Source organism: Carettochelys insculpta, chromosome 2, assembly GCF_033958435.1.
Source record: "Carettochelys insculpta isolate YL-2023 chromosome 2, ASM3395843v1, whole genome shotgun sequence".
Lineage (NCBI taxonomy): Eukaryota > Metazoa > Chordata > Testudines > Carettochelyidae > Carettochelys > Carettochelys insculpta.
In genome coordinates this window covers 133,333,298-133,477,476 of record NC_134138.1, presented here as the reverse complement: position 1 = coordinate 133,477,476, position 144,179 = coordinate 133,333,298, and positions in this window count along the sequence as shown.

Below are 144,179 nucleotides of genomic sequence, written 5' to 3'. Positions count from 1 at the left end.
GTCAAGCTTCGAAGTGCCAGAATGCATGTAGCCACAGGCACTTCAAAGTGCCTTTACTCCTCAAAACTTTGAGTAATTTGCGAGTAAAAGCACTTCGAAGTAGTGCAGGTACTTTGAAGTGCCTGCAGCTACATGCGTGCCAGCACTTCAAAGTACCTGCACTACTTTGAAGTTGCCGTGGGGGAGAATTAGCCTAATGAAGTGCTGAGTATTCACCGCAGCACTTCATTAGTAATCTCCCATTGCCCTGATTAACACACCCCTTTCGAAGTTGGGGGCAAGTGTAGACAAACCCAAGGATCCATACAGCACAAAGAACTAACGTAGTTCTAAATAGTTTGTCCTGGTAATATTAGAGATCACTTCTCTTTCTCTGAGTTGTGCCAGTGTAACTGAGATCAACTGGCCTGTGTAAGAATGTGATTTGAAGGGTAGCAGAGCATGAACATTTGAAGGGTCTTTGACTTTGAGATTCATTCTCCTCTCCCTGATCAGACACAAGCCAGAATTACTGAACTTCTGAACACATACCAAACTTGGTCTGTGTTTCCAAACTTTCCGTGCACATGGTTTGAGTGGAAATAACTGATACGTGGAGGAGTGTTGTGGTGCGTTCAGAGATTTTTTTAGAACAAGAATGCTTGCACTTTGGCCGTGTCTACGTTACTTGTAAGAGATGATCTCCCAGAAGATCTCTCCTAGAAGCCGTTATTTTGAAAGAGCACATCCACACACAGAAAGGCAGATGAGAAAAAAGCCATATGCTTTCAAAAGAGAGCATTCCCACAGCCCTCACTCTTTTGAAAGAAGAAGCCATGACCTGAGAAATCCATCACCATGAGGACCACTTTTTTGAGAAAAGGGCCCCCAGATTGTGTACACATGCTTTTTTCTGAAAGAATCTTTCAGAAGAAGGCACTCTTCCTCATTTGGGAGTGGAAGAGGGCCTCCAAAAGCAGAGCCATGTTCTTTCAAAAGGAATTTGAAAGAGTTCATTTTGTGTGTGGCCACTCCACTTGTTCTTTTGGAAGAGGACCTGATTTTCCAAAAGGACTTGCTAATGTAGACATGGCCTTTTATTTAAATGTCCTGCTTGTTCATGAACTTACTTTGACTGGTTTGGAGTTTGTTCTTCTAAACAGCCGATATCCATTTTATAACAGATTAACTGGGAAGATGCTCACTGGCATTGACTTATTCTTGTTACAGAAATGTGATATAAGTGTCATCAATGAAAAATATCGGAGGGGTAGCCATGTTAGTCTGGATCCGTAACAACAATGAAGGGTCCTGTGGCACCTTATAGACTAACAGAAAAGTTTTGAGCATGAGCTTTCGTGAGCACAGACTCACTTCATCAGATGCTGGTCACTTCATCAGATGCTGACCAGCATCTGATGAAGTGAGTCTGTGCTCACGAAAGCTCATGCTCAAAACTTTTCCGTTAGTCTATAAGGTGCCACAGGACCCTTCGTTGCTATCAATGAAAAAGACATTTGGCCACAGTTAATGCCAGTTTTAAAACAGAGGAACAGATCCTGAGCAATAAGACTTCCACTTTGCACCACATTGCCAGCAGATTCTATTTGAAAAGCTGGCATTTCCAGCTGTGGGAGAATATCCTAAGTATCTTCTACAGGCAAAGAGTAGGTGTTCATGCTGCTATTTCCCAGCCTTTCCCAGCTGCTGGTGTATGTGCTTTGGCTGGAGCTTCCCCATACCCCATTGATTCCTAGATGACATTTTGACTGCTGGGTTGGTTACATTATAAATTACATTAGCCAAGCAGAGACCAGTGTTGACGTTGTGTGTGCTCTCCCACTCTTGAATTGGACCATGTGCAGTTGTGTCAGAGCTCAGGAAGTGACTCAGATGCCACTCAAATCATGAATAACAGATGACTGAATTTTCATTTGGAATTAAAAGTCCAATGACTCTTTATAGCTGTACTGCTCTGGAGATTACTTGTGTGACTGAAATGTCTCCCCAGCCACTGAATAAGAGCAGGCTGAGATAAAAACATATCTGCCTAGTTTGCAGCTGTGCAGAGAAACCTACGGGTTATTAATGAACTTCCATAAGTCCAGATATGTAATATTAAGTTTAAGGGGGACTGTACTACATGCAGCCATGTGATGTATATATAGCCTCTGAGCTATAGGGGACTTCCAAATAGGATTGCTATAAGTTCTGTTCAATACAGATGTAACATTGATGGCCAAATGCTGAAGTTTTGATATAGTCTGTACTCAGGAGTTGCAAAGGCTAAGGAAAAATGAATCCACAGCTTCAGGATCTTCCTCTTCTTGAGCCCTGTGCTATAATTTGAATAGTGTTAAGGTTCAAAACTCAAAACCTGTAAATGCAAGGATGTTATAAACTGGAATGTTTACGGCTGGCCTTCGTATAAGTGTTGCTGTTTTGTAAATAGACAAACATCTGTTAAACAATTAGCACTTGTTTTCCTTAAGGAAGGAGGGGCTTGTGGTGATGACACTAGAATAAGTTTCAGGAAATTTAAGTTCTGTTCTTGGTTGTATCAGACACTTCAACATTGGTAAAATACATAATCTTACTTGTCCAAATTCAGTAATTTTTAAGTACATGTTTCATTTTAAACAAATGCAGTTTCATATCTGTTAAATGCAAATAATGCTTATTTTCTCTCATCCTTAGTATTATTTTGAAGATAGGGAATTATCTTAAATATTTGTGTTTATGGCCTGCCAAACAAGGCTTCAAATCTCTGCTGAGACTCTGTCATCAACATAATCCTAAAAAAATAATTATAGCTTGGAAACCTCAGGGTTTTTTTAAATAATTATAATGAGACACCTATTGCCCAGTTTAAAAATATTGCTTCACATGAAGGTTCAAATGAATTTGCTATAAAAAGAATTAAGAATGTGGGACAATGTAAGGAATCATGTACTGGATTCAAGCAGACTCCTAAGTTACATTACTTAGGTGTGTTTTCTTGTGCATCAAGGAAAGAAATATAAACCCAGCAAACAAGCTATAAATATTTCAGTTTGTAACTAATAAAGCATGATGCATATTTATAGCTACAGCAGCTTTTTACATCAAATGACTTTATTACAGATAAAACAATGTTTGAAGAGTTATTCTTTGCAGTAGTTTAAGAAAGTTTCCTTGGCAGCCGAGAATGTGTTAATTTTTACTTGCTCTTCATTTTCATAGGGAGTATATTTTAGATAACTTGCCTTTTGACTCCACTCTACTGAGTATCAAAACACATGAGCAAAAGAAAGTAAATTAGAAACACAAAATAGCAAATTTACAGAAATTCAGCAAATGTAGCGGTGGGGGGAAATCTCCTGGAGATACGTAACGATATCAGTAGAAAATCTCCTCAGATTTTTCTTATCCTCGAATAAGGGGATTCCTATATTTCTGCGTTCTATGCTTCTATGTGCAACACTTCATATTATATGCCTTGGGTATCTCAGCTAATATTAGTTAACCAGCTCAATTTACTTCTAAGTTAGTTTACATCTGCTCACAATCTTTAGAATAGGGCTGTTAACTGGTTAACTGGTAAGCATATGGGTAAGCCTTAGGTTAACCTGCCCTTTCCAGTAACCTCTGGCAATAGCCAGCCATGCTGGGATGGAGCAGCCCTGGCTACAGTGCAGCTGGCGAGCAGAGCAGCAAGACCCTGGCCGCAGCGAGACTCCACAGCAGAACAGGACCAGAAGCTTTTGCTGTTAATCAACTGCCAGCAAAACAGTGTGCTAACATTTCAGTTAAGAAAAGAAAGCCCCCAGAGCATATGTGGTCTAGATCCTCAGTATAAATCAGTAAAGCTTCACTACGGGCAATGAATTATGCTCTACTTCAAACAGGAATTAATTCAGGGGAATCCTCTAGCTCGTGTTGTACAGGAGATCATACTGAAGAATCACAATTTGTCCTTCTGGCTTAATAATTTATGACTCTATACCAGAATTGAATCCTGTATGTGTATGTGCTTCCTGGCTTCCCCCCTTCTCATTGTATCCATAATTGTCTATTGTGATTATCAGTTCCTTGAAGTGCTTTCAATCTATCTTGTAACTCTCTTCTGTGGCATGTGTAATACACTTCTATGGCATGTGTAATACACTTTTGAGCACTTTAGAAGATGTATTTTCAAAGCCATCATCCTTTCTTCTCATACCACATGGTATTTCATTTTCTGATTCACGAGAGCCGCAGGTTAGCCCTGAAGTAGCATTATACGTGATGGGATGATCATTTCAGATTTGAACTTAGTTTGTAGTCCCAGCTGACTGAATTCTCAAAATTCTGCTTCTTTTTTAAAAAGTGCCCAGGCTCAGAAGACGTCTGCCTCCGTTTCATGAAAATCTTGTCAATAATCAACACTTTAACTCTATTGAAGCTAATAGGCTTCAAAATGTTCCAGATGCGCTTGGCAGTTATTTTGTGTGCGACAGCCAGTTGGAGAAACCATCAGACTTGACCAGTTTCAGAGAACACTCATAGCTACATGGATAGAGTGCTGCGGACAACATTACAAGTGCCTGTATGCCATTTGTGGTCTTTGAAGGTATGTACGTATAGGAAAACAAGAGGATCCAATTAACATGATGGAACCAATAGTCAGTGAAGTATTTAAAATTTAGATGACTAGAATTGCCCAGACTGTAATTATTATTAATAACAATAAAATGCATTTTGTCATTTTATATGAGAGAGAATTTCCACTAGATTTTGTAAAGTATTAGACAGCCCATACAACTTCATGCCACAGTGCATATGCCACTCACTTACTGATGCTGTTAGGAAGCAAGTTCACCTATGGAAACATTAATCCATAATTGTCTTGCATCATCTTCTGAAGCACATGTCTATAGCCACTGTCTGACACAAGATAGTAGCTGAGATAGACCATTGATCTGATCTAATACAGTAACTGCTTTACAGAATAGTAACAGAGAGTAAGCCGTGCTAGTCTATACACTATCAAAACAAAAAGCAGTCAAGTAGCACTTTAAAGACTAGCAAAATAGTTTATTCGGTGAGCTTTCGTGGGACAGACCCACTTCTTCAGACCATAGCCAGACCAGAACAGACTCAATATTTAAGAGTCTTAAGACTCTTAAAAGAGTCTGTGTCTTAAATATTGAGTCTGTTCTGGTCTGGCTATGGTCTGAAGAAGTGGGTCTGTCCCACGAAAGCTCACCGAATAAACTATTTTGCTAGTCTTTAAAGTGCTACTTGACTGCTTTTTGTTTTGCTTTACAGAAATATGTCTTAACAGTGTTTTCTGGGCTACGATTTCTATGCTCAGTGCATTCAGTAGTACACAATTGTACTGTGCACTCACACATCCGGTCTAGCAAGTAAGTGTTTAAACAGTTTAAGCTGCAGCTGAAAGGTGACAGAATACCTTCAGGTACACTGCAAGCTAAGGATGTGATTCCCACTTCATGTACGTATACTCTCACTAGTTTTCATCTGAGCTAGTAGCTAGTACTCTAAAACTAGAACTCTTGCTGCAGTAACATAGACTAGCTGCTCTGAGTTTAAACATGTTTAAATCCAGCGGGTTTGAACTCATCTGCCACTGTTCGTGCTGCCATAGCTGGCTATAGTACCATTTTAAGCATACTTGCTCCAGTGAGAGCTAGTTTGAGTATGTCTGTATGAGCTGGGAAGCAGACCCCTACTGCCATGTGTAAATGTAGACTTTATGCATATTTACAGAGCGCTTACTATATAAATATGGTATTTGGTACTTATTGAAATCGAAGTGGTACTTGCTGTCCTTAGGCAATTGGAGGATGTCTCTGAAGATGCAGCATGACACCAGTTTAATCCTCATTCATCACGACTGACTGAATGTAGCGTAAACAAAGATGAACAAAGGGTGATAAAGAAAGTAGAGACAAGAAACTCTTTGTCCAGGTTTTATAACACTGTATGCCAGGAACAGTTCACCAAACAACTCCTTGACACCAATTATTCTGCCCCTTTCTCTCTGGTAGTAGTGCACACAGTACAAATAACTCTCAGGGAATATTATCAGAGAGGTAGCTGTGTTAGTCTGTATCTTCATGAACAACAAGAAGTCCTGTGGCACCTTATAAACTAACAGATATTTTGGAGCATAAGCTTTTGAGGGCAAAGACCTGGTTCGTCAGATGCATGAGTCCGGGGCGCGGGTGGTCCAGAGGGATATTAAAAGAGTGGGGTCCCAGAAAAAGGGAGGGCCAAGATTCTTCAGCTAAGGCTTTTTTTTGTTTGTTTGTTTTTTGTTTTCTTGAGGTGGGGTGTGGGGAGGGGAGACAACAGTAACATTTCTGAGTCTGGGCTACACTGCGTTGTATAAATTAGAAGCTTAGGTATCTAACTGCCTGAGCTGGGCTCTAAAACTTGGAGTTTTGTCCACATAAAACATTAAAGCCAAATTTTTCCAAAATCCTAGATTACAAAAAAAAGTTGGATGCCCAACAACTTTAGCTGTGCAAAAATTCTCTGCAATATTAGAGGCTGGAAGTAGAGCCCTTGGGGAACTTGACACAAAGTGTGAAAAATTCACTGTCTGTTCCTAGGCTGCATGCACAAAACAGGGGAACTGCGCATGCACCTACAAGTTACAAACACAATATCCCTCCCCACCGCACACACACACTCACACACATACACACACTTCTATTTTTTCTTTTTTACTTATTTTTCATATGCACTTGAGGCAAAAATATTCTACAGTGCTTAAGTGACAAGTCCCATATACAAAAGTGAATTAGGCACTTAGGAACTGGAGTCTCATTAGCAGTCTGAGGCTTATGCTTTTAAATTGTTTTTGAAAAAAGAACTTCTGCTTTTGATCCCCTTTTGAAACTTTTACCTGACTTTATGTAAGCTTGGTTGTAAAATCCCAAAAGAAATTTTTGAATTACAATGTATTTAGGACATACCAATAAATTCATGGAATCTGATTTAAGTGTTGCTTCCCCAGTAAAGAGGGGAAAGCACAAAAAAGTATATTAAGGCCAACATTTGTTGAGCTTTGTAATTTTCATAAACAATCTTACTTTAAAATCAATATGTAACCAGTGGAGAGACTGTAGGACAGTACTAATAATGTACAGTAACGTACCTGAAAGAGTTGGTACTCCAATAACAGTGTTCAGTATTAGCTGCTATCTCCCTTGACATCAAAGGTCAGATTCATGAAATATTTTATTCGTCTTCTCCTTGTTCTAGTCCAGATACTCAATTCTGCTTTGAGAGACTTGGACAAAGTACGTTACAAGAAAATGCTAACAGTCGGTCTGGGATTTACTTGATGTTGCCTCCAGGTGAAAAGTATGAACTAACACACTTGATTCTAACATCCGACAAGGAGACTATTCCATTATTAATTTAGAAAAAAGAATAACCTAATGGGACCTCTCTGTGACCATACAAAATTGAATTTGGCTGTTGCATGGTTGTTTCCTGAATCACAGTTAGTGTTGGATGGGAAATGATCTTCCGATCCTGAGAAAAAATTCTGGAGTCTTCTCAAATTGAGACAGAGTCAAAAATTCCAAATTTTTGCAAACCTATAACAACTGTTATCCAGCCTTCTTTTTACCTTGTTCTGTGTGGTAATCAAGTGCATCCACGTATCTAACTTAAAAATAAAATAAATACACTAAAATCTTTGAAGCCTTCAAGTTGTACAGTTAGGTAATCTTCTGCTCAGGCTACTGTCATCTTTGTTTCCTCCTGAACACACTCAAACTCATGATGATTTTTGCCCATTGTAACAGGTTGTCCTTGTTTAGACTTTAGTTCATGTTCAATGGGTCTATTCACAGTGCATTAACTAAAGCACAAGCATAAGTCTTTGCTGAATAGGACCTTACAACATAAGCAAATAGTAGCTATATTTTATTATCAAAACGAAAAAGCAGTCCAGTATCACTTTACAGACTAACCAAATAATTTATTAGGTGATCAACTTTCGTGGGACAGACCCACTTCTTCAGATCATAGCCACACCAAAATGGACTCAATATTTAAGGCACACAGAACCAAATATAGTAAGCAAGGTTGACAAATCATAAAAATATTACCAAGGTGAGCAAATCAGAGAGTAGAGGGGCTGAAGGTGGGTGTGGGGGAGTGAAGAATTAGATAAAGCCAAGTATGCATAAGAGCCACTATAATGATCTAGAAAATTCCCATCCCGGTTCAAACCATGTGTTAATGTGTTGAATTTGAATATAAAAGAGAATTCAGCAGCCTCTCTTTCCAAACTGATGTGAAAATTCCTCCTCCATAAGATGCAAACTTTCAGGTCATTAACAGAATGGCCCACTCCATTAAAGTGCTGACTGACAGGTTTGTAAATCAGGAGTGTTTTTGTGTCTTTTTTATGCCCATTAATTCTTTGTCTAAACGAGTTTGAAGTTTGTCCAATATACAAAGCATCTGGGCATTGTTGGCACATGATGGCATATTTGATATTAGTTGAGGAACATGAGAATGTGCCCGTTCTGTGAATAACCTGGTTAGGTCCAGTGATGGTATCTCCAGAATAGATATGTGGACAAAGTTGTCAACGGGCCTTGTTGCAAGGAAAAGTTCCAGGACTGGTGCTCCTGTGGTGTAGGCTGTGTTTGCTGCAGAGAATCCTCATAAGGTTAGGAGGTTGTCTGTAGAACAGAACAGGCCTGTCACCTAGGGCCTTCTTGAGTTTGACATCCTGTTTAAGGATAGGTTGTACATCTTTAATAATGTGTTGCAGTGGTTTGAGTTGGGGACTGTAGGTAATGACCAGTGGTGTTCTGTTCTTGGCTTTTTTGGACCTATCTTGGCATAGCTGGTCTCTGGGTGTTCGTCTGGCCCTGTTGATTTGTTGTTTTTTTTATTTCTCCTGGTGGGTAATTCAGGTTTACGAGTATTTGGTAAAGATCTTGGACTGACTTCAAACTCTCTTAGACAAAGAATTAATGAGCATAAAACAGACATAAAAACACTCCTGATTCACAAACCTCAGTCAGCACTTTAATGGAGTGGGCCATTCTGTTAATGACCTGAAAGTTTGTGTCTTACTGAAGAGGAATTTTTACAACAGTTTGGAAAGAGAGGCTGCTGAACTCTCTTTTATATTCAAATTCAGCATATTAACCCGTGGTTTGAACCAGGATGGGAATTTTCTAGGTCATTATAGGGGCTCTTATGTATACTTGGATTTATCTAATTATTGACCCCCCCCCACACCTCCTCTTCTGCCCCTCTACTCTCTGATTTGCTCACCTTGGTAATATTTTTTCTGATTTGTCAACCTGGGTTACTATTTTTGGTTCTCTGTGCCTTAAATATTGAGTCTGTTCTGGTATGGTTATGGTCTGAAGAAGTGAGTCTGTCTCATGAAAGCTCGTCACCTAATGAATTATTTTGTTAGTCTTTAAAGTGCTACTGGACTGCTTTTTTGTTTTGATAGTATACAGATTGGCACAGCTATCTCTCTGTTATATTTTGTTATATGTGTAAACCATGCTCAGTATAATGACGCCAATGATTGTGACTGGGGATAGCTATTAGCTGGGCTAGGGAGAGTGATATTACATGAAGTCTTCACCATTCACGGGGGATAATTCCAGAGAAAGTTGAGAATGGTAAAAAGGGTGAATACTGGGAGCTGCAGGGCAATGTTTGCAACACAGAAATAGTGCATTGTCTGAAAAGAACATTTTATTGCCTGCTATTTACAGTCAACAAGCAAGTTTAACTTAAAAGCAGTGAATTAGCAGCCAGACTGGAACACAAAGATAATGCAATCAACCTCAACTTCAACCTTAATCACCCATAATAGTTCTCTGAACATGCTGCCTGGGAATTTTATTGTTCTTCTGTGAGGGGCAGGTTAACAGGGATGGGTTTGCAAAGGAGCATTGTGATGGGAAGCTGTTTAGTCTTGCTCTTAAAGTCCTTTAAAATGTCCTGGTGTTGCAGCATTGCAACAACTGCCCCTTACATTTTGCTTCTTTTTAAAAATATAACACACAGCAGACTCATTAATGCCAGGCAGTCTAGCTGCTGAGGCCACAGTGTGACAACTTGCCAGCTATTTGGTAACTCAACTTCCTGGCTTAATGTCATCACCTTTTTTCCCTTCTTAGCCTGTTGACCAGTGTCTGCATCACTCACTTTTTCTTTTCAGTGCGATAATTAAGTCTGGGTATTCCTTTAGCAGCCTTCATGTTGTTGTGTGGGAGCTCTGAGAAAGCACGCGCATGCTGCATCATGTGCTCAGGATGGCATGGCACAGTATAGCTTAGCATAGTGAAGTACAGCGGGGAGCAATGAACTGCAGCGCAGTGAACCATGAATAAGTGAAACCACAAATCAGCGAATGGTGAGGCCTTCGTATATTACATGTGCAGCTGAGCTCTCAGTTGATCCATTCCCTGTTTGCCAGAAGCTTGAGAAGGGGCAACAGGGAATCGATCACTTGACGGTCACCGATTCAGCTCATTCCTTCTGGGACACCTTGCATTGACCACTGTCAGGAGATATGGTACTGGGCTAAATGGACTTTTGATCTGATCCACTATGGCCATTCTTATGTAATACAAATAAACATCACCACCACAACTAGCGCAAATGAGAACTTAAGAAAATAATTCATGGGAGGGAAGTTGTTTATGAAACCTGCTTTGAGACTGTGTTTTATTATGTTTTAGTATCAATTGCTGAAGACCAGCATAACTACATGCATTTTTAGTCCCAGTCAAGAACTCAGAGTAGGATTATTTGTAATTTCACTCTCAGCATGCTTCTACCAGGGTTCCCACTTCTTTGGAATGGCAATGTGTATGTATCTGAAAACAGTTGTTATTGTTCTTGATATTATTATATATTAAACTAAGCTCTCAAGAAGTGTGAGCTTATCTCTGTAATCATTTTCCCACCTCATCCCATCATCATTTATTTGTGATACCATCTTACAATTAAAACCATGGAATTAAATTACTTTTTCTTAAAAGTTCACTGAGGAGATCTAAAAAAATGATTTGGGTCAACTTGAAAGCAAATTAAACAAATCTTTTTCAGCAAGTCAAAAAGTTGTAAAAATTTTTGTTTCAATCAAACAACACGTTTAGAAATTACCAAAATTAAGCCTTTTGGTTTTGTATTGATTTTTAAATGTTTTTGTTGATTCTCACAAGTTTGCGTTAATTTACCCAAATTCTTATTTCTCACCCTAAACATTTGCATCCAGAAATTTTACCCAGCATGCTACTTATCACATCAAGGGCCCAGTCTTGTAAATACAGAGCTAAGTATAATGAGAATGACAAGTAGCATTGTTAGGGTCACATACTTAGTATTGGAAACTTTTCAGATTACAGACATTTTTATTTGGAAAGCACAAACACACTTATGAATAATGGAAAACTGTGACAGCCAAGAATTGAATTAATCAATACTGCTTTTAAATTGGTGCATGTGGTAGCAGAAGTTGGAAAAATATTATAGGATTTTTTTCTATGCTTTAAGATTTCACTGCATAGAGAAGGTACCAGACAAAATAAAACACCATTTTCTTCTTGCTTTGATAAGCAAGAGACATGAATAATGTTGTTAATGTGTAAATGGAAGACGCTGAAGGCTCACAACTTATTTTCCACATGATTAAAATTCTGTGGTAGGTATTTAGTGTCAATGGGCACAAGCTGTTCTTGATACAATGGGGTGGAAATGACAACAGACCTTTCCTGGGGATACAAATGATTCTGTAGCTGCTCACACCTGTTATTGCACCTTTCCCCTTCATACCGCATGTCATATTTTTGAACATCCCTCAAGCCTGCTTGCTTAATTATATAGGACAACTTCATAGTCGTCATGTAATTTTTCTTTAACACTCGATTCTTTAGCAGCCTTCTAGAAATCTAAAAATGTCTTTCCCTATCAATGTGATCCATTCCCATTGATCATTACTTTTTTCCAATATTTCTTAATGGGACACTCAACACACAAAACTCATGTGAGCTACACTGGAAGTCAACGTGGGAAGAACATGCAGGCTTAGGATAAGAACGGCCATAATGGGTCAGACCAAAGGTCCATCCAGCCAGTATCCTATCTGCCAACAGCAGCCAATGCCAGGTGCCCCAGAGGGAGTGACCCAATGAGGTAACAATCAAGCAGTCTCTCCTGCCATTCATCTCCAGCTTCTGACAAACAGAGTCTATGGACACCATTCCTTATCTATCCTGGCTAATAGGCATTAATGGACCTAGCCTCTGTAAATTTATCAAGCTGTTTTATAAACCCTGGTACAGTTCTAGCCTTCCCAGCTTCCTCTGGCAAGAAGTTCCACAGGTTGACTGTGCACTTTGTGAAAAAGAACTTCCTGTTATTTGTTTTAAACCTGCTGCCCATTAATTTTGTTTGGTGCCCTCAAGTTCTGATTTTATGGGAACAAGTAAGTAATTTTTCCTTGTTCGCTTTCTCCACACCATTCATGATTTTATATACCTCCAGCATATCCCCCACTTAGTCTCCTCTTTTCTAAAATGAAAAGTAATGTCCTTAATCTCTCTTCATATGGGACTCATTCCAAACCCCTAATTATTTTAGTTGCCCTTTTCTGACTGTTTTCTAATGCCACTATATCTTTCTTGAGATGAGGACACCACATCTGTATGCAGTATTCTAGAAGTGGGCGTACCATGGTTTTATTTAAGGGCAATAAGATGTTCTCCGCCTTATTCTCTATCCCGTTTTTTTAATGATTGCTAACATCCTGTTTGCTTTTTTGACTGCCGGTGAAAACTGTGTGGATGTTCTCAGCGAACTATCCACAATAACTCCAAGATCTCTTTCCCAATTAGTTGTAAATAAATTAGCCCCCATCATGCTGTGTGTATAGTTGAGGTTATTTTTTCCAATGTGCATTACTTTACATTTATCCACATTAAATTTCATTTGCCATTTTATTGCCCAAACACTCAGTTTTGTGAGATCTTTTTGAAGTTCTTCACAGTCTGCTTTGGTCTTAACTATCTTGAGCAGTTTAGTATCATCTGCAAACTTTGACACCTCACAGTTTTCCCCTTTCTCCAGATTATTTATGAATAAGTTGAATAGGATTTGTCCTAGGGCTGACCCTTGAGGAACGCACTAGTTACCCCTCTCCATTCTGAAAATTTACTGTTTGTTCCTACCCTCTGTTTCCTGCTTTGTAACCAGTTCTCAATCCATGAAAGGATCTTCGCTCTTATCCCATAACAACTTATTTTACGTAAGAGCCTTTGGTGAGGGACTTTGTCAAAGGCTTTCTGGAAATCTAACTACACTATATCTACTGGATCCCTCTTATCAACAAGTTTGTGGACCCCTTCAAAGAACTCTAGTAAGATATGATTTCCCTTTACAGAAACCATGTTGACTTTCACCCAACAAATTATGTTCTTCTATGTGTCTGACCATTTTATTCCTTGCTATGGTTTCAACTAATTTGCCCAGTACCTTACACTAGCCTTAGGTCTGTAATTGTTGGGATCACCCTTTTTAAATATTGGCATTATGTTAGCTATCTTTGGCCATGTATACACGAGCCCCAAACTTCAAAATGGCCACGCAAATGGCCATTTCAAAGTTTACTAATGAAGTGCTGAAATGCATATTCAGCGCTTCATTAGCATGCGGGTGGCCGCGGCACTTCGAAATTGACGCGCCTCGCCTCCGCGCATCTTGTCCCGACGGGGCTCTTTTTCAAAAGAACCCCGCCTACTTCGAAGTCCCCTTATTCCCATCAGCTCATGGGAATAAGGGGACTTTGAAGTAGGCGAGGTCCTTTTGAAAATGAGCCCCGTCGGGACAAGATGCGCGGAGGCGAGGCGCGTCAATTTCGAAGTGCCGCGGCCACCCGCATGCTAATGAAGCGCTGAATATGCATTTCAGCACTTCATTAGTAAACTTTGAAATGGCCATTTGCGTGGCCATTTCGAAGTTTGGGGCTCATGTAGACGTAGCCTTCCAGTTATTGGGTACAGAAGCCAATTTAAAGGATAGGTTACAAGCCACAGTTAATAGTTCTGCAGTATCACATCTGAGTTCTTTCAGAACTCGGGCGAATGCCATCTGGTCCTGATGACTTGTTACTGTTAAGTTTGTCAATTAGTTCCAAAAACTCCTCAATCTTGGACAGTTCCTCAGATTTGGATCTTTACTTTTGTTTAGGTTATTTCCTTATTTCAGCACCAGCATTACAACAGTGGTGCTACTAGTGAAGTTTCGCTAAGCTGTAGGTGGGAATCATGTATGCATGTAGCAAATTCTCTTCTAGTCAGGGCTGGGAGGTCCAGAAAATGGCTGGCTTGGAGTATCTGTCGAGCACAGACATCTTCATTTCCAGTTGACCCATAATCTTTATTTCCCCCATACGCTCCTCTGTCCACTATCTCCCTTTGAGGAAAGATGGCTCAGCAGAATCGTGAGCTGATTGCAGAAAGACTGTTAGCAGCTAGAGGAATTGTAAAAATATCTGACCATGGGATAGGGAGCCAGGAATTTTATGCTTAATTTTATGCTTTGGCTCTGCCACTGATATTCTGTTGCTTTGGGCAAATCACCTACCTTCTTGTAATGCACTTTGCTCCTTATATATTAAGTGCAAAATGAGAGTAGTAAAACTTTACCAACTCAGACATAAAAATTATTTATCCATATCTATAAAGAAAGTTCAAGATTACAATCTCTAAAGTTGTACTAAATAGTATCATCATTAAATAAGAAGATAAAAGAGGACAGGACACGTCAGATGTGACATAGTTAGCACTCACACACCCAATCTCTTATCTACATTATGTTCCTACCCTTTGAAATGTAATTGTACTGCACTTCAGAGTCACCAGATCGCATTTTCACATAATTCCAGCATAAAATAACAACTGTATTGAATCAGACACTCTTGTGGAGTTGCTCTGTTGGAGTAGTTTATCCTTTCTCCTAGATAAATATACCCTTATTAAATGTTAGTAAAATGACTCTTTGCTATAATCATGGCCATCTATTTTATTTTCCTTTTTCTTGCTAAATTGCAGTTGGCCTCAAGAAGCTCCAACTTTTATGCACAAAGACAAACAAAAGGTGCTCCATGGGTTATCTTTATTAAACTGCTGAATCAATATTTCAGTCATCTGGCTTGTTCCAAGAAGTGAAAGCCTCAAAAATCTTTAGCATAATTACTTTCTTGCACCACCTATAGTCCCAAAGGTAGACATGATTTAATAGAGTTCTTCATTGTTAGTAAGTGTGGATGAAAAGAATGGATTAAAAAATCCCAAACAAAACTTTTCAATTTTGTTTCTGCAGGACTACAAAGGCAGTGACATTGCCTGAAATGAATAGCAGAAGACAGTGTAACAAATTAATACAAATGAAGTCATTCCTGAGTGACTCCATCTGCTTCAGAAATAAGGCTCAGACTCTCCAAAATGTGGCCAAGATCCAGTTAATTAGGCCTGACTCCAAATGAAGCAACACAGGTAACTTATAGCTTCATTAATTCTCTTCAGAAAGGCAGGCATCCAAAAACTAACCTTAGTAGAGCAGCATATGATCTGTTGACAATCAGTTTGGTATTTAAAAATGAACTTTGTTGTTGCTACATTACACGAGTATTAGGCAAAGAATGTATGCAGCGCAAAATGCAGTGGAAACGGCTGTATTTTATCCTCTTGCATAACAGTCACTGTATATGGAGAATAAGGCTCATAATTTTTTGTCAACAAAGTTTATTCAAAATGCATTAATAATCTAGAAACCAAGCAAGACACATAAGGTGTCTGGTAGTGTGTTTTCTCCATAATCAACAGGAGGATTATTAGGTAATAACAAATGTTATTCATCTTCATAATAGTTAAATGACAGCCTGTTTAAAAATAACTAATGACTACTCCTCATTGACTATTACAGGGTGAATATGACCTTCACGTATTCTAAGCAAACAGGTCCTTTTGTTCAAAGACTTCCCAGGTTCTATAATTGGTAATGATGAGATGCTTTGTCTTTCCTAAGAAACAAAAGACCTAGTTTTATATTTAAAAAAATAATTGAAGTATTCTTTATAAGCCTCTTTTAGACAAGACACTTAGGGTTATTACACTGATCTTTTTCATAAATAATAAATTAATGCATAAGCAGTTAGTGAGGTGAATAACAAACCCCTGTGAAATGTTTTCCTTTATCTTTATCAGACTTTCTTCTGTCTGATATTTTTTAAACTTCTTGCAAAGTAGAATATGGCAGTTGTAAACTAGGCTTTTTAGTAGGTTTAACCCTGCTGTCTGAGAAGACCCTGATCCTGCAAAGACTTAAGTATGTGTATAACTTTATGCACATGATTAATGAGGTTGGTTAAATGGAGGCCTAATAAGCATTTTTCAAAATGGCATATACAGAGGCATTTTTCTTTGAAGATCTTTAAATCCATTTTTGTGGCCTTTTAAGGGTTTAGACCATCAAAGCTGTGAATTGAGCCCCCAAAATGACTTACAGAAATCCCGTTCTTCAGCCCTGACCTCACAGAAAGAGACAGCCCGTGAAATGTGCCCGCTACTGTTTTTGGGTGAAACCTTCATTTTAAATGGCCAGTCAGGGCAGCATTCCCTAGAGACAAAACAAAGAACGCAACTAACATGACTGCTTCTGCTTCTGAAAGAGAGTAAAATTATTGCAGCTGCCAACTTGTTGCCCATTTTGACTTATTTACCACACAGTTGACATGCCCCCGATCTTAAAGGTTTTAACAATTTAAGGCTTCCCAATACCTATTGCTTTTTCCAAAGTACTATGTTGTCATGACTTGTAATGTGCCAGAGATCCATGAAAACTGATACAAATATTCCAAATGGTCACTTTATTCATATCAGTGAATTGTTTGGACCTGATAGTTACCCATTTTGGCAGTGAAAGTCCGGAACATGAAGCATAAAAGACAATTCTGTATGAAAACAAGTGTGACATTCTCTTTGCATAGTCTTATGTTAATTGCACCAGAGCACGTTGCTCTGCAACACTGTTGTTTTTCATTTTAAGGGAAAGTGTTTTCCCTGAGCTACTTGAACAGTGGGCTGAATCATTCCAACTCGGGTCCAATTTCCTACAATAGGAGATTCTAGGTGCAAATCAGCATGAGGTCATTTATCACAGATGTGTCTTTATTCAGGCATTGATTTTGATACCTCTCAAATTATCTTCATAAATCAGTTAACAGCTGAGCAAACAGTATCACTAACAAAAGTAAACAGCGTTGTGGTCACATGGGAAAAAGTTGAAGGCATTTGTATTCCATCACCTGGGCTGCATACATATCCCTATGAAAACTAAACAATATTTGATAATTTTTATTTTAAAAATGTTCATGAATATCAGCTCTCTCTGACAAACACATTAAACACACATATTCCAAGATGTGCAATAAGAGCAGGTTGCCTTTGGTAATATTTTAGGCATATAGTTTAAGATAACTAGGCATGGTAAAGGCAGGTGGGTGATTTGATGTTCACAAACAACAGTGGGTCAAAGGCTAAGTACTATTCACTGCAAAAGGAACAGAAAAGTAGCAATTATGCCTTCAGCGTTATGAATGTGATATATTAAAGCTACCAGCTTCACCTCCTATAATAACAGCTTTAGCCTGTTTGCGCCAGATTTGTGAAAATCAGCCTAGTGTGGAGGAGTGAGGTAAAAGGGACACACTATGGTTTTAAGACATTTTACTGTTTTATTTTCCTTCCAACCTAGCCTCCTCCCAGCAGTATTCACCATCAGTGTAGTTGGGAGAACATTTTGTGTTTCCATCACTTCTTTCCTGCATTGTGATTTTATGTATATATGTCTCCCTGGTGAGATTACAGGTATTACAGATGTGTTTTTAATGTGAAGGCTCTGCCTTCTTCATGAAAGAGCTAAATTAAATGATGTCAGGTAATATTGAGTTGAAGCCTGTTGTCTCTAACAGTCCAACGAATAATCTTAGTCATTTAGTGAATAAAATGATATCAGGATGAAATTAATGCTAATCATCTCCTTGTATGTTCTTTCGTTGGTGCAAGATAATAATGCAAAGATGGCACAACTATCAATCAAAAATTAACTTCAGGGTTGGGAGCTGATTTTTTTTTCTTTTTCCATTATAGACCTGCAGACCTAGATTCCCTCACTCAGTTATGGAGATGGCTACCACTATTTAAAACCCCACATCAGTCTGGGTGGATCCCTTTCTTGGTAGCCAGCCATGAGCCCCTGGGTCAATTTCCCTTCTGGTGTTTGCTCTCAGGCCATCAAATCTCTGTGCCATGGAGCTCTGTGTGAAGTGGCCAAAAATTGGCTAGGGCAACAGAGAAACTCACTGTCTTGACATCTCAGGGGATTTCTTCAAAAATAAGAAATTAAGGGGGTAAAATCTGATCTATCCTCCCAAAATTTGGAATTCCAGGTATGCCTGTATGGGCAACCACTCATTTCTATGACATTATCAAACACAGACTAAATATGTGTCAGAAAACTGCTGCTAAGGGTGTGTGGAACCACAGGTGTCCTGGCCTGATTCCAGCTGTGGAGTGCGATAGAGAGTGCTGTCTCACAATTCATAGAATCATAGGGCTAGAAGGGACCTCAGGAGGTCATCTAGTCCAGACCCCTGCTTCAAGCAGGATCAACCCCCACTAAGTCATCTCAGCCAGGACTTTGTCAAGCTGGGACTTACAAACCTCAAGGCATGGAGAATCCACCACCTTTCTAGGCAACGCATTCCACTGCTTCGCCACCCTCCTGGTGAAGTAGTTTTTCCTAATATCCTCTCCCTCTTTAACTTCAGAACATTATTCCTTGTTCTGCCATCTGACACTACTGAGAACAGTTTCCCACCCTTCTCTTTAGAGCTCCCCTTCAGGAAGCTGAAGGCTGCTATTAAATCACCCCTAAGTCTTCTCTTCTGTAAACTAAACAAGCCCAAATCCCTCAGCCTATCCTCATAAGTCTTGTGCTCCAGCCCCTTAATCGTTTTTGTTGCCCTCCGCTGAACCTGCTCCAGCACATCCACATCCTTTTTATACTGGGGGCCCCAAAACTCGACACAATATTCCAGATGTAGCCTCACTATTGCTGAGTAGAGGGGAACAACCACTTCTCTATATCTGCTCAAAGTGCTCCTCCTAATGCACCCTAATATGCCGTTAGCCTTCTTGGCTACAAGGGCACACTGTTTACTCACATCCAACCTTTCATCCACCATAACCCACAGGTCCCTTTACACTGTATTGAGGCTTAGCCAGTCAGTCCCAAACCTATAACAATGCTTGGGATTCTTCCACTCCAGGTGCAGTACTCTACACTTCTCCTTGTTGAACCGCATCAGATTTCTTTTGGCCCAATCCTTCCATTTATCCAGGTCACTATGGATTGTCTCTCTACCCTGCAACATGTCTACCTCTCCCCCTAGTTTTGTGTCATTGTCATCCACAAACTTGCTGAGGGTACAATCCAGTCCCTCATACAGGTAATTAATAAAGATGTTGAACAGCGCTGGCCTCAGAACCAAGCCTTGCAGCACTCCGCTTGAAACTGACCACCATCCAGATATTGAGCCATTGACCACTACCTGTTGGGCCTCACTGTCAAGCCAGCGTTCTAGCCATCTTATTGTCCAAGGATCCATATTTCCTTAACTTATGGGCAAGAATGTTGTGTGAGACTGTATCAAAAGCTTTGCTGAAGGTGAGGTGTATCACATCCACTAACTTCCCCATGTCCACAGAGCCTGTTACCTCATCATAGAAGCTAATCAGATTGGTCTGGCAGGACTTGCCCTGGGTGAATCCATGTTGGCTACTTTTGATCACTTTCCCCTCCTCCAAGTGCTTCAAAATGAAATCCTTGAGGATCCCCTCCATTATTTTCCCAGAGATTGAGGTAAGGTTGACCCGTGTATATTTCCCTGGGTTGTCGTTCTTTACTTTTTTAAAGAGGGGCACTATGTTTGCCTTTTTACAGTCATCCAGGATCTCCCCTAATCTCCAAGAGTCTTCAAAGATAATGGCCAAAGGTTCGGCAATGATATCTGCCAATTCCCTCAGTACCCTCTCGTGCATTACGTCCAGACCCATGAATTTGTGTACATCAGAACTTGTTCCTTCCCTACAGATGACTGCCCTTCACCTTCCCATACTGCATTGTCTAGGACCATAGTGTGGGAGTTGACTTTGTCTGTGAAGACTGAGGCAAAAAAAGCATTGAGTACTTCAGCTTTTCTTACATCATCTGTCACTAGGTTACCTCTCTCATCCTGTAACGACCCCCGACCTTCTCTGATAACCCATTTATTGTTATCATGCATGTAGAAACCCTTCTTTTTACCCTTCACATCCCTTGCCAGCTGCAGTTCCAATTGTGCTTTTGTTTTCCTGATTACTTCCCGGCATTCTCCAGCCATGTGTTTATACTCCTTCTTAGTCAACTGTTCACATTTCCATTTCTTGTATGCATCCTTTTGAGTTTAAGCTAACTAAGGATTTCCCTGTTAAGCCAAGCTGGTTGCCTACTGTGTTGGCATTTCTTACTATGCAGCGGGATGGTTTGTTGCTGTGCCTGCAGTAAGACTTCTTTAAAATACTTCCAGTTCTCTTCAACTCGTTCCCCCTTCATCTTATTGCCTAAGGGATCCTGATCATCAGTTCTCTCAGGGAGTTGAAGTCTGCTCTTTTGAAATCAAGGGTCTGTATGTTACTGCTCACCCTTCTTCCTTTTGTCGGGATCCTGAAATCTACGATCTCAGGGTCACTGCAGCCCAGGTTTCTACCCAGCTCTGTTTCTCCTACTAGTTCTTCCCTGTTTGTGAGCAGTAGGTCAAGTTGTGCATGGCCCCTGGTCAGTTCCTTTAGCAATTGTACCAAGAAGTTATCCCCAACATCCTCCAAAAACTTCCTGGATTGTCTGTGTGCTGCTGTATTGGTCTCCCAACAAATCTCAGGATGATTAAAGTCTCCCATGAGAACCAGAGCCTGTAATTTGGAAGTTTCACTTATCTATCTAAAGAAAAACTGATCTACTTCATCTCCCTGATCTGGCGGTCTATAGCAGACACCAACTACAACATCACTTCTGTTACTTCCACCTCTAAGCTTAACCCAAAGATACTCAACTGGATTTTCTCCCTCCTTATACTGGAGCTCTGAGCAATCATATTGCTCCCTCACATAGAGCACAACTCCTTCTCCTTTTCTCCACTGTCTGTCCTTCCTAAACAGTTTATAACTTTCCATGACCGTGCTCCAGTTATGTGAATCGTCCCACCAAGTCCCCGTTATTCCAAACACCTCATACTTCTTTGACTGTGCCAGGGCCTCTAATTCTTCCTGTTTGTGCCCTAGGCTTCTGACATTTGTGTGCAAGCATCTTAGAGAAGTGGCTGATTGGCCCACTTTCTGCTCTTCACCCAGGAAACCTACTTGATTGTTCCCTCCTCCTTCCCCAATTACTGGTTACTCATTCTGATTGTACCAAAATGAGGGAGGTGGAAGGGGAAGAGCACCCTCAACACATGTACCACTCTCCAGCTTTCAGGGGTGACAGGGGAGAGGTGGAACATACACCTTCAGCACATGCCAATGCAAACAAATGAGGCTGCATGGATGGGAGAATATTCTGCACCATATGCAGTCCTTTGGCACCTTAGGTCATGCACTTGCATGGGTAAAACCCTCTTCATCAGATTTTACCCATGAAAGCTCATGACCTAATGTATCTCTTAGGGTAGATCTACACAGCAAAGTTGTTTCAAAATAACTCAACTAGCATCTCCACAACAAAACTTCCATTTTGAAATAATTTCAGAATAGCAGTGTATTATTTCAAAATTGGTAAACCTCATTGCACCAGGAGTAGTGCCTATTTTGAACCAGCATTTTCAAAACAGTGGCTGTTAAGACACAGAATAGAGCCTATTCCAACATACGCCATGGTGCATCCAATGGTTCTATTTCGAAACAGTCTCTGTGTGTGTAGGCACTGTATTTCAAAATAGCTAAGGACTATTTCAAAATGCATTTTGTGTGTAACAGTGTTATTTCTAAATAAGTTATTCCTGAATAGCTCTTCCAGACTATCTTATTTCAAAATAAGGCTGCTGTGTAGATATAACCTTTGACTGCGTCTATACTATGAGATAAATTTGATTTTTAACTTTGTTCTTATGAATTTGAATTTAAGTGTCCACAAGTCTTCTTGAAATTTGACCCACCCTTTTTCCATTTTGAGTTTCTGCATCCCTGTTGCCCTATGGAAGTTCAACAGCATGAGCAGTGCATTGTGGGTGCCTATCCCACAGAGCCTTAGCCCTGGTTGCTTATGGATGTTTCATGTTAGAATCCCAGAATGCAAAGCACTGTCCTAGAATTCAGAGCACCCAGTAACAGAATTCGGCCCTCGCCAAACCTGTCCAGGTTCCCTGTGCCACACATGCTCTGCAGACTTTGGTGTAGTGGCAGACAGCTGCGCTATCAGCCCTGTCCACCTACACCCAGTTATGTCAGCCATACGTCCAGACCTTTATATTTGCAGCCCTGAGCACTGCAGAATTCCAGTTCTAATTCTATCAAAAATTTGTGGGCTTCCTGTGACCTTCTTTGTGAGCACCTGGATGGAGAGCAGCAGAGAAAGAAGTGGCTATACATGGAGGGTTATTGCGTAGCTTTGTGGGATACATACAGGACACTTCTGGAAGCTAATAAATTTGAATTAAAGACATGATGCTTGCACACTAGCCTTTTTTCGAAAATTTAAATTCAAAATGGATGCTACTCCCATCCCTTAACATCGACATTTTGTTATCAATATTAGGGCTCACTAATTCAACCTAATGGTATTTACAGTAACAACAAGAAGTCATATGGCACCCTATAGACTAACAGATATTTTGAATCACAAGCTTTCATGGACAAAGACCCGCTTCATCAGATGCATGAGTGGGGAGGTTTCAGAGGAGAATTTAAAGAGGGAGTCTCGGTCAAAGGGAGGGTGAGAACTGACAAGGTCTATTCAGTCAGGGTGGATGTGGCCCATTATTGGCAGTTAATGTGGAGCTGTGAACATCAAGAGGGGAAAAATGAAGTCAGTTCAATCAGGAGGGAAATTTACAAATGAATTGAAGCTCCTAAATTTTTCTTTGCAGGTGTTTGTTTTTTTTTTTGTAGCACTGCTATTTAAATCTGTTACTGAGTGTCCAGGGAGATTGAAGTGTTCTCTTATGGGTTTTTGTATGTTACCATTCCTGATGTCTGATTTATGTCCATTTATTCTTTTACACAGACACTGTCTAGTTTGGCCAATGCAAATTGCAGTGGGGCATTGCTGGCACGTGATGGCATATATTATATTGGTAGATGTGCAGGTGAAGGAGTTCCTGATGATGTGGTTGATGTTAGTTCCTGTCATCATATTCTTGGTACAGATATGTGAGCAGAGTTGGCAGCAAGGTTTGTGTCAGGGATTGGTTCCAGGTTTAGAGTTACAGTCTTCCCCTGCCTTATGAGGGTAATTCATTCCTGAAAAACTCCTCTTGTAAGTCAAAAATGTAATTGCCATTAATTTCAATGGGAAAAAAATTTGTGCGTTCCTTAGCCCCAAAATTTACACCCATTTACACTAAAACAACACCATATCCCATTAAAATGTACACAATTACTTCAATAGTTAACATTAGTTACCATAACACAACCTAACAAGGCATTTTTCCTTCATTTACCTGCAGAGACAGGGGAACAGAAATCGAAGAGCGCCTGGGAGGGGGGCACAAAGCCAGGTAGCTGCCCGCGGCTGCAGAAGCTGGGCTGGTGCAAGGGGGCAGGCAGGGCAGAGCAGGGCACAGGGAGTCACGGGGAGACAGCCCAGCCTGAGCGCAGCTTATGTTAAGTGGGAAGGGGGCAGAGTCAGGGACTGGCCATGCTGGGAGTTAGGCAGGCACAGGAGGTCCCCAGTTGGCAAGGGGCGATGCCTCACTCGTGCTGTGGGGCTGTGCAATAGAGAGGCCCAGTCAGCAGCAGCCAAGGTGCTAAATGCAAAGGAACGCCACAAGCGGCAAGCAGTCCGAGGTACAGCTGCGCAGGGCGGGCAGCAGTGGCCCCCTAGCCACCCAGGGAGTGAGCGGCAGGGGCGGGACTAGTATGATCTGTGCACCCAGCAGCCACATCTCACGGGAACACCTGGGAGCCCATGGCCACCAGCTGGGCCAGGGTGTGCCGCTGCTGCAGAGCCAAGGCGGAGACCCAGACCAGCCACAGGTAAAGGCTGGGCTGAGGGCTCTGGGGAATCATCACCGGGCGCTGCGGAGAGATGTGCCGGGCGGGATGCAGCTGTGGGCAGCCATTGCCTGGAGCCGCAGCCTTTCTCTCCCACTGCAGGGCATCTGTGTTCCACTGAGGCGCACGAAATTGAAATCTGTCCTCGTAAATTCGAGGAAATGCCTTGTAAGATGAGGTCGGGTTTTAAATCAAACTCCTTGTAAACTTGAATTCTCATAACCTGATTGGGTGTATCTCAGGGTAAGAATGTACTGTGGTGTGGTCTATAGTTGCTGGTGAGGATTTGTTTAAGGTTGGCAGGCTCTCTGTAGGTGAGGACAGGCCTGTCTCCCAAGGTCTGTGAGAGTGAAGATTTGTTGTCCAGGATGGGTTGTAGATCACTGATGATACGCTGGAGATGCTTTTGCTGGGGGTTGTATGTGATGGCCAGCGGCGTTCTCTTGTTTTCTTTGTTGGGCCTGTCTTGTAGCAGGTGGCTTCTGGCTACACATCTGGCTCTATCAATCTGTTTCTTCACTTCCTTCGGTGGGTATTGTAGTTTCAGGAAAGCTTGGTAAAGATTTTGTAGATGTTTGTCTCTGTCTAAGGGATTGGTGCAAACGTAGTTGTACCTCAGTGTCTGGCTGTATACAATGGATTGTGTAGTGTGCCCTGGATGGATGCTGGGTGTGTGTAGGTAAGCATAGTAGTCCGCGGGTTTTTGGTATAGGGTGATTTTTATGTGACCATCACTTGTTTGCACAGTAGTGTCCAGGATGAGGATCTCTTGTGTGGACTGGTCCAGGCTGAGGTTGATGGTGGGGTGGAAACTTGAAATTATGGTGGAACTCTTCATGAGCCTCTTTCCCTTAGTCCAGATGACGATATCATCAGTGTAGCTCAAGTAGAGGAGAGGCGCTAGAGGATGAGAGCTGAGGAAGCTTTGTTCCAGGTCAGCCATAAAAATGTTGGCATACTGTGGGGCCATGTGGGTGCCCATAGCAGTGCAATTGATTTGAAGTTACAAATTGTCCTCAAATCTGAAATAGTTGTGGGTGAGGACAAAGTCACAAAGTTCAGCCACCATTTGTGCCTTCGTCTCATCAGGGATAATGTTCCTAACAGCTTGAAATCCATCTTCATGTGGGATATTGGTGTAAAGGGCCTCTACATCCACGGTGGCCAGGATGGTGTTTTCAGGAAGGTCACCAATGAATTGTAGTTTCCTAAGGAAGTCAGTGGTATCTTGAAAAATTCTGGGACCACTGGTAGCATAGGGTCTGAGTAGACAGTCCACATATCCAGACAATGCTGTAGTGAGAGTGTCAATGCCTGAGATGACGGGGCATCCGGGATTCCCAGGTTTATGAATTTTGGGTAGTGGGTAGAATAAACCTGGTTGGTATTTTAGGGGTGTGTCTGTGAAGATTTGTTCCTGTGTTTTATAGGGAGGGTCTTGAGCAGATGCTGTAGTTTCGTTGTATACTCCTCTGTGGGATCCTGGGACAGTGGCTTGTAGAATGTGGTATGGGAGAGTTGCCTGGCAGCCTCCTTTTGGTAGTCTGTGCTATTCATGATGACAACATCACTGCCTTTATCAGCCTTTTGGACGACAATGTCAGAGTTGTTTCTGAGGCTGTTTCTGAGGTATTTACAGTGAAGACAGTGATTTTTAATAGTGAGCTAACTCCTTTAAGATTGATCTTATCTCGTATGTAGACACAGTCTCTGTCTGATTCTGGACTCTGGTCTTCTCCTAAGTGGCACAGCTATACATTGGCCTTAGCTCATGGAATAGAGCAAAACTGATCTCTGGGTAAATATATTTTTCTGTTCAAATCTCTCCTTCAATTTAAGGCATTTGTTCCCCACCCCAACACTTTTTGCACAAGGTTGTCATACTGTGTTAAAGAGCTACCAAGTTTCTCCCCAGAGGTGGCTGCATTTCTGAAGCTGTTATGTGTTGCAATCTGAACATCAATTTGCAAAATCTCTTCAAGCATCAGGAAGTCAGGCGATGGCACTATACATATCTAAAATCAGTCAACTAGCAATACTGCAGCCCAGCAGTGTAATTTTCTAAAGGTAAATTGTGTGCAAAAGTTTGGATGTAGCTGAAATGAAAACATTGACTAATTGTTTTTAAAGAGAAGCTGAAACTTCAGAGATGCTGACCACTTGAAATGCTAGGAGAGCTCCAGCTGCGGACCTATCAAGATTCGGCCCATTCTGTATAAAAGAAGGGAAATCTCTGTTCCCTTATGTTAACTCATGGAAACATCTGAGATTTTATATTCAACACAAGGCTCTTGAACAGAATGGAAGGCTATATCCTACAGAGGTTAAATTGCTGTGTAGCAGTAGGCTAGCCAAATACTGGACCTCACAGAGAAACAACATTTAGATAAAATACAATAGACTATTGTGAATCTCAGTGAGGCTTGAAGAGTTAAATATGGATATGCTGTGACTATAATAGTGCAAGTTTTATCACCTATAACTCTCTGAACAGACTTAGTTCAAATAACAGCTCTAAAGAGAGCTAGTGATTTCTAATGATTGCACTTCTCTATGCGGCAATTATTATTGGTTCTAGGAGGTCTTTATTACTCCCATCTCAATGATTCCTGAGCAGGGACAGCAGAGTGTGTGTCTTTCTTTTGATGTACACCTACATTAATACTAAACCTTTCCTGTCAACTCTGGGAGCTGTAGACGTTACCCATATAAATATCTGTCATGATCTTAATTGTAAAATCATATTAAAAAGGAAAATGTATCTATCCTTACAAATTATAAATGCATGTGGGATAAATGTGACAGTTTTGATTAATTATATTAACAAAACTCCTGGAACTAATCAGCCCAAGATAACTACTATTTAAAAGAGATCTGAAAGCACAGCAATTAAAAATTGCTTTCTTAAAATAATGAGAAACTATTACAGAATTTTTTTAAAAAGTCAAATTACTTTCATTAATAATGTACCTATAAGGCAGAACAGGCCTCAGTTATTCAAGTACAATGAACTGCGTGAACAAATAATAGAATTTAACTGTCTGATTTGTCAGCTCAATTATTGTTTGCATCCAGAGATGAAGTAGGTAGACATCTAAGTATTCACTTATGCTTAACATATAAAGGCCATTTTGGCAAATTTGGCTTGTATGCTAGGTCTTCAGACACATTAAGGTCAGACAAGACCCTCATGATAACCCGGTCTGCCCACTGCAGAATAATCTGCCCACTGCAGGCCATGGTACTGAACTCATGCGTACCTATAATGGACCTCTTGCTGAGTTACTGAAGTCTGCAAATCATAATTTCAAGTTAGAGAATCCAACAGTGGTTTACATGTGCAAGTGACCCAGGCCCAGGGCAGCCAACAGAATTATCAGGCCCCTGGGCAAAGTGTGAGGGAGCCCAGCTCTGTGCTCCTTAATAGGAAGAGGTGGAGCTGGGACCTATCCTCCGCCGCCCAGGCCTTTCAGCACCACGAGGAGCACACCGTCAGTACTGTGATGGTGATTTAAAGAGACTAGGGCTCCTAGACACCACTACCACTGAATTGCCCGGCTCCAGAACAGTTCCCCGCCTTGGCCCCGTCCACACTGGTGGGTCTGCCCAGGCCCAAGCTGCAGAGAAAGGCCCCAAGCCCCTAAAGTCTTTTCCATCCTGGGCTTGGAGAAAATTCCTTTCCAGCTCCATATGCAGTGATCAGTTGGCCTCTGAGCATTTTAGCAAGATCCAACAGCCAATCATCTTGAGAGATTTCTACTAGCTGTTGCAGATCAGCTACATGTCATCATACATAACCTCCATCAAGTTATCAGTCTGAGTCTTAAAGCCAGTAAGGTTGTTTTTTGCCCCTACTGCTCCCTTTGGAAGGCTGTTCCAGAATTAGCAATAAAATTACTCCAAAATTTACATGCAAGATCTATTACTTTATACTGTGTAAAACAAATACAGGTATCTACAGGATTTTAGTGTGAATTTTGTGGGTCACTGTGATCCTGAAACTGGGACTTAAGTGCTTAAAACAGAGACTTAGGCACCAAATGTTTTTTATGCATTCAGGCCTAAGACCCTAATTCTGCCTCTGGCTCAACATATTTGTGCAAATTCAGATTGAAATGGGTGGAGTGCTGCACAGGTGCAAAGGCTGGCCTGCCTGGAGCCTGGTGCAGAATTGGGAACTTAGTGAACATGACGAGTATATGCAACTAAATGACTGCATGTATAAAACTTGCCCATAAGAAGTTTTGTAATGAGTCATTAAAAGTTCCTGTGCGTCTATAGCTTCTTTTAGTAGTAGTATATTGATAAAATTTCCTGTGGGTATCAGGCATCATATTAAATCATGTCAAAAACTGTATCTTCTTCTTGGCAGCCACTCACTAATGAGTAAGACGTCTTCACGTTGCCCTCCTATTTTGAATCTGTTGGCTACTGATCAGCCCGATTCTGGAGCCTCACATCTTATCACAGAAGAGGCAGGTGCTGGTAGCTGCTGGAGAGGCACAGGGCAGTTTTTGATGCTGTTTTGAAAAAATTTATTTCCTGTACAAAAATAGTATCTTCCTAAGGATACAACCAAGATTACTAACCCATTTTGATAAGAAGAAAAAAAGTTTCAACTGGGCAATCTGAAAGGGAATTTAAAACATAGTTCCAGTTGCCAAAATTCCTTAAGACTTTATAGTTGGGTTTTTGTTTAAAAAAAACACAAAGGCTATGTCTACATTAGCACATTACGTCGAAGTAGCCTATTTCAAACTAAGAACATCGAAATAGGCTACTTCGACGAATATCGTCTACACGTCCTCCAGGGCTGGCCACATCGACGTTCAACATCGAAGTAGCGACAGGGAACATCGAAAAGAGCTGCCCTAGAAGGAAATGCAGAGCGTCTACACACACAAGCACCTTCTTTCGAAATAAGGGGCCAGGACAGATTGCGGACCGGGTCACAGAGCACACTAGCCCTTCCGGGGCAGCTACAAGCCGCTCCTTTAAAGGGCCCCTCCCAGACACACCCGGCCTGCACAGCACGAGGTCTGCAGAGCAGTAGCCACTCTCTCACAGACCAAGTCACAGCAGATATGGACATCCAACAGCAGCTGCAGCAGCAGCAGCAGCAGAAAGCGGAGGCCCTCCAGGTAGTCACCCAGGGGGCAAGCGCCCTGCTAGGTGCTGCCTGGGAGGCCGCCCAGTGGCTCCTGCCAGAGAAGCCCACCCCGGAGGCAGACAGGGACGCCCCTGACCACCAGGATCTACTCTTCCTCCCTCACAGGCTGCTTCCCCGCCTCTGGAGCTACCCCACTGGCTCCGAGTGGTGGGATCAGCTCGTCATGCGGGAGTGGGCCGATGATATGTGGCTCCGGAACTTCCGCAGTCGCTGGCAGACCTTTCTCGAGCTCTGCCAGTGGTTCACCCCAGCACTGAAGCATCATGACACCCGGATGCGGCGCACCCTCCCTGTCGAGAGGAGGGTTGCGGTAGCCGTCTGGAATCTGGCCATGGGACACCGGTTTGGAGTGGGAAAGGCCACGGTCGGGGTCATCGTTATGGAGGTAAGGAGGCCTGGGCATGCACCCACTGGGGGGAGGGGGGGCCTGGTGTGGGCTTGGGGAGGGAGGGAGGGAGGGAGGGAGGGAGGGGCCAGGTGTGGGGCTGGAAAGGGAGGGGTACTGGGGAGGGATGGGCTGGGCAAGTGGGTACCCAGGGAGGTGCCTGGGAGGGGGGCCTGGGGGAAGGGCCCCAGCGCACCCTGCACAGCCTCATGGGCACCTGTGTTCCCTCCCCACAGGTGGTCCGTGCGCTTAATGCCATGTTGCTCCAGAGAGTTGTCTGACTCAGGGACCTGGACACAGCCGTCGCCAGATGCGCCTCCATGGGGTTCCCCGACTGCTTCGGGGCCCTGGATGGGACCCACATCCCCATCTGCACCCCGGACCACAGCGGAGGAAGATACATCAACCGCAGGGGCTACCACTCCGTGGTCCTGCAGGCCATGGTGGACAGTCAGGGCTGCTTCCAGGATGTGTACGTGGGCTGGCCCGGCTGCACACACGATGCCCATGTTTTTAGGAACTTGGGCCTGTGCTGCTGGCTGGAGGTGGGGACCTACATCCCCCAGAGGGAGATCCCTCTGGGGGACACCACCTTGCCCCTCTGCCTCGTGGCAGACGCGGCCTACCCCCTCCAGCCCCGGCTCATGCGCCCGTACACCGGCCACCTCAACACCAGCCAGGAGCGGTTCAATGCCCACCTGAACCACACCCGCCAGGTGGTGGAGAGAACATTTGGCCATCTGAAGGGCCGCTGGAGGTGCCTCCTTGCCGGCTGGACGTCAGCCTCCAAAACATCCCCCAGGTTGTGGGCGTGTGCTGCATGCCTCACATCATCACTGAGAGCAAGGGGGAGGCTTTCATCCAGGGGTGGGCGGTCGACGCCGGCACAGGCTTCCCCCAGCCGGCTGCCGCACCCAGCTGCCAAGCCCACCATGAGAGGGTATGGGTCCGTGAGGCCCTGTGGGCCCATTTCAATCAGGGAGACCCCTGAGCACCTCCCTGGCCTTCCGCAGAAGACCCCCCACACACACACACAGCCCACAATGCCCGCACACCGCCCCCAACACCCACACGCCACCCCACCAACAAGCACACGACTCCAGCTTTTTGGAAAATAAAACTTTTTTTTTAAACTGGATAACTTGGTTGATTCAACAAAGAAACTGCAACTAATCTACAAAAAGGGGGACAACTATATACAAAAAGGGGGGCAACTATATACATGGGCCAACAGCCAAGCTGTCCGCCGGGCCCCCATCAGTCTGGGTTGGGGGTAGAGGGCGCGAGCCCCAGGGGGTATGGCTCACAACCCCCCCTCCCCGTGTCCGCAGTCCCCGGTGTGGTTGGCTGGGGGCTGGGAGGACCAGCAGTTAGGGCCGGGATGCCTCCACTGGCCGGTCTTCAGCCCCAGTGGGCTCTGTGGAGCTTGCCAGTGGTGAGGCGGGTGGGGCGGCTGGCGGGGCAGCAGGTGGTGAGGCGGGTGGGGTGGCAGATGGGGCAACAGGCGGCGAGGCGTGTGGACCGGTAGGTGGGGCAGCAGGTGACAAGGTGGATGGAGTGGCGGGGAGGGCGGCGTGGGGGGCAGCGGGGGGCGGGAGCTGGGCGACGGCCTCCTGGATTGACCTGGCTATGTCCCTGAAAACCCCCATAAAGTCCTCCCACACCGCCCACCGCCGGGTGGACTCCTCCCGCTCGAAGTGGAGTCTTTCCTCTGCCACCTCCGTCTGCCGCTAGAGAGCTGCCAGCAGCTGAGGGTCCACCGGGGCCATCCCAAGAGTCCAGTGGTGGCGGGACCGTCCTGCTGGCCTTGGGGGTGTCTCCGGCCGCTGACGGTGGCTGGCCTCTGGTGGGCTGTCGGGGACAATGACAGTGCCTGGCTGCCTGGGGTGTCCGATGCTGCAGCCAGAGAGAGGGAGAGAGGGAGGGGAAGGCTGTTAGTCCAGTGCCCTGGCCCATGGCCTGTTCTCCCCGCCCCCTCTTGGGAGCTGGGTCTCCGTCCCCATCGGTGGGTTTGATGTCCCTGTTGGCTGTCACCATGGCATTGTCCCCCAGCCCCCAGGGTCAAGACTGGGTTCTGCCCATGTATATGGGTGCTAACAGGCGCTGATGGTCGTGCTGCTGTCCTGGGACTGTACTGTGGCTGGACATTCACAGGTTGGGGTCCACTGGGGGTGTGTGAAGCTCTCGGTCATGGCTGGTGCCCCTGCCCTGTGGCCCATGGGTGTGTACTCTGTGGGGTACATACCTGGCCATCCATTGCCACGGTCGGGGGAAGCCCAGTGGGTGGATGCGTGGCTGGTGCTTCGGGAAGAGAGGTCAATGAGGAGCCCCCCCTTCTCGCTGATGGACCCCTCCTCTGCTGTCCCAAGGGGGCGCTCCTCAGGTGGGCCCAGGGGTGCGGGGCTGGTCTCCGGGCCAGACTCGGGCTCTGAGGCCTGCTGGGGCTCGTCGGCCGTGGTGTCAAGGGTGGCCGGGGGGAAGGAGGTGTCCCGGGGCCCAGGATGGCCCTGAGCTCCCTGTAATAGGGGTAAGTAGTGGGGGCAGCCCCAAACCGGCTGGCCGAGGCCCAGGCCCAGGCGTACCCCTGCCGCAGCTCCTTCACTTTACTCTGGACATGATCTGGAGTGTGGGCAGGGTGACCCCCGGCAGCCAGACCCTTGGCCAGTTGGGCGAACGCTTCTGCATTCTGCCGCTTGCTCCCCATCATGTGGAGCACCTCCTCCTAGCCCAAGAGCCCCAGCAGGTCTCGGAGCTCGGTCTCCGACCAGGAGGGGCCCCGTGTCCTTTTGCACCCCCCCGGCTGCTGGGGATGCCTGGGTCCCCTCAGTAAGGGAGCCCTGGGGGCGCTCAGGGGGGCTGGCTGGAGGCCATGGGTAAAGGCAGGGGGATTGGGGCTTGTGAGAAGCGTGCAGGGCTAGCACGTGCCTGTGCTGCTGCCTGCACGCTCTCAGCTTCCTGCCACAGGAAATCCGGGTAGGTGGTGCCTTTAAGGCTGCTGCACGCGGCGACCATAGAGCCCCGCAGGGGCTGGAGAGAGTGTCTCTCAACCCCTCAGCTGATGGCTGCCATGGAGGACCCCACAATTTCAAAGTAGCAGGACGCGGATCAGCTACACACACCCTACTTCGACATTCAACATCGAAGTAGGGTGCTATTCCCATCCTCGGATGGGAATAGCGACTTTGACGTCTCGCTGGCTAACATCCATTTCAATGTCGAAATAGCACCCGGTGCGTGTAGATGCACCGGGTGCTATTTCTACGTTGGGCTGGCTACTTCGAAGTAGCCAGCTAGTGTAGACGCACCCAAAATAGAAAATGGCTATTTAAATTGTTTGTAAAATCAAAGTAATTATTTTTAAATACAACATTGCTAAAATGAGTAATGTGTTCAAAAATGGAAAAAGTCAAGTAAAATTAAATTTTGGCGGAGCTATTCTGGAAGTACCATTTAAGATATTAAAGAGTAATAAAAATGGACATCATATGAATGGAAAAATAAGAAGAGCATATGAAGTGAAAATCAAAATGCAAATCTTAGAGATATTCTTGATGTCTTCAGTCTTAATATTAGAGCAGGGCAAAAATTTTCTAGCAGAGCCACTTTGCATAAGAGAATGCAATTTAATCAGAATCTATCCTTTCTGCAGGAATGAGTTTGATTCTGATAAATTTCATTTTGGAAAAAAATCAAAACAAAGGATTTTGTTTTGTGATAACTTTTCATTTTAATATCAGATGGGGCTTTTTAAATTTTCTAGTTTAAAAAGAAGTTAAAATCAGATCGAACCCTTTTGTTTTTATTGAAACAAACTGTTCCGATCAACATTTTTAAAATTTCATTTTGTTGAAAATGTTGGTAATTTTTTGTTTTCGTAAGTATACAACTTTCCAGATTTCAAAATTTCTCATGATACAGAAATGTGGGTGCCTGCACTACTCAACTTGACATGTGACATCCACTGAAATCTACCTAACCCTTGCTTACTTTAGCTTGGGTAGGATCTGGCGCCTTTGGAGTCATGGGGATTATAGCCAAACAGAAGAGGATTGCAAGACATCTGGAAGCATTTGTGCCATTCCAGCTCTTTGTAAATAGATGGACCACATAGTGAAGTACATCCACTTACATCTGTTTAATTATAATTAGAGATTCCTGTAAATTACAGGCAGGGACAGAGTTGTTTCAGTCTGGCTTAGGGATTTATCTTTGGTCAGAATGTAAAGGTATAAACTGATTAACCTCTCTTTGCTCTTGACATTATTTTAAGCCTCACATAGTGGTGATGTGATTGATCAGACTACAGCCAAAATGTTTGTCTGCACACCTTAAGTTTACAGTATAAGAGCACATTATATGTTGCCATTAATGTTTAAAATAGCTATCCGTGTTCATGCTGGATCATTTTGTAGGTAGCTGGATAAACAGCTCAGTGGGATGGTATATGGGTAGGATACAGCTCATCTCTGGGGTTAGGCATTCAGATTCACCCCAAAGCAATAATGTCCAGACGATATTACTTTTTTGTAAGATAAATGGTGGTTTTGGACTAATTTCTAGTTCACAGATGAACATGCCACCACCTTCAACAAAAATCCTTCTACCTTGCATTCTACATGTAAGTCTTATTGTAGAAGTCCAAGTCTAAATTTGAGCAGAGACAGAACTGGTCTCTAACTCTAGAGTTAGTCCATCTGAAATAGAGATCAGACTGATAACTAGCGAAGTGGTGAATTCTCCATTCCAAGTGGTGGATTCTCCATCCCTCGAGGTTTGTAAGTCCCAGCTTGACAAGGTCCTGGCTGGTTTTCCCATGTTTTCCACGTGCATCTTTTCATTAGCACTTAAATCCATATTTAGGGGTATGTGGAAACAGGTGGGAAGAGTGACAGCCATATTTGTACTATCTCGTTAAGACAATCTCTGCATTTCCATTATAAACCACAGCAGGTCATCAAAATTTAATCTGGGCTAAAAGTTGGCATACAAGCAGACAGTCCTGGAGTATTTTAATTTTTAAGTGGCCTAACTGGTGTGTGTGTGTGTGTGTGTGTATTATTATAACATTATATATATTATAATAATACATATATTGGCCACTTAAAAATTAAAATACTCAAGGCTAAATAAAAATAATGAAGAATCCTTCCGTCTAGGTGTGCAATGGAAAATGGAAACAGAATGTGAAATATTCTGTGCTTTAAAAAATTATTACAGTGTTTGTGCATCAAATAAGAAAGCTTTAACAAGTTTTTTCTGATTAAGTCTGAGATTACTTAACAGGTTCCTGTTGCTTGAACTGTTGGGTATATGCTATCAGCAGGTCCTGGAAACAGACCACAGAGAGCTTTAAAATGTGAGTGATAACATTTTGAAATCACTGCAGAACTTTACTGCCATGAAGGAAAAATACAGAGATTTCACTTACTCCCAATGGGAAGATGAGCTGCATAGTTTTGTGTCGCTTGAAGGCATTAAATATGCCTACTGGGAAGACTGGTTTAAAGAAAATTACAGCAGTTTAAGCATGAAAAATAAGAGTGTACTGCACATCAGCTCTCTCAGTTCTCAAGCAGATATTATTAGGCTTCATTCTAGTTATATTTCTCCGCTTATATTTTTTAAGAAACTGCAGGCTATCATTGGATTTTAGAACAGCCAATTCCCTTACTTTGTGGGGAATATTCCACAGATGTGTGTATAAAATATCAAACCAAAAATGATTTTCTCCTGCATATGTTTAGAGAATTAAAAAGATCTAGAAAATGTACTTTGAGGCAGTTGATTGCATTATCTAATACACTTTTTACATCTCTACATTCTGTAAAACTAACTGGCTGGTAAAAGTAACAGTTTCAGGAATAAGGAAGTTGGTAAAAGTTTGTATAAAAGTTCCATCTAAGGGTCATCGTATCCTGAAAAATAATTGATATCCCAAAGATAAGGATCCAAATCAAAGGACTGTGTTGAATGAAACAGCTTCAGAAGAGACAACTTACTGGTCAGAAAAATTAGAAAGATACTTTACCTTGCTTTGGCTTCTAACTTTGGCCTCAGTTCTTTTAGAGGCCTTTTTTTCCAAAATATATAATAATACGTGTGAGTACAGGCTTGTGTTTCTGGCTAGACTGGAGCAAACAAAATGGAACTATGACAATTTTTATCATCTGAGAATATGGACTGGTATAAACCTGGAAGAAAATGAGGTTGGGAGGGAGGGAATTATTTGCTTTTATTTCCCTAAATAAATAGAAGGCTCATCAAAGATAGACTGCTTTTATCAACCACATTGTAAAGTCATGGTATCTTCTACCTACTTCTGCTGCCTAAGACTCTTAGCTGCAGATTTATTCTAGTCTGCCTCCGTGTTTCTGATGAAAACGTTGTCTTCTGGCCAGTAGACTTCAGAGAGGCCTCTAGCTATATTGCTTCCTTTGCTAGCTGGAACTGACGAAGTGGGTTCCCTACTGAAAATATTTGATTGCATTTTTTTCATGGAACTGATCAGCCTTGGATCTCTTCAGTTTGCAGGGCCTGGCTACTCAGAGAGTCTGGGGTGTCCTCACATACCTTTACTTCCTTTACTGTTTATAAAGACAGACGCAGTATTCCTGAGTCTTGCTCAATTAACAAATGTAGAGCAGAATGCAGTTATGCTATAGTTGAATGTTCATCTTCCTTGCCAACAAAAATTCATTGCTTTTTGGGTTAGGCCCTGTCCACTGCTAGATGGCTTTCCAAAGAGATAGTTCTGACCCTCTGGCCAGCCAAGTTATGTCTACACTAGGGAGTTTTGTCGACAAAACACATGAAACATCCACATTACAAATGCGTTCTGTTAACAGTAAATTGACAGAACACAGCACTTTTGTCAACAGCATTCTGCCATTCCCCCAAGAGGCAGAACACCGTTCTCAACAGAGTCTGTCAATAGAAAGCCAGCGTGGACTCTCCAGAGAGCCCTCTGTCAACAGACAGCGCTTCCAGAACACCAAACAGCCCTGTGTGCTGTGTTTCCACTTGGCTGTTCTGTTGAGAGAGCAGCCGACCAGCCTAGCCTCTTTCTCTCAACAGAGTGGATCAATTGATCAATCCTCTTTCATGTCTGGCCACAATATGTTGATAGAAGATACCTTCTGACAGAAACTTCTGTTGACAGATCACTGAGTGTAGACACAGCCCCAGTGGTTAACGTAGCAAAGTGCTTGGTATTGAGCAAGGTAAAAGAGATCTGTTTGCTTTCTAGAGCACAAATCCATACATTATAAAACCAAAAGGGATTACTGTGGTAATGTGGTCTGGACAATATCTGAATTGATTCCTTTTTGAATTAGAGTATCTTTAGAAAAAATATCCAACCTTGATTTTAAAATTCCTATTGACAGAGAATCTACCACAATGGTTGGTAAGTTTTTCTGATGATAAATTACCCTCGCCGTTAAAAGTGGAGTGAAGTGGAGGAGACTTGTAGCTGGCCTATACTCCACGCGGAGCACAAGGGTTAAGTAGTAGTACTGGTGAAAGTGCAGACCATAGTTCCATTCTGAATTTGTCTACTTCAGCTTTCAGCCACTGGACCTTGCTGTGCCTTTGCCTCTTAGACTGAAGAGCCTATTTTCAATTTTTTGTTTGCCATATAGGTACTTATAAATTGTTATCCAACCAGCCCTTAACTCTATCTTTGTTATAATGAATAGATTGTAATCCTTTAGTCTATCATTATAATACATGTTTTCAAATCCTTTAATTATTCTTGCAGCTCTTTTCTGAACCTACTTGAATTTTATCAACTTCCTTCTTGAATTGTGGACACCAGACATGGACACTATTCCAATGAGAAAAACAAACCACCAGCAATAAATATAAAGATATTATATATTCACCACTCCTATTAGAGCTTAACCACTCTTCTGTTTATATATCTGGAAATCGTGTTATCCCATGGTACCACCTTCAACTATCCACAGTGCTCCACAAATCTTATTCATAGTCACTGCTTCCCAAGTTAGAATCCTATATTCTGTAAGAATGATCATATTCTTTCTTCCTAGATGTATAACTTTACACACAGCCATATTAGGATGCATATTATGGTTTGTACTTGGTTTATCAAGCAATTCAAATCACTCTGTATCAGTGGACCCTCCTCTTCAACATTTACAATTCCCCAAACTTTGTACCACCTACAAACTTTATAAGATAATTTGTTTTCTTCTGTCATTGATAAAAATGTTAATTGGAGTAGGGCCCAGAACTGATCCTTGTGGGATCCCACTAAATACACACCCAGCCACTCACATTCCCCATTTACCACTGTGTTTGAGACTTGTTAATTTTCCAAGTTTTGATCCATGTTATTTTTGTAACATTCTAGTTTTTGATCAAAATGTGCCACACCAAGTCAAATGCCATAGGGAAGTCTATTACACCAACATTATTACCATTATAAATACTTGTTACCTCTTACCCCATGTGGTTAAGAGACTGCTATTTGGGAAGATTGTCCTGCTTTTAAGAAACTGAGTGACAGTCACTTCAGCATCAGTTAATTCAGCAAACGTACTCCTCTACCTGATGAGCTTTGCACATAGTCCTGAGTCAGTAAGATACCTCAGCAAGTCCATTGGATTTCACCTACTTAAAGTTATATGTTCTTAAAACAGAACTGTAGAAAAATGTGCAGAGGATGTTAACAAAGAAGCTTGCTGCATCCCTTCAAATTGAACTCAAGATCCAGGAGAGGAGGTTCCCTTAATCTGCTGTAAGGACTTCAAAGGCAGCCTTGCAATTACATCACAAGACTTAAAAGTGTGGGATTTTTCCATAGTTCACTTTTTGAAGGGCTTTTGTGGAATCACTGTGGCCTTGTAATACCTGATGGGGGTGAAATGATTCCAGACATTAAACAGCTGTGTGGGAGACAGAGGAGAAATAGGAAAATGGATCTGTACAGATGGTAAGACAAGGGCATCTGCAAATTCATCACTGATGCCCAAGCTCCCTTCCTATCACAACTGCTCTTTCTCTTTAGGAAATTGGAGAAAGAAATCCTTCCCCCAGGAGGTATATGGAACAAGAAAGAGTCTGGAGAGATAGCTCATATCCCCCTGCCCACCCAGTGATGCTTTTTGAACAGCCATCTTGGCTGATGTATCAGGGATTGAACTGAATATGTTGAAAGCTAAAAGCATGAGCGGCTACAACTTGATCTTATGAGACAAGGCTCTGTAGATGCATCTGTAAAAATCTTGTAAGAGACCTGTAATGTATACTGACCAAAGGGTTTTACTTCAAAGAGCCACTTTGCTACAGTAAAGCAAAGCTAGGGTGTCCTCACCTACATGGGGAAGGGGGAGGAAGAGAGAAAACCCATTATCAGAAGGAAAATTATTCTGATTTATTTTTAAATATTGAGAGATGTGTAGCTACTGTGACAATGGGGGTCATACCAACACATGGAGAGAAATAAAATTATTAAATATCCTCTCTTCAAAGATTAAAAAGAATAAAATATGCAGTGTAGATCCCTCAGACTTTAAAGATAATGGATAGTAATCTGAAAATGAGAAGAGAGAAACCACCTTGACTGAGAATAGACAAAGACAAGTGGCAAAGGCTAAGGATTAAAGCCTCAGTGACACAGAAGATAATTCAGAGGTCTTTTTGTTTAAAATAATTCTACTCATACAACATATTCCACGAGCTCCTCAAGGGCACCATTAAATCAGCTACTCTGAGTTCTCCAGATGCAACTTTCAGCAGTTTAAAAATGCACAGACTGGTATTTATAAGTACCACATCCTGGGCTCAGTGATGAAAAGGTTAGATGAAAATTCACATGTTCATGAAGTGATCAACAAAAGTTGGTAATGTTAAAAATGATGTTCCAAAGGTGCAAAGTAAGTGAAATAATTAAATGAAGAATGGGTGCACATTTTGGTAAGTAGGAAATCAGCCCTGTCAGGTGAAGGTGAATCAGTCAGGTGAAGGAAGGGGCTAAACTTTTTTGGTATGTGAGGTACATGGGTAACTATAAATTGAGGATCTGAACCACAACAAAGGTCTGCGCAGTGTTGTTCTTTCTAAAGCGTAACCCTGTAGTTTTTGGCTTCCTTGAGTAGTTGTAGGTCCTATTTCACACTCCTTTTTCTTGAAGAATGCTGAGTCTGTCTGTTGTCAGTTAAACTGATATAAATCTGAAGTAACTAATTAATTCCATTCAAACCAATAGAGAGTTACACTCATTGCTAAATTTGTGCCGGGGCTTGCCTTGACAGTTATGAAGGCAAAAAAAAAAAAAAAAAGAAGAATTAAAAATGGGCACTCTGTTTCATTATAAATTAAGTATTGCATGCGCCACTGTAACTCAGAGAATGATATGGCCTTTTTGTTTCCACCTTGTATTCTTCTCCCTGAAGTAGTTTGTAGGAAAAAATGGAAATGGGTAACTGAATTCTGTGTCTGTATTATGTAATGATTACTCTGGGCATAGGGCTACATGTGCAGACATTAAGGTTCTGATTGTCAGGTTTTAGGGCTAGCAGCACAGCCAGTCTCCTGGCAATATAATGAGCACAGCTGGCCTGTAGCAAACAGCCTAATTAGCTACCAGCCTGATCGGTGGGGAAGAGTCAGCAGACTAGCTCTTAAGACACACACCTGCAGCAGATTGGTGACTTTTCAAAGTGTTTGCTTATGACTACTTTTAGAATACATTAAGTGACTTGACTGGCATCTATTACTTGTCTCTTTCTTTCTCCTTTCCTTTTCTGAGCCGCAGAATTTAAAAAAATCATAGAATACTAGAACTGGAAGGCACCTCAAGAGGTCATCAGGTCCAGTCCACTGCACTCATGTTAGAAATATACTTTGAAACAATTTCTCTTAGGCTGTGTCTACACTAGGGTCTTACTTCAAAGTAAGGAGCTACTTTGAAGTAGCCTGCACAGCACCTGCACATGCTTTCCCTTATTTTGAAATCATCTTGTAAATAAGGGAGGCTAACTTCGAAGTCCTTATTCCATTTCCGGGAATGGAGTAGTGCCCCACCTCAAAATTTAACTTTGTAGACACTCTGGACTCACTACTTCAAAGTAAGGGGTCCACCATGGCAGTGGCCCCCAGGAGCATGGACACACTACAGCCAGCCCAAACAGGGTTCTGTGATCCCTGCTGGCTGCCTGACAGGAAGCAGCTCCTGACAACCGCAGGCAGGAAGCTGGTGCCATAAGCAGGGGCAGCACAAGCCTCCCATCAGACTGCCCCGCTTGATGCACCAGCCAGCATCCACGCTTCCTGGCTACCATGGCAGCATGGGAGGACCCCACCACTTCCCTCCCCAGAGGCCCTGTACAACACATTAGGGGGCTCACAGCATCTGGGCAAGGCACATGCCAAGAGGGGCCCCTCCTGGACTGAGGGGGAATTGAAGGAGCGCCTCGCTTTATGGGGGAGGAGGAGGTCCTTTGGCAAACTGGCGCCTGCCTTTGGAATGCGGAGTCCTATGACAGGCTGACCAAGGGGCTTGCCACCTGAGGCCACCCCTACTGCACTGGAGACAGCTTCCAGACCAAAGTTAAAGAAATGCTGCAGACATACTGCAAAGCCCAGAATGCTGCAAGCTGGTGGGGGCATGGCCAGCCCACTGCCCCTGCTATGGGGAGCTGCATTGGTTCCTGGGCCGAGGGAAGTGTCCATCATATGCCACCTGGTGAATGACACTGCCCCCCATGGACTCCTGGACTGGCTGGTGATGGAGCAGGAGGTGCAGTTGCAGCTGGCTGACAGCCTGGACACCCTGGCCCATGCTTTGGCCACCCACCTCACCAGTCTGGCCCAGAGCCACCCCCAGCTTAACAATCACCCCTCCCACAGGTGCCTGGTGCCTGGCCACCCACCTTAAACTGGCCATTGGCTCATGGCCAGGGCAGGCGCACCTGCCGCAGCCCCAGCACCCCCCCCGCCCACACACACACCCTGGGGAGGCTGAGCCCATGGTAACCCCCACCCCACCCCTACCTCCCCATGGTCTTAGCTCCATTACAGTCCTGCAGGGGGTCCTGGAACCAGAGCACTAAAGGCAACTATGGCTGCCGTGGCTCCCACCCCTTCACGCCGGTGAGCGACTGAGCCCTTCCCTGCCCCATTCCCCCTCCAGGTTCAACCTTCCCATTCCAGCCCCTGCCCTGCCTCCTCTCCTTACATCGTTTTCCCCTATGTCAATAGTTCAACTCATTCTGTTGGTTGTTGTAAAACATGTTTATTACACCAAGAATAAATTTTGATGTTCCCACCCTAATGCTGAGTCCCCAGTGTGTGGTGGTGGAGTGGTGAGGGGGATAGTGGTGAGGGGGTGTGTGTGGTGGTGGAGGATGAGGGATAAGGAAGTGGGGGCATGTGGTGCGGAGGGTGGCTGGGAGAGTCAGGGCAGACCCTGTGCAAAGGCCTCACACAAGGCTTCCCGGACACTCACCTTACCCTCTGGACCTGGCAGCACAGGACAGTAGGCAGCTGCTCATACCTGGCGCCTGAGTTCACTGCCCAGCCCTGGATGAAGGGGCTTCTGTCTCCCCTTCGCAAGATTGTGCAGAGCACAGCAGGCAGCAACCAGCATGGGAACATTTGGGAGGCTGATGTGCAGCCTCATGAGGAGGATGCAAAACCCTCCCTTCAGACTCCCAAACATCCATTCAATTGTGCCCCTGGTGTGGTTTAGGCAGTTGTTGAAGATGTTCTGGGCTGGGGGCGGTGCATCCCTTAGAGGATCACATAAGCCAGGGATGCAGTGGGTACACAGCATCAGCCACAATACAGGGGTGCATCGTGATGTCCCCCAGCAGGAGCTCCCATTTGGGCACATCCATGGCCTCCTGCATCTGGCCTCCCAGCTACAAATTCCACAAAACCCAGGCATCATGGGTCCTGCTTGTCCACCCCACACATATGTCCATAACGTGGCCCCTTGCATCCACCAGGGCCTGGAGTACAACGGAGTGGTCCCCCTTCCTGTTAATGTAGACACCCTAGCTGTGGTCTGAGGCCCAGATTGCCATGTGGGTTCCATCCAGCACACCAAAACAATTCAGGAACCCCAGTTCCACAAACTTGGTAAGGGTGGCGTCACAGTCCCCAATGGTGATGAAGAATTACAGGAGCAGTGTCGATGGCTTGGATGACCTGCAGGGGTGGAAGGAAGACAAATCCATGAACACCAGACTGAGTAGCCCCACCTTTCTTCCCACATCCTTGGCAGGGCCCCTCTCCCCAACCCTGGCAGGATCCCCTCCCCCTTGCCAAGTCGCCCCCTCCCTCGGGTGGGTCTGCAGTGTGAGCCAGACTTACCTCTAGAAGCACTGCTCTAACAGTGGCCTTGTCCACCACAAATTGGTAGCCTATGGACCGGTGGCTGTCGGGGGTGGCCAGCCTCCACAGTGCAATTGCCACCCTCTTCTGCACTGGGAGTGCAGACCACATCCAGGTGTCCCGGTGCCGGAGGACTTGGACAAGCCAGTGGCAGAGGTCCTCCAGTGTCTGCCTGGTTATTCAGACGTTCCTCAGCCACCGCTTGTCGTCCCAGTCCCCCCGTACTAGCCAGTCCCACCATTCAGTGCTGGTGGTGAAGGCCCATCAGTGCCAGATCACTGAGTGCCAGGGAAGGGGCAGCAGGGCCCAGGCCAGGGCCTGCAGGATGGGGCCCATGTGACTGGCCAGGGCATGCTGCTCAAAGATGACAGTGAGGAGCATGGTGAGAAGGATGGCCACAGTGGTCAGGAGATCCTCATGGGGGAGTAGCTGGTGAGGCATGTTCTCCGGGTCTGCTCCTGAGCATGCATCTGCCCTACTGTGTGCTTCCTGGCAGCCTTGAGCACACACAGAGTTGGGGTGTTGGGAGGGACCCTTTAAGGGAGTGGGAAGGTGCAACCCCTGCCTGCCTCATTTCCTGGCCTCTTAGTGCAAAGTAGGGGCTGTTGCTGTGTAGATGCTTCCCTTTGAAGTACAGGGACCCTACTTCAAAGTAAAAGCAGGCTGCTTTTTGTGTGTAGATGCTCAACTTCAAAGTTGCTTACTTCAAAGTTGTACTTTGAAGTAAGCAATTTTGAATTTGTTTTGTAGCGTAGACACAGCTTTAGTGTATTAAGCTTAACTGGCATGTTTTGGTTATTTTTGCTTAGTAATTGTTGGTTTTCACTTGAAATCACTTAAATCATACTTCTTATACTTAACAAAATAAACTTCTATTTATTTTCAAGCCGAGTATAAATGCTTGTTATCTGGGGAGAGCAACCACTGTGGATATCTTTCATTGATAATGGGGACTGACCTTATGAGCTTTCTCTGTGTAAGACATGTATGCAGAGTAAGATTAATTTATTTGGGTTTTTGGTCCTCTTTAGGGCTGTGTTTTTGGGTGCTGTCAAACACCAATAGCTGAACCTTCACAGAGCTGAGCGGTTTAAGCAGTTCTGCTACTCTGTTTGGGGACTGTTACCCCAACTTTGTGCCTTGGCTGGGAGAGACCAGACCTTCTGGCCCAGAAGGACTGGGTGGTGGGACTGTCCAGATGGCAGGTAGGCTGAGGTCCATGGTGTGATCAGCACATAGGGTGACAGTCCCCGGGGGACATCTTTGATATAACCTGTAACAGCTAGAACTTTGCAGAGATCTGGGAATTGTGACAAATCTGAGGAATTATCCCAGAGTAAGGTGGGCTATCATATCACCTCTATGTAAGCGTGGTATGCTCACATCCTGAACAGTGTGTGGACGTGCAGTCATCCCATCTCAAAAAAGATATATTGGAATTGGAAAAGGTTCAGAAAACAGCAACAAAAATAATTAGGGGTATGAGGTGGAGGAGAGGTTAATACGACTTGGACTTTTCACTTTGGAAAAGAGACAACTAAGGAGCAATTCAACAGAGGTCTACAAAATAATGACTGGTGTGGGAAAAATAAATGAGAAAGTGTTAATTACTTCTCACAACTGAGACCTAGGAGTCACCAAATTATATTAATAAGCAGCAGGTTTAAAACAAACAAAAAGAAGTAATTTTTTTCACACAGCCAGCCTGTCAAACTCTTTGACAGAGGATGTTGTGAAGGTTAAGACTATAACAATGCTCAAAAAAACTAGATAAATTCATGGACGATAGGTCCATCAATGGTTATTGGACAGCGATTGTATCCCTTGTCTCTGCTAGAAGCTGGGAATGGGTGACAGAGGATGCATCTCATGATTACCCAGTCAGTTAATTTTCTCTGCAGCACCTGGCATTGCCCACTATCTCAAGACTGTTTATTGGGCTAAATAACTGATCCAGCAGGGCTATTCTCAAGGGTGATACAGGCCAAAATTAGGCATTTGGACAAGATATCACAAGAAATGTGCACAAAATATATTGAAAGAAACAACTTAGACTATCAAGTATCGGAGGGGTAGCCGTGTTAGTCTGGATCTGTAACAGCAACGAAGGGTCCTGTGGCACCTTATAGACTAACATAAAAGTGTTGAGCATGAGCTTTCGTGAGCACAGACTCACTTCATCAGATGCTGGTCTTGGAAATCTGCAGGGCCAGGTATAAATAAGCCAGAGCAAGGGTGGGGATAACAAGGTTAGCTCAGTCAGCAAGGGTGAGGCTTACTACCAGCAGTTGATCTCGAGGGGTAAACACCAAGGGAAGGGAAGCTGCTTTTGTATTTAGCCAGCCATTCACAGTCTTTGTTTAAGCCTGAGCTGAGGGTGTCGAATTTGCAGATGAATTGTAGCTCAGAAATTTCTCTTTGGAGTCTGGTCCTGAAATTTCTTTGCTGTAGGATAGCTACTTTTAAGTCTGCTACTGTGTGGCCTGGGAGATTGAAGTGCTCTCCTACAGGTTTTTGTATATTGCCATTTCTAATATCTGAGTTGTGTGCGTTTATTCTTTTACGTAGAGACTGTCCAGTCTGTCCAATGTATATAGCAGAGGGGCATTGCTGGCACATGATGGCATAAATTATATTGGTAGATGTGCAGCTGAATGAACCCACGATGGTGTGGCTGATCTGGTTAGGTCCTGTAATGGAGCTGCTGGTGTAGATATGTGGGCAGAGCTGGCAACGAGGTTTGTTGCGTGGATGGGTCCCTGAGTTAGAGTGACTGTGGTCTGGTGTATAGTTGCTGGTTAGGATTTGCTTCAGGTTGGCAGGTTGTCTGTGGGCAAGGACTGGTCTGCCTCCCAAGGCCTGTGAAAGTGGGGGATCATTGTCCAGGATGGGTTGTAAATCCCTGATGATGCACTGTAGAGGTTTTAGATGAGGACTGTAGGTGATGACTAGTGGTGTTCTGTTGGTTTCTCTCTTGGGCTTGTCCTGTAGTAAAAGGCTTCGTGGCACACATCTGGCTCTTTTGATCTGTTTTTTCACTTCCTCAGGTGGGTATTGCAGTTTCAAGAATGCTTGGTAGAGATGCTGTAGGTGCTTGTCTCTGTCAGAGGGGTTGGACCAAATGCGGTTATATCTTAGTGCTTGGCTGTAGACAATGGATCGTGTGGTATGTCTGGGATGGAAGCTGGAGGCATGAAGGTGGGTGTAGCGGTCAGTGGGTTTATGGTACAGGGTGGTATTGATGTGGCCATTGTGTATTAGCACCATGGTATCCAGGAAGTGGATCTCCTGCGTGGACTGTTCCAGGCTGAGGTTGATGTTGGGGTGAAAGTTGTTGAAGTCCCAGCAGAAGAGTCTGCTCTTTCTTGGGGACACATATCTACACCAGCAACACCATTACAGGACCTAACCAGATCAGCCACACCATCTTGGGTTCATTCAGCTGCACATCTACCAATATAATTTATGCCATGGTGTGCCAGCAATGCCCCTCTGCTATATACATGGGACAAACTGGACAGTCTCTTCTTAAAAGAATAAACGCACACAAATCAGATATTAGAAATGGCAATATACAAAAACCTGTAGGAGAGCACTTCAATCTCCCAGGCCACACAGTATCAGACTTAAAAGTAGCTATCCTACAGCAAAGAAATTTCAGGACCAGACTCCAAAGAGAAATTTCTGAGCTGCAATTCATCTGCAAATTCAGCACCCTCAGCTCAGGCTTAAACAAAGACTGCGAATGGCTGGCTAAATACAAAAGCAGCTTCCCCTCCCTTAGTATTCACACCTCCAGATCAACTGCTGGTAGTAAGCCTCACCCTTGCTGACTGAGCTAACCTTGTTATCCCCACCCTTGCTCTGGCTTATTTATACCTGGCCCTGCAGATTTCCAAGACCAGCATCTGATGAAGTGAGTCTGTGCTCATGAAAGCTCATGCTCAACACTTTTCTGTTAGTCTATAAGGTGTCACAGGACCCTTCGTTGCTGTAACTTAGACTATGTGTACGTACTCGTGGGTTCTAAATAAATTAGAGCTGAAGAGCTAGGAGTCATTGTGGCCAGCTCTGTGACAACAGCTGTTCCATATATAGCAGCAGTTGAAAGGCAAATAAGATCATAAAAGTATATATGGATGCATTAAGAAAGGGTCAGAGAGTAAATAAACCTGAAAATGTTATCATGCCAGTATGTAAACTGATGGTATGCTGTCACCTTGGCTACTATCTTTGATTCTAATAACCACCCTGCAACCCCCTCCCCATGCCATCTCTGAAAGAATCTAATCAAGTATGGCAATTCTTCTATGCCTGGAAAAGCTATAAGTTTTATTATATTCTTAAACTTTATTTATGTCTGAATATGCTACAGAAACTTTAATTACCCTTTGCTCATACATTTTTATGTTGGCTTCATGTCATGGACCTTGTTACCTAATAGCAAAATATGTTAATACAAGATAAACTCTTGGAAAACAAGCATTAGTCCTTGATTTTTATAGTTTCTGACCCTTGAGTTTAATTTAATACTTCATCTTGCTCAGCACATTGTCTGAACTCTATCTACTACCCCATGGGTTAAGTAATGGTATATTTATTTACTTTAATTTTTGTGCCACATTTTCCAAAATATTATTTCTTCCTGATTGTCTAAAAAAAGCCTCAAAAATAAAATGCTCTAACTCGCTGAAATACATGGTATTTCTCAGCTTTCAGATGGCCATTTACTTGTCTTTTATTTAGACAGCCCAGTTCCCACCCAGCTGAGTGTGTTTGCGTCCAAGAAAACTGAATATTATTGCACAGAGGATGTAAGTCAGGATACGATCTAACCCTGAATTTATTTGCTGTGACTGAACTTAAGGGTAGCTGTAAGAGAGCGTTTTCTGAAGCTCTCTTTTAGCTTAGATCTAAGGGCTACATGAGCTTCTCTTAGGCAAACAAGAGTTGCTCAGTAGTTTTTGTCCTTAAAAATTAACTAAGTAAGAACTTGTGTATGCTCCCATTGGAGATAAGATGACTTATGACATTGACTTCAAGTATGAGCAGAACAGGCCTCTAAAGGGATAATAGTGCAAAACTATTCTAGATCATGTTTTGACTTCCAGTGGATTGTGTTTGGCAGCTGAAAAGCATAATAAAACAACATTATAAATGTCCTAGAGTATTCTAAACCCAGGTAGATTTTTAAATATTTTATTTAAAAACTAGAAAATTTACCTGGTGTTACTTGGATCCTTTCAGGAGGTTTTGGAACAAACTGATAAACTAGACAGTAACAAGTCACCAGGATGAGATGGCATTTACCCAACGGTGAAAGAACTCACACGTGAAATAGGAGAACTATTAACTGTGGTTTGTAACCTATCCTTTAAATCACCATCTGTACCAAATGACTGGAAGATGCTTATGTGATGCCAATATTCAAGAACGGCTCACGACATATCCTGACAATTACAGACAGGTAAATCTAACATCAGTACCAGGCAAATTGGCTGAAACTATAGGAAAAGACAGAAGTGCCGGACACCTAGATGAACATAATTTGTTGGGGAAAAGTCAACATGGCTTCTGTAAAGAGAAATCATGCCTCAGTAATCTATTAGAATTCTTTGAGGGGGATCAAAAGTATGCGGATAAAGGCAATCCACTGGATAAAATGTGCTTAGATTTCTAACAAGACTTTGACTCTCACCAAAGGCTTTTAAGCAAAGTAAGATGTCATGGAATAACAAGGAAAGTTCTCTCATGGATTGGTAACTGCTGAGCTGCCTGGGCTCTGGCTGTTACACAGCTCTCTGCAGCTGTTGGGAGCAAAACTTGCCTGCTGCTTCCCATTGTCATTCTAGAGTATTATGGTTGCTGCTAACAGACTCCTCCATTTCTGTTTAATTAGAAACAATTGTATTTCACATGCTTCCCACTCTCCTGGCACAACTAAACCCTTTCATTGCTCTAAGTTATGATAAGAGGTAGCTGCATACCAAATTTAGTGGTCCTAACTCTTACCATTTGGGGGGAATACTTGAACTCACAAATGAATGGACGGACACATAGACAGACATGCATGAATTCTCTCAAGTATTTAGTAGATAAACTGCATCATGATGTACACAGAAATAAGCTATACTTATGTTCATTAATAGTCGTGTGCAAAAATCATAGGTCATAAAGCATAATGAATACTTATTTAGAACTATCCATATTTTATAACCAATGCATTTCCTCCTTCCCATGTACATAAACAAAGTAACAATAACCCTTCCAAAGTAAAGTTTCATCCTGTAATGAAATGCTTGCATGGAGTTCTGTTGAAGTCTGTAGGTTTCCATATGGGTGCAGGAGTTGGTCTGTATGCATGCCCCTTTCTTCTTGATTATTACTCTTACTTCATTGTTACCATTGTACCTCTGAGATAGATATCCATCACTTTTCAGAGGTACTCTAAGTTTGCCCTACCCAATGAAAATAATCCAGCATTTCTAAAATATCTTATGATCTAATAAATTTCATTTTAAGTGTTGTTTGTGTGGAAGTTTGACACTGCTGTGTGCTTCATAAACCTAACAAATGGGAATCCCCAAGATTTTTCATTTCCTCCTTCCCCTTCTAACAGCATCTTAACAGGTAAAGGCAATCAGTCAGAATAGAAGCTGTTTTCAGGAGGTGGGGTTGTGGGTTTGGAGGAGGGATGAGTAGGACAAAATCAAACAAAACAGATCTGAAGTCACAGTTGACGGGATACTGGGGACAATCAACCACTAGAAGAGAGGTATTTGAGAAACTCAGGACAGTAAGGATACAGAGCAAGAAGGAAGACAAGTAGGAGTTTGAGCTGGGAAGGAGAGAGGACAGTAGGCCTAGGTACCAGGATACTCAATCCCAGATACACATGCATTGTTCTTGTTATAACCCTTGGACACTTTGAAATGGGGAGCTGTAAACTGTAGGTCACATGTTTGTTCCTAGTACCCTGCAGGAAACCAGATATACTCGTGACCTGAAGCTCTACAGCAGTGGTTTTCAACCTCTTTACCATTGTGGGCCACATATGCAGCTTTTCTCTGATACGTAGGCCACATCACACAATACATATACTACTTATGTGGCCCTGATGCTGTCAATGGGACACAGCTATGTGTGCTTATTGGGCTGCAAGGAGCTCCTGGGTTGAGAACAAGTGCTGTAAAGGATAAGGAGTTGTCTGCTTCCATCTGTTGGTGAACAAATTGAAAATCAGCCACAGAGCTGGATCATCTATGTAAACTATTAAACCAGAACTCTTGTAGCACAGATGCCTGAGAGGAGCAGAAGCTTTCTGTCCCCATGTGTTGGTGGAAAAGCAGATGTACATCTATCGACAGTTTAATTTGCACAAGTTGTCTACTCAGAATTCCTCCAGTGACACTTTGGGAGTCACCAATCATTACACAAACTCAGAATTGGTTGGATAATGGAACTGAACAGAGAGAAAGTTAAAGTATTCTTATCTTGTGGCAAGGAACATATCCATCATAGTGAGGGTCCCTATAGCTGTGTCTACACATGCACGCTACTTCGAAGTAGCGGCACTAACTTCAAAATAGCGCCCGTCGCAGCTACACGCGTCTGGCGCTATTTCGAAGTTAACTTCGACGTTAGGCGGCGAGACGTCGAAGTCACTAACCTCATGAGGGGATCGGAATAGCGCCCTACTTCGACGTTCAACGTCGAAGTAGGGACGGTGTAGACGATCCGCGTCCCGCAACATCGAAATTGCCGGGTCCTCCATGGCGGCCATCAGCTGGGGGGTTGAGAGATGCTCTCTCTCCAGCCCCTGCGGGGCTCTATGGTCACCATGGGCAGCAGCCCTTAGCCCAGGGCTTCTGGCTGCTGCTGCGGCAGCTGGGGATCCATGCTGCAGGCACAGGGTCTGCAACCAGTTGTAGGCTCTGTGTATCTTGTGTTGTATAGTGCAACTGTGTCTGGGAGGGGCCCTTTAAGGGAGCGGCTTGCTGTTGAGTCCGCCCTGTGACCCTGTCTGCAGCTGTGCCTGGCACCCTTATTTCGATGTGTGCTACTCTGGCATGTAGACGTTCCCTTGCAGCGCCTATTTCGATGTGGTGCAACGCAACGTCGAAGTTGAACATCGACATTGCCAGCCCTGGAGGACGTGTAGACGTTATTCATCGAAATAGCCTATTTCGATAATCTATTTCGATGTAGGCTTCACGTGTAGACGTAGCCTATATGTTTCGTTTTCCACCTGGCTACATGTACACTACAGTGGTCTGTCAACAGAAGACCTCTTCCAACAAAACTTCTGTTGATGACAGAGTGAATCCACATGCAAAAGTGGATCAAAAAAGTGATTTGCTCTGTCAACAGAGAATGGCCAGACTGCCCAGCCCTTTCTCGACAGACTAGCCAACTGGAAGCTCAGCAGACATGGCTGCCCAGTGACCCAGAAGCCCTGTCTGTTGACAGAGGGCCTCCTGGAATATCCACACTGCTTTTTTTGTCAATGGATTCTGTCAAGAAAGATATTTTGCCTTGAGGGGTGAGGCAGAAGGCTGTTGACAGCAGGACGCTCCATGGGTTTTGTCAACAAAACCCTCAAATGTAGGCTTAGCCCCAGGGAGGGGCTGTGCTGTTAGGAATAGTCTTCAGATGGAGATGATAGAGAAACGCTTCTCAGAGGGACATTACATGAGGTGGCTTTTTGATAGGATGCAACACAGAGAAGTCTCTTTGCTGAAGTTGTGGAGGACAACATCAGAGCTGAGTGAACTCCAGTGAGGTGCTTCCTAAACAGCACTAAATAAAATTGAAATCACTACAGCGGAGTTAGATGATGGAGCCTTGGGACAGGACCAAACAAGACTGATGACAATTGTAAGCTTCTGCAGGTTGGGTTGTTTGTTTGTTTGTTACTGTGACATTGGCTTTTGTCACCCTGCCTGGGTCTTCATAGTAAAAGGCTTCTTGTTACAGGCTTGCATATTTTCTCAAAATTTCAAACCCAACAGGTTACCTTTGTTCTGTCAGCAGTAACATCATTGTAAGCAGATTAGCAATTCTGTGTAAAAGAACTGGCAAAACCAGACTTATGCCAGCAAGACCTTGGCCTAACTGTTACTTTTTACTCATTCACTGTCCATTATTACGTATCTTTAAAATTATAGCTATCAAGGCTTTTAATTTTACCCATTAACAATTCTTAATTGTATATTTCAGTGGTATAAATCAGAATGTTATCCCCTTTTGCTCTTTAGTCTTTTAAAGGGAAGGGGGCAGGGAGTAATGAGAAATATGATGATTCTTTAATGTCAACATTTATCTTCTCTAAACATGGGATTTTCATTCACTATCCAGTTGTATGTGAATTATTACAAAGGAACTTCGTTAGAAATTTTCCTATGAAGTCTTGAGGAGGAGTGTTTAACTTCTAGGACCTTGCTATTTAATTGATTTCATTGGTATCCCAAGACTACTGTGAGTAGGGTTTAGCCCCATGGGGAAGTGATGGGGTTTGTAAAGGGTCAGTTGCCTGCTGGAGGTTCATGCCAACAGATGGGAAGTGATTTAACAGACTATGGGCAAAGTTATAATGTTGGGCATGGGTCAGGGGCTAACTTACTTATTGCTCATTTAGAAATATTTGTTGTGGTGTTTTCCCAGGTTGTATTCCATTTCCCCATTAAAGTTTTCTTTCTTACACTCACTGCTTGCAAGTGGGAGGTATTGTCTGTTACAGATATCAAGAGAAGGTTTCTTTTGTTTTTTGTTTCTTATGAACCCAGATATTCTGGGAGGATACTGAAGCCAATGGTGTTTCTGAGTTTTAAGAAGGACTCACAGCTATTGAAACCTGGTCTTTGACTCTGACAATGAATGACAGAAGAGTTACACATAAGTCTTTCTAACCCTTAGATAAAGTAATAAAGAGATAGCCGTGTTAGTCTATATGCTATCAAAACAAAAAAGCAGCCCAGTGGAACTTTAAAGACTAAAAAATAATTTATTAGGTGGTGAGCTCTCGTGGCATGGCTCTTCAGACCATAGCCATACCAGAACAGACTCAATATTTAAGGTACAGAGAACCAAAAATAGTTATCAAGGTTGACAGATCAGAAAAATTGTAATCAAGGTGGGCAAATCAGAAGAGCAGAGAGGCAATAGTAGCGGGGAAGTCAAGAGTCAGATAAAACAAAGTATGTAAAAGAGTCCATATAATGACCCAGGTAATTGGTGTCCCAGTTCGAACTATGTGTTAATGTGTCAAATTTGAATATAAAAGAGAGTTCCCCACTCTCTCTTTACAGGGAATTCTTAAAGTTCCTTTTCAGTAAAATACAGACTTGCAGGTCATAAACAGAATGGCCCTCTCCATTAAAGTGCTGGCTGACAAGCTTGTGAGTTTAGAGCTTTTTGATGCCTGTTTTGTGTCCATTCATTCTTTGTCGAAGTGTGTTTACTGTTTGTGCTGCATACAAACTATGTGGGCATTGTTGGCACATGATGGCATATATGATGTTAATAGAGGAACAGGAGAATGTGCCTGTGATTCTGTGAATAATCTGGTTAGGTCCAGTGATGGTATCTCCAGAACAGATATGTGGACAAAGCTGGCAACGGGGCTTGTTGCAAGGAAAATTCCAAGATTGGTATTATTGTGGTATAGTCTATGGTTGCTGGTGAGAAACCTCATAGGTTGGGGGATTGTCTGTAAGAGAGAACAGGCCTATCACCTAGTTCATTCTGGAGTGTGGCATACTGATTAAGGATGGGTTGTACATCTTTAATGATGCGTTGCAGTGGTTTGAGTCGGAGGCTGTAGGTAATGACTAGTGGTGTTCTGTTATTGGTTTTTATGGGCCTATCTTGAAATAGCTGGTTTCTGGGTATTCATCTGGTCCTGTTGATTTGTTTTTTTATTTCTCCTGGTAGGTAATTTAGGTTTATGAATATTTGGTAGAGATCTTGTCGTTTTTGGTCTCTGTCAGTAAGATCAGAGCAAATGCGATTGTACCTAAGGGCTTGACTGTCAACAATGGATCTTGTTGTGTGTAGGATGGAAACTAGAAGTGTGTAGGTAAGTATTGCAGTCAGTAGGTTTCCAGTAGAGTGTGGTACTGATCAGGCCATCCTTGATTTGTACTGTAGTGTCCAGGAAATGTATCTCTCACAAAGGGTGGTCAAGGCATAAGTTGATGGTGGGGTGCAGATTGTTAAAGTCTTTGTGGAATTCTTCTAGAGTCTCTATACCATGGGTCCAAATCATAAAGATGTCATTGATGTATCGTAAGTAAAGGAGGGGTAATAGGGGATGAAAGCTGAGGAATCATTGTTCCAAATCAGCCATAAATATATTAGCATATTGTGGGGCCATGTGGGAAATAATTGTGTGTGAGAACAAAGTTCAGACACCAGATTGGCTGTGGTGGCATCAGGGATGATATTCCTGATCTCTTGTAGTCCATCTTCATGTGGAATATTGGTGTAGAGGACCTCTACATCCATGGTGGCAAGGATGGTGTTGTCAGGAAGTTTTCCGATGTTTTGTAATTTCCTCAGGAAGTCAGTGGTATCTCAGAGATAGCTGGGAGTGTTGGTGGCATAGGGTTTGAGGACGGAGTCTACATAACTGGATAGTCTGGTGGTAAGGATGCCAATACCCAAAAGGATAGGGTGTCCGGGGTTTCCAGGTTTGTGGATTTTGGGAAGTAAATATAAAAATCCAGGTCAGGGCTCAGATGGTGTCTGAGTGAATAAGGTCATTTAGGTAAAGGTAGTAGATAGAAAAGACACAGGTTCAGGAAAGCCCTGCTGCAGCTCTGATCATAGTAACAAGGAGAATTACTCCATACTAGAGGAAGCCAGGAAAGCATGTGGTAATTAGTAACCATTATCTTCAGTTCCTTTGCTCTTGTTTTGGAATTCTAATTTGAAAAGAAAGCCAGTCCTAAGAAAAAGAAGGGGAGGGATTCATCAGTTTATATGGGAGATTTCTTTCAGAGAACAATATAAGACAGAACAACATGTTGGCTGGAAAGGGATACGCCTCATTTCTCTCCAAAACATTGTCCCTCTCTCTCCTTGGCCGTGTCTACACTAGGAAGTCCTTTCAAAAGAAAATTCGAAAGAAAGGGTCCTTTTGAAATAGCCTGCAGAGAATCTACACATAAAACACATTCTTTCAAAAGGAAATCGAAGAGAATACAGCCCACCTTTTGAATTCGCTCTTCCATTCCCATTTTTGAAAGAGCACCCCCTTTCAGAAGACTATTTTGAAAGAAAACATTGAAGATGCTCCGCAGGCTTCTTCTTTTGAAAGAGGACATCCTCTATTGTGCCAGCCAACTGAATGCGGAAATGCCCCTGCCAGCACAAGCTGTGCTCTATGGTCTCTGCATCCATCCACATTTAAAGATATAGGGACCCAGAAACCCCATGGAAGGAAGCTGAGAGAATGCTAGCAGCAGGAAGAGCATGAGTCTCTTCCAGCACACCCTTCAGCTGACAACACAGCTCCCTGATGCACCCCACCAGCAGCATGACCATCAGCCAGGATCCCTGCACACCCAGGAGTCCCCCTCTGAGCACACCAAGGGCTCCCAGAAGCCCAGCCATGGCCCTAAAAATGGGCACCATCATGGACTGAGGCTGAACTAAAGGACCTCCTCAGACTGTGGGGGAATAAGGAGGTCCTGTTCCATATGGCTGGTTGACACCTGGGTTGGGGTGTTTGACACTGCTGGACCGGAGCCTGAGCCCGGGCCCCCAAGATGGAGACGGAGCTCTGAAGGTCCGTATTTCCTGTCAGGCAGACCAGGAGACTGAGCCAGTGAGCAATGGTGACGGCTACAGTGATGGGACCCTTGTCATCACCATTCCCTCCAGGTTGTCCAAGCCAGTCCCCATTATGCCGAGCCTCTCCCAAGTTCTTAAAGGGACCCTTAGGTAGGTCCTGGATTTCTTGGACACCACAGCACGTTGTGGGGGGTGGCACCTTTCTCTGCCCCTGCTGGCAACAAGCCAATCACATGGCTTCTGGCTCCCAGACGGCTGTGTTCCCCAGACCCTGGAAGGAGCCATTGCCAGCACTCAGCACCCACCCCCATGCACAGCACCACAGGACACATGGCTGGGGAGGGAATGCGGGGTCTTGACAGAACCTGCCATGTGCCCCAGCCACGTGGGAGCCCCAGGGCCATTGGACAGGGGGTAGGGGAGTGCAAGGGAGGGGGTTATGGCCCACGGGGCCAGGTCACAGGACTGATGGCCCATGCCTCTCTCTCCCCTTATGTCTCCACAGCTCTGCTGTCCAAGGTCAGGTGAGTCCCATCCATGGGCAGGGGAGCCTCACAGCAGTCGGAGAGAGGGCCGGGCACCCACACCTCCTGTGCCCATATGTGGCCATGTCAGCACTATACACCAACTCCGTCAGGAGGAGGAGGCCACTGCCACCCAGCTGGCCACTCTGCAGGAACAGAACTCCATCCTGCAGGAGTGGCTGGTGATGGAGCAGGAGGCCTGGGGTCAGGTGGTGTTCTCCCTTGACACCCTCACCTGGATCGTTACCATGCAGCTGTCCCAGACTCCTGCTCTCACTCTAGGCACTCCCACAGCTTCCCCCACACCACAGCCTTCCCCTGCAGCCCCTGACTTTACTGCCTTGACCCCAGCCAACCTCCCCTTGGCTGCCCTGCTGGACCTGGCCCAGCTGATTGTGGCCAGAGTGGGTTGTGCAGAGCCAGCTTCCCCGATCCCTATCTCTCCTTCCCCCCGTGCCCCCACTGAGCCCATTGCCACAACACTCTTCCCCATCCTTACCTACCCATAGTCCCAGTCCTGTACCAGCCCTGACTGGGATCTCAGACCTGGGGCAATATGGGCTCCTGCAGCTGGTGTGGATCCCAACCCTCCACTCCTGTGGAGGAATAAGGTTCTCCAACCCTGACCCAGGATCCCCCTGCAAGTTTGTTGCTCCCATCTCCACCCATCATGTTGTACATAGTCACTCTGCCTGGTCTCCCCAGTATGTGTGTGTGGTTTGTACTTTAAGAAACAGTTCCATGATATAGTTCAACAGTTCATTTTCAACCACCCCATGTCCTGTGTGATATTTGGGACAGCAGTGAGGGGTGAGTGTAGGGGGGTTAGGGATTAGTGGTGGATGTGGAGAAGGGCCATGATGGAGGATGCCCAGGGGAGGGTCAATGGGGTCCCTGAGTGAAGGTCTCTCTGAAGGCCTCCCTGACTTGCACCCCATGCAGGTGCACCTGGAGGCATGGGTCAGCGGCCGGCTGATCATGGCTGGGGGTTGCCTTGGTAGCCCACCCATGCTTGAATGGCTTGTTCTTTCTTTCCATGTTACTGTGGAGAGTACAGCATGCCCCCACCTTGACCAGCATGTTATGGAGGCTGACCTTCAGGCATGTTAGGAGGCACTAAAAGTGCCCTTTCAGGCACCCAAATGACCACACAACCATGTTCCAAGCTCGGTTCAGGTACTCATTAAACAATTCCTGGGTGGGGCCAGTATGTCTGGTATAGGGCCACAGGACCCACCAGCAGGGGGTAGGTGGTATCAACCATGATTCAGCGGAGCATGGTGGTATCCCCAACCAGGAGATCCTGAAGGGGGATGTAGGTCACCTCCTACATCCTGCAGGTGAGCCATGAGTTTCTAAATACCCAGGCATCATGGGCCCCTCCCTACCAGACCATGCAGGTGTCCATGAACCACCCTTTGGAGTAGACAAGGGCCTTGAGCACCAAGTAATAGTACCCCTTGTGGTTGATGTAGACACCTGTGCTGTGGTCTGGGGCCTGGATGTCAATGTGGGTCCCATCCAGTGCCCCAAAGCAGATGGGGAAGCCCAGCTCCATGAACCCTGTGAGGGCAACATCGAGGTCCCTGATGCAGATGGCCTGTCAAAGAAGGATGGTGTCGATCACCCTGATGATCTGCATGGGCTGGAGTGCAAACACGCTGGTGAGTGTGTGACTGGTTGCTCAACACCCTGCACCTCTGACCCCTCCACTTCCCCATCCCTCCTTCCACAGGGCCCCCCTCCCCAGTCCCTGAGGGCCCCCCTTGCACAGGACCCCCCCTCCCCATGCTGCGTTTGTGTCCTGAGCATGGCTTACCTCCATGGGGTCAGCCCCAACGGTGGCCTTGCCCACCCCAATCTGGTGGCTGACTGACTCATGGCTGTTGGGGTAGTCAGCTTCCATAGGGTGATGGCTACCCTCTTCTGCAGGCAACATCTGTCTGTCGTGATGCTGGAGGGCTGGGGCAAGCCAGTGACACAGCTCCAGAAACATCCACTTGGTATGTGGAATTTCTGGAGACAGCAGTTGTCACCCCAGTCGCACAGCACCAGCCAGTCCCACCACTTAATGCTGGTGGGTTAGCCCACAGGCACTGGATCAACTGAGGGAGGGGATGTGGACATTACCTTCAGGAGCAGCCTGCAGAAAGGTGACTATTTAGGTGCTCCCCAAAGTTGCTGGAGGTGGCCACAAGCATCGTGGCCAGCAGGCTGGCCATGGCTTCAAGTAGCTCCCCACTGGGGACCTGCTGGGGATCCATGTACCTCTACAGTGAGCATCTGGCCCCTTCACAGGCTCTGCTGTGCTGTGTGTGGGAAAGCAGCCTTCAGTGTATGCAGGGTGAGGGTGCTTGAGAGGGGCCCTTTAAAGGAGAAGCTGGCAGCAGCACCTGGAAGGGCTTGTCAGCCATGCAACCCCATCAACAGCATTTCCTGACCCGTTCTTTCAAAAGAGTGCCCTGGGAGGTGTGGACTCTCTTTTTCAAAAGAGCAGCCCAGTCTTTTGAGAGAGAGGGTCATTACCTCGACCAGCTTTTTTGTGTGTACCTGCTTGCTTTCAAAAGGCAATGTCTTGGAAGGTTGCTTTCAACAGCTTGCCTTTCCAAATTGTGCTGTAGTGTAGATGCAGCCCTTCTTGTTCAGCCATGAAGGAGGTAAGCAGAGAGAAGTACTTGTGGTAGGCAGAGAACAGCATCATAGTAGCAGAATTAGGTCCTACTTAATTTGTCTTACCTGCTTTTATTCTTCTCTGGCACTTTCTACACAGCCAAGGGTGCCAGAAGCATTTGTCACTGAATTTAGGCCTGGAACATTTCAATGTTTTAATTTATTCTCCAGAGTTTTCCCTAGAGGGTCTGTCACTTTTCACAACATTCCAGCTTTCATTTCTGTTCCATTGACAGAAATGTAAACAGCACCCAATACCTTTATTGTGAATTCAGTGCTGGTGAAAGGTGCCAGATTAGCAATTTTGGAGAGTTACTTTATTCAGAAACAGGAACATAGGCTGCATAATCCTCAGCAAAACTGTGTTTCAGGGAGGAGGATAATCCCTCCTCCATTCTTATTCATGCCTCCATTTTGGAAAATGCTTAAATATATGCTTCAAATTAAGCTTATATTTAATTGCTTTCCTGAATAGAGATGTTCCCCTGAACCAGACCCACTCACTTAGCTATCAGTTAAGGCCTTAATGTCAATTAATGTGGTTGTTTTTGGCACCTGAATATCTATAATACAGTACTAACAGTATCATTACCAACATCTGAGGCTTGGTCTACACTAGACCTTACAGTCGACTGCAAATACATAATTCTAACAATGGTAATTGTGTAGCTAGAATCAACGTATCTGCAGTCGACTGTAAGGTCTGGCCTCCCTGGGAGAGGTCAATGGGAGTGCTTTTCCTGTTGACTTCCCTTACTCCTCATGAGAGCAGGAGTACAGGGGGTTGACTGAGGACCCCAGAGAGATCAATTTTGCGCATCTTTATCAGATGTGCAAAATCGAAGTCCGGAAGATCAACTCTGACGAGGTTGATCTTCCCACAAGTTTAGACAAGCCTTGAGTAAGGTATATAAATCCCCATTTCATAGCAAGTGAACTGCAGAGAAGATAGACAATTTACTTACATCAGTATGAAAAGCCAACTTCAGATTTTGCATTCTGCTTTGCCTTCCCTGCACATCCAACTATAGCAGGAGCCTTTCCATAAAGAAATGGACTGAAATGGACTCACAGTTGCTCTGGTGCATTAAGAGAAACACGGCAACAGTAACAAGTGTTTTCCAGACTTAATTTTTGGAGTGAGAAATGTTTTCCCATCTCCATGGACAAAAGCTCATTTCAACTCTTATACGCTTAAGCCTTTTGCATCTGCAAATACACATAAAGCAGAATTTCCAGCAAGCCACGTTGATCCCTCTCCCTTTTCTCCTGTGACTTCCATACACTGCACCAAAGAAACAGAACCATTTTCAGTAGAGATTAGTTTGTGAAGAAGTTCATGAGACCTGATTTAAATTTATTATGCAATCAACTGACTGTCCAGATTTGTATATGCCCCATATAGAAAATAGTCAACATGAGCTTTAAGTATATAGTTGTACATGTTTGCCTTAAAAAGAGGAAAGTCTGGTTTTAGACAAAAATATCACAAGTTTGCCTGTGACCAAATGTTACATTTGAAAAATTATCTCCACAGCCCACTGAAGGGATATAGCCCACACTTGAGCAAGAACTGTGGCCTGTCTCACTGTCCCAGAACTCAGAAGTTCTGAATTCCATTCCTGGCTTGGCCACTGGGACAAGTCACTTCATCTGTGCTTCAGTTGCCCCATGTGTAAAATAGGGACAATGATACTGATCTCCTTTGTAAAGTACTTTGAGATCTATTGATTAAAAATGCTATATGGGAGGTAGATACTTTATTTTATTGACAAAATGGGGCAAAATGTGGGCAACCAAGCTCAAAACATCTTTCTTCACTCTCACTTGTTTAAGAAAGTTTGACCTTTTCTTCTGAATGTGGCTCTGTGATCCATACATTTGTCAGCTCCAGCGAGGAGTGCTATAATTCCTAGGCCATGTCTATAATAGCCAAAAAATTTGAAATGGCCATGCAAATGGCCATTTCGAAGTTTACTAATGAAGCGCTGAAATACATATTCAGCATTTCATTAGCATGCGGGCGGCCACGGCACTTCGAAATTGACACGGCTCGCCGCCGCGCAGCTCGTCCAGATGGGGCTCCTTTTCGAAAGGACCCCGCCTACTACGAAGTCTCCTTATTCCCATCTGCTGATAGCAGTAAGGGGACTTTGAAGTAGGCGAGGTCCTTTAGAAAAGGAGCCCCGTCTGAATGAGCCACGCAGCGGCGAGCCACGTCAATTTCGAAGTGCCGCGGCTGCCCGCATGCTAATGAGGCACTGAATAGGTATTTCAGTGCTTCATTAGTAAACTTTGAAATGGCCATTTGCATGGCCATTTCGAAGTTTTTGGCTAGTGTAGACATAGCCCTTGTGTCTGAATCAATGTACCAGCTCTAGCTGGCAGAAGAATCAACTTCTCAATGGCCACAGTTTCTGACCACCTTCAGAAAATGCTGTCTTGCTTCTTCTTCCATCAGACTTTTCCATAACAAGGATATTCACAGTACTAACCACACCGTTCTTTCTGCTCTCTATTTTCCTGCTTACCCCATGTCTATAATCAGAAAACAAAGAGGTGAAGATTACAAGAAGTCCATTTGGAATTTCATTATTGTCACTCTATTTTACAGGGATGGCACTTGGATAACCGTGGTGATGGATAGTAGTGTAATACCCTAAGGCAGTGTCTAAACTACATTGTTAAGGTATGATTCCCTACCCACCCCTACTCACGTGCACATATTCACTGTAGCTTGATGAGAGCTACCACATTTATAAGTAGTAGTAGTACTGTGGGCAGCTGAACCTTCCTGAAACCCATGGATATATACTTGGTACAGTTTAGCCATGCCTCCTCTGCTGTTGACTGTCCTGCCATGGATGTGCTGCAGTTTATATCAGCACTACTTCTCCCCAGGCTTCTACAAGTATGTGTACATGATTAGGGAAATCACAGCCCTTGCTCAGTGTGTAGACGTAGCCTAAAATAACATACAACTAGAGGAAAGATAAGTAACTGAGAAGTTCTGGCACCTCTTGGAGGAGAATAAATAGGATTTGCACACTCTGTTTCAGGGTGTTGTAAATATATGTAGAGGCTCTGTACACTAATATTGCACATGAAGATGGACTACAAGCAGTCAGAAATATCACCCCTGATGTCACCACAGCAGATCTGGTGTCCAACCTCCCTAACTTTGTTCTCACCCACAATTATTTCTGATTTGGGGACAACTTATACCTCCAGATTAGCAGAACTGCTATGGACACCCACATGGCCCCACAATATGCTAATATATTTATAGCTGACCTGGAACAACGATTCCTCAGCTCTTGTCCCCTATTACCCCTCCTTTACTTACGATACATCGATTACATCTTTATGATTTGGACTCATGGTAAAGAGACTCTAGAAGAATTCCAAGGAGACTTTAACAATCCGCACCCCACCATCAACTTATGCCTCGACCACTCCAAGTGAGAAATACATTTCCTGGACACTACAGTACAAATCAAGGATGGCCTGATCAGGACCACACCCTACCAGAAACCCACTGACCGCTATACTTACCCAGCAGCAACAAAGGGTCGTGTGGCACCTTATAGACTAAAAGATAAGTTTTGAGAATGAGCTTTCGTGAGCACAGACTCACTTCACGCGTCTAGCTTCCATCCTACACACACAAGATCCATTATTTACAGTCAAGCCCTTAGGTACAATTGCATTTACCCTAATCCTACTGACAGAGGTCAAAAACTACAAGATCTCTACCAAATATTAATAAACCTGAATTACCCACCAGGAGAAGTAAAAAAGTAAATCAACAGGACCAGCCAAATACTCAGAAACCATCTACTTCAAGATAGGCCCATATAAACCAACAACAGAACACCACTGGTCATTACCTACAGCCCCCAACTCAAACCACTGCAATGCATCATTAGAGACCTACAACCCATCCTTAATCAGGATTCCACACTCCAGAAGGCGCTATGTGACAGGCCTGTTCTCTCCTACAGTCAAACCTTCAACCTTATGAGGATTCTCACCAGCAGCCACAGGCTATACCACAAAAATACTAATCCTGGAACTTTTCCTTGCAACAAGCCCCCATTGCCAGCTTTGTCTAGATATCTGTTCTAGAGATACCATCACTGGACCTAACCAGGTTATTCACAGAATCATGGGCACATTCTCCTGTTCCTCTACTAACTTCATATATGCCATCATGTGCCAGCAATGCCCATATAGTTTGTATGCAGGACAAATGGTAAACACTCTTCAACAAAGAATGAATGGACACAAACCAGACATCAAAAAGCTCTAAAGTCACAAGCCTGTCAGCCAGTGTTTTAATGGAATGGGCCGTTCTGTTAAAGACCTGAAAGTCTGTGTTTTACTGAAAAGGAACTTTAAGAATTGCCTGCAAAGAGAAAGTGGGGAACTCTCTTTTATATTCAAATTTGACACATTAACACATAGTTTGAACCAGGACACCAATTACCTGGGTCATTATACGGACTCTTTTACATACTTTGTTTTATCTGACTCTTGACTTTCCCCCTCTCCTCCTGCTGCCACTACCCCTCTGCTCTTCTGATTTGCCCACCTTGATTACAATTTTTCTGATCTGTCAACCTTGATAACTATTTTTGGTTCTCTGTACCTTAAATATTGAGTCTGTTCTGGTATGGCTGTGGTCTGAAGAAGTGGGTCTATCCCACAAAAGCTCACCACCTAATAAATTATTTTGTTAGTCTTTAAAGTGCTACTGGTCTGCTTTTTTGTTTTGATACTAATCTACCAGATATGTGCATATGGATCTGAGACATGGACCACCCACTCGAACCAGGATCAAAAAACCAAACAGCTTCCATCTTCACTGCCTCCACAGAATTATGAATATCAACTGGTAAGATAAAGTTTCAAATGCAGATGTCCTGTCAAGATCTGGCATACCTAGCCTCACTGCAATCCTGAATAGCAGAAGACTACAATTGTGTGGTTATGTGAGAAGAATGGGAGATGAACATCTTCCCAAAAAAATCCTCTTCGGTGAATTGTCACGTGGGGCGAGAACAGGAGGAAGACCAAAGCTAAGATTCAAGGGTACATGCAAAAACGACATGAAAAAATTCAACATCAATCTAAACTCCTGAGAATCTACATCATCAGATCGAAATACCTGGCAACAATTGCTATAACAGGACGCATCATCCTTTGATAGTATATGTGCAAGTCACTCAAAGGAACTTCATCGTAGAAGAAAAAACTCTCAGACTCAAGAATTCAGAAACAGACTGACAAGTGGTTATTGCAATTGACCGCGGAAATCCAATATTGGATGGATAAGCCATGAGAGAAGCTGCAGACTCAAACACTGCCCATAGATCCTCACCGCCACTGCTAACCACTGTCTCTTGAGATGAGAAGTGGCCATAGTAGTATAGTATACCACTTAGAAACTTGGTCTGGATCAATAATATTTATCACTGTAATGTATAGGATTAGGGGAAAACAGCACAGCATCAAAGAAGTCAGAGCATATAGGGTATATTTTTATATCCCCTGATTTTTTTACCTGCCTAGCAATCCTCATTTACAACTTGCTGAAGTGAATCCACAAAATCAATTGACATTGTCAGCAAAAAGAAAAGAGTACCAGTATACATACATATTTATATATAATGACATATGCAAGGTACACTAAATATAAATACAATGCTAGATCTTTGGCTGATCTAAATTAACATCACTGCATTGACTTCAGTGGACTCCATTAACTTCAGCTACGTTGACTTACACAAGCTAGAGATCTGGCTCATATTATATAAATATGAATTGCTTCTTAGGGCACTTTGTCCACTTATTAAATTGGAGGGCTGGGATATCATTTCTCACAGAAAAATTCTGTAAAATGTAATAGCTATTAAACCATTACAGTTTTGTGACTACGAGAATTAAATAGAGTGATAGTCCATCTATAGGTCTTTTAAAATAATCCTATATAAATTCCATAGGAAGTATGTAGTTTTCTGATAAATCTATGAGATGGGTCAAAATACACAGGATATAAGGAAAAACTGAGCTCCTAGGTTATTTTCCTTGTTTTGCTTCTAAGTTGCTGTGTTCTGTTATGCTTTTTCTGTTTAAAGGTCAACCTTGCTAAATCCTCTAGTGCCAACAGGCTTAGTCAGACTCTTCTGAAATTTGTGCCTAAGGAGGGTGCAAAGTATACTTTGTAACCCAAATCTTAAATAATTTGAGCTATATATACAGACTAAAGAAACCTGATTTTTTAAAAAATAACCATTTTTTCAAAAAAACCTTTTAGGTGTTTTTCATTTCTTAATCTAAACATTGAACTATTGATGTAATGCAGGACAAAATTATCTCAATTGATTGAATTTTACACAAGCTAGTGAATGGAACCCATGAAATCTTGGGAGATCCCAAATGAGAATGGTATTTAAGAAAATGTCTGGTGTTAAGTGCACATGTGCTAGTACGGAAAAATGATTAAAGGATATCCATTCCTTCCATTTTATACACTCCAAAATTTTACCCTTCTAAGGCTGTGTCTACACTAGCCCCAAACTTCAAAATGGCCATGCAAATGGCCATTTCAAAGTTTACTAATGAAGTGCTGAAATACATATTCAGCGCCTCATTAGCATGCGGGCGGCCGTGGCACTTCGAAATTGACGCGTCTTGCCACCGCACGGCTCATCCAGACGGGGCTCCTTTTCGAAGGACCCCAGCTACTTCGAAGTCCCCTTATACCTATGAGCAGATGGGAATAAGGGGACTTTGAAGTAGGTGGTGTCCTTTCAAAAAAGAGCCCCGTCTGGACGAGCCGTGCGGTGGCAAGACGCGTCAATTTCGAAGTGCCACGGCCGCCCGCATGGTAATGAATCCCTGAATATGTATTTCAACACTTCATTAGTAAACTTTGAAATAGCCATTTGCATGGCAATTTCGAAGTTTTTGGCTAGTGTAGACACAGCCTAAGTGTTCTAAACGTCAAAAAGTCACTTATATTGCTGTGAAATTTGATGTGGCTCAGATGTAGGGTAGAGATAGTGATCTGAACTTGAGGTCATATGACCAAAAGTTTTCTGAGTGACAGGCCTCCCCTGCACAAAAAACAAACAAACAAACAAACCCCGCTGTCTAGTACTGTTAAACTGAGGGATAATAGAATCATAGAATCCTAGGGCTGGAAGGGACATCAGGAAGTCATCTAGTCCAGCCCCCTGCCTAAAGCAGGATCAACCCTAACTAAATCATCCTAGCCAGGACTTTGTCAAGCAGGGACTTAGAAACTTCTAAGGATGTAGATGCCACCACCTCTCTAGGCAACGTGTTCCAGCACTTCACCCCCCCCCAGTGAAATAGTTTTTCCTAATATCTAATCTACACCTTCCCATCTGTAATTTCAGACCATTGCTACTTGTTCCGACATCTCTCACCACTGTGAACAGTATCTCTCTATCCTCCTTAGAGCCCCCATCAGGAAGTTGAAGGCTGCTATCACATCTCCTCTCACTCTTCTGTTCTGCAAACTAAATACACCCAAATCTCCCAGCCTCAACTCACAGGTCATGAGCTTCAGCCCCCTAATTATTGTAGTTGCTCTCTGCTAGACCTGCTCCAATGCATCCACATCCTTTCTGTAGTGGGGGGCCCCAGAATTGGATTCAATACTCCAGATGTGGCCTGACCAGCGCTGAATAGAGGAGAATAATAACTGCTATAGATCTGATGGAAATGCTCTTCCTAACGCACTCTAATATGCCATTAGCCTTCTTGTCTCCAAGGGCACACAGTTGACTCATATCCAGCCTCTCATACACTGTAATCCCTAGGTCATTTTCTGCTGCACTGCTGCTTAGCCAGTCGGCCCCCAGCCTGTAACAATGCTTGGGATTCTTCTATCCCAAGTGCAGACCTCTGCATTTGTCCTTGTTGAATCTCATCAGATTACTTTTGGCTCAATCCTCCAGTTTATCTAGGTCACTCTGGACCCTATTCCTACCCTTCAGCGTAGCTACCTGTCCCCCTAACTTAGTATCATCTGCAAATTTGCTGAGGGGGCAATCCATCCGTACATCCAGGTCACTGATAAAGATATTGAACAATACCAGCCCTAAACCTGATCCTTGGGGCACTCCACTTGACACCAACTGCCAAACAGACATTGAGCCATTGATCACTCACCTTTGGGCCTGACCATCCAGATAGCTTTCTATCTACCTTACAGTCCAGATTTGTCAGGCATAACTTGCCCTTGGTGAATCCGTGTTGACTACTCTTGATCACTTTCCCCTCTTCCAAGTGCTTCAAAATGGATTCCTTGAGGATCCTCTCCATGATTTTTTTCCAGGGACTGGCATACTAACATCTGAATGAATTACAGACCCCAGAAATTGATGACCCTTCAGTTAACATAACTGAGGATAAATTAATTACAAGCCCTCACCTAAGACAAAGGAAGTTTTGGACTGAGTGGAGTCTCCTACAATTTGTGAATCATGCATGGAAATTTTTATTTTTTGGGGAATGTAATTGAAGTATTTTTGGAGAGGAAAATAGACATGATAGAGCTGCTTGCATGGGGAGTGGCATTAGGAGACAGAGGAATGGGGAAAACAGAGAGAAGAGAGGTTTGGGGCTGCAGTGAGTCAAATTTTACCAAGTTAGTGCATAACACCCACTAAATCTGTGAGGCAACTAAACTGTACGTAAGAACCTGTTCACTTCTTTGCTTGCATAAATGTACAGTCTGGGATTACAGTAACAATGTACTAATAAAGGGAAACAGAAAATTTCTATTCAACTATTTTCTGCTTCACAAGAATGTGCCAATACCAGTGCACAGGAGAAGACACCACCTCAGGCATTTCTAATCTGAACCTTTACACACCTGCACAATAAAAATTTAATTCATGTTGCTTATGGCACATTATCCCTCTTATAATAAGGCTTTTTAATTTGAGGAGATTTACTTTGAGCACAATAAAATAACCAGTGCACTGTCTAACCAACATTTTTGTTTTCAGGTAAGGAGTATAATCTCAAAGAGGCAGCTGTGTTAGTCTGCATCTTCACATAACAAAGAAAGCAGTCCTGTAACACCTTAAAGACTAACAATATTATTTATTAGATGATGAGTTTTTCTGAGAAAAACCCACTTCTTCAGATCTGTGGGTCTTTCCCATGAAAGCACATCACCTAATAAATAATATTGCTAGTCTTTAAGGTGTTATATGACTGCTTTCTCTGTTTTAGGTAGGAAAGAGTCAGAGATGGGGGACAGAGACAAGGAGGTAGGCTGCAGCTGTAGAGTGGGTGGAAAATGAGAATGGATATTAAGCAAGGTTTGGATTTGTTGTTTCATAATTTCTAAATTTTATTAGACCCTGCAGGGAAATGTAGAGGCAGATGGCTATTTCCTGATCTTGGGACAAATTTGTTGTTTACAGAGACATACAGCATAGGGGTCTGAAATTCACAATACAGATACCTTGACTGGTGAGGGCAAATAAACAGGTGTGCTACGATGGCTGCCAATGTATGGATTCTGGATTGTGAGGTTGCAGAAGTCTGTGGGAGACCATGAAGTAGACTGGTATAAGGAAATTGTGGATTTGGTTGGAGAGAGGTGGCCTTTAATGTCATCACATTTTGCCCACTCTGCAGTGTCTATCTGGTGGCTTAGGAGTCTTTGATCTACCAGATCCTGTGGTGAATCATTTGGGGGAAATGGGTATCAGAGGGGTAGCTGTGTTAGTCTGTATCCACAAAACTGCAAGAAGTCAGGTGGCACTTTATAGACTAACAGATTTTTTGGCACATAAGCTTTGGGGGCAAAGACTCACTTTGACATGCATCTGACAAAGTGAGTCTTTGCCCGTGAAAGCTTATGCTCCAAACAATCTGGTAGTCTATGGCTACGTCTACACGTGAAGCCTACATCGAAGTAGCTTATTTCGATGTTGCGACATCGAAATAGCCTATTTCGATGAATAGCGTCTACACGTCCTCCAGGGCCAGCAACGTCGATGTTCAACTTCGACGTTGCTCAGCCCAACATCGAAATAGGCGCAGCGAGGGAACATCTACACGTCAAAGTAGAACACATCGAAATAGGGATGCCAGGCACAGCTGCAGACAGGGTCAACGGGCAGACTAGCGCTTCCGGGGCAACAGCTAGCCGCTCCCTTAAAGGGCCCCTCCCACATACACTCAGCCTGCACAGCACGCGGTCTGAGGAGCCATAGGCACACAGACCCCGGGCGCCACAGTCATGGACCCCCAGCAGCAGCAGCAGCAGCAGCAGCTAGAGGTCCACCCAGCCCTCCTGGCAGGAGCAGGGCTTGCCCTGGCCTATGCCATGTGGGAGGCAGCTGAGTACCTCCTTGCCCCAGGGGAGGAGATGCCCCCAGGGCAGCAGGGCTCAACCCCTACCCCTGCAGCACCCCGCTCCACCCCCCGCCTCACACGCCGGCGGCTGTGGAGCTACCCCACCAGCACCGACTGGTGGGAGCGGCTGGTGCTTGGGGAGTGGGACGACGACCACTGGCTCAGGAACTTCAGGATGAGCCGGCAGACATTCCTGGAGCTGTGCCAGTGGCTCACCCCCGCACTCAGGCACCGGGACACTGCCATGCGGCGTGCCCTCCCTGTGGAGAAACGGGTCGGCATCGCTGTCTGGAAGCTGGCCACTCCAGACAGCTACCGATCCGTGGGGCAGCAGTTTGGTGTCGGAAAGGCCACCGTCGGGGCTGTCTTCATGGAGGTAAGAGAACCCACAGGGGGAGGCCAGGGCAGGGCAGGGGGGCCAGAGCAGGGCAGGGGGGCCAAGGCAGGGGGGCCAGGGCAGAGCAGGGCAGGCCAGGGCAGGGGGGCCAGGGCAGAGCAGGGGGGCCAGAGCAGAGCAGGGCAGGGCAGGGCAGGGCAGGGCAGGGGGGCCAGGGCAGGACAGGGCCACGCACACCCTGCTCACCCCTCATTGGGGCTGTCCCATGTGCTTTCTCTGCAGGTCATGCGTGCCATCAACGCCATGCTCCTGCACAGGCTCGTGAGGCTGGGGGACCCACATGCCACTGTCGCCGCCTTTGCCACCCTGGGCTTCCCCACCTGCTTCGGGGCTCTGGATGGGACTCACATCCCCATCCGCGCCCCGCATCACAGTGGAGGACGATACCTCAATCGGAAGGGCTACCATTCTGTCGTCCTGCAGGCCTTGGTGGACAGCTGAGGACATTTCTAGGACATTTACGTGGGCTGGCCTGGCAGCACCCACGACGCCCGGGTTTTTCGGAACTCGGGCCTGTGCTGCCGGCTGGAGGCGGGGACCTACATCCCCCAGTGGGAGATCCCTCTGGGGGACGCCACCATGCCCTTCTGCGTCATCGCAGATGCGGCATACCCCCTCCGGCCGTGGCTCATGCACCCCTACACGGGCCATCTCTCCGCTAGCCAGGAGCGCTTCAACAAGCGCCTGAACCGTGCGCGCCAGGTGGTGGAGCGCTCATTTGGCCGCCTGAAGGGACGCTGGAGATGTCTCCTGACCCGCCTGGATGCGGGCCCCAACAACATCCCCCAGATTGTGGGTGCCTGCTGCGCCCTGCACAACCTCGTGGAGAGCAAGGGGGAGACCTTTCTGCAGGGCTGGGCCGTGGAGGCTGGCAGGGCACACGTGCAGCCACCTGCTGCCCCCAGTCGGCAGATGGACCCCGAGGGGACCCGGGTCCGGGAGGCCCTGCGGGCCTACTTCGACCAACAGGCCGCGGGGTGAACTCTGCCCAGGCCCCCTACTGCCCGCCCCTTCCTCCCCCACACTCCTGCCCCAACGCCCACACCATGGAGCACCCCACCGCCCCCGCCCCCACTTGTCCTGGACAAATGACAGCACGAACTTGTGGCTGAACGTAAATTTTTTTTTTTCTGGCCGAACCTTTTTTTTGGGGTGTAAATAAATATGTGAAGCACAAACAGAAAACTAAGTACAAACGTTCAACCAAAGCAATATGTACACAAATAAAACAAACCAAAGAAACAACTGTGTGGCATACATAATGAAAAGAAAACCAGGGAGGAGAAAGGGGAAAACTATTTACGTGGGGGGGACGGGGCAAACGGGGGCACCAAAAAAACAGGGTCCAACTATATACAAGGGGGGGGCCACGTCCCGGGCCCCTCGCCCCTATAGCCCGGCACTGGGCGTGCCCGGCCAGGAGCCCCGCCGCGCCTGCAGTCTGGTCTGCGGCTGGATGGGAGCGGCTGGACCGGAAGGTATCGGTGCCGGCGAGTCTCAGGTGGCTCCAGGGGTCCCTCGGCGCTCTGGCCCTCACGGGTGGGTGGTGGGGCGACGGCGGACGGGCCGGCGACGGCCGGAGCAGCTGGTGGTGGGGCTGCAGGAGCGGGCAGGGCGGGCAATGGGTTGGCCGGCGCAGCATGGGGGGCCAGGTAGTCGACGAGCTGGTTAAATGTCTGCATATAGGCCCCCCATGCCTCCTGGCGCCAGGCCAGCACCCACTCCTGCAGCTGGAGGTGCTGCTCCGAGACCTCCAGCTGCCGGCGGAGGATGGCCAGCAGTTGGGGGTCCGTCGCCGTCGGCGGTAGTAGGCGCGGGGTCCGCCGTCTAGCCCTCCGCGGGGCCGGTCATTCCTCGGCCGAGGGGCTGCCCTGGAGCGATGGTCCCGGAGGGCTCTCCGGGACAACTGAGGCCTCGCCGGCGCTCTCTTCCGGTCCTTCTGATGGTGCAGGTGCAGGTGCAGGTGCAGGACACAGGAGAGGAGGGGGGAAAGAAGAATGGAGACAGGCGTTAGTGTGGGCCCCAAGCCGTGGCCTCTGTCCCCCCCTGCCCTGTGCTGCAGGTTCCCCATCCCCGTCTCCGGGAGATGCTGCTGTGATGGATGGGGTTCAGGGGTCCCCCTGCCCTGCACCCCGTCCCCTGGTGGGAGCGAGTCTCACTTCACCCCGCAGGGTCTGAGAGCAGGAGAGGTTTCTTAGGCCACAGATGGCCAGTTTCTGGCAGGAGTGACAGCACCAGCTGTCGGAAGAGACAGTCCTTCCAACCCGTCGTGGGGAGAAGACCCCAAGGGGGGGTCCCTCTGGGATGCAGCTTTCCCCCTCCTCAGGCTGGCTGCCTACCAGCTCTCCCTTCCCCTAGCCTCTACCTGTGGCCCCCGCCCTCGCCCCCCAATTCCAAGCCAGCTCGGCTCCTCCCTCCTGTTTGTTCAGGGCAGAGGTGTCACCTGCCAGCTGTAGCGCCAGGATCCTCCTTTGGCCCTGGGAGCTCTTCGGCTCTTGTGGCTCATATGTAGCCTGAGTCTCCCTTTGGCACTCCCCCCACTCCATCACATGCTGCTGCTGCGGGGTGTCCCACCCACTCCGCCCAGGGGCCCCTCGAGGTTCCGCTCCCCCCTGGCCCGGGGATGGGGCATGGCACTGTCATGCAGGGTGTGGGGGGGCAGGGGCTGATGGCTGCAGTGCTGTGAGGGCCATGGCCCTGGTGTCCTTGGGGCCATGGCCATGTGAGCGTGTGGGGGGCCCTGGACACATCTCTGTTACCCCCGCCCCTCAAGCCCAGGGGTGTCCACCAGAGAGGGGTACCTACCTGTGGGTCTGCTCCACCGGTCCGGAGATCCCCAGGGGTCGGAGGCCCTGCTGCTGCTCCGGGATGGCAGGAGGAGGATCTGCAGGCTGGATTCTGCGGAGGAGGAGCCCCCCTCCTCCTCCTCCTCCTCCTGCCGCGATGTCCCGGGGATGGCCTCCGGGGGGGGCCCCAGGGGTGCGGGGCTTGCCTCCGGGGCGGACTCCGGCTGCAGGGCCTGCTGGGGCTCGTCAGCCGAGGTGTCAAGGGTGGCCGGAGGGGAGGAGGTGTGCCGGGAACCCAGGATGTCCCTGAGCTCCCTGTAAAAGGGGCAAGTGACGGGGGCGGCCCCAGATCGGCTGGCCGCATCCCGGGCCCGGGCATAACCCTGCCGCAGCTCCTTCACCTTACTCCTCACATGATCAGGAGTGCGGGCAGGGTGACCCCGGGCAGCCAGGCCATCGGCCAGCCGAGCGAACGCATCCGCGTTCCGCCTCTTGCTCCCCATTACCTGGAGCACCTCCTCCTCACTCCAGAGCCCCAGCAGGTCCCGCAGCTCGGCCTCTGTCCAGGAGGGGCCCCGCTGCCGCTTTCCAGACTGGCTGGTCCTCTGGCTGGGCTGGCTGCCCTGGCTCCCCTTGGGGGGGGTCCCCTGGGGGCGCTGGGGGTGCTGCTGGCTCGCCATCGCCGCTGGGTGGGTGCCTGAGGGTTGTGCAGGCTGCCCGCGTGTGCAGGCTGCAGCCTGCACGTTGCCTTAGCTTCCTGCAGAGTCAGGGAGGGGGAGGGGACCTTTAAGGGGCCGCTCCACGCGGCCACCAGTGAGCTGAGGGGCTGGAGAGAGCGTCTCTCAACCCCCCAGCTGATGGCCACCATGGAGGACCCGGCAATTTCGACGTTGCGGGACGCGGATCGTCTACACTGTCCCTACTTCGACATTGAACGTCGAAGTAGGGCGCTATTCCTATCTCCTCATGGGGTTAGCGACTTCGACGTCTCGCCGCCTAACGTCGAAGTTAACTTCGAAATAGTGCCCGACGCGTGTAGCCTCGACGGGCGCTATTTCGAAGTTAGTGCCGCTACTTCGAAGTAGCGTGCACGTGTAGACACAGCTTATAAGGTGCCACAGGACTTCTCATTGCTTCTGGTGGAAAAGAACTAGATCTTATTCCTGGTCTGTGCTTCACACGGTGTATAAAAGCAAATGTGGACCACAACAGAGGTTTGTGTCTGAGAGGTGATGATTTTTGCTGACTTGATTGAGCATCTGAGTAATTACTACAACAACAATATGGAAGTTATTAATAAATGTTGAAAGAACATTAATTGGGAATATGGAGGGTTCATGGCTGACTAGTAAATGTGTACAGTATGGAACAGAAATACCTCATTGATACTTAAACATGAGATGTAACTGTTTTACAGCAGTCAGAGGAACTTGGTCTTTGTATTTGGGAACAGACACTGTGTCTGTGATTCTCTCACTGGCCCTACCATAAACTCCACTCTCCAACCATTCTCACACACAGCCAGGAACACCATTCCACTGTAAATAGTTGCCGTTCCCTCCAGTTACTGCATGTAAGTGGGGTTATGGGGGGCAGGGAGGCTGCAGGAGAAGTAACAGCACTAAATGTGTTTGTATACCAAGTAGAGAACACTACGGGAAGATGAGTTGTGTGTGTGCATGGGTAGCATAGGAGGGCCTTGGGTCCAGTATTGGAGAAGAAACCAGGTCACAGAAGAATGAAGTGAATAGGTCAGGGCCATGGCTGGGTAGGTATACCAAAGCAGGGCTGGCAAGACCCAGCTAGTGGGTTGGGAGTGGTTGGGGTAATGGAGAGGCTGGTTGGCTTAGTATGCAGATTGTGGGACATGATATCTGCACCTGCTTAGACTACTAACTCCTACCAACAACATATCTTTTTCCCAGTTTTAAAAAAAATTAGGAAAGTCACTGGCAAAAAGTCTCATGTTAATGCCAAGTTAAGGGTCTTTGGTGGTAAATTGCTCACTTATAGAATCATGAGTGCATAATGGAATGATGGAGCAAATCTCAAACTCGTGAATACTAGGAAATGCATAATGAAGGCTGCCCAGGCAGCCTTAACTTTACCCTCTTTCAGTCATGCCCCTATCCACCAAATATATTCTGCCACTGCATGTACCTTTACTCTCCTGATCCCCAGTTGTTAAAACTGTACAAGGACTTTGCCACATTTTATAACCCATTCACTATCATCCACAGAATTTCAGGCTAAAAAGAGGGTGGGGGAAAGAGGATTATGATACCTTCCCTCTACCCTTTTTAAGCAATGCCTTCAGGTGCACTTATCATATATCACCAAAAATCAGTGTGAGTTAGGATTCAAGTGATTCCACCTCCTGATGTATTCTCACATGCTTAGCCAATTTCCCAAAAAGGTGACCACATTTAAACAATTAAAGAACCTCTTCAGCCATGTACTTCTCCCTGACTCACAGGATGCTGTTTCAAACTGCATTAGATTCTACTCATACCCCATCTCATCGAAGACATTGTCCTTTGTAATACAGGCTATATGCCCTTCTTCTAACATAACATACAATGTTCTCCACAGAAATGATGCATGCTGCATCCTGAAGGTGCATATGTTCTCCCTGTTCTCAGACATAGGAGGGTGAAAAATAGATCTCCTCCTACCACAGTCACACCTCTGTCAGAAACCTCAAGGTGATCTACAAACCTCGAAGACACATTGCTACCAAGCAGAACTAACTTCTGCTTCCATCATTCAGTACAGCTACATCTTAGGCCAACGACCCTATAATTTGTGGTTAGACTGCTCTTATATGTCAGGTTGCTAACATTGATGCCTTTCGTAATAAAATTCCTGGGTCCTGCTATTTATATAATGTATACTTTCTTTTTCAGTGGTTTATTGACTTTGGGGGAGGGGCTATTTATCAATGTTTTATTATATGGAAATGTCCAAAAATTGGGGAATTTTGGTGCTTTTTTTCTTTGACATGGTAGTTAAAGATTTTTTCAGGATTCTTCCCAAAATTCTCATTTATGTAAGATTGACTTTAAATTTTTATATGTACAAGAAATGACTTGCAAGTTAGTATAAGCTTTGCATGCTTGTGACTGAATCCCTCATTTAGCATGGAGTGCATTTGTTCCCTAGCATGCTGAGATATATTTATTATTTATTTATTTATAATATTTTTACCCCTTCTCTCTATTTGAAATATTTGAGGTGACTTACAATTTTTTTAAAAAAAATACAAACATATATAGTAAGATTTAAAAACACAAAACTCCAAAGGGACATAAAACCTACTAAATAGGGTGACCATCCATCCTGTGTTAGGCAGGACAGTCCTGTATTTGGGATGCCAAAGAGGTGTCCTGACTTATTGTTCAAAAGGGACAAATTGTCCCGTATTTGGGTCCTCTCCCCACCCACCCGACCTGCTGGAGGAAGTCACTTTGAGCTCGCGGAAGCTGGAGAGTGGGGCTGACTGCTGCTTCCCCGGGCTCCCAGGGAGCGCTGGCAGCTGCCTTCTCCTTCCTGGCTCCCTGGGGCTTGATAGAGCTGGGAGAAGCCACCCTTTCCCCCCAAATCTCCCTGTCCTGTATTTGGGACAGGGAGATATGGTTGACCTCCTATTAAAACATCTCAAAAGAAGGAGCACACACACAAACTCAAACACCAATAAAAATATGAGCAATATAATATTGTTTCAAACAGCATTACATTAAGGTGAACTTTGAAACTTTTTGCGTGCACCAGTAGGGCTTACACAGACACAAATAATGTTCAACATGCTAGTGCCCTCTCAAAAATCACATTTCTGTAATTCCCATTATTGTTCCACACAGATATGTACTTAGAGACAAGCCTGGGAGCAAGGACATTGCCCATGTAAACAAACTGTGCTGAGAAAGAGGCCACAAGTGGAGGCCCTGGCTACACTGGCAAGTGTTGTTGAGGAAAAGCGCCTTTTGTCAACAAGTGCAGGAGCATTTGCATTGCAAAATTACTTCTGTCATTAAAAAAGGGACATTTTTTTGTTGACAAAAGCTTCCATTTCCATGACAAACTTTCATATTTTCCCCTCGCTGTGTTGTCGACAAACATGCCATGCAGACACCTCAAGGTGTTTTGTCACTAATTCTGGACTCCAGGATGTGGCCCACAGTTCATAAGTAGCTATTCTGGATAGCAGTTTAAACTCTGCTGCCATGCAGCCAGGTGTGACATGGTGTACAACCCTGCACTCAGCAGGGGGGTGATGGAGTGTACCAACCCCGCACTGAGCAGGGGGGTGAGAGCCAGGCCTATTGGATAGAAAAGACCCCACCCCTGAGGCCCAGGTCAGCATGGTCCAGCTGTAGACCAGGTATAAAGGCTGGGGAAACCTGGCAGATGGAGCTGACCAGCCGGGGGGAAGGAGCTCCCGCTGGAGCGTGGGAGCCACAGCCACAGCCACAGCCACAGCCACAGCCACAGCCACAGCCTCCTGAGGAGCAGACACAGCAACCACCCGAGCAACAGCAGCAGCAGCAGAGATGGTGGCAGTCACCACTAGAGAAGCGGCTGGAGGAAGTACAGCCAGAGTGGAGACGGCAGACTGCACCAGGAACGAGGTAGGAAGTAGCCCAGAGTGGGGGAACCAGGAAGGTACCCAGTGTGCTCAGTGAGTTGTGGTGAGGATCCCCACTGAGCTGGTGGCTGGGATCACCCTCCCATCAACAACAAGCCCCAAGCTCCCCTACCCTCACCTCCCTGTGAGCCAGAGGCAGGGACGACCAAGGCCACAGAGGCCTGACTGGGCTGTGAGGCCCATGGACTGGGACTACACTGTTGAGGTCTGACGGGACTGGGGAGCCCGAGGGCAACACGAAAGCCCTCAGGAGCAAGGCATGGCAGGAGACTCCACCACACCAGGTAACCATCCACTTGCCCCATAGCTTTGCAAGTCCTTCAAAATTTAAATCCCATTCCCTGCAGCATGAGTACCTGGACCTCCCTCCCCCGCATATACACAGTCTGGCTCAGTGTGCAGCAGTATCATGATATCTTCCAAGGTGCCTATGCCTGGCTATGGCACCAAATGCTCCCATGATTGGACCACTGCATAGCTAGTGTATCAGACCAATGTGTGGGGAGAGGATTCTCTCCAATTCCAGCTGCGAGTAACCTATAGGAAGTGGGACACATATGGTCACATTTCTTGAGCCCTGTGTGGAAGAGGGTAGGAGAGGGGCACACTGCAGTGCAGAGTGAAGATTAAAGAACTGAGAAAAGTTTATCTTGGGGCCCATGGTGCAAACCGATGCTCTGGTGCCTCATTAAAGACTTGCTGGTTCTATAAAGAGCTGGATGCTGTTCTTGGCATTGACTCTACCTCCTCTTCCAAGAGCCCCATGGATACTTTGGAGGGCATGGAGACAATACAGCGGTGACCTACCCCAGAGTGTGACATTGTAGATGGAGAGATTATGATAGATAAAGACCAAGAGTTTCCGCTGGGGTCACCAAGTGCAGCCAGGAATTGTTCTCCATTGCTGACAGACATAGTCAGTGTGAGCAACTCCTTTCTGGGAACTAGGAAATAGGGTATGAGATGCAGGGGATGTAGTTGTAGCTTATGGAGTGCAGAGCTAAAGGCATGGAAAAGTGGGAGACTGACTGTGTTTATAAGAGCTGCACATATCCCTGTGTAGCTAATCCACATGGCTGAGCAGCAATTTGATGCTCACCAGGATCAAATTGGACGCAGTCAAAGGGAAGCTATTGAAACTTTTGGAGAGGTGCTTGTAAATTTTTTGTTGCAGACTTCATAGCAGTGGAGGTACGTCTGCTCCCACACTGAAAGACACTAGCATGTAGCATTCACCAATCACATGTGTAAGACCAAAGCACAACCCAGGTGGGCTGCATATGAAGCAAGGTGAATGCCACAAGCCTGGAGGAGTTGTGCCCTTGTTTCTTTGCTTATTCTCAACAGGGAGATGTCTGTCAGGATGTTACCCCCCCCACCCCATGGAGAAGTGTGGCAAAATTAGAACTATATTTTTTCTGCAAAGGAAATTTCCTAGCCCCAGATATGTCTTTTGCCCATACACACAATTTCTATGACCCCTATCCCCTCAATCACCATGATTAAGCTGCTTGCATTCCTTGCAAGGGTCTGCGAGAGAGTGGAAATGTTGGAAAAAGGATTACTTTGTTAAATGTCACAAACCCTACACCACCAAAACTCCTAGCTATCTCTGACATACTGACTTCCTGAGGAACTTACAAAACATTGGAAAACTTCATGACAACAATATCCTTGCCACCATGGATGTAGAAGCTCTCTACACTTATATTCCACATGAAGATGTGCTATAAGTAATCAAGAATACCATCGCTGACATTACCACAGCAAATCTGGTGTCTGACGTATGTAACTTTGCTCTCATCCACAATTTTATTTCTGCTTGGAGACAAATTATACCTCCAGAATAGTAGCACTGCTATGGGCACCTGCATGACTTCACAATATGCCAATATATTTATGGCTGACTTGCAACAATGATTCCTCAGCTCTCATCCTCTATTACCTCTCCTTTATTTACAATACATCAATGACATCTTTATCATTTGGACCCATGGTAAAGAAACTATAGAAGAATTCAACAGATACTTTAATAATATGCACCCCACCATCAACTTCAGCCTTGACAATTCCACACAGGAGATACATTTCCTGGACGCTACAGCACAAATCACTGGTGACCAGATCAATACCACACTCTACCGGAAACCTACACTGCTACACTCACCTACATGCCTCTAGCTTCCATCCTCCACACTGCACAAGATTTATGGTTTACAGTCAAGCCCCGAGACATAAGCACGTCTGATCTGATCCTACTGACAGAGACTGAAAACTACAAGATCTCTATTAAACATTCATAAACCTTAATTACTCACTGGGAGAAGTAAAAAACACATTGAGAGGGCCAGATGAATGCCCAGGAACCAGCTACTGCAAGATAGGCCCATAAAAACCAACAAAAGACACCACTGCTCATTACCTACAGCCCCCAACTCAAACCACTGCAACACATCATTAAAAACCTACAACCTATCCTAAATCATGATGACACACTCCAGAAGGCCCTAGGTGACAGGCCTGTTCTCTTCTACAGACAACCTCCTAACCTTGTGGGGATTCTCACTAACAACCACAGGCTATACCACAATAATACTAATCCTCGAACTTTTGCTTGCAACAAGCCCCATTGCCAGGTTTGTCCACATGTCTATTCTGGATACCATCACTGGACCTAACCACATTAATTACAAAATCATGGGCACATTCTCCTGTTCCTCAACTAATGTCATATATGCCATCATATGCCAACAATACCCACACATTATGTATATAGGGCAGACTGCAAACACTCTTTGCCAAAGAATGAATGGACATAGGTCAGACATCAACAATATCCAAATACACAAACCTGTCAGCCAGCACTTTAACGGAGTTGGCCTGTCTGTTAAAGACCTGAGAGCCTGTGATATGCAGAAAAGGGACTTCAACTGCTGTCTACAGAGGGAATGTTCAGAACTAACATTCATATTCAAATTCAACATATTAACATGTGGTTTGAATAGGGACAGCAATTACCTGACCCATTATAAGGACTCTTTCACATACTTTGATGTTTGGCCTAACACTTACTTCCTCACCCCACACACCCTTGTCTCCGTTCTTCTACCTGATTTGCTGACAATGATAACAATTTTTCTGGTTTGTCAAACTTGATAACAATTTTTGGACCTCTGTGCTTTATATATTGTGTCCATTCTGGTAAAGCTATAGATCTAAAGAAGTAGGCCTGTCCCACGAAGTTCATCACCTTGTGAATTATTTTGTTAGTCTTTAAAGTGCTCGACTCTTTTTTTTGTTTTGATGGAATACAGACTAATACAACTCTCTCTCTGTTAGCGTCAGTATCAGTGTTAACATGCCACTTTTTGTGCATTTGTGCTGAATATCAGACACCTTCGGGCCCCCAGTGCACAGTGCCTTGGAGAGATTGCAACAGATAAGGAAGCATCCTTTGCTAAAAAAGGGGTGATTTCATCCATGAAATGCTTTATCAATCATTAGGTGCAGATATTGGGAACAACACTTGGAAAGATAGCTGAGGAACCACAGGGACAGCCAGGCCTTTGCCAGAAAGACCACAGAATGCATTAGCCAGGTCATGGAGGAACTGACTGAGATCCTAAAGTATCTAATCAAGCTTCACAATGAGCCATCATCGGTCCCCCCACCCCAGCAGCAGATTCAAAATTGTGTGTCCAGCAACTCCCCTCTATGCTCTCATGTTCCCTTTCCCTCTCTGGGAGTCCAGATTTTCCCATTCACTCCAACCCCTCTCCCACCTTTGATTATAATACGTGGACCCATGTATGTCTGTGAGTTGTAACCCTTTTGCCAGCTGTGTGTGTGTGTGTGTGTGTGTGTGTATGTGTGCGCACTTTATTGTATTTCAGTTCACTGCTTTCCAATGAATAAAGGCATACTGTTACAATGGTCCTTCACTTTTTTTTAATGTTCAACAGTGTCACAGACCAATCACTTTGATCCCAGGTGCAGTCATTTAAGTCAAGTTCCCAGCTACATGTTGCATTGGATGGAGAGGAGGACTTCATGGAAGCAACTATAACAGAACTTTACTTCAATGTCCCTCATTTTCAAAGTGCACCCTGAAACCCTCCCTGATGTTGACTGCAGCCCTCTGACAACTCTAATTTCTGGCGGCTCAAATCTGCAGCCAAATGGTGTGCCTCAGTGTTCCACCATGAGCAAAAGTTCCCCCTGACTTTCTCACAAAGTGCAACAAGCTGCAATAACCATGAGAATGTTGTCCTCTGTGAGGTCTAGCCAACCACTGAGACACCTCCATCTTGCCTTCAGACTCCCAAAGGCTCATTTGACCACCATGCAGCAGCACAGCCTATTGTTAAAAGGCTCCTTATTGCTGTCCAAGAGCCCCTTGTATCATTTCATGGGCCAGGACTGCACGGGGGTAAGCTGATTCTCCCAGGATCGCAATGGGCATTTCCACATTCCCCACTCTAATCTTGCAGCCTGGAAAGAAAGTCCCCGCCTGAAGCTTTCTGCACAGGCAAGTGTTCCTGAACATTCATGCATCATGTGTGTGTCATCTCTTGTCTCCTCCAGTTATGCGGAAATCCCATGTCTGCAAAACCAACCACTGTCATGCACATTTCCTAGAGTCATGGTCCTCTGTAGCACAATGTGATGTATTGCCCCGCAAGTTCACAGAAGTACAGCTCCAGTGGTAGATTGACAAAACCTGATAGTGTAACAGTAGCTTTAGGCTTTGGCCCAAATGCAAATGAATGAGTTTGTTTAAACTTTCCCCAAGATTCATTCGATCCACTAGTTAAGAGAAGACATTAATTCAGAGCATGTTAAGTGGGCTCTTTGCATACATGCTTTCGACCATATGATTGCATTGTTTACATATATTAGTCATGGATTTTATATTCTGTAAAAAGTAACATCCTTAAAGAAAAATTTAGGGTTGACTTTTCTGTAGACTTTGCTCTCATTCTATTTATACCAGGAGCATCAAGCGCATTTCATTTTTGAACCAGCAATTTTTCTACTTTAACAATCATGTTAAAGCCACATCAACAGGAACACATTGCTTTAGCAGTTTTTCCACACATCCCTAGATACTGCATGCACACACACTCTCTCACGCACACACACACACACACACACACACACACACTGCACTGTCATTCTGTTCGAGAGGTTTTCTTTTGAATGACTAAATCATTTAACAGACTGACATAAAAACACTTTGGAACTTTTATTAGCAAGGTTTTATTCTAAATATTCATTACAGTGCCATTGTTTCCTCTCAAGAGCTCAAGAAAAATGAATGAAAAGTGTTGGTTAAAGTACTTTGTAGTGTTGACGAGTTTATTCAATGTAAAACTCTGTTAAAGAAGGCACATTCTATCTGAGATTAACAAACATTTCAGTATGTTGATTTGCAGTATTATTTGATCTGTTTGCCTCTGCTGTGTCTGCAGAACCTCTCTGGAACCCTTAAGCTTTATCAGTGATTGTCAGTAAAAACATACTCAGGAGTCAGAATTGGTTTTCTGTCTGTTTTTGTCAATATCTGTCAGGTTCTCAGTGTGTTTCTGGCTATAATCAAACTAAACTCTTCCCTTTTCACCCCATATTTATCACCAAAGAGAATAAAAGTGTGACAGGAAATTTGCAAAGTTACTGTAGTTCATATCATGCTGTTGATCTGTAAGGACGGAACCTGTGTGTATCAATCAAAGCAGTACCTGCTGACTAAGAGCATATTGTGGAACTGAAGTGGTTTAAATTTTACCCTAATTACACTGAAAATAGACATCTGGGTCCAATCCTGAGTAATGGTGACAGTCTGCAAATGTATTTACTTCAGAGTGAGTTGCAGATGTGAAGCCTTTCTCAGGACAATGTGTTTCTCTAAAACAGCAGCTGTTGAGGAATTGTTTTCACCTGCGATATACCTGTAAGAGACGAGTGTGGGTCCTAAAGCAGTGACTGTCAGTGGCTTTCTTTGTTAAGCATTTTCTCTTTCCATTATGTCTGAGATGAAGATTTATTATTCTAAAGTGTGCTGTTGCGGATGAGATTATGTTGTTATATAGAAAAAAACTGGGAGAAAACAGATGAAAATTGAAATAAGATAGTACTGGTAGCTTGTTGTTGAGGTAACTGAAGTACCTTTTTAACAAATATTGTGGTGCAGTCAGATAAAATATGAACAGAATTGCTCTAGCTCACTTTGAACAAATGCATGCCAAAAATAGAGTCTTTGGGAGAATGGCATTTCCTAACTGTACCAGAGCTATTGCAGGGATTCATGTTTTCCCTCCTCAAAGGGCACATGAATACATAAACCACAAAGTATACTATTCCACTGTTTTTCAGGCACTGTGGGACTATAGAGACAGATTTATGTATGTCAGTGATGGTTATACCAGAGAAGTTTACAATAGCGGAGATTTTTGCTACTAAGGGGTATATGTTCATAGACTGGGACTCTATTCCCAGCAAATGTCACTGATGCAAATGGAATTACACTCCCCACAGATATTCTGGGATACCCTGTGTATGCTCTTTTGTCCAGGCTTACGAAACCATACCCTGATTTCAAAGCTGCTGGCATAAAACATCTTTATACACTCTCAGCAGGGTTTGGGTAGTTTGTTAATTGTACTTTTGGTAGATTAAAGTCATACTGGAGACCTACAAAGCTTGCCAATGTCATCAGTGTTGTTAATGTGGCTTTTTGTGCTCTTTACAACTTTTATGAAGGCAGAGGCAAGCTAGTTTCCCCCTCCATGGACCTATAGTGGCATGGAGTTGGTGCTTTAGAGAGGAGTTGCAGAAAGAATTCCCTGTGAACTCTGTTATCCTCCCTTAGCTGCTGTTTCTGTTCGAGGAACTGCTTTGAAAGAGCCTGCTCCCTTGCTGAAAACCCAGGGTGTCGAACCTCAGCCTTTCCTCCCGCCCGACAACAGGGTGTTCTTCCAATCTTTCTTCCCTCCTCTGTGAGTATAGCACCTGCTGGTCTGCCCATTTGTGAACATGAACTTGAACCTGAACTTCCTCATGGAAACACTTCCTTTTGGAATGCTCTGTCATGGTATGTTGGGCCCAGAATCAAGATCCTGAAGAACTGCAGGCTGTATACATTGAGGGCCTGAAATAGGATGATAAACAGAAGGGTTATTGTATAAACTTCAGTGGAAGAGCACAGAACTAATGATTATGGAAACTTAAGGACATAAAATATAGAATCATAGAATACTAGGACTGGAAGGGACCTTGAGAGGTCATTGAGTCCAGCCCCTGCCCTTGTGGCAGGACCAAGTACTTTCTAGACCATCCCTGATAGACATTTATCTAACCTGTTCTTAAATATCTCCAGTGATGGAGGTGCCACAACCTCCCTAGGCAATTTATTCCAGTGTTTGACCACCCTGGCAATTAGGAACTTTTTCCTGAAGTCCAGCCTAAACCTCCATTGCTGCAGTTTAAGCCCATTGCTTCTTGTTCTATCTTCAGAGGCCCAGAAGAACAAGTTTCTCCCTCCTCTTTATGACACCCTTTTAGGCACTTGAAAACCACTATCACGACCCCCCTCAATCTTCTTCTTTCCAAACTAAACAAGCCCAATTCTTTCAGTCTTTCCTCACAGGTCATATTCTCTAGGCCTTTGATCATTCTTGTTGCTCTTTTCTGGACCCTTTCCAATTTCTCCACATCTTTCTTGAAATGCGGTGCCCAGAACTGGACACAATACTCCAACTGAGGCCTAACTAGTGCAGAGTAGAGGAGAAGAATGACTTCTCATGTCTTGTTCACAACATACAGTCTTCCCCTGCCTTACGAGGGTAATTCATTCCTCAAAAACCTCTCTTAGGGCAAATTCTCGTAAGGCGAAAATGTAATTACCATTAATTTCAATGTGAAAAAATGTTATGCATTCCTGAGCCCCAAAATTTACATCCATTTATGCTAAAACACCACCAAATCCCATTAAAATGAACACAATTACTTCAATAGTTAACATTAGTTATCATAACACAACCTAACAAGGCATTTTCCCTTCATTAATTACTCTATAATATGGCTGTTTACTTGCTTTCGGGAGGCTGTCCCAGGTGCAGAGACAGGGCTGTGAGGGGAATGGAAATAGAAGAGCACCTGGGAGGGGGTGCAAAGCCAGGTAGCTGCCCATGGCTGCAGAAGCAGGGCCGGTGCAAGAGGACAGGCAGGGCATGGAGAGGATTCAGTTACCACTAGGACACCATCACGGCTAACCAGGTCATCCTGAGGCATGGTTGGCCCATGCTGGGCACAGGGCCCATGGCCTGGTCAAAGTTCTTGGTCATGCAGTTCTTGTCCCTGGTCTTGCAGTACTTCCTCTTCAGCCTCTTCATATGCTTACTGCAGTCATTGCCTGTGAAGACACACTCCAGAGCTGCCAGATTTTTAGCTGTCTGTTGATATGCATGGACATTTCTGGTTCTTTCTGAAGAAGTGCAGAGTTTAACTGGTCTTGCACTAGATTCCTCAAAACCTGGGTGTGTGCCATGAAGCAACTCACTTGGCAAAGATCTGCATTGGTTCATTCTCTGTTGCAAACCCAGGAGGCTTTTCCATGGTGAGCTTGTAGACTGGTGATCAGAAAGTAATTGCTTTGCGCTGCCCTTACACCTCTTTTGCAAACAGCAGCAGCTGTCTTCCATTTTCAATAAAGTGGACTGCAGATTGTAGGTAAAGACAGGACACGAAAGTTGTCCCATTGAATTGTGGGGTACTTCTGGCTGAGTCCTGGATCTTGAGTCATATAGAACTTCTTCTCACCCAAAGAAACAGGGTTCAGACCCTAGGTTGCAAATTACCTGCATTTGGATCCTCCAGGATTGCAAGATCCTGGATTAGCAAAGTTGTAGTGTAGGTAGAGGGGTTGGTTTAACATGAGCTCAGATTTGGGCTTAGGACACATCTACACTGGAAATCTAAGTGCTTTTGAATACAGCTGCAATACTCTGTCAATTACTGTTGAAACCAAACAGGAACATGGTAGGCACCCAGCAAATATGGTAGGCAACCAGCTTGGCTTAACAGGGAAATCCTTGGTCAGCTTAAACTCAAAAAGGATGCATATAAGAAGTGGAAACATGTACAGCTGACTAAGGGGAAGTATAACTATATTGCTGGAGGATGCCTGGCAGTAACCAGGAAAGTGAAAGCGCAATTGCAACTTCAGCTGGCAAGTGATGTGAAGGATACAAAGTAGGCTTTCTACAGGCCTGTTAACAATAAGAGGGTTATCAGGGAAAACGTGGGGACATTAATGGATGAGAGAGGTAACCTACTGATATATAATGTAAGAAAAGCTGAAGTACTTAATGCTTTTTTTTTTTGCCTCAGTCTTCATGGACAAGGACAGCTCCCACATTACAGTGCTAGACAATGCAGTACGGGAGAGTGGAGGGCAGCCTGTGGTGTGGAAGGAGTGAGTTAAGAGCTATTTAGAAAAACAAGATGTACACAAATTCATGGGTCTGGAATTACTGCACACAAGGGTACTAAGGGAATTGGCAGATGTCATTGCCAAGCCATTTGGCCATTATCTTTGAAGACTCTTGGAGATTGGGAGAGATCACAGATGACTGGAAAAAGGCAAATGTTGTTCCCATCTTTAAAAGAGGAATGAGGGACAATCCAGGGAACTATGGACCAGTCAATTTTACCTCAGTCTCTGGGAAAATAATGGAGGGGATCCTCAAGGAATATATTTTGGAGCTCTTGGAAGAGGGAAAAGTGATCAAAAGTAGTCAACATGGAGTCACCAAGGGAAAGTCCTGCCTCAGCAATCTGATTAGCTTCTATGATGAGGTAACTGGCTCTGTGGACATGGGGAGGTCAGAAGATGTGATATCCCTTGACTGCAGCAAAGCTTTTGATACTGTCTCCCACAATGTTCTTGACCATAAGTTAAGGAAGTATGGATTGGATACATGGACTATAAGATGGATAGAAAGCTGGCTTGACAGTCAGGCCCAATAAGTAGTGGTCAATGGCTCAATATCTGGATGGAAGTTGGTTTTAAGTGGAGTGCCCCAAGACTCGATTCTGGGACCAATGTTGTTCAACATCTTTATTAATGACCTGGATGAGGGACAGGATTGCACCCTCAGCAAGTTTGTGGATGACACCAAGCTCGCGGGAGAGGTAGATATATTGGAAGGTAGAGAGAGACTCCAGAGTGACCTGGATAAATTGGAGGATTGGGCCAAAAGAAATCTGATGCAGTTCAAAAAGGAGAAGTGTAGAGTCCTGTACTTGGAATGGAAGAATCTCAAGGATTGTTATAGGCTGGGATCCGAGTGGGAAAGGGATTTAGGGATTATGGTGGATGAAAGGCTGGATATGAGTCAACTGTGTGCCCTTGTAGCCAAGAAGTCTAATGGCATATTGGGGTGCATTAGGAGGAGCATTTTGAGCAGATCTAGAGAAGTTGTTGTTCCCCTCTATCCAACACTGGTGAGGCCACATCAGGAGTATTGTGTTCAGTTTTGCCCACCCACCCCCCTAGTATAGAAAGGTTGTGAATGTGCTGGACAGGTTCAGTGAAGAGCAACAAAAATGATTTAAGGACCTGGAGCACATGACCTCTGAGCAGAGGCTGAAGGATTTGGGCTTATTTAGTTTTGCAGAAGAAAAGACTCAAGGGTGATTTAATACCAGACTTCAACCTCCTGTAGGGGAGGTCTAAAGAGAATGGAGAGAAACTGTTCTCAGTGGTGACAGATGGCAGAAAAGGGAGCAATGGTCTGAAGTTACAGAAAGAGAGGAGTAAGTTGGATATTAGGAAAAACTACTTCACCAGGAGGGTGGTGAAGGACTGGAATGTGTTGCCTAGAGAGGTGGTAAATTCTCCATTCCTAGAGGTTTTTAATTCCTGGCTTGACAAATCCTGTCTGGGATGACTTAGTTGGGATTGATCCTGCTGAAGGGACCTCCTGAGGTCCCTTTCAGCCCTAGGATTCTATGATTCTAAGAGGAGTAGTCAGAATATCCTAAAACACAAGTTCCTGCTTGCACAGGTAAATAGATTAGATCTTTCTCCCTAAGTGTAACAATTTAATAATTTATTATAAGGGAGTTTGTAGGTATTGAAATGGAGTTTGCATCCAAGATGCCTAGATATATCTTTAAGTATTTCATTTACTTTTTTTTCTTTGTGTAAAAACAACAAAAAAGGCTTTATTACTATCAATAGAACTTGTGATGTGCTTGTGCAATGGGATTCGTTCTTCTGCTGGTATTGGACTCTCCCTTTTCCTCTCTCACTCCATAATGCCCCTCATTCTTTGCTTTGTGTTTAGGATATGTATTGACTTTGTAGAATCACTGCGGCAAGCTGTAAATGATGTATTCAAAGAAAAAACACTGCCCAGTTCTCACAGAAAGAGCATAAACCGTGCTGAGCAATCACTGCTGTGCTGTGTTGTGTATTATAATATTCAGCTACAGCACAAACACAGATTTCTTTCACAAAAATGCAACAACAAAAGAGATCTAAGTTTTTTTTAAAAAAAAAAAACGTTATAGGGATCTGGGTATTTTTCCCCTTTGTACTTTTACTCCTTTCCATTTCTGAGCCCCATCTAGCATATGTTTGGCTACTGCTTCTGGAAGAAGAGTCCTTCCTCATGTGCACTGAAGTAGCAGTGGCGGCCACCGGAGCTCCGGGCCCACAGTGGCTATCTAAGCCACTGCCCAAAATAAATATTTGAGTGAAATTAAAAATTGCCCTGCATGGTGTGTGCACACCTGTACCTATGACCTCCAATATATCCAGAAAGCACCAAACAAAATCAAGACTTCAAAGCTTTTTATGAAGATTGTTTGCTGTTGATTACACTCTTGTGAGTTTTTGGTGTGTTTGTTTGTTTCTGGCGTTACCATGAAGATGATCAGAATCCTCTAAGTATTCTGCACTAGCAGTAATAATAATCCATCTCACATGGTAATAGTACTTGTCATTTTCAAAAGACTCTTAAGAATCTATCCTGTTGAGCAATGGGCCTACCCTGTCCTTGGTTTGAAGGTTGAATGCATTTTGAAAACCAAGCCTGGTTAGTGCTGTTGAGAAAGACAAAGATATGGTATTCATCCTGACTTTTGGCCAGGAAGAGGTCATTAGACACTTCAGAGAGAGGAGTTTCCTTGGAGTGCAGAAAGTAGAAGCTAGATTCTGATGGGGTCTAGACACGAGCTGGAACAAAAGAACTCCAAATAGTGATCTGTAACCAGTATGACCTTAGAGGTGAAGGAGAGGAGAGAGATGAAGTAGTAGCTGCTGTTCCAATTTGCATCTTTAGTAGGCCTTTTTTAAAATGGAAGAGGCTGAACAATGCGTGTATTGTCAGGGGAATGAACTGAGAGGGGATGGAGCTAGGATGAGAGTGGGAGGGCAAAGGAAGACAAGAAGACAGTTTAAAATGTGATCGTTGGAGCAGTTAGGAGAATTACAGTCTGGTAGCCACATTGTTTCATAAATGCACTTGCCTTTTTAAGCTCTGTCGCTGAGCTTGTTTCAGTATTTTGTAGGAATAAATAGACGTTTTAGAAAATAAAGCTTGTGTGGCATTTGAGCTGTATATATGACATTTTGTGCTTTCTTGGATGTGTGTGGTACTGGAACTCTAGCCAGTAGACGTGACACTTTGAAAGTTTTCTCTTACCTGTTTCAGTGACATTCTCAGATGTAGAATTTATATGATGATGATAAAATTTCTTTTGCTCATCAATGTTTTTATATGCATTAGCTTTAGCTACCACTTATTGGAGCTATGCGTAGTTTTATTTTTCTACTTTAGAACAGCAAGCAGTTCTGTAGCAGTTTAGTGACTAACAAATGTGTTAGTTTACAGGGTTCCATGGGTAAGACCCACTGCATCAGATGAAAATGGATAAAAAAATAAAATCCAGAGTTTAGAGCACCAGGGGAAATGGGACTAGCTGTCCTGCTAATGACAGGTAACATCCTCTTTCCCTTTCCAACCTTCCAAGCCCCCACTCTATAAATCCTAGATTTTACTTTTCTATTTCATTTTCATCTGAAAAAAAGACTCTCACCACGAAACCTCATGACTTAAAAAAATTGTTAGTTGCTAAGGTTTTCCAGGACTGCTTGTAATTTGTGAAGCTACAGACAAACATGGCTACTACCCCTCTGAGATTAATTTAGAATATGTTTTCCTTTGGATCATGAGCTCATTTCTTTTTTTCTTTGGAATGATTTCTTATTCAGTTCATTTTCACAAAATAGAAAATACAAATGCCTTTTCCTGTATAGGAGAGGTACCACAGCAATGAAAATGGTGCACTGTGCAATTAATACTGAACTTCTAAATGCTCTAAAATGAATAAAATATAGGATGGGATTAATGTTAAAAAGTCATCTTAATTTATATGACAATGAAATGTTAGAAAAGAGGAATGAAGGTTAAGAAGAAATCTTCACAATTTTGATTCCTCAAAGCATTTAGCTCCCATTTATACAGGTGGAATAATGGAAATATCCTGTTCTTCCCTCTATTACCAAAGAATGAGCTCTCCTATCGGCCACCTAATGAAGAAATATTGAAACACGATTTATCATGCACGACAAGTCAATTTTCTTTCTTGAAGAATTATGAAGAGAGAAAGAGAGCAGCAGGGTGAAAAAGGTGGGAAATAAGCTAGTCAGAAGAATCAAAGCCATAGGAAATGACTACTCAAGTATAAAATATTTGGTTTTCAGCTGCCTTTATTTTTTCTTTAACTATGTTATTTAAGGAACTTGTAACTTATTCTTCACTTTAGCTGAAGAAGAGACAGACATGCATATGAGCAGATAAGCAATATATACACATTACTTGCATGTTTCATTGCAAGAAAATGTGTAAATAGATGGGAGCACATTAAATTATCTTGTTCAAACAGTGATAGTGTAAACAGTGATTTCTTACATCCTCCCCAAAGATTCTAATCTTTAAAACTACTCAGCATGCTCTTTTTTTAAAATTATTTGACTTGTTTTGCATGGATCTAACTTTACATATATAGGTTTAAGGCAGAGAGAATTTCAACTATTTGAAGTACTATATATGCAGTAATTTATATAAAAATTTACTCATAGGTATTTTTTGACACTACTTCAAGTATGAAATCTAATGGGTCATCTCAGCTTTGAAAGTTGGTTTTCTTTTTTTTTTTACTGTCATCTCTTTGATTTGTTTTTAAGGAGAAAATTGAGACCTCTGGGATATGCATATTCACCTACTCTGGCTGTGAGTATTATGCATGTATCATTTTATTTTTCCTTAATCATTGTAAGAAAGTTAAATTGTTGCTAAATTCCTGATGCTAATTTTAAATCCAATTAGGTAAAGTGTTAAGTATCTTCTGTGAAATGCTGGGTGATCTCAGCTCTCACTTCAGTGTGTTCTCAGATTCTAGCCTGATGAAGGACCATTTTTCAGTAGGAATGTAATTTCTGATCATTCTCTCTGCCTTTCCCCCCTCCTGCAAACTGTGTATTACATAATAAGTCTTGGGAAAGACAGTCATAGGCACATTACTCTAACTTTTTTTCTATGAAAATAGGTTACACAAATATTCATCTGTACAAGCAGCATCTGTTGTAATAAAACAATTTTTACATTGAAAAGTCTACTGTAAACACAGAATTGGGAACTTCACATTGTTATTTCTGGTGTTCACACTGTTTATTATACAATTCTCATGTTTTCTGTTATCACTATGGCATTACTCTCTCTACACATATGTTTATGTATTTATTTATAGATAGATGTATCTCCTGAATTGTAGTCTTTACCAACAGTCAATATTTTCATTTTATTTTCACAGTGCCATGGCATACAGCATAATCAGAGTACCTTCATTGCAGCCTCCACACCACTAAAGCTATCCCATATTTTATAGTGACTTTTTTTGCTTACTGCAGTCCAACTTGGAAAATTAAATAAATAAATAAATAAATACACAAATAAATAGGGAATGGGAACTGCTAAATACAGACTGGTTCCAACATTTTACAAGAATGATATGGATTTATATCATTTTTAAATATCTAACAAAGTTGTATGTGTTCTCTGCAGCTAAAGTGTATGGCATATATAGTAATATTTCCACACTTAATAACTAAAAAAGCTTGATTCTAGCTATAGAGCTTCAGGATTTTGATTAAAATTGAAACTGTGTTAACTTTCTGAAATATTGTAACTCATGCTCACTAGCTCATTCTCAATATGTGTATATTTTGCCTTATTATCAGAAACACACTGAGACTTGAACAAGTATAGACAGATAGTAGCAGTGAGACACAATTCTGGCTTTTTCAAATGTTTTATTAAAAGTCACCAGTCAACTTAAGCTGAGAGATGAATATACAATACAAGAATTCTGGATAAAATATTTGGCTGTCAAAATGTATATTTATCACAATTGTAACATCCTTTATTTTGAGCATCACACCAAACAAAATCAAGACTTCAAAGCTGTTAATGTAAGAGTCTCCACTGAATTCTTTCTTTCTTTTTTCTTTTTTTTTTTTTGGCAGTGTCTGTGTAGCTGTTTTGTTGCCAGTATGTGGGTACAGGTAATATCTTTTATTGCAAGTATCAATGAGGTAGCCGTATTAGTCTGTATCTTCGAGAACAACAAGAAGTCCTCTGTCACCTTATAGACTAACAGATATTTAATTAGTCTATAAGGTGACAGAGGACTTCTTGTTGTTCTCGAAGATACAGACTAACACGGCTACCTCATTGATACTTGCAATAAAAGATATTACCTGTACCCACATATTGGCACCAACACAGCTACACAGACACTGCAAAAAAAAAAAAAAAAAAAAAAAGAGAATTCAGTGAGTTGGGGGAGGGGGATTTTCAGAGGGGATTTAAAGAGTCGGGTCCCAGTGAAAGGGAGGGCCAGAGATGACAAGGTCTATTTAGTCAAGGTGGAAATGGCCCATTATCAGTAGTATGTATCAAAAGAGGTAAAAACAAGTCAGATCAGATGGGGGGGGAGGGGGATGTGGCCCATTGTCACAGTCTAATGTGGAGATGTTAACACCCAGGGCAGAGAAGTTGCTTTTGTAAAGGGCCAGCCACTCCCAGTCTCTGTTTAATCCTTGGCTGATGGAGTCAAATTTGCAAATAAATTGCAGCTCAGAGATTTCTCTCCCTATTTGATTTTTTAAATTTCTTTGTTTTAGGACTGCTACTTTTAAATCTATTATTGAAGCTGCGTCTACACGTGCCGGCTACTTCGAAGTAGCCGTGCCAACTTCGAAATAGCGCCCGCCACGTATACACGTGGCGAGCGCTATTTCGAAGTTGAAATTGACATAAGGCGGCGAGACGTCGAAGTCACTATCCTCATGAGGAGATGGGAATAGTGCCCTACTTCGACGTTGAACATCGAAGTAGGGCACGTGTAGCCGATCCGCGTCCCGCAACATCGAAATAGCAGGGTCCGCCATGGTGGCCATCAGCTGAGGGGTTGAGAGACGCTCTCTCCAGCCCCTGTGGGGTTCTATGGTCAGCATGTACAGCAGCCCTTAGCCCAGGGCTTCTGGCTGCTGCTGCTGCAGCTGGGGATCCACGCTGCATGCACAGGGTCTGCAACCAGTTGTCAGCTCTGTGGATCTTGTGCTGTTTAGTGCAAGTGTGTCTAGGAGGGGCCCTTTAAGGGAGCGGCTTGCTGTTGAGTCCACCCTGTGACCCTGTCTGCAGCTGTTCCTGGCACCCTGATTTCGATGTGGGCCGCTTTGGTGTGTAGACGCTTCCCTGCAGCGCCTACTTCGATGTAGTGCTGCCCAACGTTGACGTTGAACGTCGACGGCACCAGCCCTGGAGGACGTGTAGACGTTATTCATCAAAATAGCTTATTTCGATGTCGCTACATCGAAATAAGCTATTTCGATGTAGCATTCACATGTAGACGTAGCTTGAGTGTCCAGGGAGATTGAAGTGTTCTTCCACAGGTTTTTGTTCATTACCGTTCCTGATGTCTGATTTATGTCCATTTATTCTTTTATGCAGAGACTGTCCAGATTGGCCAATGTAAATTGCAGTAAGGCATTGCCAGCACATGATGGCATATATTATATTGGTAGATGTGCAGGTAAAGGAGGCTCTGCTGGTATGGTTGATAAGTCCTGCGATAATATCACTGGCTCCTTTAAGACATGTTTGTAGTAGATGTTATTGCAAAGAGGCTGGATGGCCCAGTTAAATCAGTAATAGGAATTAGTCTTCCATGGCAAACTCACCAATCTGAAATTAGAGGAGTTACCTGAGATTTGACCTAGAATAACAGAGTTGAATTGGGTTATAGGATGATAGAGACAAGGAGATATTACAACCTCGCTGCTGTTTAGCCTATGTGAAATGAGCTGCAGTCTTATTCTAGCATCTGGTGGACATCTCTCCCACCACCAAAGTTGGCACTAATTTATACCTTTACTGCAGTGCCTGAAGAACGATTGAGTGAATGGGCATAGATTTAGGTATCTTCTCACCTCTAAAGGTAATTGTTCCAGGTTGCCACTGAGGCAAATAGGTAGGCAGCACGGACTGTATCTATTGTATATATGTGCTTCATCTGCTCTAGCAGTCTGGTGGTTAGTCATTTCAGTTTTCATTACTGTCACTTGCCTACCTTGCATGACTGCCTCAGATACATGAAAAAATTTACTAAGTGATTAAAATGATTATTTAATGTATTTTTTCACTCTTCCACAAACTCCACAAAAATCATGTTTGCACTAATATCTATAAAATCAGCCTAAGAAAATCTGAGTTAGAACTGAGCCTTCCAAAGAAAACAAAGCTTTCCTCTATTCCAATATAGTTTCCTTTCCCCTATTTTCAGACTACTTAACAAGGCACTACTTAACAAGTGTGTTTCTCTCACACGTTGTCCTTGACTCTTTTCTCCTAACCCTCCAGAGACATAAAAAGATGTCTCTGGTACACACAGCTGCTTTTCCCAGGACCCGAGAGATGTGCGTGGAATCTAAAGCCACTGGTATCACTTAGGGGGTTCCCCAGACGTACCCAATCAAAACGGCCAGGGCTGAGCCCCAGGGGGCCAAGTGGCTGCTAATGACTTACAGTTGGTGCTGGTCCAGCCGCTGCTCCGAAAGAAGGAAGGAGCGCACATGCCTGGCACCAATGGGCTAATTCAATTTACTTCCCCAGCCTTCGCCTCTGTCAGAATATTCATGAGCAGCAGCATGAGGAGCAGTGGCAGAGGCAGCCAGCAACCACTTAGACTAGGGACGAAGCAAGGGCGAGGAGGAGGAGAGGTGCCTGCCACAAACTCGAGAGCGGCTCCGCTGAGGGAGCCTCCCCCTGCCCCGCCTGGGAGCTGAGCGCTGGCAGAGGCGCGGCCCGGCGGAGGAGCAGCCCAGGTGGAACGCTCCAGCCCCGTGAGCGCGCGGGGAGGAGAGGGCTCCGGGGCCGGGCTTCGCTTCTCGGCGGCCGGGGATGTGAGCGGGAACCCCAGCGAGGACCAGCGCCCCGCGGCTTCCCGGGAGCTCCAGCCCGGCACGGCGCAAGGTACCCGCGGGCCAACAGGGGCCGAGCCGCGTGGGAGGAGGAGGTGTTGCTCTTGAGTTTCCCGGGGACGCTCAGGTGCGCCAGCGGGGCTGCCTCCGCCCTGCCCCTCAGCGGTTCCCCCCCAGAGGGGGGCGATTCCAGCGCTCCCCGGCGGGGGGAGCGGAGCCGTGCTGGGGCGCAGCCCTGTGGCGGGCAGCGTAGCGGGCGCTGGTCGCTAGGCTGCAGCCCTATGCAGCTGTGGGGGGGCGGGGGTGTTGCACGCCTGAGGGAGCGTGGCGGCCCTGCCGGCGGGGAGCCCCGGGCTGGGGGTAAAGGAGGGGGCAGCCCTGAGGACGGCGGCGGCGTTGCAGGGCCAGGAGGGAGCCCCCTAGGGAGCGGGGCGCGCGCTGGCTGCTGCCACCCGCAACCCCGGGGAGAGTAACGGCGCCTCTGGCGCTGTGTGCAAAGCGTGCAGGACACACACACACACACACACACACACACACACACACACACACACACACACACACACACACACACACACACACACACACACACACACACCCGCCTTGTTTTCACCGCTTCTCCTGCGAACAAAGTTTGGTGCCTGCGCGGCGGCTGCCGCTAGCGCCTCCCCGCGCCCCTCCAGGCAGCCACGGGGGCGCGAGCCGGCGGCGCGGCGGGACTCCGCGGGCTCTGCCGGGTGGGGCGGACTGGCTGGGGGGCGGGGGGCGGAGAAGAGACATGTGAATAAGACCCGGAAGGAAGAGGCCCAAAGGCTGGGCCATAAATCAGCCAGTGTATGGGGGCGGCGGTGAGAATAGAGCTTTTCACCCCCCAGAAATACCCCCCTCCGGTGGGGGGAGGACCAGGGAGGCTGCTGGTTGGCACCCAGCTCCGAGCCCAGGCAGCTGACACTGCGCGGAGCCAAAGCGTACAGTTCTTCTTCGTTTCAAACCCGCAAGAGAGCCGCTGCCAAAGCTTGCTGTAAACACTGAATAAAGATTTCATTGTGGGCTTATGTGACTGGAATAATTAGGCCGTTAATCGGTCATTGGCATCCCAAGGTGCGGGGATCAGTAGTGCCCAGTAGCCGCAAAACCAGGGAAAGGGAGAAAATATAGCAACATGCAACATTTATCATTTGCTCCGTTTCTACAGTACTTGGAGTCCCAGAGCTCAGGGGTCGTTATCTATTTAACAAAAGAGTATCTCTGTAAAACTGCACTTTAACATAAGCATCGCTGCTATTTTTCGCCTTCTCTCCCCAAAAATCTCTTGTTTTAGGGATTTAAAAACGTAAAGGTGCCTGGAGAAGGAACATCCTAACTAGACTGACTACTACCAATTAATTCATTTTACGTACGTACAGGCTTTGTTGCCAGCTCAGTCGGGATGACTGCTAACGATGCCAGCTTTTATACTGTTGTAAGACTTCTCAAACAAGCACACAAGATTTTTGCAGTAAACCGCTGTTTGGAGTTTTTAACTTTGTAACTATGTTTTGATTTAAAACGTTACTCAGTGATTTCTCTTTCATAGCAAAACTGGTGAAACAACCCCATATCACACTGTTAATCAATATGATGTAACAGGACACTCTGTTTGCTAGTGCTAAAGACAGTGGTTGAAGTCCAGTAAAGTACATGTATAGGCAGTAGACTGTGACTATTGGTATTTACTAAGAAATGAAACTAAGTGAAAAGTGGTTGTAAACTGTTTCCTAAATAGCATACAACAAGAGAGAGTTACAAAGAACCTGAGTAGTGATATATTTCATTCTATTCAGATGGAAAGGAGTAATACTGTATTAAACAACAAAGATAAAGTGATAATCATGTGAGCAAAATCACAAGATGATTTAAAGTCTAATGTTGCAGCCTTGGTGTGACTACACAGACTTCAAAGACATTTAATCGGGAATGAATCTTGCTCACAGATTTTAGTACAGATATCCATACATTTTATGTAATAATAAATAAAAATGTTTTGGAATTAGACAATGTTTATTAACAATTAGTATCCTCTTCAACTGTGTGTGTGTGTGTGTGTCTGTCTGTCTGTGTACACATATATAATAAGGTGATGGAGGAGCGAGCTTTCACTTTGCTGTCAAAAACTGTGTTGTTTGTCTAAGACTTTGAGTTGCCCTTTGTGAGATCGTTGAATTAAGAAGGGAGAAAACAGGATAAATACTCAAGTGCTAAAACTGTATAAGTAACTTAGACTACATCTACTCTATCAGATAAATTTGAATTTAAAGCAGTTAGCTCGATTTGTACTAAGTGACTGTCTTCACTGTAAATATCATTAGCTTGATTTAGGGAGTACTAAAATGATGAACACTGTTGAAAACGGTTGGGTATAGCATCAAGTTTGAATGAAGACTGGTGAGGAAGTGCTAGTCTTTAAACTAAATTAATTAGCCTCCAGAGGCTGAGTGGTGCTGCTGCACCTGTTTTTGAGCTCCCTGCCCCTCAGGGGAGCCAGGAAACTGACTGGCACTGCTACAGCTGACTCTCTGGTGAGCCAGGCCCAGCAGCACTGGTCAATTTTCTGGCTCCCCCAAACTGCAGAGACCCAAGAACGAGGCAACAGGGTGAGAGCTACCACCAGTGGGGATGCAGCAGGGCCCTGGGGGGAGGGCACAGAATGCAGAGCTGAGGGAACTGTGGGATAGGTTCCCACAATGCACTGCTGCAACAGTCAATGTTTGGATGTTCAGTGTCGCAGCAGTAATTCAACTTTGTGTGGACTTGTGGACAAGTGAGAATATTCAGAATTAAATTCAATTTTATAATGCTGGGTTTTATAAATTCATCTGGTAGTATAGACAGAGCCTTACTAAAATAAAGTAATCTTTATTTGAAGGAAAGAGAGTGAGTGTTTGGGTCAAAGTGGGGTGTTGGGCAGAACTCAGTTGGATATTAAATAACCACAGAAAAATGCACTTCACAGGTGTTCTAATTGTTGTCAAAATTGCATAGTCATGCTACAATGATACCCACTGTATTGAGGATAAATTTTTTTATTCTGATTTCATTTTAACCCTGTTGTGAGGAATAGTCTTCCAGGCGATCTGCCAAACTATTCCTTTTTATCAAAACTATCTAGAAGGAAATATTACTAAATGATATGGGATCAACTGATTTTTAGAAACCTGGGAACACTTTCTTGATATAGCCTCTTGTGTGAGAAAATCAGAAAGTGTCATGAAAAATATAAGATGCGACTGACCTTGAGTCATTTCTAGAGATGTATCATTAGGGGACTCTGAAACAAATCTTAACTTTATATTGCAGCCATTAGCCAGGTGCTATGTTTAATTTTTACGATAACTTCTGAAGCCAGAACTGAAGACCAGTACTGTTTTGTCATAAGGCTAGTGTTTCTTATATTGAATCAACGTATATACAAATCCCATGTTTCAGACATGCAAAAACATGTCTTAAGAGCAATGATAATCCAGGAGAGACTAGTATAGTTACAATATGTATAGTAGCTATACATAAAGGTTTATATACTTTTATGTATTGAAACAAATAGTCATTGGTTTGTAGTTAAATGGTGAATGATATCTTTTATGTAAGTTATTTGAAATGCACAGTACATCTTCATAATAAAATTGCATTGTCACAGACATAATTGTTATTCATAACAAGTAGTCTTGCAAACAGATTCCATCCCTATAAGTACTGAGTCTGTCAGGCCAATTATGACTAAATTACTGCATGTCCTCTATTGTATAAACTAATTAAAGGGTAATTAATAAAAAGATTTCATTCCATAGTAATGTCTACATCTGGTTGTCATAGGAGAGTTTGTTTGACGTATGGTTGAGTGGTCAGACATTACATTGCACAAGTGTAATAGTTTTGTAGAACACCTGGCAAGACAGCAGAGTTTTAACCCTTAAGGCTTTAATTTCAGTACTCTGTGCCTAGGTGTCATTGAATTTGTTTGCTCGTACTCTTTGTAGACCTAATATAATTTAGCTGTTCAGTGAAACTTTAAATGAGTTAATGTCATAAAGGACTTAAACTGGAACTAAAAGACAAACTGCTACTGGTTTACTTAATGAAATTAAGTGGATGGTGTTAGTTCATTTTCTAGTGGATGCTATATGTTAATACTTTACACTGGCAAAGAAGAAAAAGCCATGATGGAGTTAGCACTGAAGCTAAATCATCTCTTCCCCACCCCCCCACACGCTCCTCCCAACTTGAGTTGTATACCTGGATCAAAGCTGAGGTTGGGGTCATAATGGCTACGTCTACACGAGCCCCAAACTTCGAAATGGCCGCGCGCGTCTCGTCGCCGCGCGTCTCGTCCAGACGGGGCTCCTTTTCGAAAGGACCCCGCCTACTTTGAAGTCCCCTTATTCCCATCTGCTCATAGGAATAAGGGGACTTCAAAGTAGGAGGGGTCCTTTCGAAAAGGAGCCCCGTCTGGACGAGACGCGTGGCGGCAAGCCGCGTCAATTTCAAAGTGCCGCGGCTGCCCGCGTGCTAATGAAGTGCTGAATATGCACTTCAGCGCTTCATTAGTAAACTTCAAAATGGCCATTTGAGTGGCCATTTCGAAGTTTGGGGCTCGTGTAGGCACGGCCAATGGCATGCAAAAATCTGCATTGCAGCCCTCTCAGACTGCATCACATCTATAGATATACCAAAATTTCAGTTCCTAAAACTCCTAATACAAACAGTATCAGTAAAATGTGCATACAATTTAAAATGGTCTTTCAATAAAATAACATAACTGGGCATGGATCAGTAGTTCAGATTTTCAAGGCAGTTTAGGGTTTGATACATCCCTTTTATGTCTAAATCTCCTAACTTGCTTTTGAAAGTCTCAATCCCTGATCTTTCAGGGTAGGCTTGTGTAGACACATTCATGTCTTTTTTGAAAGTGTAAATATCCAATATCCAAAACCAGAGAGAGGGAGACATGAAACAGTAAAATATTTTCATTTATGGATTACAGAAAAATGGTTAAGGATTTTTTTAAAGATAAAACTGAGTAAACGGAATTGACTCATTAGTGTCTTCCTTATTTCACTCAAACCATCATGAATACTTCACTGAGTAGCCATGATTGCTCATAACCACCTAAGGTCAGGTGCAGAGTTAAGCCATATAAAGCACTGTTTGTCTGGCTCTCTGAGCATCTGAATCAGTTTGTTAAGGTTATCCAGTTAGACTGGTCTACCTCATTTTCATTCTAATCATGTAACCCATTAACACCTGGAAAACCTTTTTGTAGTATCAACTGCATCAGTTGTATTGTCTGACATGTACTCTTAAGAGTTCTTTCACTGGGGTATTGTCAAAGAACCCTTATGTCCCAGCTGGGAACACGAATCTGTCATGTCAACAATGTACCATGTTTTAGAAAGTGGTATTGTATAAATGTATTTTATGAAGAGAAGGTTAGTGTGCTCATGTACTGATCATTAGCAAGCAAGACATTTAAACTTATTTTTCTATATAAAGATTAAACCCAGTACCGGCAGACTGCTTTGTATGCTAACCTTGCTGCCTCTAAGCCATTGTATTTGTAGAAAAAGTAATTGGTATGATATGATTTTTAAAAAAAAGAAATGTAAAAAAAAAAAAGAGAAAAAAAGAAAGTGCCAGAGGTTTTATTACTCCGCCAGGACAACTCTTCTCAGCCTAAAAATTGGTATGAGAATTCTTAGCCTAGGAATATCTATCTTATTGCCAAACTTCTTACATTTGTTAAAATTAAAAGATGAGTGGAAGAAAATTCTCATACTTTCTTGCCCTTGCAAAATAACTGCAAAAGCAATTTAACAAGACTATTTTGTAGGCCGTGCATAATAGTGGGTTGGGTGGCTTTTTTTATAAAAAAGGTAGAGAGAGATTTGTACACATGCTTAACACAGGACCTACCTTTGCATAAAGATAAATACATGTACATATATTTTTCACTTGTGAATTAAACACTCTTCAAACTTCAGGCTCTCTTGCTGACATTATAGAGCACATCAATATAGCAATACTCTGGTAGAGTTCATAAAGTACTTATTAATATGGTAGACCATAAATACTGTGAAGGAAGAAATTCAGTTTCTCATCTCAATGATCTCTGGATGAAAGGAATGTTCCATCATACACTTCCAATATATACTTTTATTGAACTACAGTTTGCTTTTTTTTAAACTAACATAATGATACAAACATGGAGCCCATTAAAGGGACTTTAATGAGATAAAGATAGTGTCAAAGTCCTCTTTATAGCTTAAATGTTTTCTCCATTGTTTTCTAATACTTCCTCAGAAACCTGGAAACAAGAGCCCGATCCTTCATCTGTGAATCATTCAAAGTTCCCACTGACATCAATAAAAACATCCGAAGATTATGGTCAGGATTTTATTCTCTTTTTTTTCCCTCCCTTCTGCCATTGGTCACTATTTTGGAGAGTTTCTTTTTCTGAGTCCCGAAAATATTCTCTCCCTCTTTTAGTCTCGCCCATTGTGGGGTCCCCCCCATTATCATCAGAACTCTGGGAATAGGTAACTTAGACAACTGCTGCTGTGGGACCAGAAAAGGGCACACAGAACTCTGCTTTTGAGTAGATCCTTCGTATAACCACCCCTCAACTTCTTACATAGTACAGTATGTTAAACAGAATTTGTTAGAGGCCTTATTCATATTGATAAACTCTGCTACACCTAGCCAGTGGGCCTACTGTAGTAAGTGCTCAGCTGGAAGACTGGTTTGCACAATCAAGCCATAAGAATACTAAAGATACAATCCATGAAGTTCTAAAGTAGGTAATTCTTTGAGACTAAATTTTTGTTTTGGTCCTTTAAAATCTACTAAAGCATCAATTCAGAGGTAAAAATGAAACTACATTATTAACCTTTCCTCTATTTCTGAAGTATTTTAGCAGTTGTGGCCCATAGTGGACTCCTGAAACATGTACCTTACATACAATGAGGCAAGTTAAAGATGGATTGAAATGCTTACTATAAATTTGCTTTCTTTGTGTGGTTTTTGATTCAGAATTGCAATCATGATGTGATAGAAATTAAACTATCCGTAGTAGAAAACGTCTTGGTTGGCCTGATAAAACAGGTATGTAGATATCTCACTAGGTGGTTGTTATTCACTGAGTGCCTGCTATGTGTTTTAGCACTGTACAACCACAGTTCAGGAGCTGACATTCAAGACCTCAAATGAGTTAAACATTGAAGAACCCAGAGAATTCTTTTGCAAATGGCATGCTCCTAAGCCTTTTGGGCACTCTGAAAATTTTACCCATACTCCTAGCCTCATAAAGCTTACAATCTAAAAATGTAGACAGCACCATTCCAACATACAGCAAACGTTCATATCCAGCATTCAATCATCCAGAACTCTCAAATACCCACCATTTTAACTAAGTAATAATTAGTTATGTTTTCCATTAGTACAGTATAGCAAAAGTCAATGCAAATACAGTATAAATTTACAATGTACAATACTGCTGGTGGTAAATAAAGTGCTCTGCAAACACTTCTGTTTTGTTTCTTCATATCTAATATTGTTTTTCTTTTGTGTTCTTCATTGCTAGGTATATCTCTCTATTATCCAGGGTATATGAATTTCTGGCAACCTCCTGGTCCCAGGGCTGCCAGATATGAAATTGTTTACTGTATATGCTACTGTGGATTATATGATGGGCTAATTTTTGAAGACTTGTGGAAGGGTTTTTTTAATGAAGTAATTGAAAGAAAATAGGAGATACTGCTGCATGGCAAGGATGGGGAGTGAGAAATAACGTATCCGATCCTGACAGAGTTGTATGGGAGGAGTACGGGCACTGGTGGAGAGGGAATAGAAGGAAGCGGAAGTAGACATTGAGGCAAAGCAGAATGAAGAAATATTTTGATGGTGAAGAAGCAAGGCTTGCCCTGTCAAATGATCCCCAGACGGCTGGGGTAAGATATTTTGGATGACCTGCAGAGAAGAAATGTGGTGGTCCCCAGGGATGGAGAGAGTAGGATGGATTGCAAAGGTGGAAGTGGTAGCATTTGGTGGAAAAAATGCATGTGAGACATGTAGGAACAGGAGACAAGTGCCAATTAGATTGTAACTTAATATTAAGGTAGGTGGAGGAGTTTAAGATTTATAGGCAGATTCAAACTGAGTGACATGGATTTTTTTTGTGAGTTCTTTGATGCACACACTGTTCAAGATCTACAGGGTTTTATAAAAAAGGTATTTTTCTGTCATGTTTCATGGGATAGTTTGTCTTGGAGAAGATATGATACTGCTATGTGGAGAGACCAGAGTATGGAAGTCAAATTTAGAATCCTCCATACAGAGATGATACACAAGATGGTTCTGAGACACATAGCCTGACCATACACTGTGTGAAACATCTCTGAACTCAGTGGGACTGCACCAGATTCCCTCTGCTGTAACCAAGAGCACAGTTTGGTCTGAGATGTCCATCAGCATCCTTTAGGGACCTTAGTTATGTAAAATTCATATATACATGAGCATTTTGTGTACCTGGCTGCTTATTTCACAAAAGTTCAAATAGCATGAAAAGGATGTTGGCATGTCGGTTTCGAACAAAACAAATTGATCATCTCTATGAAACAGAGTTGTCTGTCCATGCTTCTGCTCTGCCTATGAAGCCATTCTTCCCTGCCTAGTAATCAATGCTTCCCTAAATTCCTTCAGGCTTTGTGCCATGATGCTCCATAAACATGGAAGGAACTCCCCTTTGGCATCACAGTAGAGGTGAGACCTATGAAACGCTTAATTATTTCTGACATCTTTAAACACTAGTCTCAGTAGACCCATTACCTAGCCGCTGTTATCTTCTTTCCCCCATATTCATCCAGTTTTTGTTGCTCATCAGATGCTAAGATTGTAAAATTGTTGTGAAGAGACTGCCTTTCTATTACAAAATTAGTGCATCTAACGCAAAGTATTTTAAATTTTAAGACATGCATGTAGTAGTATATGCTGTATTCTCAATAAACGTGAAGTTCTTGCCTTATCCCTCAGAAAAGATTCTGTGTGCTTCTTACAAGCATAACATATGTACACAGTAAAGAATAGCAGAAATCAGCTAGAAGGATGAATTAATATAAGGAGATATACTTATCTCACAGAACTTACATTTAAGACTGGGCACTCTAGGTGTTGTGGCAGTAAGTTCCAATATGACTTCTTGCAAAGAAATTTATTTTTATTAAAAATCTATAACCCTAAAGCTGCATTTTGGTCAATATCTGTATGTTATTTATTTTACTGATAATGCAGGTTCAGTTTTGTTGAAAAATCTGTTTGTAATGTAAAACATAGGGTTAAGGGGGTCCTTCACATATCTAGTGAACAAAATGTGTAAATTTGTCTTAGATTACCATACAGAATTTTAAGTGGCTGTTTCTTTTGTACGTTTTTAATGCGTAGCAGTGGGCAGTGTTTATCTAGTATGACTGTACTTACCAGCAATTTCAGAGTATTACCAACACCCACGTGTTTCAGAATATGATTATATCAAATTTTTATATAAAATCTCTGACAGTAATATCATACATATCCTTATTCTGTTGAGGCCCTATCCTGTTTTAACTGACTTCCAAGGATACAGCTGAGATTTTTTAAAGCAATCTATGGCTACATATACACTAGCCCCAAACTTTGAAATGGCCACACACGTGGCCATTTCAAAGTTTACTAATGAAGCGCTGAAATGCATATTCAGCACTTCATTAGCATGCGGGCGGCTGCGGCACTTCGAAATTGACACGCCTCGCCGCCGCGTGGCTCACCCCGACGGGGCTCCTTTTCAAAAGGACCCTGCCTACTTTGAAGCCCCCTTATCGAATAAGGGGGACTTCAAAATAGGCAGGGTCATTTCGAAAAGGAGCCCCGTCGGGGTGAGGCGCGTCAATTTCGAAGTGCCGCAGCTGCCCGCATGCTAATGAAGCGCTGAATATGCATGTCAGCGCTTCATTAGTAAACTTCAAAATGGCCATTTGAGTGGCCATTTCAAAGTTTGGGGCTAGTGTAGACACGGCCTATGGGAGTTAGGTATTCATTTTTAGTGGACATTGGGCAACCAACCCTCATGGTAAAAAATTTTTAGTAGAGTTTTGTACAAGATAGTCTTAAAGGGGGTGTGGTGCAAAGTTTATTTTTATTCTCATTCAATTTATTTGAATTGAATAAGCACATTTCAAATGTCAAAGCATATCTGACCTCCATTACTTCAATTCAACGGCCATTATGCCTATAATCACACTGAGGCTGCGTCTACACGTGCACGCTACTTCGAAGTAGCGGCAGTAACTTCGAAATAGCGCCCGTCACGTCTACACGTGTTGGGCGCTATTTCGAAGTTGAAATCGACGTTAGGCGGCGAGACGTCGAAGTCGCTAACCCCATGAGGGGATGGGAATAGCGCCCTACTTCGACGTTCAACATCGAAGTAGGGACGTGTAGACGATCCGCGTCCCGCAACATCGAAATAGCGGGGTCCTCCATGGCGGCCATCAGCTGGGGGGTTGAGAGATACTCTCTCTCCAGCCCTTGCGGGGCTCTGTGGTCACTGTGGGCAGCAGCCCTTAGCCCAGGGCTTCTGACTGCTGCTGCTGCAGCTGGGGGTCCGTGCTGCATATACAGGGTCTGCAACTAGTTGTTGGCTCTGTGTATCTTGCACTGTTTAATGAAAGTGTGTCTGGGAGGGGCCCTTTAAGGGAGCGACTTGCTGTTGAGTCCGCCCCGTGACCCTGTCTGCAGCTGTGCCTGGCTCCCTTATTTCGATGTGTGCTACTTTGGCGTGTAGACGTTCCCTCGCTGTGCCTATTTCGATGTTGGGCTGAGCAACGTCGAAGTTGAACATCGACGTTGCCAGCCCTGGAGGACGTGTAGACGTTATTCATCGAAATAGCCTATTTCGATGTCGCAACATCGAAATAAGCTATTTCGAAGTTGGGTGCACGTGTAGACGTAGCCTGACAGTTTAAGACTAGAATTCTTTGTTCTATTATCTGTGGAAATGACCAGGACTAGAACAGGAGGGTAATGCATTTATCCTCTGACTTTAAATAGCATCCTCATTGCTTGGTAATTGTTTTGTTGAAAGGCCTTCTGTATTGCAAAGCTCCATGAGTTCTGGGAGAAAGTCTGTCTGTTCAAATATCAATCGTTGTCTTACGTGGCTAGAAATAGTTTGGTGCTATATTTTTCATAGCCTGCCCAGTCACATCTGAAATCCACTGCGTTACCATGATGATTTACTCATTGGGGTACAATTCTGCAATATTAAATTGTTACTTGAAGAATACTAACATGACTTTGTAAAACAGAATATCAATAACATACTCTTTCATTAGAGGGGCCACTGTGGGAAAAGCCTCCCTGCAGGATAATTCCATAGGTAATATTAACTTCAGTAATATAATTCTGACCAGTAACTCAAATGTTCCATTAATGGTGATGCTTTGAGGCTAAGAAATTGAAGACAATAGACTCAAACTACTCATTCAGAATCTTTAGTCAGGCAATACTTTCCGCATGACTAATATCAAGAAGTTCTTCTCAGATGGTGTACAGTCCTCTAGAGAAAACATTTAGGTCAATGTTAACAGCAATATTCAAAAGTTCCAGACATATTTATTAATATACTATTTAAGAAGGGAACACAAGCACAATACTCAGGGGTGGGAGGGGGGAATTAAGATTGCAGCTTCTAACAAGTATACTTTATTTATGACCTACACAGTAGATTTTTTTTTTTTTTTTTTTTTGTTACTTACAAGATATAAAAATGTGGCAAAACATTAGGCCCCAAACCTTTCTAGTGGAGTGTGGTCTTCTCATGTATCTCATGCGAAATTCTGGTGAAGGGATAGCCTCAGGATTTAGTTTGTGCTTTCAGGATTCTTGTTTTCCAAAACTGTGGCTAAAAGAATCATGGAGATGACATTATATACAGTGGGTAAGTAAATATAATTAGGACAAGAGGAAAGAGTAGTGTTATCCTTTAGATCTTGTGTATACTGCGGTGTGCAAAAGAAGGTTTTGAATATAGCTGGGCTAGTGGTTTTTGTTTGTTTTTGTGGCTTGTTGCCTTAACAGGAAGCAGGCGAAGGTCGGGTCAAGTCCATGGACCACATTCAGTGATTGCTTTGCACAGCCATTGAAGTCAAAGGGACTCTTGTTTAAAACTGATTGTGGGAGGCCAGAAAATGAATTATTTTAGGTTTTCAACCTGCAAATTTGGATCTGGATTCTGAAATTTGTGGGCTTGTGTTGTATCTTCTATCTGCACTAGGAGAGATCACCACTCTGGTTTGAGCTGTGTCTCTTGTGTGTTCCATTTCAGGTGCATTGCTGATCCAAGATTTTTGGAAGCAGTACCCAGTTGGGGAATGCGTGCACAGTACCTGCTTCTTGGTGTTACTAGTGCTTTATCTAATGTTTGCGCAGGCCAACCTCCTTTGTGCCTCCTCAGCTGCAGACAGAGCTCCAACAGCCATGTTAGGAAAGAACCTGAAATAGATCAAATTCATAGTTGTATTATGCTTCCATTTACCCAATTAGACTTTTTCCTGCCCCCACCACAAAAAAGAAAAAACACAAAACTAAACCTCACCTTGGGGAAATTCCCCTCCATTTTTATTTTCTACTTAGTTGTACAAAATAGATAAGGAAAAATGCCAGGGTTCTCCTGTATTTAAAAGATGCAGTTTATGCAATTGTGCTGTGCCTGCCTCCCATGTACACTCACAGTTGCCAGAGGAGGCTAGAAATGTGCCCACTGCAACAACCTCAAAACCAGACTAAGGCGGGATAGGGATCTCAGACTTCATGATTCTTCTGTGGAAATCTCCAGCACCATGAGTGGACTCTGGGGAAGACCCCAAGGAGCCACTCACTGGGTTTGTATGCCCAGACAGAGCATGTCCCTTTCCTTTTTCCTTGACTTGTTAAAGGAAAACATCTCCCATGCATGGAGAACTGTTAAAGAGAAAACTGTCTCTGGTGAGTTTGCTATCCTGAGTGTGAGTACATGGAGCATTGACTGTACCTTTGGCACCATCTGCACCAGGATAACATCTGGCAGAGGTAAGGAGTTGAGCAGCAGGCATGAATGTTTTCTCCTTCATAGCACTGAACACTTCCAAGGAATGAGCAGCCTACAGGTTGCAGTTTAAAAGGCTCCACAATCCACAAAGGTGCTCCCCTCCCCTGAGGAGTTGACCACAAAAACTTCATATGCACCTGAGGATACTTGTTTTAGTCTTTAAAGTGTTACACAACTGCCTTTTTGTTTTATGAAGATGCAGCCTTACATGGCTATCTCTGTGGCTATTCCAAGGAAGGATACAGTTCTGTCATTATTACAGATTGGAATGTCACCTCCACTGACGCTGACTTCTCCTGCGCATTTGACCAAATGCATCAAAACAGTAATGCCAGCACCAACTGAGGCCACTTACAAAAAGACAGTACCCAATAAACTGAACTTGGAGGCATCTGTCCATTAAAAGCACTGCACCAACATATGCAGCCCTGCAATCCTGAGACACGGCAGTAGCTTTCCGTGCTAGGATTGCCTAAACTTTGTACTGACTGTTCTCTAGTTCTGTTGGTGCCAAACCACCAGGATTCAGTATCTGCTTCTCAGTTTTCCAGCAGTAATGATGATCTGGTGGAAGGCATGTTCTGCTCCACACATTCATCCTTCTCACCCCACAGGCACTGGACCACTGATGTACCATGTGAGTGTTAGGGGTCAAACTCATAGAAATGTGCCCTAATTGCTAGTTAACTAATGGGTGTGACCCCCATGCCATTTTCTCTGACATGGGTGCTCATGGTTCCAATGTGCCCTACAGGTTGCAGTCAAAAAGGCTTCACAATCCACAAAGGTGGCAGATAGGGCTCCCCTGTGGAGTTGATAACTGAAGCCTTAGATGCACCTGAGGATACAAAAGAGGAATTGGATAACTTCAATACCAAGACATTTTGCCAGGCTACAACTCTTCATCCTCTCCAGATGAGGCAGTTATGCTATATCTATCCCCAGTAGAATGTAAACAATTTCAAGAATTGTTCAGATGCATGGCACAAAATCAGAACATCCCTCTTGAACAGGTGACTGAAAACCATCACCGACTCTGAAAGAGCCTATACTCAGCATCTTCAACTGTGATAGCGCTGCTGGTGAATGCCACGCTGATGAAGCAAACAGAACAAATGGCAAGCACCAGCCACCATACACCCCCCCCCCCCATTGTGCAAGAGAGCTGCTAGAAAATATGTCAAAGGCATGGATTTCCTCCTCTCACACCCACAAACAGATTCCTTGCAGGTAAAGGCAGTGAACCGAAGGGGTAAACCACTCCAGTTGAAGACCATGCCACCTAAGGATTCCAAGAGAGTGGATCTATGTGGCTGCAAAATCTGCTCATCAGTGAGGCTCCAATTATGTACAGCCAACCCTGTTTTCAAAATCTCTCTTGGATGCATTCCCACTGATTATCCAAAGGGATGTATAAAATATGATAACTTCAACATGGCCCAGACAAATATGGTTAGCATACATGAACCACCTGGCACTCTGCACCCCATTTGCCTTTTCTCTGTGCTGGAATCTTCTGTCTTGAACAAAGGTTAAGTTGCCCTCCTGAATGTGGGAAAACTGCACCTGAAGGCTGGGTCTTCTATGGCTCCATCACAACAAACTAACCTGTTCAGAAGATGTTAAAATGTATTTCTAAACATCGGGAAAATCACCACTTGCCTCTACAGTGGAAGCGATTCTCATTGTGGTGTTGTGGCAATCACTCCCAGCACTTATAATATCTATACATTCAATTTTGGATTATGTGATGCAGTTGAAACATTTGGGCTTATCAGTTTAAAGATTCATCTTGCAACCATAGCTGCTTTCTGCTAAAGATAGGTGGGAGTTTTCAGCCTTAGTGCACGCAGCTATGCTATGTTTCCTTGCAAGCATCCAGAATATGTACCTGAAGTCTACAACCCAAAACACCCATGGACCTCTCGGAGCCCTATTCAAAACCCTTGCTTCCTGTTCTCTACTATGCTTATCAATGATGATAGCATTCCTGGTCATGATCACATCAGCCTGTAGAAGAGATGAAATAGGGTGCCTCATAGCCTATCCTTCTTACTCCATATTTTGCAAAGACAAAGTAACTGTCACCGTACCCTAAATTCATACCAAAGTTACCTTCATCATTCCATCTCAATCAACCTATACATCTACCTGCATTTTACTCAGAGCCACAGGGATCCACACAGGAATCTTCTCCCTAGAAGAGCACTAGTATTCTACCTAGATAGAACAAAACCTTTCCATAAGTTCCTGTGACTCTTAATTTCCACAACTGAATGATTGAAAGGCACAGCCATTCCAAAACAAAGACTTTTAGAATGGATTTTGAATGGCATCTATATAAGCTACCAACAACAACTGATGGGGTTTAGAGCCTATCCAACAAGATCAGTTTCCAGTTCAACTTCATTCTTGCATAATGTCACCATCAGCGAAGTATGCCAAGCAGCCACTTGGGTTTCCATACGGACATTCACAAACCACTACCCAGTAACTGTTCAGAAGTTGATACATACTTTAGCTTCAACTGCATAGCCTACTCCAAAACCAGTTCTTCCATTACGGGGCACTGCTCTACAGACATCTGAAGTGAAGCACCCAGGGATCATTATTCACAAAGATCAGGTTGCTCACCCTGTACAGTAACAGGGGTTTTCAAGATGTATGTCCCTGTGAGAGCTCCACTGTCACTTCTCTCCCATCTTCAGAGTTCACCATAGAAACTCCTAGGGTAGGGAGGGAACTTAGGGGCCTGAGCTGCATGAGCACTGAATGAAGCTCTAATGGCATCACCAGACAGCTACAGTGCATACAAACACTAACCAAGCAGTGCTATTAAAAATGTATGATTGGTAGTACCAGGATTCACCAACACCTGACATGGATCACCCCATAAGGACACACGTCTCAAAGAACCTCAGTTATTGCACAGGGCGAGTAAGTCCCATCTTAAAAGCCTAAGAGAGAAAATAGTGTATAAATGGAAAGCTTGTATTAACTATTTTGCCATGGAGTACCCTGGTTCTAGGCACTGTATAATGATAAGCAATAGCTGGCCATTGAAATACTAGATATGTCTGGAGGATGACAAATGTATTTTGCAACATATAAGACTTCAATCTTTCATTTCTCACTCAACTGAAAACAAAACTGTTTTGAATGTTTTTGTAAAACACAATGATCGTGGTGTCCACTTTTTTATTTTAGAAAAGATGAGGGTTTCCTTCTGTGTCTTTCTCTCTTTGGAACTGCAGACGAGTCCGCACTGGGCCACAGAAACCTTCCTATCAAATTGTACCATAGCTGTTATGTTTCCATCACAAGTTTTGTCTTCAAAATAGCATATTTTGGGGTAAAATCCAAAAATTTTTAACCTACTGTACTAAATATGCAAGGTAGAGTAAAAGTAGTCTTTAAACAGAGGCACAGAGAGAAATTCAGCAGTAAGTCAGCCAGAAACGCAGCCATATTTTCTGCTTTGTGGTTCAGTGACATATCACCAGCTATTCTGTATCCCATATTTTGAGCGCCTCCTTTCAAGAAAAAACTTCTTGTCAGGGTATTAAAATTGGTGGGAGGGGTAAATAAAAACCTTTGGAATTTTTTATAAAATTCTTAAGAGCACTATGTTCCAAAAGAACTACATCACAACGGTTTCAGTGATTGACCTTCCACAGTCCCTTCCTTGAGCTTTGTTAAAGGGAGTCTCTGATATCCCAATCCTGCTACATCCGAGAATCAGCTTCATAGTTTTCTAATTTAAGTAGCAGGTTATGGTTGAAAAATTGTCCTTACATGAGGACTCATTGCATGGCACTTTTTGGAACTCTTAGATCAATTCCTGATTGAAAAGTTACGAGTTTATGCTTGAGTGGGGGGGGGGGGGGCCGCAAAACAAACAAACAACCTACCATACCTGATGGGTTTAAGGGGGGGAAGAGGGGGTGGAATTTAATTTTTACCATTTAATATACTGTCGAGTCTTACTTCAGTAACATTTTAAGACATTCTACAAAGTAGAGGGAAACATTTCAAGGGTAAAGGTATAGTACAAAATATTCTAGACAAAATGTAAGTGGATTTTGTAAAATATAGCCTTTTAAATGCTACTGTCCCAGCAATAGAAAAGAAATATTTCAGGCAAATTCTCCTGTGGATACATGGGTAAACAACCTCAATTTACATCACTACAGCAGTGAAAGAAGGATTTAATTGGGGATAGGTTTTGTTTGACAGCTCTTACTCTCTTTAATTACACCTTTTCCATCTTATGGGTATAGGACTTTTGCTATCTGTGGTCTCTTTAGTCTGATATTGTCTCCAAGAATGATCAGTTTCTTTCTGACATTTGAAATGAACGTGTAAAAACCCCATATTACATAATTTTGCTACACTGTTGTGCTCTGATACACTACTGCAATATCATTTATTTCAGTGGAATCAGGACATCATAACTAACAGCACATATTAAAAAGGAGATCTTAAATTTTAATCCTTACGAAAGAGAATCTGGGATGAGTGCAGGGACTCAGGGCATGGTGGAAAATACCCCTCAAAAGAAATGACTCTTCCCCCACCCCCCCCAAATACACAGAGGAAGCACTCCTTTCTATTTTTATACGAATCCTTCCCATGAATAGTCTGAGGTAGCCTAACCTTCCCTTGAAGATAGGGGTAGAGATTTCAGAATTTTGTAGTCCTTAGGATAACTAAAATGGAATTCCTAGATGTTTGAACTATGGGGCCCTCCTTGTCCCACTCAAACTGTAAGCTTTTTAGGACAGACTCGTAAGACTTCTACTAGGGTTGCTTTGTTCTTCTAATGCTAGATTGCTAGTGCAACCATACATTATACTTGTTTTCCACACATATTGTTTTTCATAGTCTTCTGCCTTCCATGATATAAGTAACCATTTCCCCTCTTTCTTGATGATCAGCTCTAATGGGCCTTCTGTCAAGCAGTTTTGAGTGCAAAGCTTGTTTGCAATATTAATCTACAGAGATGCTTTTCTGTGCACTTTGCAAGAGGAGAAAGTTATAAAGTAGTAAAGTGGAGTGCTGTTCATGTGTCTCCACGTGTATCCCATTTTTACTGGGTATGTTAGAGTTTAAATGCTGCCCAAAACACTTTACATCTGTGCAATACATGCATCCTGTTTGTGGAGTAAATCTTAAGGGAATGTTCCTTTTGTCACTTTCTCCTGGCTATCTTGAGAGAATTATAACATGACTTTTTTTTTTACGCCAGTCTTTTGTCCCTAAATAAGAAGTTTTACTCCATAATCTGACAATATGTAACAATCTGGGATGAAGCACCCTTTAAAAATATTGATAAATAGACTGCTCTTCAAAGCTGCATTTGTGCTGTATACTTAACTGATACCAAGTATGCACTGGAAGTATACATCTAGTGTAACTCATGAATGTAATCAGTAAAGTGATTTGGGGTGTCTTAGTCACAGCATGAGGCAGAAGATTCTTGGGGACCAGGCTGAGCCTGTGAAAGAAACTCGCAGGAACCAATGACCTTTACAGCCTTTCTTGCTTTCTTCTTGGGCGTGCCTTATCTAAGTTGTTTTTGACCAGTGTGCTGTGGGAACCTGTTAGCCGGTGGCCGGGTAATGTATGGTGAGGTATTCCCCTGGGTCCTAAACAACCCAGTTTTTTACTGTTAGAGCAGGGAGCTCCTAGCACTCTCACCTACAGCCAGGCTGTGGTAACCAAACGGTTAAAGTTCTTTTGTTGCGTTGGCTGTGTTGTAGTGACAAAAGGATAACAGGGTCAGGCTTAGATCTTAACTGGTTACAAGTTTATTGAGCTACAGTTATAAGTGTGTGGTTACAAAAGGTTATTGTCTACTTCTTATATGCTAGCAAAGTATAGGTGTTAACAAGTTACGTTACAATCCAACACAAAGATATCTGTTACCATCTAACACAATGATATCTTGATACAATGACGTCTAGTTACAGAGCTCTAATTCTTTAGCTGTGCACAAAAAAAAAACGGAGACCTAGCATGGGTATATCTTACCCTCTCTGCGTCTCTCGATACCAGCGTAACCAAGCCAGATCGGTCACTCAATTCCGCGGAAAGACGAATACGAGGTTGGGCGTACCCAGTTGTGGACCTCGGGAGGCAGTCACCTGACCCGACCAGCAGGTAGTTGGTGGAATGCACTCAAAGTTAGAGTTCTGCTGGGCCCACCTTTTATACCCCTTTTTAGGTTACGTATTCTCTTTCTTATCTAAGGTGCCAGATCATACTGGTCTGTCTTTTGTGATGCCAGTTTGTTACAAGGGCAATTCTTACTTAATTTGCACTTGTAAGACAGGAGATAAGCAATTTAGGAGTACAGGACATTCTTTTTGCGGGGGTGGAGATTTCCTCTTTGGGGATGGTATGTGTGTGTGCATCAAATCCATCAATGCCATCTGGGGTGATTTCCTGAGGGTCCCCCCGCTCTCTTGTTGACAGTTTGGCCTGTTAGCCTTCTCTCTGTACTTTCTGTTTCCCAGGGTCACGATGATCTAGCACATCTGGGCCTCAATCAGAGGCATCAAAGACTGTGCTGTCAACAGCCGTTTCCGTGCCCTGTGTGCTCCTGAGTGGGGCGGGGGGGCAGCGAGCAAGCTGGCTTGTAAGGGGGAGACTTTGTCTGGCTACAGAACCGCATAAGTGGGCCATGAAATTGAATCAATTTCCCCCTGTTGTGGCTCTTTGCAGATCCAATGTGAGGGGACATGCTGACCCTTCAGGAGCCCATTTGAACTGGGGGTGGGGGACATGAAATGCTGCTTCCTGGTTTGAATAGGCTGGCAGGAAGCTCTCCCCTACTCCCCACAGTAGCAAGCAGGGAGGGAGTAAGAGTGGGAGCCTGCTGAAGCCAGGATGCAGTTCTCAATTACTCAACATCCCATTTGGTCTTTTGTTTAGATTATGCACTACTATGCTGCAAACCTCTTTAGTAAGACTAACTCTAATAAATGGGGGTAAATTGAATGTTTATGAGAAATTGATTCAGCTGAAAAAAGTGGGTATGCTGTGGAATTCTTATTGAAATGTGCCATGCTAGTGAAAAGGTTGGGAACCACTGCCTTATCTAGTAAAGCACATAGAAGCCTATACAATGGAAAAAAACAGATCTTGCTGCAATAGGATACTAAATTGTATAGCCAATTGTTCCCCAAAAGAGAGGGAGAGAGACTAAATGAGCGACTGTGGGGGCATATTTAGTTGCTTAATGCTTTTCTGGAAGGCTCTCCAATACCATCATGCTGAGGGCAGTTTAAGAACCTTTACTAAATATCCTTTCTCGCCATGTCAGCAGTCTGACGTGAAGAGCCTCTGTACCAGTGAAAGCAACCTACTTTAGAGGATAGCTCTGTGACAGATATGACAATATTCTGGCCAGATCTTGTTGAATTAAGTTTAAATACGTCAGCAGATCATTGTATTAAAAATGTAACTGTTTGTGTCCTATTGAAGGATTGTACGTACTGCAAACTTTCATATCCAGTAGCCCTAGGACCAGGAGGCTGCCGGATATACTAATATTCTGGGTAATAGAGAGGTATACCTAGCAATGTGTAACAATAAAGGAGAACAAGATTAGCTATTAAGAAACACACACATATGACAGGAACTTTATTTACCAACAATAGTGTATTGTACACTGTAAACTTATACTGTATTTATTTGTATTTACTTTCACTATACAGTAGTGCCTCGATTTTTATGTGAGTTGTGTTCCCACACATCCTCATGTAACTTGAATTTTGTGTAAGTTGGGGTGGCTCCCCCCCCCCCAGCAGAATGCACGTTCTGCAGCTGGGGGAGCAGCAGAAGCACCTAGAGCACCTTTTGAAAGGTAAGCCCTGGAGTTGTGGGCGGGGGGTAGTTGGGGAGGGTTAAGCCTGCCGGCGTGTTAAGGCCATGGGAGGAGGGGTTAAGCCTTGGTTGGGTTAGGGCTGCAGTGGGTGGGGCGTGGAGTTGAGCTGGAGCTAGGTGTGGGGATGGTGAGCCAGGCCGTGGGTTGCCTGAACCAGGGCCAGGCATGGGGAGGGTTGAACCAGGGTGGGTGGGGGGGTCATCTGAAGCCACATGAGAGAGGGTGGTGAGGTCTCAACCAAGCCTGGGGGGAGGGTTGAGCTGGAGCTGTGAGCAGAGGTGGTGAGCAGGCAGGGGTTTGAACCAGGGCCAGGTTGGGGGAGAGCCGGAGTCAAAGCCAGGTTGGGGGTGAATGCCAGATATGAAAGTTTACTGTAATTCCAAGAAGAAGGTGTGCCACAAGCCTCTTGCAACTGAAAACATGCAGGGAGGAGGAGCATGGGGAAAGGGCAGAGTAGGTAAGTTTACTCTAGTTTCTGGAGATTACAACAACAACAAGTCCTGTGCCACCTTATAGATCAACAGATATTTTGGAGCATAAGCTTTCGTGGGCAAAGACCCGCTTCATCAGATGCACAAGTGGGGGGGTTCCAAAGGAAGGTTTAAATATATGGGCTTATGAAAAGTGGGGAGTCTCAACCAAGGGGAGGGCCAGAACAGACAATGTGATACTGATAATGGGCTACATCCTCCCTGACTGAACTGACTTGATTTTTCCTCTCTTGATGATGTGCTCAACTCCATGTTAACGGCTGATGATGGGCCACATCCTCCGTGACTTAATAGGCATTGTCAGGTCTGGCCATCCCTTTGACTGAGACTCCCCACTTTTCATAAGCCCATATATTTAAACCTTCCTCTGGAACCCCCGCCCTCATGCATCTGATGAAGTGGGTCTTTGCCCACGAAAGCTTATGCTACAAAATATCTGTTAACCTATAAGGTGGCACAGGACTTCTAGTTTTTGAAGACACAGACTAACTCGGCTACCCCTCTGAGACTAATCTCCAGAGAGTTACCCTTACTTGCAGAAAGATTCCCATACTCTGGTTCAAACTGAGTTCTCCAGGGATCAATGGACAAAGCATTTGAAACAACTTGAATAAAAACAGACTGAGGGCCTTCTTTCTGATCCAGCAAATGGACAGGACCTCTGGTCAAAGTAGGGAACAGCTCTTATGGAAGACTTGGAAGGTCTTTGGCCTACTGACACCCCGTAATACTTCAGTGCTCATTCTGAGATGAAGCTATGATGAATTTGAGACAACAGAAAAAATGTGTTGGGTTTGAAGGAGTATTCCCTAACCAGGGCCCTTGCAGAGCTGGGGTGATGATTTCTCTTAAGCTTCTCAGCTAAGTGTAAATTCAGTAGTGCTTTTATCTAAAGACTACAAGCTCTTGTTTAGAAGGAGCACTGTTTTAACTTACGACTGTGGCAGTTATAGTGTGTACCATCTGTGATGAGAGAAGTGAAGCAGGCCTGCTTCGGTCATCTCTCCCTTGGTGGGTATATCACAATGTAGTCAGGGAACTGAGCAGCCGGGAAGTACCCTGGTATGAAAGGAGAGAGATGCATCTCTGTCCAAGAAAAGCAACAGCTGGGCCACGTCTACACGTACCAGCTACTTCGAAGTAACCGTGCCAACTTCGAAATAGCGCCCGTCATGGCTACACGTGGCGGGCGCTATTTGGAAGTTGACATCGACGTAAGGCAGTGAGATGTCGAAGTCGCTATCCCCATCAGGAGATGGGAATAGCGCCCTACTTTGACATTCAACGTCGAAGTAGGGAACGTGTAGCCGTTGCGTGTCCCGCAACATCGAAATAGCGGGGTCCGCCATGGCGGCCATCAGCTGAGGGGTTGAGAGACGCTCTCTGAAGCCCCTGAGCTTGCTGGTCGCCGCATGCAGCGGCCCCTGCCTTCCTGTGCAGGAAGCTGAGACAGCGTGCAGGCAGCAGCACAGCCACGCGGCCAGCCTGCACACTCCTCTGCAGCCACAAGAGCCCCCCAGCGCTGCGATGGCCTCCCCCAAGTGCCCCCAGGGCACACACCCCCCCACAAGGGGAGCCAGGGCTCCCAGACCAGCAGCCAGGCTGGGAAGCGGCAGCTGGGTCCCTCCTGGACGGAGGCCGAGCTTCGGGACCTGCTGGGGCTCTGGAGTGAGGAGGAGGTGCTCCAGGTAATGGGGAGCAAGAGGCGGAATGCGGATGCGTTTGCTCGGCTGGCTGAGGGCCTGGCAGCCCGGGGTCATCCTGCCCGCACTCCTGACCACATCAGGAGTAAGGTCAAGGAGCTGTGGCAGGGTTGCACCCGGGCCCGGGATGCAGCCGGCCGATCTGAGGCCGCCCCCGTCACTTGCCCCTTTTACAGGGAGCTCAGGGCCATCCTGGGCCCCCGGCACACCACCTCCCCTCTGGCCACTCTTGATACCTCGGCTGACGAGCTCCAGCAGGCCCCAGAGGCGGAGTCCGCCCCGGAGGTAAGCCCCGCACCCCAGGGTCCCCCCCAGGAGCCCACCCCTGGGGTACCTGAGGAGGATGAGTCCTCCTCCAGCGACGCAGGGCTCCAGATCCACATCCTGTCCCGGAGCTCCAGTAGGGCGTTCACCCAGAGGGTGTCCCCCCGACCGTGGGAGTGGACCATCAGGTATGTACCCCCCTGGTGCACACCCCTGGGGTTGAGGGGTGGGGGTAATAAACATGACCAGGGCCCCCCCCATGCCCAGATGACCATAGCCCCAAGGACAGCAGTGGCATGTCCCTCAGAAGAGTGCATCAGCCCCTGCCCCCCAGCACGACAGTGCCATGCCCCATCCCTGGGGATGGGGGGAGTGGAACCTAGGGTCCCCCGGGGGGAGGGGGCGGGACACCCAGCAGCAGCAGCATCTCCCGGGGACGGGGATGGGGAACCAGCAGCAGAGGGGTGGGGGGACAAGGGCCACAGCTCGGGGCCCACACTAACGGCTGTCTCCACTCTTCTTCCCCCCGTGTTCCTCAGCTGCACCATCGGAAGGACCAGAGAGCGCCGGTGAGGAGTCAGTGGTCCCGGAGAGCCCACCGGGGCCATCAGTCCAGGCCAGCCCCTCAGCGGAGCACCGACCGGCCCCACAGCGGGGAAGACGGCGGACCCAGCACCACCCCCGGACGGCGACGGACCCCCAGCTGCTGGCCCTCCACCATCGGCAGCTGGAGGTCTCTGAGCAGCGTCTGCATGTGGAAGAGTGGCGCCTCCAGCTCCAAGAGTGGGCGCTGGCCTGGCGCCAGGAGGCATGGGGGGCCTTTATGCACACTTTTGAGCGCATAGCGGACTACCTGGCCCCCCATGCCGCACCGGCCGTGGCTCTGCCTGCTCCACCCGCTGCTCCAACTGCCGTCGCGCTGCCATCCGCCACTGAGGGCCCATCTGCTGAGGGGGACCTGGAGCCAGCTGACACCCGCCGGCCTTATCTCCTGGTCCTCCTGGCCCCCAGCCAGCCCCGGCGTGGGCTGCGGCCGAGGCGCGGGTCGCGGCCGCCCACCCCAATGCTGGACATTAGGGTTGTGGGGCCCAGGACGTGGCCCCCCCCTCCCCTTTTGTATATATCCCCCTCACCTGTGTTTTGTAAATAGTTTGTGTTAGACCCCTGTTCTGTTATGTTATGATGATACCTGCCCCCCCATGTAAATAGTTCTCCCCTTCCTTGTCTTCCCTTTTTTTTTCCTTTCATCTTATAATACGTATATATATAATATTTATTTTGGCTGTACAGAGTTATAATATAAGAAGAAAAGTTCAAGATATATATTCTGGTTCCAAGACAAACATGTCTGTTTTTATTTACAAGAAAAGTGTGGGGGGGTGTGCCCTTGGGTGCTCTGTGGTGTGGGCGTAGGGGCCGGGAGTGTTGCAGAGGATGGGGGGGTGCAGTGGGGGGCCTGCCAGCGTTCACCCTGAGGCCTCGTTGAACTGGGCCTGCAGGGCCTCCCGGACCCGGGTCCCTTCGGGGTCCACCTGGCGACTGGGGGCAGTGGGTGGCTGCACATCGGCCCTGCCAGCCTCCACAGCCCAGCCCTGAAAGAAGGCCTCCCCCTTGCTCTCCACCAGGTTGTGGAGGGCTCTGCACGCGCCCACAATCTGGGGGATGTTGGTGGGGCCCACATCAAGGCGGGTGAGGAGACACCTCCAGCGCCCCTTGAGGCGGCCAAATGTGCGCTCCACCACCTGGTGCGCATGGTTCAGGCGCACGTTGAAGCGCTCCTGGCTGGCTGACAGGTGGCCCGTGTAAGGGTGCATGAGCCAGGGCCGGAGGGGGTATGCTGCGTCTGCGATGACGCAGAGGGGCATGGTGGTGTCCCCCACAGGGATCTCCCGCTGGGGGATGAAGGTCCCCGCCTCCAGCTGGCGGCACAGGCCCGAGTTCCGGAATACCCGGGCATCGTGGGTGCTGCCAGGCAGCCCACATATATGTCCAGGAAGCGGCCCCGGCTGTCCACCATGGCCTGGAGGACTACTGAGTCATAGCCCTTCCGGTTTGGGTAGCATCCTCCACTGTGCTCTGGGGCGCGGATGGGGATGTGGATCCCATCCAGAGCCCCGAAGCAATTGGGGAAGCCCAGGGTGGCAAAGCCCGCAATGGCGGCATCCGGGTCCCCAAGCCTCACAAGCCTGTGGAGGAGCAGGGCGTTGATGGCGCGGATGACCTGCAGGGGAAGCACATGGGAGAGCACCAGTGAGCGGTGTGCAGGGTGTGTGTGGCCCCCCCACCCCTGCCAGGGCTGCCTCCCTCTCCCCCTGTGGGTCCTCTTACTTCCATGAGGACAGCCCTGACGGTGGCCTTGCCGACACCAAACTGCTGGCCCACGGATCGGTAGCTGTCTGGAGTGGCCAGCTTCCAGACAGCGATGCCGACCCATTTCTCCACAGTGAGGGCACGCCGCATGAAGGTGTCCTGGTACCTCAGTGCGGGGGTGAGCCACTGGCATAGCTCCAGAAATGTCTGCCGGCTCATGTGAAAGTTCCTGAGCCAGCAGTCGTCATTCCACTCTCCAAGCACCAGCCGCTCCCACCAATCGGTGCTCGTGGGGTAGCTCCACAGCCAGCGGTGTGTGAGGTGGGGCGGAGTGCTGCAGGGTTGGGGGTTGCTTCCTGCTCCCCTGCGGGCAGCTCCTCCTCTGTGGCTAGGATGTGATCAGCTGCCTCCTGCATGGCATTGAGCAGGGTGAGCACTGCTCCTACAGGGGCGGCTGGGTGGACCTCTGGCTGCTGCTGGGGGTCCATGACTGCGTCGCTCAAGGTGTGCGTGCCTATGGCTCTGCAGACCGCGTGCTGTGCAGGCTGTGTGTGTCTGGGAGGGGCCCTTTAAGGGAGCGGCTAGCTGTTACCCCGGAAGCACTAGTCCGCCCTGTGACCCTGTCTGTAGCTGTTCCTGGCACCCTTATTTCAATGTGTGCTACTGTGGCGTGTAGACGTTCCCTCGCAGCACCTACTTCAATGTGGTGCTGCCCAATGTCAACGTTGAACGTCGATGGCACCAGCCCTGGAGGACATGTAGACATTATTCATCGAAATAGCTTATTTCAATGTTGCTACATCGAAATAAGCTATTTCGATGTAGCATACACGTGTAGACGTAGCCCTGGAGAGCAGGAAACCTAGAGTGTGAGCCATCGTTGCACCACAGAGGCAGAATAATGTGCAATTAGTTCAGCTGTGACAATTGTATCTCTCTTGGATACACTAACTACTGGTGCCTCTCCACAGGTAGTGCACCTCCATATCACCCCCTGCAAATGGTGCTCTGTGGGTAAAATTCATGCTTTGGGGGATCTAAATGGTATAAATTCCTGTGCCAGGATCTTCACTGAGGTGAATATCTTCTTATGGATAAATCGTGCAATCTAATCCCAACTGTAATTTACAACCATTCAAAGCACTTGGATTCCTTTTCATAGTTTAAGGGCTGTCTATGATCATTGTGTTATCAGTTTAATTCTGAACAATTTCTCTCATTTCCAGATTACATGGATTATGTGCAGATTAATTTCTCTGCTAGCCAATGACAATCCACCATACTTACACATAATACGCAGTCTTCACAAGCCATAATGAAACTGAGGTTTCCAGGAATAACTGGATGAGCAAGCATCTTTCTCCAGCTGTCATGTCTGGTTGTGGCAGCAAAGTGGTGTTTCATTGTAAAAGATGCTAATTTCAATCTGAGCTGTGGCTGTGATGAGAGGAGCATAAAAGGAATTCTTGATTATCTATATCGGTACTGCTGTCCCTGGGGACAGGCTGTGAGGCTTCAGATCACATATGGCAAGAGTGCTGTGATAAAATATGCATCAATAAAACTTCGCAATTTATGAAAAATGAGTAGAAAGTTTTATACACTGTGATCATTATTCCTAACTAGCATTTCTGCCTTTTTCTGTCCCTTTGTAATCCTTTACTGCTAATCTTTTTCAACTTGTTATACTGATGATTGCATCATTGTGAGCCTGGACTACAAGCCCATTTCTTCAGTGAAGCTGTCGGTGCTAGGGAGTTCTCCCTGTTTGTAGTTCCCAAACACGCCCCAACCCCCGAAGTCCCTGTGTACGTAGCCTGTGTGCTAGGGCTGGGATTTGCCATGATAGGAGGCGATGTTAACTTTTCTTTCTCCTGATGTCCCACAAGAATGTAAGAATAGCTTCCATATAGGACCAACTATGTCCTCTGACATAAATATGTAATTGTAGGAGATGCATATCTTTGAGAGCACAATTTACCCCATATTATGTATTGATAATGCATTAATCTGCATTGTTTTACACGCATGTCCTTTACGTGATTTGTTTTATATAATTCTTTTAAAGCTCAACATCTTCCTGGTTGCAAAAGTACATAGCTGTCCATTTAAATACAACAAGTGGGTAAAATGTAGTCAACAAGCCACAAGTTATTTTTTTAGATGCTGTGTTTCTTTGCTCATCATAGCATAAGAAAGCTCAGGTCATCTTTTATTTGCTTCAGAACAGCTGATGACTAATAATTCTTAGCATGTAAGTTCTGATTCTGCAAATCCTCTATGGGTTGAATTCCAGCTAATTTCCAAAAGATTTCCACATTCACCGTGCACAGGCTCAGGCCTTTGTCATGCTGTTCAATTATGCGTTTACACAGTGTCACCCACGATGGGATCCCTTTCTCTTTTGGAAATCTAGCACTCCTGTAATGCAAACGAATGAATAAAGAAATGGTAGTCCTGGCTATCATTTTTTTGCTTCCTCCTTTCCAGCTCATTTCTTAGGTAGCCAAATAGAAATCCTCCTGTAGAGGGCAGGGAGGTGTGCACAGGGCTCACACAGTAATGCGTTTCTACACAAATGAGAGAGGAGCTGAGGAAACTATTCACCACAGTTTAGCCCTTTAATTTGTTTTTACTTTGGCTTGTTCACATGCAGCGTTTGCAAAATACAGAACGTTAAGCACGTGTTTTTTAAGTTGCATTGATTTCAATACAAATTAGTCACCTGCTTAAGAGTTTTACTAGATCTGGATAGAAGGCCTCGGTATAGCAGCCCATCCCTGTCACGTAACACGTTAGCATATGCCTGAGTTTAAGACTGTTCTCAAATTCCATTGAAATCAATGGATTTAAGGCATTTGCTTAAATGTGGTGCTGAATGGGAATGGATTTCAACTCCATGCTTAAAAGCTGTGCTGAGTCAAGGATTACGTGAGTAAAAATATTCAAATCTCAGTGAAGAGAACAGACAGACATTCACAAATACTTGTCTCCTCTGTGTTTACCTAGCTCCAGTTGGAAAGATAAAATATATTACTACTGACTACATATTAAAGAGTGATGAGAAAGGTGGGCTTAAAAAATAGTGACTTTATTCTACAGCTGTAAGGAGGTGATGAGTTTTGGATATATTTGACCACTTTTATTTTCCTGCCTCTTTGCCTTGACATTAAATCATAGGAATAGCAGTCTACTAAAATCTAGAATGAATTTAACCTCCCTGTTTTTCATTAAACCAATAGTAACTGAAGAATCGCCACACTTGTGGTTGTTGTCCTTCTGTATTTCCCACATCAAAAACCCTCCCCCCCAAGCAACAAAGCCCTCCGCCAGAAACAGGTCCCTCCCAGCTACCTCTGCTCTAACAATGGCCACCTCCCCATGCAAACTGCTGATGACTCACCAGAGCAGCTGCGGCTGCTGGACCCACACCAGCCCACAGCTGTGGGAGGAGATGCTGCCACTGCCGCCAAGCACTTGTCTCAGCAAGTGGTGGGACACATACACAAAGTGGGAGGAGGGCACTCCATGTGTGCAGCTCTGCAGAGCCACATTTCGCCTCACCAGTGTCCAGTTCTCCACATATAGTAAGTGGCAAGCGTATTGGACAGACCGGGTGTTAAGCTGATCCTAACAGCAGGAGACCTTCAATTAGTTTTGTTGATGGTACTTGTTAATGGTTTGTGAGAAGAGGGGATGGGAAGGGTCTACACTAGACTGAAAGTCGTTCCTGGATATGCAGTTCCAGATACAGCAATTGTGGTGTTTATGTAGGATTGTTGACCTTGAGGATACATTTTACACTTATTAAGAGATCAATCTGGTCAGGGTCAATCTTATGGGGTTCGATTTTTGTGTGCCTAGTGGGGATGCATGAAATCAATCTAATCAGGGCTCAACAGTCGACCACTCTACTCCTCAATATTGTGAGGCGTAAGGGAGGTTGAAGGGAGAGTTTATCCCGTAGACCTCGCTTAGCGAGGATGGCCAGATAAGGCTATCCTAAGTAAGTCAATTCCAGCTAAGCAATTGTCTGAGCTGGAATCGTGTATTTAGGATCAACTTTCAGGTCTAGTACAGACCTGCCTGCACTGTGGGGATAAGGGATAAACTAGACCAGGCAAAGATGAAAGAGTACTTAGCCACTAATTAACTCATATGCTCATTTAATAGAAACAAAACCTGCAACCTGAAAGAGGTAGCAACATATTTCTGCCCTGGAGCTTTTGCTACAAAGTAGATAATATAAAGGTATGTGAGAGACAACTGCCTATAAAATCATGGTCTCCCATTCTTTAAAGTCCTTGTCACACAGCATGTTTAATTTAACATTGCAATATTTTCTTTTCCAAAGCTGTAAGTGAACCAAAAATATTTTAGTAAAATCCATATAACAGCAGCATACCTGACGTATGCTGAAATAGCAAATTAAGCTTGATTCTTTACAATGAACCTATGCCAAATAACCACATTTCAGTGACTCCACTCCAGTCCTTCATTGGCTTTGTAATCTGTAACCATAGCAATTTTGGCCCATTTTTGTTTGGGTGTTTTTAATTATATATCCTTTGTGCTTGGGTGACTTATTATCAAGCTTGGCTTGGGCTAAGTATTCTTTAGGAATAGAATCAAGCCAAAACATGCATATTGTCTTGAAACCATGTCAGATGGGAGCCTGTATCTCTGATTCTAATCAACTGGAGGGCTTTGTTTTCTGACACAAAGGGTTGAGTCCTGTCCTCCTTTGCATACTGTGAGCCCTTATAGGGTTGTTTTGGAGTGTCATATATGATGGATTTTTTGTGTGTGCAATTCACTGGGGAAAATAGAACCTTTTATTGTTCAGCTCTACTTTTGAGGAAGGAATTGATAATACCCCTCTTGCTTCCACCTCCTTAGTTCTAGCATCATAAACCATTAAAATAACTAATTCTGTTTTCAGATATTATATACAGAAACTTGTGACTCTAAATTCAGATGTTTTTGTGTGATACATTATTCTTGATCAAATTAATAAGAACAGAATGACCTTAGTAGGTCTTTCCTTAGTTCATCTATTATATGATCTAGTGTGATGTCTTGCAAAGTGACTCAGGCTTCCTTCCCTCCAAAGACACATGCACATCATACCCAATGTCTCTAAAGATTTCTGCTAGGGTAGATCTGTGCAAATTTGTACTGTGGTAGGGACACAAAGCTAGAAGGCTGCATAGAGGGCATTCAGCTTAACAATCTGAATCTTCCTTTGAATTCCCACCAGGCATAGATGGGGACACTTTATGACAAATTCTATCAGCATTCATTTGTCTTGTCACTGTATGTGATTATTAAGTAACTGCATAATGATGAAAATATTAAAAAACATTAAGGTTTTCTGTCAGGGTCCCAGATTTCTCAAAGTCAAGTAGCCTCTACTATAGTTGACACACAAGCAAAAGGGGTAAAAGAATACACAGCAGCAAAATGAAATAACAGGAAACTTGCGTGTTTCTGAAAGCGATTCCTGCATATGGCAATATAACTTTGTAGCCCCATGGTGTGCATTTTAGTCAAAGGGTTTTTCTGGGGGAAGAGGGATGTACACGTACACAAGTTAGTATAATTTAAGTGACTGGACTTGCCTTGTGACCAAATGGTATCCTCTGTAGTGCAATGGAAGTGTCCTCTGACTGATTGTTTTTGTCTTCTGTCTGTCTTCGTGGAACACTAAAACTGGAAGGGAGCTCAAGAGGTCACCAAGTCCAGTCCCCTGCCCTCACAGCAGGGCCAAGCACCATCTTGACCATCCCTGATAGATGGCTATCTAACCTGTTAAATATCTGCGATGATGGAGATACCACAAGCTCCCTAGGCAATTTATTCCCAGGGGAAGATACAGATTGATTCTTTCAAGGACACTGAGCAACTAACCCTATGTCTCCAGTGGCACTACCATATTTACCTGGGGCTGGGAACAAGGAGGAGGAGGTTTGCACACACCACAACACAGAATCTTCTTATGCTGAGGCTGGTCAGAATGGACAGGGCAAAGCCTGTTAGAATCATACAGAAAAACCTGTGTGTTTGTAAAGTCAGGCTCTAATCAGAGGTGGGAAAGAGTACCTAAAAAGTTACATGAGTAAAAGTGCAGCTGCTTTAACCTCTGGATACTTGAATATACTCAAGATGTGTTGTGTATCTGTGTGGGTGTGCTTTTACTCAAGTTTTCTGGGGGGGCACACCAGGAACTTGTACTATGTGCTCTCTTTTTCTGCCCCAGCTGTCCAAGGCTTGAATAAACATACCTAGCCACTGTTGGCTTAGCATTCAATAGTAATCTTTCTGGTGCACTACTGAACAACAGTAACAAGTTCCAGAGTAGACCCTTCTGTGTCTTCATAGCTGGAAGCATGGTGACCATGATCTAGGGGTCTTAGAGGGGGGAGAGAACCAACCAGAGCAAAATGGGGAGATAGTGTTCACTCAGGCTTATGCCAGGGATGCAAAGAATTATTTCAGGGAGGGAGTTTAGAAATGTAAATAATCAAAACAAATACATCTTACTTATACTGTGTAAAGCATAACAACAGAAGCAACTCCCTTTTTATAATGCTTAGTACTAATCACATAACTTTAAAAATACAATTCCACAAATAAGTGTTTTTGAAGCAAATGATGCTTGCAGATTCACAAGCTACGATTTCTCTCTCAGCATCTTCAAGAAGTGTGCATTATTAAATTCAGCCTGGGCTCCCTGTACTGTAATGTGGATAATTAATTTGATTATCACTCAGACAGTATCCTCACTGACTGAAATATACCCTGTATTGTGGCTGCAAATATTTCAGTTAGCTTGTACAAGCAAATTCTGTCATCTTTTTTTAATGGTTATCTTTCTTCCTGGCAGTCAGTAGTACTGAAGTACGTAGTGTAGAATTACTACTGTCTGCACCAATGAAAGTGAGGTTAGCGCATCTGTTTGAATACACGTTCTGGATTCATTGTTTAACTATGCCTGCATCTTTTAATGACACCAGACTCCTTCTCCCCCCTACCCCCGCCCCCAATGGAGAGGTTAAGAAAATGTTAGATATCTTGTGTATTAAGCTGTAGTTCTTGAGCATTATATATTATTTTACTTCTTAAAAATGGAGTAAGATTCACTGCAAAAAATCTCTTCCTTGATGTGTACAATGCCAGGAAAGTAGTATGAATTTGCAATCAAATATAATATGCCATGATTGGTTAGAAAATTTGTTTTCCCAATACGAACATTGTATAAATATAAAAAGAAATTTCCATCCTATTATGTCTTGTGTGAAAAGCATGGCACGTTTCCACTCAGATGTTGACACAGTGGCAACCATGTAGTATATTGCATTGCCCTATGGGAGACAGCTCTGTGGGCAAACTGGACAGCTGAGGGTAGCCTGGAGCAATATAGTCGGTCTCCTGCTAATGTTGCTGGTTGCATCTCTCTTGTTATACACTGCGCTCTTCTGACCAGTTCATGCAATAGCATTGGAATCCCACTTGTCAGAAGGCATTAAGATGGAAGTGAATAAAGGAGTACATGGAATAACTCCAAAACACAAAAATTAGGGCAATAGAAAGTTTTATTCTTACATTTTATTAATTGAAAAAGAAATTTTAGCTTGGCTCTTTATGAGGAAGAACAGCTGTAGGCTTTGAACTCTTTTTCTTTTTTTTTCCTTTCAAAGATCAATGCTACACTTTATATTTAGAACAATAGTTTAGTGTGGCTTGTTGATTTGATTTATGAGAATGGATAACTTTTTGCAGACCTATCTTGCTTGAAGTATGCTGGAGTATTTCTTCTGAAGTCTCAGAGCCCATTACAAGGGTGGGGGTGGGGGGCAGGGACAGATTGCCCTGGATTAAGAGAAATTTAGGAATGTCATGGAGAAGGACTGTTACAGTAGAAGGAAAATATGGAGAAGTTTCTTCTGTTTGTAGACTTCAGCCACTGTCACTGCTGGTCTGTGAACAGGAAATGTTTGCCACTAACGACGGAAAATTTTTAAAAACTTACACATCTTTAAATGTTGTACCTGAATCTGCTCCCGGGAGGGTGGGGGGCGGGGGCGCAGGGAATGTGAATCTTGCCACTGACTCTCACTGAAGCAGCAGGATATAGAAAATGATGGCTGTCATGAGCCCATTCTAGACACAAAGGAGCCGTGAGCTGCTTGTGGTTTATTTTATTACTAATTTATTTATTAACCTTTAACAATAAGCATACACAGTCCCCCAAGAAGTTTGGGGACTTCCTGTGCTAGGTACTGTGTGAAAACACCAGGAAGATGTGCTTGTGCTTTATAAGAAGTAGATCTAGAGCATGTTAGTCTCTCTGCAAAGCCTCTTATATGGACAGTTATCTTTTTCCCAATACTTGCTTCTGGACAATGGCTACATTCATAATAGATCATTGTTGTAACACTCGGTGTGTTTGGATTTTTCCATGACTTAGTTTGGCAAATACTGTATACACAGAAACCCTAGTACATGTTTCTTTTATTTTTCTTACATTAAATGATTAAGTATATTGACCCTAAAAGTTTATTACTTGAGAGACACACCATGTTTATAATAAATGTTCATTTAGCAAACTTTTTAAATCTCATATTCTTATACTGTAATGAAAATATAGCATAACAACATGGATTTAGGTAAATTCATGTAGCACTCAGAATATATAAAAGAACACAATGTTAATGTCCAAGTGAGTCTAAATGAATATTACAGACAAAGGACAGGGAAAATGTAAACATTCAAAGTGATCAGTTACAATTTGATAGTATCATATCATGGGGGGTTTTATGTGATTTGTTGGTAGAAAATTTGACTATGCCTCATTACTCTTCAGCCTGGTTGTGAGTAGTCAACTAGTTTTCTGGTGTCAAGTATTGGTGGGGTAGCCGTGTTAGTCTGGATCAATTTGACTGTGAACAGCAAAGATCCATTTGCAGACCAGCTCAGAGAAGACATTCCATGGTCAGGACACTGGGGTAGTTATGGGCTTAAAAAAATGAGGTATCAACACTAGAGTCACTGGTGGAGCAAAGAAGGTGAAGGTAATACAGAATGAGGCAAGGGATATGTTGGGGGAGCAGACTAATTTAGGTCCTTTAAGGCATAGCAAGACTGACCAGCACCTCAGCCTAGCAGCATGTGCTCGATCTGAGGCCAAAATATTTACTTGAGGGGATTAATATGTAAAAAAAAATTAAAAAATTTAGCTGACCAATATGTCTGCACAGAAAAATTAAATGTCACTACTTGTCTTAACAGCTAAAAACAGCATTCTGTATTCTACCTCTTGCAGGATTAATGTGCATACATGTCCTTTCTGGCACAATTAGAACTTTGTACAAAGACAGAAGATTTACTCGTGTATAATTCATGTAAATGGTAAGGGGTGCTTTGTTTTATTTATTTATTTTTAACATAGCAGTGGAAGCAAAATAGAACGTATTTTTACTTGGGCGGTGATATTTTACCTAAAGCATGGCCATTGTCTGTTGCTTTCTGTAATGCTACACTATTTTGGATTGTTTGTGAGATGAGAGACAAATAGGTGAAGTAATCTTGCTCATTGGACCCACTTCTGTTGGTAAGAGACAAGATTTTCACGTACACAGAGCTTTTCCGCAGGTAGAGATGAGGCTCACATTATTGAACACATTCATTAGGACTAGTGCAGGTAAAATCAATTCCTAACTCTTTGCTGAGGGCTATGCTTTTCTGTAACGAGATGCTCATCTGGGATTTATTTCAGATAATTTCCATGTGAGATGTGTGTAGAGAAAAAACTCTGCCATGTAATTTAGGAAACATGGTATTCTGTGTTTCAAGCTCTGACATGCACCACAGAGACACCACCAGTTCCATCAGATGAAAAGTAAGAAAAAAAAATTAGTTGGAGGGTGGGTAAAATGCTGCCTTAAGTACAGATGAACACTTGACATGATGCCCTGTTATTCAGAAAGTAAGCAAAACTAATGAATTCTGGATACATATGTTAAAAATAACCTGAGGCAATTTTTAATATAGACCAGGCCTACACTAGGGATCAATGTCAATCCCAGATGTACAATTCTAGCCATGCTATTAATGTAGGATCGATTTTGTTCCCTGGTGAAGATCAGGGATGTTTAGGCTCATGCAGACATCCCTTATTCTGTTTGCCAACATGGAGTATCAGGGTCAACAGCCAAGCCCAGAGAGATTTGATTTTGTTGCGTCCTCACACGTGGCAAAATCGATCCCTGGAAGATCAATTGCAGCATGCCAACCCACTCCCCTATAAGTGTAAACATACCCATAGACAGTAAAACTGAGACAAATGTCTGCCCTACTTCCTCATCAGATCTTAACCTGTGCCCCTCTCAGTTCTGTCCTGCTGTTCAGGATAGCACTTAAATCCCATTGACTCAAGTTAGGCATGTGCTTAATGGTGTGCCTATAATGGGATTTAAGTACATTCTAAAGGTTAAGAATGTCCTGAAGAGCAATAAACTTCAATATGTGCTTTCCTGAATTGGAACTTTGTGTTTCTAATAAGTGTGAAGACATACCCGGAAATCCAAATATTTTAGCATTCCTTTTTGTTTTACTTATGTATGAATTTTGTGGTTAGTTGGACATGACTCCCTCTGTACGGAATAAATATACTTAAAATTATAATCAAGGCAAGCGATTGCACAGTGTAAACCTAATGCATGAATGCAAATGAGAAAATGGATGTTACATAAGAATTTTGTACAGTAAACTCTTTCATATCCAGCAGGTCTGGGACCAGGAGGTTGCCAGATAGTCAAATATTCTGGATGATAGAGAGGTATAGTGAGCAATGCGTAACACAAAAGAAAAACAAGATTAGATATTAGGAAACAAATCTATGCTGAGTACTTTATTTACCAACTACAGTAGTAAATAAAGTGTACAATGTAAACTTACTCTGTATTTGCTGTATTTATTTTGTATTTACTTTCACTGCACTGTATTTATGTAAAACATAAATAAAATTTCATGTATGGTTAAAATGCTAGTTATTTGAGAATTCCAGATGGTAGAATGCTGGATATGAAAGAGTTTACTGTATTTCCAGACTGTCTAGATCAAATTGTTCATGAACATTTCCTCAACAATGAGCAAAATGTTAGTGAGAAACGAAAATTATCTAGTAGGCCTTGGCAATTATGAAACCCTGTGGATGAAGTGTGTACATGGCGGAAGAAGGGGGAATTCTTTTTCACCCTTACTAATAAACAAACACTTTTACTTTACTGTGGATTGTGAAACTCATGCTGATGAATAGTTACGTGGGAGTTTCATTGACAACCAACAGAAGAGGAGCAAGAGATTCACAGTCCCGTCCCTAGCTGGGACTTCCCACTTATTTAAATGAAGGATATTTTTGTTTCTCCAGAATAAAGGTATCTGAAGTATCTTCTGTATGCTAAGAGTGATGGAACATTGTCAGATTGCTGACTTCTGGCAAGTCTCTTTTTGTGATATTTTCCTCTCTTTTTAGGAAGTTTTCCCTGTACTTTACCTCTCAAACAGATAGAATATAAATGTACATCTGAGAGACCTCAAGTGCTCATCTAATCCAGTCTTCCTCCACTGAATTGGGAGCAAGTACACCTGGACCAGTGGTCTCTAACCTTTATACCAAAGATCATCTTTTTAAATTTCAGGGCAACCCATGATATATCAAACCCCTTCCTGAACACATACCCCTTCCCTGAGGTCCTGCCCTGCCATCTCTTTCTCCCCTGTCACTTGCTCTCCCCCCCACCTCGCTTTCTTTGGGGCTGAGGGGTTTGGGAGCAGGAAGCTCCAGGCTTAGGCAGAGGGTTAGAGTGCAAGAGGGGATGCAGAGTGCTGACTCAGGGAGGGGGTTTGAGGTGTAGAGTCCTGGTTCTGGGGGGAGGCTCCAGGGGGGGCACAGTTTTGGGGTACAGGTGGGAGTGTGGGGCACTGGCTCTGGGAAAGGGTCATGGCTGGGACAGGGATGTAGGAGGGGAGCAAGGTGCAGGATCCAGCTGGGAGCAGATATTTTCACTGGTCGCTCCTTGCCAGCAGGGCTCAGACAGGTTGTTTGCCTGCCATCGCTCCATGCTACTCACAGAAGTGGCTGGATGCAGGCTTGTCTCTGCTCCTCTGAGGAAGAGTGGGACAGCATCACTCCATAGTCTGCTCCCTGACCCCAGCATTGTCCTCAGAGCTCCCATTGGCCTGGAGCCAACCAATGGGAGTTGCCAGTACAGGGAACTTGCACAGACATGCTGCTATCCTCACAAGGTGAGCACAGAGATGAGCTTGTAGCTGGCTGGTTCGGGGATTGGCATGCAGCAACAGAAGGCAGCCAGCCAGCCTGAGCCCTGCTGTACTGGGTCAGAGATCATGGTCGATTTGGCTGAGGCTCTGGGATCAACTAGTTGATCACAATCAATGGGTTGGTGACTTCTGACCTAGACCATCCTAACTACAAAGTTGTTTTTCTAACCTGTTCATAAAAACCTCGGTTGATGCAGATTCCACACTCTTCCTTGGTAACTGACTCAATTACTTAACTATTCTAATAAGGATTTTACTTAATTATATTCGTACTGACTTCAATGGGAGGAGGCTCAAGTCTATAGTGTGTAGGTAACCACATCTTTTTTTTCACATACCTTTATATAATAGTCAAGTCATGTGTCTTGTCTTAAGGTGCATAACTGCCCAAATGCAGCAAATTAAAAAGGAGATTGTGGGTAAGATAATGATCTCAAATACGCTAGTATTAAATCCAGAGCAACTCAGTACATCAGAGAAACTACTCTAGATCTATATACCTCTGTCACCTAGATAAGAGTTGGAATAATGAACATAGACCCAAATTCTTAACTGCATGTTGCTGATTTCAGCTTTTAACTTGCTGTGTTTCTGCCCTCTGATTAATCATAATGCTTTGTATTGTTACTAATGCAAAAGAGCTACTGTAAAAATTTTTATTAATTAGTTCTGGCTGTTTGGCCTTTTATTTCTTTCCTACTGGAAAAAATGAGTAGCCAGAAATAATGAAATGATGAATGTTTTGCATCAGTTGTATTAAAATTCACTGTTTGACTAATCAGGTAGTCCTCAGTTTCTTTTAAGATTTTCTTATATAGGAAAGCATCTGACAGTGTGAGAGCAATGGGGAACCCATCCATGCTTTCTGTATGAATGCATTATGCATGCTGTACTACAGGCTGGGCAATGTAAGTATTTTAGCCTTGTAATTAAAGGATGAATATACTAGAAGGTGTTTACGTTTGGATTACAGCCAATGCTGCTAGCCAATCCTAAACCTGATCAGCATTCTGACATTCTAGCACTTACCTTCCAAAGTAACCAGACAAAAGTTAATATTTACACAAAGCCAGTAGCACCTAAACACTGGGGAGACACACAGGGGAGGGAACACAAATTGGCAGAAGACAGGTTTCTGTCCCTCTCCTCCGTTTTATTAATGAGCTTTCAGAAAGCAGAGTTTCTGTTCAGCCAAAATTTTCCTCTGTAAATCATGTCCTGGGAGTGGAAGACCATATCTAGCTTTGCAGCAATCAATGTTTGCCAGCTGAGAGTGGCAGCAATAAGTCAGCTTTGTAAGAAGCACGTGGGAAGATGAAGAGGGTCAAATTTGAACTTATAAATTCCAGAATTACAATATCGGTATTAATAAATTCAAATTTATCATGTAGTATAGACGTAACCAAAGTCTGAGACTTCCCCTCCCCCCCAGTGGCAGCAGCAAGAACCACTAGTCCCTTGCTAAGGCTCTGAGGGGCATCAGTGGGGGGCCAGTTGAAGTGGTCCCTCCGACTAAAGTGCTGGGGGAGACCACCCCCTCCCCCCCTGCCCCTGGCAGCAGCAAGCCCCCAATTATTTTAGCTACTGGAGTTTTTTCCCAATGAATAATTATCAAACAATTGCTTTACTTTTTCATAAGCATTCCTCTGTTGCTTTACCCATACCATGGTGTGAACTAGAAAGCTTACTGAATTCATGTTGCTTATTAACAACTCTTGGTGCGGCACAAAACTGCTTGAGAACAGTCTCTCATTTTGGCTACACTGTTTTCTCAGCAAAGTGAAGCTTTTCTCAGTCATTAAGAGAAACAATAACTCCCTTACATGATAAAGATAATTTGTTCCTGTATTTTTGTTTTACTTAAATATTTTCCTCAAAACAATAGTGGCTTATTTTTCCACTCCCTGATCCTGTATTGACTGATCCCTTCCCCATTACGTCTCTCTGGAATCCGCATCTTCTTGCTGTAGCTTCTCTGGATTTGGCCTGCAGGACACACACCTACACGGAGTTCATTTCCTCTCCGCAGTTTTTTTCTTTGCCCTGCTACTGCCTTTGCATCCATTCTCAGCACTTTGCTCTTTGCTTTTTTTTCTTCTTCAGACCTCTGCAGCCTGGCCTGTTGTTGAGAACACTCCATGACTTGAAGTTGAGGTAGAGTCACTTGAAAGATTTTTTTTTGTAATTATTATTTTTAATGGAAAACATTTTAAATTGTTTAACAACAAAACATTTTTTGCAATATTTCCCAATGTTTTAACCAACTTTTAGATGCAGCAATATACTCACATAGCCCTCCGCTCCTGCAAAAGGAGTTCTGATTTGTTTTTTTTCTTTTTCTTTTGTTCTCTCCTCTTTCTGGGAGTATGACCCAAACAATTTCAACACCATATTGTTCTGTGGACATGAGCTAGGATTGCATAGAGCAGTGATGGGGAGCCTAGGCTAGTGAGTGAGCCATATAAGTAACCCTTCATGTCAATGGTACACAAGATTGTCATAACCAGGAGGGTCCCAGGGTAAGGTAGTTTTGCTAATTGCACTTGTGTACCTAGAATTTGCAGCGTGTACCAATTGAACCATAGCAGTGCTTTGATTGGAAGCAGAGAACACCCAGCTCCTAATAAATATTGTGTTCAATACACACACACCTCACTTCACATGCCCTTGCTTTACATACATGCCACTTGAATAATAACGGTAGGAAAAACATACACAGCTAGAAACCAGCCGAATTTGACAAACCTACATGGGGGCAATGGTAAATAATGTCTTTCAGGTCACACATAGAACCCCAATGGGCCACAGGTCATCCACCACTGACACATAGTCGGTAAAGTTGCTACTGTGGTAAGATCGTTTATTAGAGGCAACCCGGATGGAAAACTGAAAATCAAACACTACCTCTTGGTATAGAGCCAAAGGCCATTGTTCTCCATGGCTTTGGAGGTTGTGCAGCCTTTACACCAATGGAAAATTAGTGTAAAAACACTGACCATTCTGATTTGGTAACTTTTGACACTAACTTTGCATTGGTGTGAATCTCAGACTATTAGGGTTGGAAGAGACATCAGGAGGTCATCTAGTCCAATCCCCTGCTTGAAGGGGGACCTAAATCGTCCCAGCAACAGCTTTAAGCCTGGCCTTAAACCTCCAAGGCAATGGAGAATCAGGCCTTGACTCGTCAAGCACCTTTTATGATAGGTGACCTATTGCATCTTATCCGCCCATCATGCTTTTCAGCATTTCTTACCTGTGATGTCCCTGACTAACAAGAAATCTCCATAGTCAGATTCCTGCCAGTCCTTCTGGCACAAAATCTAAATTAGTCTTGCATCAAGTAGTACAGTAGAGGAAAACTAAGCAGGCAATTTTTGAGGTAGGATTCACATTGCTGTTTAAGCACCTAATTGCCATTGATTTTAATGGACATTTAGGTGTCTAAATACCATAGTGGAGCCTACCCTTGATGTTTACAGAATAACTGGAACATTTCCTGTATCTTGTTTTTTTGAGAACCAAATTTCCCTGTCAAATGAGCATGCCTGGCTCTTATTCAGTTACAGGCTGCACTGAGCAGCTGAGGCAAAAGTGTGGCCCTACATGCCAAATTAGTCTTTAGTTCTCAAGTTCCTCCTCTGATTTATGTAAAATATTTCAGTCTGTTTTATATCTGCAATTTTTTTTAAGTAAGGTTGCCTTTTATCCTAAGGAAGAGTTATATCAGCTATATATTTCCTCCAGCAAACTCACTCTGCCAGTTCTGAAGATCTGCTGTTGCTGTTTGATTCTTGTCATGTCAGACACAGTAATCCAGTTTGCATTCAATATTAAATTAGGGACAGTGCGAGAAGAGTGAAACACCTGCATTTGCAAAATTAACATGGAAAGACATTGGCAGCTCCTCTAATACTTGCTCCACATCACCCTGCTAGAAGCCCTGAATATGATATTAACATGTATAAATTGATGTCAGGCTGTAAATCAAGAAAATGCTTTTCTGTACTGTTTAAACTCTCTGATATGATGCTCACAGCCTGTTGTCTTCGCTCACCTGTGGCATAGCAAAGCACAATGAGAGACACTCAATACAACGTTGTTGGAAAACTGGGGCTAACTGTCAGCAGCCCATATAGGGAGAGGCTGTGTCAATGATACAACACTTAGACGCCCAACTCCCATTGTGCCCAATTACCTAGAAAATCAGCACTACTTCTGTACTGAAATATCCATCATTAAAGGCCTGGTGCTCTGTGTGAAAGATGAATGTGTGAAAGATGAATGCTAATGACCACCTCTGCCTCTGAAAACCACCTCTTAAGGAGTGCCCAGTCAGAAATAGCCCAGTGGGTAGAAACAGTGCAAGAGCCATTATTTGAATTAACTGGAACTGTGACTTATCAAGAGTTTTCTTTCTGATCAGAGAATCTTGGCCAAATGCTCTAGGTAACAATTCTGAGAGCGCCAAGCTTCATAAAATCAGTGGCTTGAATATCAACTGTAGTAAATCAACTGTTTAGCTTTTTGGCTGTGTCTACACTAGCCCAGAACTTTGAAATGGCCATGCAAATGGCCATTTTGAAGTTTACTAATGAAGTGCTGAAATACATATTCAGCGCCTCATTAGAATGCCGGCGGTCACGGCCCTTCGAAACTGCTGTGTGGCTCGTCCAGATGGGGCTCCTTTTCAGAAGGACCCTGGGAACTGCGAAATCCCCTTCTTCCTATCTGCTGATAGGAATAAGGGGATTTCGAAGTTGGTGGGGTCCTTTTGAAAAGGACTCCATCTGGCTGAGCCATGCAGCAGTGTGCTGGCAATTTCGAAGGGCTGCGACTGCTAGCATTCTAATGAGGTGCTGAATATGTGTTTCAGCGCTTTATTAGTAAACTTCAAAATGGCCATTTGCATGGCCATTTCGAAGTTCTGGGCTAGTGTAGACATAGCCTTTGTGGTAAATAGAGTGTCCTGAAATTGACTTCTGATCAACTACACCCCTGCAGTCACACCTTGCACATATGCTTAATCTTTCTACAAAATATGCCTTGAGTTATCATTTGAAAACTACTCGTTGGCAAATAATATCATACTGCAATGTGTATCGCAACATCTTATACAGTAAAATTCCTTTAATCCAGCATGTCTGGGACTGGACAGGTACCAGATTACCAATTTTTTTGGACTATTGGACATCACCATAGCCCCCACACCCTATTTCAAACCCCCATGTCGTGGTTCACTACTCCTACATGTCCCCAACTTCTTTTCTACCCTGTGCTCCTGCATCTTTTTCACCACTCTGCACTTTTCAGCTTCTTTACCACCCCTGGGCTGCTGCAGCTTCTTCTCCACCCCTGTGTGTCTCCAGCTCCTCTACCCCTACTCCAACCTTTGCATGCCCTGGCTCAATTCCACCTTCTGGTCCCCCTGCCCCTTTCCCATGGCCCCAGACCACCGCACAAGGGCCCCCCAGCACCCCACAACTTACATGAATTTCAAGGTACACGTATCTCAAGGGATGCTGGACCATCAGGATTTCTGGACCATCAGAGGCCAGATTGAAGGAATTATACTGTATAAATATATGAACACAAGCTGAAATTATGACTGACTGTTGTTTCCCAGACATATCTGGGTAGGAGGTAAACCACCTTGTCACAGATAAAATAGCTGGTGCTTCTAGCCAGTTACCAAGTTAATTGTCAATCAGTTGTCAAGGTGCCATTCTTTGGCAATAAGAGGGGCAGAAACTAATCAAGCTGCATTTTAGCAAGCAAACACCATAGCTAATGAAACAATGGGTGTGGGGGATGCTGCTGCAACTCCTGCCTTGAAATGATTTCCGTTATATACAGGGTTTATAGTTTGAGTCAAAGTCTCTTAGCTTCCTCACTACCCAAACTGTCTCGGAGCCTCCTGCAGTCAGATGGAACTGGTTTCACCATAAACTTCCATGTCTTTTCTCACAGCAGGCAGAAACTTTATCTTAGGCTTGGTCTACACTAGGCAGGTAAGTCAATTGCAGGTATGAAGTTCTAGCTACAGGAATTGCATATCTAGAATTGAGTTGTTTGCAATCGACTTACCTGGCTGTCCTCACAGATTGAGGTTGACAGGAGAAACTCTCCCTTTGGACCTCCCTTACTCCTTGTGATATTGTGGCGTACAGGGGTGAAATGCCAACCCCAGAAAGTTTGATTTTGCATATGTCTACCAGGGGCATGAAATTGAACTCCAGAAGATCATCCTTAACCAGTTCGATCTGCCCCATAGTCTAGACATACCCTAAGTGTTATACTTATGAAAATGTGTTTCAATGAGTTCAAAGGAACCAGCTCTTTGACTTTGGGGTGAGAGGAGGAATCCTGGGGCCAGAGAGTTTGGTCAGCCTTGTTTCTGGGAACCTGTGTAAGGATTTTACCTTGAAACAAGTCCTGTTAAATTTTAATTACTAGACAGTGTTATCTTTTTCTCTGGTATCCATGTCCAATGGAATGTGTCATATTTGTGCTTGCCTAAAACCTCTTTGTAGTTAAATAACCTTGTTTTATTTTTTAATCAGAGAGTAATCCAGTATCAAGATTTAAACTGAATTGCACAATAATTCCAATTAAAGTACCAACCTGTTTGTATACTGAGGCCTATATCTTAACTATCCACAATTGGGTTACACAGTACAGAACATGTTTTTTGGGAGAATTTGTGTGTGTGTGTGTTTTGGGGTCATTCTGCAGGTAATAACTCAGGTGGCTGGAATTAAGAAAAGGAAACCAAAGTTTCAAGCTTGCTTGTTGGAATGTACGGACCATGTTAACAGGTTTGACTGAAGATCTTCAGGACATCAACACCTGAAAGACCGCTGTCATCAACGAGGAACCAAAGAGGCTCCAAGCTGACATCACCACTTTTCAGGAGACACGACTTGCAGCTTTGGGATCTCTAAAGGAAAAGGACTACACCTTTTTCTGGCAGGGCAAAGCCCAAGAGGAACCCAGGGAGCACAGTGTCAGCTTTGCCATCAGAAACACCCTTCTGCAAATGGTGGAACTAGTCACGGGCGGATCAGAAAGACTCCTTCAGGTCAAACTTCAAACCTGCACCGGTCCCATCCACCTGATCAGCGCTTATGCTCCATCCCTGAACGCCACACCAGAAGCAAAGGACAAGTTCTATGATGAGCGCAGTGCCTCCATAGTGCAAATACCTGCTCATGAACAATTGTACCTTTTGGGTGACTTCAATGCAAGAGTTGGAGCCGATCGTGACTCATGGCCCTCTTGCCTAGGTCGCTTCAGTGTGGGAAAAATGAATGACAACGGACAGCGTCTCCTCGAACTTTGCACGTACCACAATCTGTGCATCACAAACACATTTTTCCGAACTAAGCCACAGCACAGTGTCATGGAGACACCCATGCTTGAAATACTGGCACCAATTAGACTTGGTCATCACCAGATGCGACAACCTCAAAAACGTCATCCTGACACACAGCTACCATAGTGCCGACTGCGATACAGATCATTTGCTAGTCTGCTCCAAGCTGAAGCTGAGACCCAAGAAGCTGCACCATTCTAAACCAACTGGAAGGCCCCGCATTGATGTCAGAAAGACAGCAAACTTAGAAAAAAACGAAATGTTCAGAGAGACCCTTGAGGAGAATCTGTGCAGCAGCCCTGGGGGTGCTGATGTGAAATCCAGATGGCAGCATCTGAGGGACACAATCTACAATATGGCCTTGTCAGTGTTTGGAAGAAGAGCTGGAAACACAAATGACTGGTTCGAAGCTAACTCCGATGGGATGATTTCAGTCATCGAAAAGGAGCATGCTGCACTTCTAGAGTATAAACGCTCACCCAGTCAGAGTACCCAGCAAGCACTCAGAGTAGCCAGAAAAATAGCACAGCAGACAGCCAGGTGCTCTGCCAACAACTACTGGCTTAAGCTATGCAGCAGTGTCCAGACCTGTGCTGACCCTGGTAATCTCAGGGGAATGTACGAGGGCATAAAGAAGGCAAAGGGACCCATCCAGAACAAGAGGGCACCTCTGAAGTCCAAATCTGGTGAAGTCATCACTGACAAAGCCAAACAGATGGAGCGATGGGTCGAGCATTAGTCCGAGCTATACTTCTGAGAGAACACTGTGGTTGATACAGCCCTCAACGCTGTTGAGCTCCTGTCAGTCATGGACGAGCTGGACCAGGAACCAACTGTGGTCAAATTGAAGGAAGCTATGGACAGCACTGCAGTAGGAAAGGCCCCAGGCCAGGATGGTATACCACCAGAGGTAATCAAATGTGCCTTGGACGCACTCCTGGAACCCCTACATGAGCTGCTGTGCCTGTGCTGGAGGGAGGCTGAGGTTCCACAGGATATGTAGGATGCCAACATTGTAACCTTGTATAAGAACAAAGGAGACAGAAGTGACTGCAACAATTACTGTGGAATTTCCCTCTGAAGTATCACTGGTAAATTGTTCTCTCGGGTCATCCTCTGCAGACTCCAGAAGCTCGCTGAGAGGATGTATCCTGAATCCCAGTGAGGATTCTGTGCTGAGAGATCTACCGTTGACATGATCTTCTCCCTGAGGCAGCTGCAGGAGAAATGCAGGGAGCAGAGGAAGCCACTCTATGTCGCCTTCATTGACTTGACCAAGGCTTTCGACTCGGTCAGTAGGGATGGACTGTTCAAACTGCTCCACAAGGTAGGCTGTCCACCATGGCGACTCAAGATGATCCGGTGTTTCCACAAAGACACGAGAGGAACCATCCAATATGACGGCACATGATCGGATGCCTTCAGCATCAGGAGTGGCATCAAACAAGGATGCGTCCTTGCTCCGACGCTGTTTGGGATCTTCTTCGCACTCCTCCTGAAGCATGCCTTTGGATCCTCAACAGGGCATCTTTTTGCACACAAGAGCTGATGGGAAACTGTTTAATCTTGCAAGGCTGAAGGCTAAGTCTAAGGTGCGGGAAGTGCTCATTAGAGACATGGTGGTCGCAGATGACGCTGCTGTAGTGACGCACACAAAAGGCCAGCTTCAAAAACTGCTGGATCAGTTCTCCAAAGCATGCAAGGACTTTGGGGTTACCATCAGCCTAGAGAAGACAAACGTACTTGGTCAGGAAGTTGCTGAACCTCCATCAACCAGCATTGATAATTATACGCTAGAGGTCATCCACAAGTTTATTTACCTCGGGTCCACCATCACTGACACCCTGTCGCTGGAGTCTGAGCTAAACAGGAGGATTGGAAAAGCAGCTACAACTGTTCAGACTTAGCAAGAGAGTGTGGAACAACAACAAGCTATACACTCACACCAAAACGCAAGTCTACAGAGCCTGCATCCTCAGCACCCTCCTCTACAGCAGTGAGTCTTGGACCTTGTATGCCCACCAGGAAAAGAAGCTGAATGTCTTCCGCTTGTGCTGCCCCAGACGCATTCTTGGGATATCATGGAAGGACAGAGTGCCCAACAACGCTGTCCTCAAGCAAGCTGGAATTCCAACCATGCATACCCTCCTCAAGCAGAGGCGGCTCCGCTGGCTTGGCCACGTCCACAGGATGAATGATGGAAGCATCCTAAAAGACATCCTGTACGGTGAGCTAGCCTCTGGCAAAAGACCTCCCGGGTGCCCCCAGTTGCGCTACAATGGTGTCTGTAAGAGGGACTTCAAGGAGGTAGACATCAACCCAGATAGTTGTGAAGAGCTGGCAGACGACTGCAGCAGCTGGAAGCAGGAACTACCCAAGGGCCTTCAGAAGGGTGAGATGAAGGTCAGACAGCTGGCAGAGGAGAAGCAAGCCCGTAGAAAGGACAGCAAGGACCTGCCAGACACCCACTACATATGTAGCAAGTACTGTCACTCTTGTGTGGGCCTCCACAGTCACAGTCAATGCTGCAAATGATGATTTTAAATGGAGTTACGAAGGGCATGATCCATAGTCTATGCAGACTGCAGGATGCCTACTAATTGCTGGAAGTTAGTGTGTGTTTTGGTATT